Here is a 123,519-nt window from a genome sequence, read left to right as displayed (position 1 = left end):
GTGTCTGTTCTCTTCTGTCTGTGTCCCTGTCCGGCCTGTCTCTCCCTTCCTGGCCCTAAAAGTTCCTTTTCCTGTTCTCTGTTCTACATTTAAATTCCTGTAAAAATCACTTTATGAAGAAGTCTACTGAACAGTTCACTTATATCAAGTGAGAACATGTGCAATTGTGTGTGTGTGTGTATGTATGTATGTAAATAAAACTAGAGTAAGAAAGAGTACCCATCCAGGAGTTAGGAGACCTTGTTTATGGTCCTGGTTCTACCTTATGTGACCTAACAAGTCCTTTCTTTCTAGACCTTTTGTACAAGTGTAAAACAGCTATTAATTTCTATTTTTAACTTTTGTTTTTCAAGTGAAAATTTGGTTTCTTTTTCCCCACTGCACCCCCATTCCTCCATTTCTCTTCCCCTCCCTCCTTTCTTTTTCCCCCTTCCTTTACCCTCCCTTTCCTCTTTCCTTATCCTTCCTCCCTTCTTTCCCCCTCTCTCCCCTTCTCTCTTTTAAGACCAGATTTCCCCATTTCACCCAGGCTAGTACAGCAGCCACTCATGGACTCAGTCTGAGCAACCTGTTTGAACTGGGTTGTCCAGTCCCATCTCTCCCAGCCTGGTGACCCTCTACTCCTAGAGGTCACTGTATTGTTCCTGAACTTAGTCTGGGTACCTGATCAATCTTGCCCTGTGAAGTTCACAACTCCCAAGCTCAAGAGAACCACCAGCCTTAATCTATCCAGTAGTAAGGACCATAGTATGCTCACTTCCCCATTTCTTCCCATTTAAAAGAAAAATTAAAATTCTTATAACAAATATGCATTGTCAAAGAAAACAAATTTCATATTGTCCGTGTCCAAAAATGTTTCATTTTGTAGTTTGGAGTCCATCCCCTCTGGCAGGAGATGAGGAGCACAAATGATTATCAGTTCCTTTGGAGTCATAATAAGTCCAATTATTGGACTTATTATTGTTGATAGGAATTGTTAAGTCTTAGAAAGTTGTCTTTATAGCGTTGTTATTGTGAAAATTGTTCTTCTGATTCTGCTCATGTCACTGCATCGGTTCCTATGAGCCTTTCCAGCTTTTTTTCTGACACTATCCCCCTTCATCATATCTTCGAGCACAGAATACTATTTCCAGCATTTGATTCCATAATTTAAGTCTTGGGGGTTACTCTGATGCTGGTGGGGACAGGGTTGAACATCCAGGATCACTCAAAGTAATTATATGTAGGTTAGAAAGCCAGTCCAGTTCCCTGGTCTTTTTGAAGGTTTCTGCTTCTTAAAACTTGCAAATCCAGATGTACTCCCTCTTGCAGTGCTGGGACTCCCTTAGGGATCTAGCGCTTATGTTACTGTCTTTGTTGGTTTCTCGCCTACTAGTAAGAAGAGGGCTAATGATTTCATATAAAGAATATTTGAATTTATAAAATTAGAAGCTGTAAAAGAAAGAAATCTAACCTATCAACAGCCGTGTGAAAAAAAATGCTCCAAATCATTTAAAAAGGGAGAAATAGAAAGTATAGAAATTCTACCTCTCATCTGTCAGATTGGCAAAAAAGGTAGCAAAGGGAAATGACCTGTGATGGAGGACTGTGGGAAAATGGGTATACTTGGGAGTCAGCCCAGCCATTCTGGGGAGCAATCTAACTGCCCTCAAAGTTACCAAACTGAGTATGCCTTTTGACCCACAAATAGCACTTCCCAGGCCCTGGCCCCATACAGAGCTCTTTTTGTAGGAATCCAAGGCTGGCAGGTTGCTGTTAAAGCCAAGGGCCTTCTCTACCATGATACCTGGCAGGAAAGAGCCAAGAGCATGGCCTACTCTCTTGAAGTCCCTTTGGCAATGGTGAAAAAGGAGCAGAAACCTGCTGGTGATGGCCTGGGAAGGGCTTTAGACTTATTTTACTTGGCCCTCATGGGCAGAAGTGGAAGATGGGCAGATTTTGACTTGGCGTAAAAGAAAACTGTAATTTGAACTGTTTAAAAGTACAGTGAGCTACTCCAGAGATAGTGAATTGACTTCCCCAACACTGGAAGTCTTTAGATCAAGGCAGGATGCCCACTTGCCAGTATAGTTTGGACCAGATGTCCTCTGAGGGTAGACTCCAGTTCTGTGACTTTGTAATTCCACATTTGACATAATTCATTTGTGGCTCTGCAGGGTTTTTGTCTGCTTCCCCTCAAGAGTCTAGTTGACTCGGTGACTTTTCTCATGGAGATTTCTTTTTTGCTTTAGTTGTTTGAGGGTGGTGTAATTTAGGACAGAAGTTTGGTTACGACCACATCTGGACCCACTACTCGAAGACCCTGACAAGTAATAGTCATAAGTAAATTTTCTGTAATAGCACCTTCTCTGTGGCTGGCATTGTGCCAAGCGTTTTATAATTATTAACTCATTTGATCTTCATGACAGCTCTGGGAAGTAGGTGCTGCTATTATCCCCATTTTACTTCAGAGAAAACTGAGGCAGACAGGACAAGTGACTTGCCCAGCATCATACAGCTAGTGAGCTTGTGAGGCTATATTTGAACTCTCATCTTCTGTCTCCAGGCGCTGTGCCATCTAGCTTTAGTCTGACATTTGAAAATCAAATGATAGGCACATTTGAAAACTTTAATTGGTCATCTTTGTAATTTTAAGGAAGTCTTATGGATAGCTTTTGTTTTCACATCACCTTTATTTTCATTTATATCCCTTTTGCCACTCTAGCTTTCTTTAAAAAAAAATTCAGCAAAGAAAAAATAACGCATGTCAACAAAAATCAGTCTGTGGCTCAGTCATGTTTGGTGATATATTTAATATTCCACAACCACTGTTTTTTCCCAATTCTGCTTTCTTTACTTTGCATTAATTTATATAGCCTTCCCAAGCTTCCCCAAATTCTTCTTCATTCATAAGAATCTCTTCCACACAATAGCTACTAAGCATTTATAAAAAGCTTATTATGTGACCAGGAGGGCTGCCTAAGTGGAAGTATAACACTGTACTCATGTACTTACTCTAGTAAAAACCTGAAATTTGCATCAGACCGAATAATGATCAAGAAATCCAATGAGAAACTACAGGAAGTTTGTTTGTTGCTCCCTAGAATATAACTTCACAAAAAGCCAGCCAATAGCCAGTGGGAAATAGGAAGGGGCCCTGTCAGCAAAGCCACCAACATCTCAGGCAAACCAGGCTAGCCAGTCTCGGCCAAAAGAGCAGCCAGAGATAGGTGTAGCTTTCAAAGAAGGCCATGTGTGTAGAGGCTCCCTTGATAAAGACCCAGAAGGGTCAGGAGGCCTCTGGATGGTGAGAAAGCTCCCGGTAGGGACCTTAGAAGCTCCAGAGAGTAGCAAAGAACAGCAGGGCATCGACCAGAAACCCAAGGTGCCCAGTGCTGTCCTGATGTAACAGAGAGGGCCCTGAAGATTTGAGTCTGTGGGGAAGAAGGGGGTGGAGATTTGTGCAGGAACCCAGGAGTCCCAGGCTGAGGACAAGCTGAGCTTAGATCTCCACCCAAAAGAGCAGCAAGAAACAGCCTGACCCTGGCCTGAAGCTTTTGTCTCAGCAATTAAAGTTGGAGAATTTATTTCATAGAAAACACTGACCAGTATCAATTACCCTAAATATGGAGGTCCTCTCAAAGGAGAGAATAAGTCCATGGCTGCCACAAGCAAACTCTGAAAGGAAGAGATGGATTTCCCTCAAAGAGAACGTGAATATATCTAGGAGAAATAAAGCAATAGACTAGATTTTAAAAAATAACTAACTGCTCTGAAGGGAAGGATTGGAAATGGAATAAAAAGATTAGATGAGAAAGTGGGAAATCTTGCCAAGTAACAGATGCACTGAAAAGGCATATCTGCCTTTGGCCTGGTGATGCCACACATCTGATTACTTGGAGTCTGAGAGCTTGGGCAAATTGGCCTTTAAACAGGGGAAGATAGAAAGGAAGTTTCTGGGACCTTGGGAGTTCCGACCTTCATCCAGATAATTGCTTCTAGATTTTTCTTGTCCACATTGGTAGGCGAACGGATCCATCTTGGGGCAAATTTAAGTCAGACTGCTCTAGGTTTGTGTGGAAACTTCCTTTCCCTGCTGGTGTTGTGGGAATGTAGATTAACTCACACCTCCCCAGAGTGCAGTACACAGAACCAGGAGAACAGTTTCAATGATAACAAGCGCTCTGAGAGACATAAGAACTCCCATTAAGGCAGCGACCAGTCGCCTTTCTAGTGGCCCCATATTGATGCAGGCTTCTTCCCTCCTGACCGAGGAGGGCTCACGGGCTGCAGCAAGAGAAGGACAGTTTAATGATAACAGTTAAATGCATGGCCATTTTGGTGGTTTGATTTGACTATGCAAATATGTCATAAGGATTTTTTTTTTTGGTGAGAGGGAAAGATAATAGATTTTCTTTCATTGGAAAAAAATGATGAAAAAGATGAATTTAGAGAATTCTGGGTAGTATGAACTGATGCAGAGGGAAGTGAGCAGATGCAGGACGATGACTTTTGCAAAGAAAGTGCCCTTTTCCCACCATCCTTGTTAACTGTTGAGGGTGCCCCCATTCCCCATCTCCATCCTCCACTCAGCCTGTTTCTAATGGAAGTTGTACAGAACGAAATGCTTGCAAAATGGTGAGGAAAGTCTTTTCCTTATCTCCATTTCTCCCTCCCGTCTTCTTTCCTTCCTTCCTTTAGTAAGAGCTTTTTATATTCCAGCTTCTGGGCTACAGTACTAGGTATACAAAGAAAGGCCAAAACAGTCCCTGCCCTCATAGAACCATGTGTAATGTAAAAAGAAAAGATGCAGGAGGAGTTGCAGAGGGAGGGCATTAAGAAGCAGAGTGATTGGGAAAGGTCTCCCAGAGAAACTGGGCTTTGAGGGGAGCCTTTTTTCAAATTTCAGACTTACTTACCCATCAAAAATAAACATACCTATGGTAGAGCAGAACCCAGAAGGAGGAGTCAGCATGAAGTCACTCTCAGTGTCATGCAACTTGATTGTGAAGAAGGTGCTTTCTAGAGCTCCAGTTAGCACTACGCTTTTGTGAGGAGTGGGACTGTTCTCCTTAGGTTCTCTACCTTCTTCCCGATGAGTTTGGGCCAATAGAGAAGGCTTTTTACCTAGAAACTATTAAAGCTTTTAGATTGCTCTAAGACTTTTGGCAGGCAGGCAGTGTCTTAGGGAGACGATAGCTGAAAGGCCGATAGGGCCCAGAGTTGAACAGCAGAAAGAAATTAGAATTTTGCAGTGCTTTCAAATGGCCCTAAACTTCTCCCTAAAAACAATATCCACCTTTTTAATCCCAATATTTTTTCAGTTATGCTATATGGCCCTGAGTCCCGGAATACCAGTCTATGAAGAATTCAAATTGTCATATACTCAGAGGGCAAAGGAGAGGTGCATGATGGGCATGAGTATAGACTCTTATCCATGACCAGCGAAGAAATTCCCGGGAGAAACAGCATAAGGGATGTCGTCAGGGATCTGTACAATGAGGAAAGGAGGTAGGCTGGTTGGGTAATGAGAACGAAGAGCTTTGTAAGCCTTGTTAACAGATTTAATGAGGAGGTCCCTCGATGTGGTTGACGAACCCTTTGTGAAGGAGTTACAACTTAAATCTTGAGGATAGAGATGAACTCTTTAGGCCGTTATAAGGAGGAAGTCCATTCTAGACATGGCAGGATAGCAAGGCCAATTTCATTGAAGTGGGAAGGGATGTGACAAGATCTGGCTTGATGGGTGGTAGTGTGAAATGAGTCTAGAAAGGTGGGATGGAGCCAGATGGTGGAGGCCCTCAAATGCCATGTTAACAAGTCTATTTTCTCCTAGAGGGAATATGAAACCTCTGTGCGCTTTTGCATAGGGGCAGTCAGGTTTGCTCATTAAGAAACTTCATTTAGGAGTATATGATGGAAGGCGACCCGTTCGACTTCAAGAGTAGTTCAGACAGGAGCTCGATAAGCATTAGAGCAAGGGTTGGGACAGATCTCTGGGAATTTTCTCTCGTCTCCAGAGCAAATCACTGATTTGTTTCTTCTCTACCAGGAGGGGTTCTCATTTCCAGACCTGATGTGGTCTCCACTCTGGTTTGAAGGGAAATGCCTTATGTCCAGTACATACAGGGACCTGAGGACGGAGAGTTCTAACAATGTGAGCCCTGCCCAGGTGAGTGAGGGAGGAAGGGAGAGAGAGATAGATGCCAAGACTCTTGTTGGGGAACTACAAACCAGGCTTATGCTCATCTGTGTGCCTTTTTCCTTTGCTGTTCCCTCCTCATTCCCCAGGTTCTTACCCTCTGCCCAGATGGGGAATGCAGGCCATTTGAAGATAGCAGCCATGTCCCCAGCAGCCAAGTCTCAGGTAACCTCGAAATCCTTATCTCCTTTGCCACCTATTCTGCTTAGATGGCACTTCATCTTTCTTCATCATCCCACAAAGGGCTCATGGGAACTCAGCTGCTTTTGGGGGCCTTTGATTCTGTATCTATTAAATGAAGAGAATCATATTTGAACTCTCTTCTCTCCCAGGCTGTTGGAAGGATCGGCCGAGATCAATGCACGGAACTTGCTTTGTAAATCTCAAAGTGCCATACACATGAATGATTAATAATGATATTGATGAGAATGGGATTTAAATCTATTGGAAAAAGATGTAGGCCCTTTCAAAAATAGGTATTTACCAGCGGGTACTATGTGTTTTCCCTGGTGTTAGATCTATAATCTAAGACTCAGCTTATTTAGGGAAAATCTTTTTGTTTCTGTCTTGAGGGCAAGACAGAGGAACCATGTCTGACTGTTGGCTAGTCACCAGAATTGTTGGCTGATAGTGCCTGGGAAAGGTCACTCCGATATACTGGAATGACTGTTAGCCTTGGAATCAAGAGATGTGGCTTGTAATCATGGCTCTGCATTTGCTGTATGTCCTTGGGCCCCTCTGAGCCTTGGAGTTCTTATTTATAAAATGGGAGTAATTGGACTTTGATCTGCCTCCAAGCTCTACTCATATGATTAGCACTAATTAAGATCTGAGCTCTTAGTATTATCTAGTCCAGTGAGGAAACTGAGACCTAGACAATTTTGATGACTTCAGTGCTTCCATAGCTATTGGGCAGCAGAATTGATGTTTAAATCTGGTCCTCTGACCTCTGATCCACTGTTTTTCCCACTTTAAGATAACTGCCTGTCCCATGCCATTCAGCTCCAAATGAGATAATATATAAGATATGTTTAGAAATCTAAAGACATTATGTGTGTGTGTGTGTGTGTGTGTGTGTGTAGATGTGTATTTTATACATATATATGTATATATATATATATATACACACATACACACATATATACACATACACACACAAATAATATGTGACCAATAATAAAAATAACAGTAATTGCACTAAAAATATATTGTGGGAGAAGAGATAGTCTTCTTTTGAAGATAGATATTTAGGAATAATACTGGATGCTTTGCCCTGTACTAAGATGGTAGCCCAGCTCTATAACATATTACCTGTGTTTTCATTGAACCTCTCTTGGACTCAGTTTCCTCCTCTGTAAAACTGGATAACCCTTGGGGAGCCTTGCAGTTCTAAGTCTTTGATTCTATGTATCATTGTATATTATATTATATTATATATCATGTATCATATATGTATATGTATCATGTATATATATATAATATTATATTATATTGCATATTATCATTAGGTATATATGTATCATTCCATTATGCTCTTTCTTTGTCAATAAGAAAGTTCAAGTACAGAGGGTAAGAATTGAAGGAGACCAACTTCTTGTCTTTGGGCTGTTGTTGGTGGATATCCTACTTTGTAGGAAAGATCAAAGCCGGGCTGGTAGGCACCTCAGTAATCTTCCAACTCCAGCCCTTTCATTTTTCAGAGGGAGAGGACTTTCCCAATGTCACAAGGCCAGCAAGGTGGACTTGGAGTCAGAGGAGGAGAGTTGAAATGATTGAAGTTCAAGCTGTGAGCCTTGCTTTCCTCCTTTGTGAAATGAAAGTGCTATTGGTACTGTTTACTGTGAGGGTCAAGTGACATATTAGGGATGAAGTTCTTTGTAAATCATAGTGTATTTCAGTTATGATCATTATCATCATAGCCCTGGAGAAGGAAAGGAACACCTTTATACATTGGGCTATACTGTAAGGGGTGAAAGGTCCAAGAAGAATGTATTGTTTGCCAGTACTCACTCAGGGAAGTGTGTTGCAGTGGTTAAGGAGCTGGCCTCAGGGAAGTCAGGAAGACCTGGGTGTATGTGCCATTTCTACCCCATGCTGGCCGCGTCACTCTGGGCAAGTCCTGTTCCCTTTCTGTGCTCTAGGCAGCTCTCAAAGACTGTAAATTGCAGAGATGGTGCTGACCTGCATCGGTCCCCACTGAAGGGTAGTCTGGGATAATCGGCGCATGCTTCCGCCATGCAGTCTCCATCTGTCACTCAGTTGGCACTTCTGGCAGACACCTGCTCTTGGTGTAACCCGGTATATATCAACATTCTGTCTTTTCCACACCATCATTGTAGAAGTTTACACCAGCCTTCACTCTGGACTCTTTCCTTTTAGAAAGCCCTCATCTTTTCATTTGACTTCATAAAGAAGAAACTCATCCCATGAGCTCCTTCATCTCACAATGACCTCCTTTTCTGTGGTTATTGACTTTGGGCCCAAGAGTTGCATACTTCCTTTGGGCAGTTAGAGTATTTCTAGTCTTATCCCTAAAAGCCAGGCCTGCCCTGGGCAGAAGCCAGAATGGGAAGCTTTTTTTGGTATGGAATCATGTCTCACTGTGAGTTTGCACCAGGTGAATTTGCCCGGTTCACTCCTCGAGGGATGTTCCCGTCCCTGGCACTTCGTATTGTGAGAAAAGGTCAATCCTTATCCTCCTTACCCAGGTTTACCAAACCCCACATGGGAAGTCTAGTTCTCCTCCCTTCGGGGGCCCTTCTAATATGATTTCCTTTTCTTTGTGTCCCTCACACGCTGACATACTCAGGTGGTAGCACTGAGTTCTGGGAGAACTCTGCGTTTTTAGCCCAAACCATCGTCCCCCAGCTTCCTCTCTCATTAGAGGGGTTTCCAGTCTCAAAACCTGATCTGACCTCCCAGATGGATCCAGGAGAAAGGCTGTGCATCCAGAATCTTCAAGGAATGGAGGAGGACAAAGAGATCCTGAATGGTGCTTATCCAGGTGAGTTGTGGGAGTCACATCTAAGTATAAAGGGAGCTTAGGGAAGTAGAACCCTCCCCCCTTTCTAATGAGGCAGCATTGGTAAATTTTCCCTTTTTTCCCTTGTCTACCCAGTCGTGGGTGTGTTGGTGCCCTAGAAAGAATTGACTGACTTGCCTTCTCTTCCCTTTGTGATTCTCCTTTTCCTCAGATCGTGGCTTCTTCTCCAGCATCCTCCATGTGTAATCTTTTATCCTCTCTCATCTCTATAGACTCAGACTATAAAGTTGGGAGGAACCTCCAAGACAGTCTGGTCCCACTCATACCAACCCCCTGCTCACCACTTCTTTTCTGTTACTGCTTCCGCCTTCTCTACTTTGGTCACACCTTTTCTTCTCCAAAGGCTCTCCCTCATTCTCACCTTGCTTTCCGTGTCATGTGACTTCTCTCACTTGCTTCCTGTATTTTCCACTTCCCCATTTTCCTTCTGGTTTCAAAGGGTATCAGGGACACCCAGGAGTCATTTTTATTTGAATTCTTCTATTTCTTCTTTCAGATCAACAGTTTTCTTTTACCGGCAAGGGCATCCATATTTTCTATTTCTCGTTTCAGACTACGGGATTGAGATGGAAAACAAGGAGGTTATTCCAAAGCAGGAAATTTCCGAAGAAGATGAATTCAAGGGCATGTTGTGGGCGGGCCTGCAAAGGACTGTTCCCCAAGACCCCGAATTTGAAGAAGGCTGTGACTCTAAGGACACCTTAGAGGAGCAGAAAGAAAGCATAGTGCTGATGAGACTAAGCCAGTCTCCCCCTGCCCAAGAGAGTGGTTTCAGTCCCCTGTCTCTCTCCCAAGGGAGTATCCCTAAAGAAGAGGGAGGACATGAATTGACCATGTGGAAAGAAAGTTATGATCTGAGCTCAGTCCCTGTTGCGAGTTATATAGAAACGATAGGAGAAGGATCCCAGAGATGTGATTTATATGACAAAAGCTTTGAACAGGATTCAGAGCTTCTAACACAGCAGAATGTAAATAGTGAAAAAAGGCCCTATGAATGTAGTGAATGTGACAAAGCCTTTAGCCGGCGTTCGTACTTTATTGAGCATCAGAGGATTCATAGTGGGGAGAAGCCGTATGATTGTAGTGAATGTGGCAAAGCCTTCAGGTGGTATTCAGATGTCGTGTCACATCAAAGAATTCACCGTGGAGAAAAACCTTACCAGTGTAATGATTGTGGCAAAGCCTTCAGGAAAAGCTCAGACCTTATCCAGCATCAGAGGGTTCATAGTGGGGAGAAGCCCTATGAATGTAGTCATTGTGGCAAAGTCTTTGGTCGCAGCTCTAGCCTTATTCGCCATCAAAGAATTCATAGTGGCGAGAAACCCTATGAATGTAACGCTTGTGGGAAGGCCTTCAGAGATATCTCTACTTTTATTAATCATCAGAAAATTCATAGTGGCGAGAAACCCTATGAATGCGACGAATGTGGCAAAGCCTTCAGTCGCAGCTCGAGCCTGATTGAACATCAGAGAATCCATAGCGGAGAGAAACCTTACGAGTGTAACGAATGTGGCAAAGCCTTCAGGTGGTGTTCAGACCTGGTTCCACATCTCAGAATTCATAGTGGGGAGAAACCTTTTGAATGTAACGAATGTAAGAAATCCTTTAGGAAGAGCTCAGATCTCATTTTGCATCAGAGGATTCATAGTGGAGAAAAGCCCTATGAATGTAATCAGTGTGGCAAAGCCTTCAGGAAGAGATCCGATCTTATTCAGCACCATAGGATTCATAGTGGAGAGAAACCTTTTAAATGTAATGAATGCGAGAAAGCTTTTAGGACACGGTCAGACCTTGTTCAGCATCTGAGGATTCATAGTGATGAGAAACCTTATGAATGTAATGAATGTGGCAAAGCCTTCAGGCAGAACTCAGACCTTATTCAGCACCAGAGAATTCATAGTGGAGAAAAGCCCTATGAGTGCAACAAGTGTGACAAAGTCTTCTGTCGAAATTCAAGCCTCATTCGACATCAGAGGACTCACAGCAGAGATTGATTTTTGGGATGTTACTATCCCCTGTCCGTGCTAGGGACTTTGAGGACAGGGCTTCAGTCTCGTAGCAGATCATAAAGGTCACTTGCGTGATGGATCAATATTAGAGAGCGAGGGAACAAGACGATTGAAAATTCCTGTTTACCGAGAATCACCTCTGGCTTTATTAGCTTTCATAATGGGCCTTGTAGGTCAGGGACCGAAATGGAAGGGGATGCATGGACAGCCCCGGTAATTTCCTAGACACGTCACTTGTGCGGGCTGCTGCATCCAAAGGGTAAAGATTGGGGGGGAGGGTCTTCTTTTTTGTCCACGGTCTGTCCCTTCATCCTCTTCGGCACCTCTCTTCCATCATGATCGTTTGGGTTTGGGTTTTTTACAGTTTGCTACCATCTTTAGCCATCCATTTAGAGCACATGGATTTGTTTTATTAGAATGTAGGGAGCACCGGTCTGTGAGCTGTATGTAGGCAGGAACTTGTGGAGTTCAGAGTCCAATCTCAAGGATGATTTCCTGCTCTCCAGATGAACAGAACTAATGTTTATAGGTCTCCCAGTCCTTGAGGGAAATGAGAGCATTCTTTGGAACACCCTCCATCCTAACACATAAACACATATACTTTCTGATGGAAATAACCCCACAGTCAACTAATTCACCCTTTCTGTGGCCCACATCCAGAATTCTTTTCTAGGCATCCAGCCCCACTTAAGTTTTTGCTTAAAATCTTGGCTCTTGACTTAATTATCTACTTTTGCATTAAGCATGCACGGGATGATGCGTATCTGTGGAGAAGAAAGTAGTGGTGGGCCCACACGATCTGGGTTCATTTGGGTTAAGGGAGAAGGAAGTAGGGCAGCTGGAGCTGAGTCTGGGGAGAGTCTGCTGCAAGGAGGTAGGGAGGATGCCCAGAGCACAATAGTAGGTGGGGAAGAGTGTCCCCTGGGCTGGAATAGGAAGCTTCTCCCATTAAGGCCCGACGTGTACCACCTCCAGGAAGCCTTCCCTTAGTGAGCTTTGCTTTGGATTCACCATGTGCTGTGCTTGTACTTCTCCTTTGCACTTGGTTCACTCCCCCTCGTATGATTTTTGTGGTATTTGTGTCCTCATTAATATTGTAAACTCCTTGAGTAGGGTCTGGATTGTGTATCTTTGTATTTCCTAGTGCCGAGCACAGGACCTTGCACATAGTAGGTGCTTAATTAGCGATGGTTGATGTTTTAATAAAGACAAGACTACTGATAGATGTGGGATAGAATCATAGAATTTTAAAGCTGGAAGGGACCTTAGAGATAACTCAATCATGTTATTTTATAGAGAGCAAAACAAAGTGCAGGCTGTGGAGTCCCAGGCTCCTGATTGTAGCGCCCCTTAATAAAAAGAACAACCTGAGAAATCATGCCTCTACCACCTGCTAATGTGGACAGGTCACTTAAACTCTGAGCCTCAGTTTCCTTATCTGCAACCATGAGTATAATACATGTGGTACTCACATTTTTTAAGGATCAAATATTTAAAGTACTTGGAAAAGAGCTGGGACTCTGGTAGCCTGGGACCCTTATTCAATAATTGACACCCTGAGGTCTTGAGCAAATCACATCTGGCCCCTTAGTTTTGCCCTCTGTAAAATGAAGGATTTGGCGTTGATCTCGAATTTAGCTTTAAGCTCTAAAAGATAATCGGAGGCAATTCTAAAAGATAATTAGAGCCTAAGTGGAACCTGGGCTGCCCAGGTATGTAAGAAAAGGCTACATGATGAGGGAAAGTCAAGTAGAACCAGCTGGATCTGGAAAGGAGTGTAGTGGAATGAACCTTCAACAGAGAATCATGGTACTTGTGTTCAAGTATGGCCTAAACCACTTTCTTGCTTGTGTGAAAATATCTTTGCCTCTCTGAGCCTCTGTCTCCTTATCTGGGGATGACACTTACCCACCTCACAGGGTTGTTGTGAGGAAAATATTTTGTAAATGGTGGCATACCATATAAACGTGAGCTGTTACTAATCTAAAGATTATCTTCTCGTTATTGGGGCCCCGAAGGGATCTTTCTTTTTCTCCTGAATCCTTCCCCAAGTAGATTGTTTTGAGTATACACTCCTTCAAAGAGGTGCACCGATCTCTCCTCCCCTTCCCCCCAGGCCAGGTACTGTGGGCAGCAGGAAGCCGCCAGTCCTGATTGATGAGTTTACTCCAATGGGCCCTTTCAGAGGAGCATGGACAGGATCCAGAAGAGGCCCCACCTGGACACCCCAGCACCGAACAGGGTAGGACGACCCACGTTCGCCTTTCAGGCTTAAGATTGAGTTTAACGAGAGTTGTTCACCTCCACAGCCACCGACTCCCAGATTTAAAATGTTGAGAATGACAAAATCCAGGATCTGGATTTTTAAATTAATATTAAGAAAAGTGATTGAAGCCCATTTGAGCTCCAGTCACCTTTGAACCCTACAGAATCTGTGCTTCAGGACTCGCCAGGTAAGTTCTAACTCTTATCACTAAAGTGTGTGACCTTGGAGAAGGGTTTCTCCTTTAACGAAATGGAGACGTTGCGCGCGTGGCTCCTAAGCCCCTCTTCCTATTACAAAATCCACTGTAAGATGCTAATTGGCGTTCCTCTCTCCCAAGGTGCATTGCCCTCGAGCATCTCCCTGGCTTAGCGGGGCAGCGCGCAGGCGTAGGCTGCATCGGGGTGAGGGTGGGGGGCGGAGCTGATTTTTGAGATCAACCTCAATGAGAGAACCATCGATTCCTAGGGCCTCCAGGGTGTCCTAGAGCGGCCCACTTCCTCTCCGCTTCCGGAAACCTGGGCCAAGAGTTGGCTGGTTTTGGGGGATGTGCCGGGACGGCCTCGGAGGTAACCACGCCACAAAGAAAGCCGAGGTTATGTTTGAGCTGGCTTCCCGAAGAGGAGAAGGAAGCGTCTTTTAAACATGGGTTGAGTGGCTGGGGAAGGAGTCGTGGAGGGAGAGGCAATATTTGAGCTGAGCCTCCGAGTGGGTCAGAGTATGAGATACTGACCTCTTCCCCTGCGACTTCTCCGACCTGTAGCCTGCTATCCTCCCTTCGCTCTGCCTTATTTTCCTCATCTGTAAAAATGAGGTTGAGCCAACTCTGATTTTAGTTCCCTTCCAGCGCGATCGCTCATGACTACCACCCTTCCTTCTTACCTTGTTCCATTCTATAAGGGCACAGACTGCATAGGAATTAGGGCTACAATCTTAATCTAGAGCTTTTATTTGTATTGTAAATGACAGTTCAGAGACCCCCTATAATTTTGCTACTTCCCAATTACTAAATCGATTTACAAGCGTCACAAGTGCCTACTGTGTGCTAGGCATTGAGCTCAATTAAATAACCCATGCTTTTAAGTACTTAAGTAGTAAGTATCTAGTACTGGAGGAGAGGATACAATGTTCACGAGTAAACACGGAATGAATACAAAATGAATACAAAGTGATTGTAGCCGGGGGCCGCGAACAAGGGAATCATGGAAGATCTCAAGACCTGAGCTGAGCTGTACGGGGAGGGGGCCAACAGTTCTAGGAGACAGAAGTGAGGAAGGGGAGCCTTTCAGCCACCGTGCTGTCTCTCACTTGTTCAAAGATACATAGGCTAAAAAGAAGTGAGATGATCTACTTGTAAGGCGAGGCTGGGACCAGATTGGAAATGCCAAGCAAGACTTAGTGTTTTATCCTAAAGGTAATAAGGAGCCATCTTAGTTCTGGAGAAGGAAAATAAGCTTGAAGATCATATATTTGGCAACTGTGAAGAGGAAGAATTGGAGAGGGGAGATCAATAAGGGCGGGACATGGGGATTTTGGATATCATCTGTATAGATGTGCGCATGAGAGCTGATAATGGACCATGGGAGAACCCTTAGGTTCACACAACCAGGGGCGGTGACTGTCAGGGGATGGGGAGGGGCAGGATATGAATGATGATTCTGCAACAGAAACCATGAATGAGAGTTTCAGCAGGCAGGATAAAAACAAGGACACATCATTTTCTTGAAAACCAGGGGGCAAGAGAATCCAAAAAGACAGTAGGAAGCAGAGTTAAGTGCTTGCAGAGAGATCAAGATCATTGGATTTAATTGTTGGTGGTCTGGAAGGAGAAAAAGGTCATTGTTGCAGGCGTCTGGGAAGGAATTAATATATTAGAGGAGTTGAAAATTAAAAAAAAAAGAAAAGAAAAGAGAAAATCCACAGGGCGAGCTTCCAGAGAAAAATGGAGGACTGTGGGATTTAGAGGTACACGGGCTAAGGAGGAAGGCCACTTTTAAACCTGGAGCCAAGGAGAGGATAAGAAATGTTACTAAGATGATCTGAAGTAGAGAACTGGGGAAGAGAGGAAGCTTGTGATAAATGGTCTCAAATTTTCCAGTGAAGAATGAGACCCGATTCTCTTTTGAGGAAGAAGAGGGTAGTTTAGGTGGCTCCAGGAGAGAGGAAGTTTGAAACAAGTGCTTGTGTGGGATATAGAAGACTCTTACCCAAAATGACTATTCAGAGATCACTCAGTAGAAAATAGAAAGGTTGTTTATTAAAACCTCCTGGGGATGAACCAATCTATCACAAGATAAGGGAAAGAGAAGCTTTAGGAGGGCTAAAGAATTAGTAAAGATAGACAGCTTTTATAGGTTCTGTTACAAAGAATTACATCATAAATTGGGGAGCATTGAGAAATAGGTGTCCTTTCCCCTAATTGAATGTTAAACATTGGTGCCAAAAGCAGATTAGAACAGAATGCTTTCAGTTTCCCTGGTTCTGAGAGGAATCATCCATCAGACCTTCAAACTTCAGATTACTGAACTGACGGCATTTAATAATCTAAATATTGATAACATTGAACAAGGATAAACTTCATCATCTCCGGTTAAATAAATATTGGCTAGCACACACCGTGCTTATGTAGGTCACAGAGACATAGAAATAATAATAAAAAAGATAAAATTCAGAAAAGGAATTTAAACATTCTTGTAAGTTCTTCACCTTATCTCTCCATTCCACACATGCTGAAAGGACTAGACTAGAGAGAGTCAGTCTGGAAGAGTACAAGGATTGTCATACAGCAGTGAGAACTCAGTTGAGAATAGATAATAATTTGTGGGGGAGAGCCAGTCAGCATAGCCCTCCAACTTTGTTCAACAGTTTTGGGCTACAGATGAGTAGGCTCAGTAAGCAGATGGTGGAAGTGTTCTTCCCAATACTCAACACTCCATCCCCTTCCTCATGTTTTTGCTCCCTTTTCTGGCTCACTTCTTTGCCTCTTAGAACTGTTCATTCACTTCAGGTTCAACTTTTCTGATCATTACTCTCTCACCTCCCACATACATACCCAGTTCTACTTCATACTTTATAGGTCACTCTCTTTTCTTCCAAGTCACTGACAAAAACGTTCAACATAACTGGCCCAAGGGGAAATCCCTGGAGTGCTCCCCTAAAAAGCTCCCTTTAGATTGACATTCAGTTCTAAATTCCTTAAGCATCTTTTCATGGCTTATTATATTCCAGGTATTGTGCTAAGTGAAGGGAAATAAAGGAAAAAAGTCAAAAGAAAGAAAAATAGAAGACATCTTAATGTATTCTCCTGACTTCGAGGAGCATATGGTTTTAAATTCTTATTTCTTCCTTTTCTTATTATGAATTTGATAACATCAACAAATGGGAACATTTCTACCTACAAAGCATGGGAAATGAGGATTGTACAGAACTCTATGACACACCTATCTGTATTGTTGATTTCACTCAGAATTTAAGGCCACTGGATCCTACTTATCCTTCCTCTGGTCCTTCCAAATCAATTCTACTAAAAATATTAGTGTGCATTAGACTACACCTGACTTTACTCTCCTTCCTTATTGAGAATTCTAAGATTGAGTAGCTACTTCCCTCCGCCAAAGGTTTCCATGATTTCTAATTCAGCAATCAGCTGTGGATGAGAATCAGATCTGGAATAGCAGCCTGTCCTCCTTTCTCTGTCTTTTGAAGAAAAAAAAAAAAAGGTTATTAAGCAAACCAGGAATGTGTTATCTCTTCTGCTTTGGTCAGGGGAAACTTCAAAGATCTTTGGATAGTTGAAATCTAGTCCCATTATTTAGGGTCAACTAAGTGGCCCAATGGCTAGAGCACTAACTTTGGAATCAGGAAGATTCATCTTCATGACTTAAAATCCGGTTCTTAGGCATTTACTAGCGTGTGACCCTCGGCAAATCAGTGACCCCAGTTTGCCTCAGTTCCTCATCTGTAAAATGAACTGGAGAAGGAAATGGAAAACCACTCTAGTATCTTTGCAAAGAAAACCCCAAATGGGTCATGAAGTGTCAAACATAACTGAACAACAACACAATGGTATAGTGTACTAGTGTGTTTGAATTAAAAATGTCTAAGATATGGAAATATGTTTAAAAAGATTGTCCACATTTAACTATCAGTTTGCTTGCTGTCTTAGGGATTGGGGAGGTAAAGGAGTGAGGGAGAAAAAATTTGAAACACAAATTCTTACAAAAATGGATGTTGGGGGCAGCTAGATGGTGCAGTGGTTAGAATACCAGCCCTGAAGTCAGTTGCACCTGAGTTCAAATCTGGCCTCAGACACTTAATACTTCCTAGCTATGTGACCTTGGTAAGTCACTTAATCTCAATTGCCTCAGCAAAAAAAAAAAAAAAAAGGATGTATATTATATGTGTAATTGGAAAAATAAGATACTATTGAGACAAAAAAAATTGGAACTCAAAATCTTACTTAAAAAGGAATCTCAAAAACTATCTTTTCATTAGAATTAGAAAAAATTGAAAAAATATTAGAAAAATTAGAATTGAAAAAATAATTGGAAATTAGGATTGGAAAAAATAAAATACTGTACAAAAAAAGAAATGATGAGCAGAATGGTTTTAGAAAAACTTAGGAAGACTTACAAGAATTAATGCAAAGTGAAGCAAGAAGAACCAAGAGAACATTGTACACGTAAAAGCAATATTTTAAGGATGATCAACTATCATTTAGGTACTCTGACCAAGATAATGATCCAAGCTAAGTTCAAAGGACTCATGATGAAAAGTGATATACACCTCCGGAGAGAGAACCAATGAATTCCGAATGCTGATTGGAACATACTTCTTTTTACTTTCCTAATTTTTATTGTTTTCTTTTGTTTGTGTTTTCTTTTGCAATTTAGCTAATATGGAAATATGTTGTGTATGATTTCACATATATAATTACAATCAAATCACTTGCCTTCTCAGGGAAGGAGGGAGACAATTTGGAACTCAAAATTTTAAAAGATGATTGTAAAAAAATTTTTTTTATATACAATTGGGAAACATTTAACAAAATAAAAATGATTAAAGAAAAAAAAGAATGTAAAATGTCTACTCAGCTCCGATATTTTCCTCAGAAGTGGTTGGAAGTCTCTCTCATTAAAGATGCATTCTCCTCTCTCTCAGAAGCATTTGACTGTTTTGCTGGGTAAATTATTCTGCATTGTAAACTTCTTTTGCTTTTTGTAATGTCACATTAAAAGCTCTCCTATCTTTTAAGTGATAGCTACCGTATTATGTATGATCCCAACACTTAGCCCAGCCCCTGGCACACAGCAGATACTTACTAAATGCTAGTTGACTGACTGCTCCCAAGGCTGGCTTTTCAGAGCTTGAATGCTTTCCTACTGGCTGCTTGTGGTATTTTTTTCTTGGACCTGGAAGCTTTGGATTTGGTCTGCAACATTCCTGGGAGTTTTGATTTTGTGGTTTATTTCAGGAGATGAATGCTGGATTTTCACTTTACCGTCTGGTTCTAATAAGTCTGAACAGTTCTCATTCGTGAGTTCTTGCTCTGTGTTATCCATGCTCTATTTTTGATCATGGCTTTCAGGTAGTATAATGATTCTTATTTATGTGTGTGTGTGTGTGTGTGTGTGTGTGTGTGTGTGTGTGTGTAGGGGTGGGGTGGATGTGTATGTTGGGTGTACATATGTGTATAAAAGAGGCCATTCTTTGCCTCATTTTACCTAGCCTTAGTCACCGATTGGGTGTTGCCTCAGACAAACCGAAACCTGAAAAGACCTTAGGTTAAAAAGACCAAGGCCTACCTACTGCATCTGGAGCCATTTCCAGTTGTCCTGATCTATGTTTGGCCACTGGACCCAGATGGCTGTGGAGGAGAGAGTGAGATTGGTGACTTTTCACAGCCCTCCCTCACTTAAATTCAATTCACTTGCACGTCACGGTATCTCCTTCCTGATATCATGGTCCTTTTAAAAAACTAAAGACAAATAATAACAGTAACACACGTATATATGTCTATGCATGTATACATATCTATCCATGTACACATATATGTTTTTTTTTCTCCTTGACCATTTCCCAGATCAGTTATTTTGGAGAAGAAGTAATTTATAATGTATTTTATTTTTCAGTCTTTTGAGTTTATTTTTATTTCTTTTTTTTCCTGAGGCAATTGGGGTTAAGTGACTTGCCCAGGATCATACAGTAGGAAGTGTTAAGTGTCTGAGGGCAGATTTGAACTCAGGTCCTCTTGACTTCAGAGCTGGTGCTCTATTTTAATATTTCTTGTTGACTCAAAGAATCAAACATTTCTGTGTGGTCCATTCTTTTTGGTTAAAATGGTAAAAAAAAAAAAAGTCTTTTTTATGGTCCATTCTAATTTTCAGGGAGTCAGTTACTTGCGTAAGCTTTTTGTTTTGTTTTGTTTTTACCGCTTGTACTAAGCTGTAATTCTACTTCTAAGTCATTCCTCTAGTATTCTCAGTTATTCTCCAGTTCATTTTCCTACAGGAGAGATCTCATTTTGTTTATGATGTTTTTTAAGCTCTAGTTCCATTTCTTTCAAGAATTCTAGTTGAGCTTATGGCCAGTAGATATTGCGGAGTTATTCCACTTTGCTTTGCTTGTAGATATTGTGGAGTTACTCTCTTCTTCAGAGTCCCTGGCTCCATATTTCAACGTGCATTTATTAAGTGGTCTTATGTTCTGGGCTCTATGCTGAGCATTGAGGATATAAAGAAAGACAAAAACAGTCCTTTAGTTCAGAGAGCTCTCAATCTAATGGAAGAGACAGCATGCAAAGAACCAAAATGTAGACAAAATAAATTGGAAATAATCTCAGAAGGAAGGCACTAACATGAAAAAGAACTGGAAAATGCTTCTTGCCATAAGAACTGAAGAAAGTCGGGTAGAAAGAAAAAAAGGAAGAAAACAAAAGGAAGAAAGCCAGGGTGTGAAGATGAGGAAGGAGAAAGTTTTAAGCATAAGGGAAAGCCAGTGAAAATGCAGTCAGAAAATGGAGTGTCTTATTTGAGGAACAGGAAGCAGCCCAGTGTCGCTGGTTCATAGAGTACTTGGAGGGAAGTAAGGTAGAAGAAGCCTGAAATGGTAGGATGGATGAAGCAGAAGTAATGAAGGGCTTTAAAAGACAGGATTTTATATTTTGAGCCTGGAGGCGATAGGGAGTTACTGAGGTTTATTAACTAAAGGAGAGATATGTCCGATGTGTACTTTAGAAAGATCTCCATGACAGCTGAGGGGAAAATGAATTGTAGTTAGGAGAGACTTGTGGTAGGCAAAAGCACCATTGGGCTATTGTAGTAGTTCACACATGAGGTGACAGTATCTTGTTCTAGTGTGAGGGCAGGGTCAGAGGAGAGAAGAGATATAGATGAGAAACATAAAGAGTTGACAGAAATTGGCAATACATTGGATATACTGGGATGATACAGAGGGAGGAGTTGAGAAAGACTAGGTTATGAACCTGGGGGACTGGGAGAATGGGGGCATCCTCAACAGTAATAGAGAAGTTAGGAAGAGGGTAGAATTTTAGGGAGAAGATAGATAATGAGTTCAATTTTGGTTGTGTTAAATAAATTTAAGGTGGTTACAGGATGTCCAGTTTGAGATGTGTATGAGGCAGTTGGAGGTGTGAGACAGAGGTCAGGAGAGAAGTTAGGGCTAAATGAATAGATTTGAGAATTATCTGCATAGAGATGATAATTTGAATCCATAGGAGATGGTGAGATCAGTAAGTGAATTAGAATAGAGGAAGAGAAGAGGGACCAAGGCAGAGTCATAAAAGACATTTATGGTTAGCAGATGCGTTCTGGAGAAAGATCCAGCTAAGGAGACTGAAGAGTAGTCAGACAGGTAGGAGTAAAAAGCAAGAGAAAACAGTATCACGGAAACCTAAAGAGAAGAAGGTATCAAGAAGAAGAGGGGGGGCAATATCAAAAGTTACAGACAAGCCAAAAGGATGAGGAAAGGCCATTAGATTCGTCAATTAAGAGATCTTTGGTTTCATTAGTGTCATTGGTATTGGAAGAGTGATAGCAGAAACCAGACTGCAGAGAGTTAAGAAGAGAATGAGGGGAAAGGAAATGAAGACACTAATTGTAGACGGACAGCTTCCAGGAGTTTAACCATAAAAGGGAAGAGAGATATAGGACTGTAATTAATGGGGATGGATGGATCAAATGAGGATTTTTGAGAATGGGGGAGTTGTAGATGATAGGGAAGCAGCTAGTAGACATGAAGTGATTAAAGATTAGCAAGTGGGGGTGAGAAGGCAGTCTGTTGGAGAAGATGAGGATAGGACGGGAGCAAGGGTCCTTAAGTGTGATTAGCCTAGGCCACCTGTTGGGAACCTTTTGTTAGCCAAAGGCTATTTGGATATTTACATCATTTGCGGGCCATACAAAATTATCAGCTTATAGAACTCCAGCAGTGAGACATTGTCTCTAGATTTCAGCTTATCATCTCTGTGGTTGCTTTAGCAAATGATTTCATGTACAGCCCAAGGGGCTCAATCTTCCCCACCCCTGGCCTAGGCAAAGATAAGGGCCATCTCTTCATGTGAGACAGAGTAAAGGAGGAAATAGTGGCAGAAGGCATTTGAGTGATGTGAAATGAGAAAAGAGAGAAGAGGGAGCTCTTCATCAATGGCCTTAATTGTTTCAGTGGAGTAAGAAGCAAAATTTTTAGCTGAGGTGGTGGGAGATTCGGATTTGATGAGATAACTGTAACCCTTTCTCCTAAATGCCTCTTATTTGTAATTATCTTGTTTTATTTATCCATCCTTCCGACTTTTTCCCTATATTTGAACTTTGTTTTAAGGCCAAGTTCTGTGCATGTTTAATGGGAAAGTCTGGACCTTGCTTGGTATTATTTAGAATTCTTTGGGGTCTTGTTGCTGTTTTCTTTATATATTGAGAGCTTCATCCTTCAAGGATCCCAGGAGTGCCTCAAGCTAGAGACCTATTAACTTCTAGCATGCTCCAAGAATTATGTTCTAAGGAGAAGTTCCATTGCTGTCTTCTGGTCTGAGCTTTGCAACCTCCTGATCCTGGTTTGGGTCTGGATGAGAGAGAACTGCAAACTTGCCCCTGGTTGGAGCTCCAGTAGACAGTTTGGGGCCTCAACCCCTGTCAGCTAGCTGGAAGGCACTGCATGTGCTGAGCAACAGAATTCTGGCTTGTTCTTGGTCCTTGCCCCATTAGTGGAGGGAACGGTAAAGGAGGTGTAAACATCGTCAGACCTGGGTTGCGGAGAAAAATCACTTCTGGGACTAAATGGAGGATGGATGCTAGTGGGGAGAGATCTGAGGTGATCACAGACTCCTGGAAGAGGAGAGAGTCTTAGATAGCTTCAGATCTCTCCCCCTCCTTACCCTCTTGCTCCTACTCCCCCTCCTCCATTGCAATAATCCTGGTATGAGATAATGAGGTTCTGCAGCAGGGATGGAGGTGACAATGTCAGAGGAGACACTGAAACAAAAAAAACTATTTAAGCAAAGCCAACTAATTTGTAGAACATCTCTTAGTGTGAAGTTTCCAAGGTGAAATAATTTCGACTTTATAAATTGTTCTTGCCACAGGCCAGCTTAGCCCTTCTTTTTTTTTAATTACAGCTTTTTATTTACAAAACATATGCATGGGTAATTTTTCAACATTGACCCTTGCAAAAACTTCTGTTCCATCTTTTCCCCGCCTTCCCTCCACCCCTCCCCTAGCTGGCAGGCAGTCCCATACATGTTAAATATGTTAAAGTATATGTTAAATACAATATATGTATGCATATTTATACAGTTATCTTGTTGCACAAGAAAAATCAGATTTAGAAGGTAAAAATAACCTGAGAAGAAAAAACAAAAATGCAAGCAAACAGTAACAGAAAGAGTGGAAATGCTGTGTTGTGGTCCACACTCATTTCCCAGTGTTCTTTCTCTGTTAGCCCTTAATTTTTAAATTCAGCATCGGAAGGGGGGACTTGCCAGAATGATGGCACAGTGACTATTTTAAGTCAAAGGCATCCGTAGCCCTGGCCTTTTGGATCCGGCTTGGTCGTCCGCCCACGAATTTGTGTATGACTTCGTTCAGGAAAGGAGTTGCCCACGATGTAGTGAAAAGAACGACGGACTCGGAGTCATGAGATCTGGGGTCAGTTCTCAGCTTTGCCAGCTAACCTGCTGGGAGATCTGGGAAAAACTCTTGAACTCAATTGAGTACAGCCCAGCAAAGATGTAGTAAGTGACTCTTGCCTGCTATGTACTGGAGATGCAACAATGAAAAAGTGAGAATGAGAGAGCCCTGCTCTCAGTAAGTTTACTATCCACAGAGAAGCGGGATTGAAGGTCAGAGGTGACAGAGGCAAAAAGGGGACTCTCCAGAAGGGATGCCAAACCCAGGGGCCCTTAACATTCCCTCCACCAGTGTCAAACCATATTAAATGGAATTGGAAAATATTTAAGAAGATAAAAGTACAATGGAACCTAGAAATGGTAATATGTGGTTTTCTAAGTCAATATGTGGCCTGCTGAGATCTTGACTTCCAATCTAATGACCTCCATTGCTTTTGAGTTTGACGTTAATGCTCCAAATTTGAGGAGGTTTGAGAAACTACTTTTAACTGGAGGAGGAGGTGGGGATGAGTGGGAAGGAAGCCTTCGAAAAAGAGATGGTTGAGTCTTAGAAGGGTAGAGATGAACACTGAGTGTGGTGATAGGGAAGGCAGCCTGAAGAAATGTATAGCTATTAGAGCTGGACTGGCAAGGTTGGCTCGAATGTAATCCCATTTGAGGTTTTCTTGGCAAAGATACTGTGGTGGCTTGCCATTTCCTGTTCCAGCTCATTTTACCTATGAGGAAACTGAGGTAAACAGTTAAGTGACCCGCTCAAGGTCACACATCGAGTAAGCATCTGAGGTCTCACTCAAACTCAGGTTCTCCTGACTCCAGGTCCAGGCACTATCCATTGTGCTACCTACCCATAAGGCCAGATTTCAGAGGACTTTAAAAGATAGCCTCCACAGCCTTGGTCCCTGTGTCCTTCCTCTAACAAGGGGTTAATCATCCTTGCATTCTTTCCTTCCTGGCCTGGGGGGTAAGTGCTACAGGGAATGGAAGCTGAGTCCTGTTTCTGTGTCATACCACTTCTCTTCTGCTCCATTAGATTCATAATTATATCATTAGCTGTTCATGAATAAATTACTGAGGATCAGCATTGAGATTCTTCCTTGTACTTTACCGTACGAGTGCAAGAAATGTATTCCCAGAATCGATGCTGGGGAAATTACTCTAACGCTCTGGAGCCTTCATATGTTCTTGAGTATTTTCTTAGCATAACTGCGATAGAAGAACAGATTGGGGATACTGGAAAGAGCATTGGACTTGAAGTCAAGAGTCTTGGATTTGAATCTCACATTTGGGCAAGTCCCCTTTCTCTGTTCCTCATTTTCATCATTGGCAAAGTGAGGCCTTTGGATAAGATGATATCAAAAGGTGACTCTGGTTGTGAATTTCTGATCCTTTGAATCCAAGCACTACTACCTACTATCTGTACGATCCTGAGTCACTTCCATCACTGGGAAGTAAAATGGGCATAATGAGCCTTGTTATTTACTTGTATTAGACTGTTTCTGAGGTACCTTGGAGCATTGAGTCCTATGGTTGTTCTTGGCATTTTAGGACTTGGGGAGCTTTGGAGGTATGACTGTGTTTCTCCTTTTTAAAATTGTGATTTTTTGGCACAATGGATAGAGTACCAGCCCTGAAGTCAGGAGGACCTGAATTCAAATGTGACCTCAGACACTTAACACTTTCTTGCTGTGTGACCCTGGGCAAGTCACTTAACCCCAATTGCTTCAGCAAAAAAAAAAAAAGTGGTTTGTGTGTGTGTGTGTGTGTGTGTGTGTGTGTGTGTGTGTGTGCACATCCTTTGATCCAGCACTGTCCCTACTGAGTCTGTATCCCAAAGAGGTCAGAAAAGAAAAGAAAAGATCCACATGTGAAAAAAATGTTTGTAAGAGCTCTTTTCATGGGGCAAAGATTTGGAAAAAATGAGTAAATGCCCATCGATTGGGGAATGGCTGAATAAGGGATGGTGAATGAAAGTAACGGAATACTATTGTTCGATAAGAAAAAATGAGCAAGCTGATTTCCGAAAAGCCTGGAAAGACTTATGCAAACTGATGCTGAATGAAGTGAGCAGAACCGGGACAACATCGTACAGAGTAATAGCGAGACTGTGTGATGATCAATTAGGACTGACTTAGCTCTCCTCAGCAATGCAGTGATCCAAGACAGTTCCAACAGACATGGGACAGAAAACGCCATCCTCATCCAGAGAATGAACTTGACACTAAATGTGGATCAAAGTATTCTATTTTGACTTTTTGTTTTTGTTTGATTTTTTTTCTTGTGGGTTTTCCCTTTTGTTCTGATTTTTCTTTTACAACATGACTAATATGGGAAGATTTCTCTTTTTTTAATAAGAGCTTTTTGTTATCAAAATATATGCAGACATAGTTTTCAACATTCACCCTTGCAAAACCTGGTGTTCCAAAATTTTCTCCCTCCTTTCTCCTCTCCCCCTCCCCTAGAGAGTATATGTTAAACATGTATAATTTTTCTATATGTATTTCCACAATTAGCATGTAGCACAAGAAAAATCAGATCAAAAAGAAAAAAAAACCATGAGAAAGAAAACAAAAAGCAAGCAAACAACAGCAAAAAAGGGAAAGTATGCTGTTGTGATCCATATTCAGTCCCAAAAAATCCCTCTATCAGAATTGACTTTTGCTTAATATTGTTGCCTTATATGTTCTCTTGGTTCTATTTACTTCACTTAGTATCAATTCACAATAGTCTCTCCAGCCCTCTCTGAAATCCTCCTCCTGATCGTTTCTTGTAGAACAATAATATTCCATAACATTCATATCCCATAACTCATTCAGCCATTCTCCAACTGATGGGCATCCACTCAATTTCTAGTTCCTTTCCACTACAAAAAGGGCTGCTACAAACCTTTTTGCACATGTGGATCCTTTTCCCTTTTTTATGCTCTCTTTGGCATTTAGGCCCAGTAGAGCCACTGCTGGATCAAAGGTATGTGCAGTTTGATAGCCTTTTGGGCTAGTTCCAGGTAGTTTTCCAGAATGGTTAGATCAGTTCACAACTCTACCAACAATGTAGCAGTGTCCCAGTTTTCCCACATCCCCTCCAACATTTATCATTCTCTTTCGAAATATGTTTAAAATGATTGTACAGGTATAACCTGTATCTGATTGATGTCTTGGGGAGGAGGGAGAGAAGAAAAAAATTTATAAATCTTGCAAAATCTTACAAAAATGAATGTTGGGAACTATATGTATATTTGGAAAAATAAAATATTGAAATTTGAAAAATTATTTTTTTAATCAGTACAAATCTTTCTTCTCTCCTGTCTCTCCAACTTTTCTTCCTCCCAATTGAGAACGAAAGGAAAGTAAAACCCCATACTACAAGCATACATAGTTAAGGGCAAGAACATTGTTGTTGGCCATGTTCTCCTGGTTTTGTTTATTTCACTTTGCATCATCACTCTTCCTATAAGTCTTCTTGTTTCTCTGAAACCAGTCCCTTCATCCCAATACTGAAACCAGTACTTCAGCCCAATAGTATTCCATCACATTCATGTACCGTACCTTGTTCAACCATTTGACAATTGATGGATACCCTCTCAGATTCCCATTCTTTACCGCCTTTAAAAACTACCAAAATTTTTGTATATTCTGAATTTATTTTACTTAGGACTACTTTACTTTGCTTTATCTTCTCTCTAATTCTTTTATTTTGTCCCCTTTCCTTCCTATTTCCCTGCTCAGTGAAATATATCTCTATACAAAACATGAGTGTGTATTCTTCCCTCTTTTGACCAATTCATATGAGGGTAAAGTTTAAGTGCCAGCCCCTTTTCCCCACCCCATTCTCCTTGCTGGTATAGATGGCTACCTGCCTTGCCTGAGATCATCATAGTTACTATGATGCTTGCTTTTGAGGAGGGGGGGATGGGTTTTCACCCAGATCATAACAGATTTTGTTCCAGCTTCTTATCTGGACTTTGAGTAAGTCTTTATTTCTAGTATGTTTCTTTTAAACAGTGTGGTCTCGGATTCTGCTTTTTAATCCATTCTTCCATTTTATGGATGAGTTCATCACATTGACCCTTATGATTGATACTGATGTATTTCCCTCCATCCTAATCTCTTTTCCCCCTTCCCTCCCTGCCAGCCTCACTCCTTTTAAAAGAAGAGAATAGTGAGAGAGGAGTGAGCTCAGCTCAGTGTACTACACTTGACACAATTTCTTTCTTTCCTCTTCCCCTCTCTTCTCCTTTCTTCACCTAGACCCCAATTTTAGGTTCTTACTTTTTTTGTTTCGAAATAGAATTTCTTTTATTATATAGCATACTAATCTGAGCAATATAATGATTTAAAAATACAAATGGTGTCCACTTTCATCCTGTGCAGTTAACACATTTTTAAATAAATAAAATACTCCACATTCATTCCTAGTAACGGCAATCTCAATAGCACTCCTAGTTTATCAAAGCAGGGCACTGAAACACTTTGTTCTAGTAGTAAAGTGGTGTTGTGTATTTTCATCATTCCTCTCTGGCAATGTGGTTCTGTGCCTGAATCTTAATTCACAGTGATACCACTATGCGGCAATAAATTATAATGAAATAAATTTAGCATAATATATTCTTTTTAAAAAATTAATCTGTTGTTCCTACTACATCCTCACCCCCACAAAGCAATTTTTTAAAAAAGCTCCCAATGTGCAGCGGCATAGTACAGAAAAACAAATTCCCACGTTGGCCATGTTGGAAATAATACATGCTTACACATATATGCATATATATAAGTATATAAATATATATGTCTCCATTTTTCTGCATTTTAAACCTGCCCTCTCTAGAAATCAGGAACTGAGTGATACCATTCATCTTTATTCTTTTTCACCCTTGTTTATCATTGCATTGATTGGAGTCCTAAAGTCTTTCCAAGTAGTTTTTCTCTATAATTTTATTACCGTTTTAATTGTTCTTCTCATCCTACATTCCAGATATATAGAGGACAGAGAATGGAGCAGGGAGGGAAATAACGAACTAGTGCTTTAATTGGGTGTTGAAAGCTATACTTGTTTACCTTTTATTTATCTACAATGTTCGACCCTTCTTCTTGCCATCCTGGTTCCTGTGAAGGAGACAGATTGTAAGGACGGATTATTCAAATGTATTTACTTTATATTTTTTCCCTGATTTCTATGGCTGTATTTGTAAGCAACAGTCTGAAAATATTTTTCCTCCCATGCTAAGGTTTACTGAAGCCTTAGATAAAAGGAGAAAAAAGTGGAGCTTTTGATGATGACATTAGGTCCTGCTTATCTGGGGCCTCCTAGTGATGGAGAAGGCCAGCTGTAGCAATACAATGCATGTGGGGAAAACCTTCACAAATGGATATCGGACAATCCTCCATGGAAAGAAACCCTATCGATGTAATCAATGTGGGAAAGCAACCCCCTTCCATTATTGAAGATCAGAAAGCTCACATTTGAGAGAAACTTTATGATCTGCGGGAAAGCCTTCAGGAGAAGATTAGTTCATCTAAATCTCTGAATCTTTAGCAGAGAGAAACCTGTATGCTGTGTAAGTGGGAAAGCCTTCAGGCTGATCTCTTACCTGAAAGATTAACAGAGAAATCCTGTTGGAGAAAAACCTTATGAATTTCATGATTGTGGAAAAGTTTTCACAGGGAGCCCAGGCCTTAATCACAAATGGATACTTCCTAGCAATGAGACCAGATGTGGGAAAACCTGTAGTCAGACCTCACACCTTAGTACACTTTCATACTGGAGAGGAGCTTTATAAACATAATACATGCAGAGAACCTTTTTTTGACAAGGCAGTTAGGGTTATGTGACTTGCCCAGCGTCACACAAGCTAGTAAGTGTTAAATATCTGAGGTCATATTTGAACTCAGGAACTTCTAATTCCAGGGCCAGTGCTCTATCCACTGTACCATCTAGCTGCCCCAGAGCACCTTTTTAAAAAATTGTATTTTTTTCCAATGAAAATTAGAACTATTCTCTTTCCCTTCTCTTCTCCCTATCAAGAAAGTAAGATGCCAATCTATTTTCCCATTTCCCAACTTGTTTTGTTGAAAAGTGAGTTCTTCATATATAGGACTGCTTGCCCTCTAGGGGAGGGTGTGGAGGGAGGGAGGGGAAAAATCGGAACAGAAGCGAGTGCAAAGGATAATGTTGTAAAAAAATTACCCTGGCATAGGTTCTGTCAATAAAAAGTTATTATAAAATAAAATTAAATAAAATTTAAAAAAAAGAAAAAAAAAGTGAGTTCTTGCCCCAAGGGATAAACCAATAGACTATTATGTTTATTTGTTTCTGTAGATTGTGTACCAATCTATTCTACTGATCATCTTCTCTTCTTCTCACCTATTATGGAACTACTTTGAAGATTAACTAGATTAGATTAATTAGACTAGAGATCTGGTACTGCTTGGCCCCCTTCCTTTCTACTCCCCCCCCCACTTATTCCTTTTATTTTTTTTTTCACCTTTTGTTCTTTCAAATGAATTTCAGATAAATACAGTGATCTGGTAGTTATGGGACTGAAAAAGTCATTAATTTAGGTAGAATTATAATTATTTTTGTATTGGCTCAGCCTATAGAGGAGCAATTTATATTTTCCAATTATTTAGATCTGCTTTTATTTGTGTAAAGAATGGTTTGTAGTTGTGTCTATATAATACCTGCTATGTGTCTTGGCAAGTAAACTCAAGTATTATAAAATGTTTGCAGTGATTTGAAATGGATTTTCTCTATCTTTCCCTCCCGGCTTTTGTTCCTAACAAATGATTTTTGTAGGTTGATTATATATCCTGAAACTTTGCCGAAGCTGTTACTTGCTTCAAATAGTTTTTTAGTTGACTCCCCAGGCTTCTCTAAATAAAATCATCATATCAGCTGCAAAAAGCACTAATTTTGTTTCTTTGCCTATACTAATTTCCTCAATTTCTTTTTCTTATTGCCATAACTAGCTTTTCTAGCATTATATTGATTAGTAATGGTGATAAGAGACATCCTTGCTTTACTCCTGAGCTTATTGGATTTAGTTTCCCACCACTACAGATGATTGTGGCTCTTGGCTTTAGATACTACTTGTCATGTTACGGAAAAATGCATTTATTCCTATGCTTCCGAATGTTTTTAACCAGAGTGTTATATCTTGTCAAAAGCTCTGCATTGTTTGATATGATCACACGAGTTCTGTTGTTCTTGTTATTAATTTAGTCAACTATGTTTTATAGTTTTCCTAATATTGAATTCGCCCTGCATTTCTGGTCTGAATCCAACCTGACCATAACATATAATCTTAGATATAGGTTGCTGTAGTCTTCTTGCTAATATTTTATTTACAACTTTTACATTAATGTTCATTAGGTATATTGGTCTATAGTTTTCTTTCTCTGTTTTTACTCTCCCTGGTTTAAGCATCAAGACCAGCTTTATTTCATAGAAGGAATTTGGTGAGACCTCTTCTTTTCCTATTTTTTCAAACAGTTTATATAATATTGGGATTAATTGTTCTTTAAATTTTTGGTAGAATTCACTTGTAAATCTGCCAGATCCTGGGTTTTTTTTCTCTGGGATTTCATTTGTATCTTGTTCCATTTCTTTTACTTGTTTGGTTCATCTGGGTGTTTTCTATTGTAAATATTCATCCATTTCATTTTGATTGTCAGTTTCATTGGACTATAATTGGGCAAACTAATTTTTCATAATTTAGTTCATTTTTCATTGATTGCAAATTTACTTTTAAAATTTTTGATACTGGTAATTTGGCTTTCTTTTCTTTTTTTTTTAAATTGAGTTAACGAATACTTTATTATTTTCCCCTCCAAATAAAGAGCCAGCTCCTAATCTCATTTATGAATTCAGTTGTTTTCTGGGTATACTTTTCCAGTAGAGATTAGACTTTAGTGATCATGGAATATTTTCATAGTGGAGTAAAAACTCTTTGAGTAGAATGAGAACAGGTAGAAGTCAGGCGTCATTCTGCAGCCCGAGCTGGTTTGTTCCTTTTTTGCATTTTCAGGGGTAAGTCTGTGAGTTTCTTTCTCGTAGGTGCCCTGTTGTCACCTTTGTGATCAGCCCTTCATTCTGTTCCCGACGACACCCCCCACCTTGATCTGCTGCTGGCCTGAGTGTATATATAGCTGTCGCTTTGAATGGCCAATAGTCTGCTCTCCTCCTCTTTGGGTACCCACAACATCAATGGATGATCTATTTTTTGAACTTTCATTAGGACCCTAGTGGCTAAGATACCCTCCCCGAGTAGCAAGTGATACAGATCTAAAAGAATGATGTGAACAAATGAAGGTAATAGTAAAAAATTAGAAACAAAACTGAGGGGAAGGACAGTGGATGCTCTTGGTAATTAAAACACAGTCTTCCTTCCTTTTCTTTTACTGTGTTATTTTAAAATGTTTTATTGATGCCTTTTATTTTTATATCATAGTCATTTCTTCTAGGTGCCTTTTCCCACGAGCCTTCTCTTGTAATAGGGAAAACTTATTCAACCAAGTGATTGACTCTGAGTTAAATTTGACAAGCTCTCTAAGGTGTGCAGTGGATAGAACTCTGGGCCTGAAATCAGGCGGAGAAAGACTCAGACACAGTGATCTGTCTGCAGTCCTGATCTCTTTCTGCCCTATCCCTCCTTGCTGCCTTCACAGCCATCCTCCTGGTAGGGTTCTAGTGGCAGTCACAGAGTTGTGGGAATCTCTTTTTGGTCAGTGCAGGTCCTTCTTGAAAGAATTCACAAACCCAAAGAGTTTTAAGTGGCAAAAATGGAAGTTTATTGTTGGGTGAGAAGTCAGCTTTGCTAAGAGACTGACTTCCTAGTGGCAAAGTCCTATTAGGGAAATGGAGGCTGGCACTGAGAAGAGAATGTCTTCACAGCGGGCAGGGTCCCGGCAGCTGTGCTGAAGAGGCAAAGCATGATACTTTGGACATTCTGCGAAGAAGTGAGTTTTAAAATTGCTCTTTAATAGGGAGTTTTGAGGTTCAAGTTTCAGGGTGAAAAGAAAGCCAAAGTCTGGGGCTTAGGTCTCCAACTGAATGGAAATCACTTTGAAGGCTTCTGGAATTTGGAATTTCCTGAGAAGGATCTGCATCCCCAAGGGATCAATGGAGTGATTTGCCTTAGAAAAGCCCAGCCAGGAGGATATGCCCACTCTCTTAGACTCTCTGGAATCTGGGAGACCCCAGTCTCCTCTTGCATATCAAAAGGGGACACAATTTCAGAGTGATTAATTTTACAGATTAAAGGGAACACAGTTTCACACACCCCCAGTCACTCCTGCCTAAAAGGCTAGCCCTTGGCCCCATGAGAGCCCCTTCCTCCCAGGGGCCAGCCCATCTACAAACTAAGGAAGGAAGTTCACCTGAAAGGGATGTCACCAATTTCATACTTCTTAAACCATTCTAGCCAGACCTCTCCCTTGCGCCCATTGCCTAAGTGTGATAGCCACTCATAAGGGGCTCCCCACATCATCGGATCGCTCACTTTTTGACTTTAGGGCCCGAGTCTGCTCTCACTGTTTCGTCCCTTCTCACTGTTGTGTCCCCATGGCCTAGGACAGTACTTAATGAATGGCTGTTGGATCTCCCTGAGCCTTAGTGTTTGCTCACATGATTTTTCCACTTTGGAAAGGCCTCTTCTCCTCCGTCTGGGCCTCTCTAGCCACCTCGGGGTGCCTAGCACAGCTCAAATCCTAGACCGTGCCAGCTGGAGGGCCTCGGCCTTCCCGCACGGTTTTCGATAACACTCACAAGGCCTCTTTGTGTTTGTAACATTTTTGACTAAATTCTGCTCAAGTTGAATCAATGATGGAAAAAAGGCCTTTATTAAGCACCTACCAGGCACTGGGTGTGTGGTGTGGGGAGGCGAGGAAATGGGAAAGTAGTGGGCCCCAAATCTCAGCCCTTCCCCTCAGGCTGGTGAGGAGAGAAAAACTACACACAAATCTCCATCATTACTACAATGGCCCCAGAATGGAGCAGGAAGAGCTCACTTCCAGCTGGGGGTTGGGGATTGGGGGGGGCGGGGAGGAGAGACGGCTGTCGCTGAGAAAAACGGGATTTCAGCAGGTGGAGATGGGGGTGGGGTGGATGGGGGGCTGGGGAAGTCATTCTGAGCTTGGGGCATGGCCAGCCAAGGGGGTGCTCATCAGGGAATAGCTGAAACTCAGTAAGTAGGGGGAGTATTATATCCTAGGGCTGGCAAGATAGGTAGGGGCCAGGGTGGTCAAGGTCTGACCCTGCACTCTTGGCCAAAGTCATCCTAGTTTGGTTTCTGAGCTGAGATGGGGGCAGGGAAAGGCATTAAGAAGATTATTCCGACTGGATAATAGGAAGAGCTAGTATGACAGGTGTGGAGAGCATGTTCCAAAGATGATCTCATTTGATCCCACGCCAATGGGGGAGGGAGTTGCTACCTCTATTTCCATTTTACAACTAAAGAAACTGAGGCAGACAGGAAATGACTTGCCCAAGATCCCACAGTTAGCAAATGGCAGAGGCTGGATTGGGATGGGTATCTTCTTGACTCCAGGCCCAGCGAGCCATCCACCACCCCAACTGTAGCCCAGAAGGGACACTCTGGAGCCTGGGAGACATGTCTCATTTGAAGGCATGGGCCACGTTTCTACTTTGCATAAAACAGAAAAATACCTAATAGTTTCTAAGTCCATTACATGCCGGAATTCAGGTGTGTCTCCCAGCAGCCCTGTGAGGTAAGTGGTTCAGGTTGTATTACCCCTATTTCACAGATGAAGAAACTCTGAGCTGACTCGGAGCCCCGGATTGTGGGAAGTAGGGAGAAAAATCGGCTTGAGATTGACTGTGTGATCTTGGCCAAGTTCCTGTCCCTCTGTGCCTCAGTTTCCTCATCTGTAAAAAGGGAATCATAAAATAGAACACTACTTAGCATCTCATAAGCAGGTTATAAAAAGCTCTGCACTCATTTCTGTAAAGGGCCCACCCTTCTCCCCCTATCTATTGCTCTAAGATTTACAAAGTGCTTCCCTCGAGGCAGGGAATAGCTGGCGGTGGGGGAAGCTGAGGAGGATTTGCCCTTGGCCTCGGGCCAGGGTCTGTGGGCTGGAGGATGCTCTCCCCCCCCTCGGATTTCCCAAAATTCCTGTTTTCAAAGTCAGCGTGGGAATCTTAGAAGGGCAGTGGGTCCTCCAGTCTTCACACCTTCGTTTTCTGCCCTCCCCAAAGGGCGTGCCCAAGGTCATTGTGGAAAGTTGTGGGCAGGAGTCCGAGGAATTGCTAACGGGGCACCCTGGCCATCCAGAAGCTCCCCCAGCTTGGCTCCTGGGGCACAGTTCAGCGGGCAGTTGATCGTCTCCTCCCTTGGCCACACACTGGGCAATTCCTGGCTTGGCACATAGTAGGCACTTAATAAATGCTGACTTGATTGGTCTGAAAATGCTTCCTTGTGGCAGCAGGGGGAGCTCAGATATCAAACCCTGAAGTTTCGGGGCTGGGGGAGGGGGAACTGGGCTCATCCATCCTTCCTGGGAACTCCCAGAGGCCTTAGCTTTTCTTATTGATCACTAGAGCTTAGAGGCTTGTTGACAATTAGCTCCTCGAAGCCCCCTCCTACCCCCCCTAATTTTTTTTTAACAGAGGAAGAAATCGAGGTTCAGCTAGACTGAGCCACTTGCCCAAGGCGGCCGAGCGAAGGCACCGGGGCCGCCGCTGCCCAGCCCAGCTTGGCAGATTGCCCCGGAGCATCCTCCCTGGGCCCGGTGGGGCAGCTTCCCCGCCTGTCCCCACCGCGTCCTCCTCCTTCATCTGCCCTCTCCTTGTCTCTCCTCCTCTCCATCTTTTTCCTCATCCGTCTCCCTCTCCTCCCTCCTCCCTCCTCCCTCTCCCCCTCCTCTCCTCGGTCTCCCGCCTCCCAGTCACTCCTCCCCCTTCTCCTCTCTCCAGGCTCCTCTCCTCCTCTCTCCCTCCTCCTCCTCCTCCACCTCCACCCTCCCTCCTCCACTCCCCCTCCCCTCGGTCCCCTCCCCTCGGTCCCTTGAGCAGTCTCCTCCTGCCGAGCGGAGCCAGCTCCGGGCACAGCCCCTGGGGACGCGGCTGCTTCCCCTCCCCAGCCCCGAAGAGCAGCTGCAGCGGCCGGCGGCCGAGGGACAGCGCTAGCGACAGCGGCGGCGGCGGCGGCGGCGGCGGCGGCGGCAGGTCAGGGCAGGCGCGCCGGGGGCCGGCGAGGTGCGGTCCGCCCGCGACCTTGGCCGTCGGGGGGAGCCCAGGGGCTGGGGGGGGACATTGCCCGGGGCAGGGGGGCGGGGGGGAGGTAGGGATGGAGATGGCCGCGGGGATCCCCCCCCCCCAACCCCGCTCCGGGTCCGAGGGAGGGATGGGCGTGTGTGTGAGTGTGTGCGTGTGTATGTGTGTTTGGACGCTCCCGGCTTTGTTCCCCCCCCCCCAGTGCACACACACACGCATACACGCCCGGCTGCGGCCCCGCAGAGCCGGGGGAGGGGACAGCGGAGGGAGGGAAAGGACCCAGGGTGTGTGTGTGCGTGTGATTGTGTGTCTATCTCAACGTGTCTTTGTCACTGTGGACGTGTTCCTAGGGTCTGTGTCGATGTGGCTCCGTATTTTGGTGCGTCCGTGCCGACTGTGTGTCTTTGTGTGTGTGTGTGTGTGTGTGTCGGGGCATTAGACTGAGCTGGATGGGAGGGAGCCCGGAGGGATGGGACCAACCTCCCCCCCCCCCCACAGTGGGCAGCCCCAGAGAGCCGGGAGCTTTTCGGAGGCCCGGGCCTGGCCTGCTTGCCTGGGGAGGAAGAGGAGTTTGGATTTCCCAGGGGCTCCCCCCCCCCTGCCCCCTTATCTCTTTGCATTAGGACTCTGGCCGGGAACACGCACATGAAAAGGGAGCTGGGCCTTTGGGCCAGCGGGGATCTGGGTGTCTGGCCAGAAGTCTGCATTGGGAGAGCCTGAGGGGCGAGGTGGGGGTGGGGTGGGGGGTGGGGGTGCTAACCCTCCTGCCCAGAGCTGCGGACTGCATCTGGACGCCCCCCCCCCACCAGCCCGTGCAGGGGGAGCGGCTCCAGAGGAGGGGGAGCAGCTCCAAAGGAGGGGGAGCAGCTCCAGAGGAGGGGGAGCAGCTCCAGAGGAGGGGGAGCAGCTCCAGAGGAGGGGGAACAGGCTGAGGAGGGGCCTGGAGATCAGGCCATTGGGGGGGGGGCGTTGGAGCTAGAGCTGGCCGCCCTGGGGAAGAGAAGGGCCAGAGGGACGGCCGGGGAAGGGCTGCTCTGCTCTGTGGAAGAGCACGCTTTACCAGGCAACGGTTCTGGAGGGGGCGTCAAAGGACCCGAGTTTGAATTCTGAAAGGCGCTTCCCAGCTTGGTACAAAACCTCGGGCTGCCGTTTTTTCCTCCTGTCTAATAAGGTGCTTTCCCGGGTTTTGCCCCTTCGACTGAATTGCCCTCCTTGATCCCAAAGGCAGAAATAGGGGCAGTGAGGGAAGGACCTGGCCCAGCACAGTCCAATGACCTCTTTTTGCAGTGGAAGATCCCGAGACCTACAGAGAGCTTTGGCCCCTCGCTCTTGGGTAGGACCCATGGCTAGAGATTGGCCAGGGCCACTTTAGGACGTCCTGGCTCTACACCCACAAGGCGCTTCCCGGGACTCCGAGCTCCGAAATCCGGGTGAAGCTTTTCAGTTGGGTGCAGCTCTGGGAGCCTGGGGAGTGAGGTCATTGCCAAGGATCTGTTCAGCCTGGACTTGTCCTGGCCCCTGGATCCGGCTCCGTGTCTCTGGTCCTTTTTGGCCCTGGCACCCACACGTTGGGGAGCTCGGTACTGACTCGGAACAGAGGAGATTGAGCTTGCCGGGAGCCAGTGGCTCTTTGGGCTCCTGGGTTTTGGAAGGGGTGGGGTGGGATGCGTCGAAAGCCTTGCTGGGAGTGGGAGATCCAGTCCAACTCCTGAAGAGAGAAAGGGCTGGTAAAATCATATGACTTGTCTAAGGTCATACAGCTCATTAAGATATCTGGGGTTCAGACCTAGGGATTCTTGACTCCAAATGCATTGCACCTCAAACCAAGTCATGGGAGCATCTCTCCCATTAAAGTGGGGGCTGTCTGACTCGAATGCTCCACGTCCCGGTGAGAAGCCTGAGTTCCAAGTCTCCAAAGCACTGGTGGGTCCCTGAGCCTCTCTGGTAGTGCCAGGGGGTGAGGACAGTGGTGTCTCTGAGTGGATGAGACAGAACACCTGGGTTCTAGGTTCACTTGGCCAGCTCTGGCCAACCTCTGTCTGATATTCCTTTTTTTTTTTTTTTTTTTTTTAAGATAAGGTTGGATTTGCTTGCTCTCTGAGGGCCCTCTTAGCTTCATGAATATGGATCTGTTGGGTTTTGCGCGGGCTGGGAATTTACCCATATTTGAGGGTTGGGGGAAAGCAAATATTGGCAAGATTGCTTGCCCTGAAGGCAGAAGGCTTGGGGTCCGATGGCCCCTTTGGTCTTTGCTAGCTGTGACCTGAAGCCAGATCTGTTTTTGGGGGGCCTCGATTTTCTTCTCTATAAAATGGGAGTAATATTGGTCTTACTATCTTGTCTCCTGCCCTGTGGAAAAAGTAGTGGTGGGAAAAGATTTAGAGGGATGAGAACGATAGTTTCCCCAGTCTCTTCTTTCGCTGCATCCCAACCCCTTCATTTTACTTCATGCCCAAGAGAAAATCAAGACCCCGAGAGAGGAAGGGATCCCATGAGTCAGGGGCAGAGTAGGGACAGGAGGAAGGAAATCCAAGTGCCAAGCAGTCTCCTTCTTCCATAATTGCAATCTCTAACCCTCCACCCCGCCCCACTTTCCCCATTTGGAAAATCAGGGAGTTGGATTTGATAAACTCTGATATTCTACTGTCCTGAGTTCTTTCCCCTCTCTAGGCCTCAGTTTCCCTTTCTGTAAAATAAAAGTGTCAGATTGGATCATCTCTCATTCTTCCATAATTGCAATCTCTAACCCTCAACCCGGCCCCACTTTCCCCATTTGGAAAATCAGGGAGTTGCATTCGATAAACTGCCACTCTTCTACTGTCCTCTGTAGGCCTCGGTTTCCCTTTCTGTAAAATGAAAGTGTTGCACTGGATCCTCTCTAAGCTTTCTTCTAGCTCTAAATTCTACGTTCCCCTGGGAGAGAGCAGCCCCCTTGGTGGTTTCGGGGGTCTCCGGGCCTGGAGATGCCCGGATGAAGGAGGGCAGGCTCTGCTTGTTTGTGGCGGGAAACCTGGCCGTGGGCTATTTCCAGCCCCAGAAGGCTGACTTTTCTAGGGCGCTCCGAGGTTGGAGAGGCCCAAAGTTTGAGACTGCCCCGCCTCGAGCATCCTCTCCACTGAGGGCTCCCCGCGGAGCAGGGAGGAAAGCCTGCAGCTAGCGGAGGCCGGAGCCATTCAGGGTTCGGCCATGGAGAGCTGAGGTCTCAGCAAAACCACAAGTTGTACGCGGTAATGGCTCCGGCTCTGGGAATCGTTCAGCCGGGAACTCTAACCCACCTACCTTTGGACAGCTCAGATCCGAGCCACAAACAGCCCCTGCATTGAGTCAGCCACTCCCTCATTCACTTACTCATTCACTCCCTGGCTCACTCTTTCATTTCCTCCTTCATTCATTCCCCGAGACATTCATTCATTCCCTCCCTCTGCACTTATTCATTTATTCACCCATTCATCCGCTCCCTCATTCATTCATTCATCCTCTTTCTCACTGGCACTTCCTTGTTCCTCCCTTCCCCCCCTCGGCCGGACAGCTTTGCCTTGCCTACTGTGTGCGGGTCCCCAGCTTGAGTGTGGAGACCGGCTTCCTCCCCGGTGAGTCGCTAGGGGACAGAGGCAGAGCTGGAACCGACTCTGTTCCCAACCTGATTGTGGGAAGAGACTTCGGGAGGGGGCCGGGCCGGAGGCTGCTTCCGGCCGAGAAGGTGGCCGGAGGCTCCCAGGTGTGAGGACTCTCCCGGTGGCCCAGACGCATCCAGCTTGGCCGGGCGGGTGAGTGATGATGAAGGCGGGCTGGTGGCAGTGGGGTTTGGGAGGAGGAGCACGGTGCCTGTTAGGTGACCTTGGATAAATCCCTTTCCCTTCTGGACTTGAGTTGGCTCGTCCCTCTCCAAGAGGATGGATTCACGGCTGGACTTCTTCCATGCCAGGGAGCCGGGCCCTCGGTTTTCTCCCTGGGCGAGACTTTCTACTTCATCGCCAGGGCTGGGACTTGTCCCCTGCTCATCATAGCCAACTACTAGCCACCCTGGGCTGGGGGCGGGAAGCTTTTGTTCCTTCCCCAAGCCAGAGAAGGTTGGAGACTGGGCCAGTGCGATTTCGTGCAAGGATGTTTGCAGAGCCTTTCAGACTTCGGCGCTCACTAGCCGTGTCACCCTGAGCAAATCCCTTCTTTCAGCCTTATTTTTCTCCTCTAGAAAATGGGTCTAATCCTTGCACCGCCTCCTTCACAGGGATGTTGGGCTTTGTAAACTTTAAAGCTCTTGAGGAATTGGAGCTACTTCTTGCTTCCAAAACGCCAGAAGTCCCAGGGGGAGGCCCTCAGCACATTGGGAGGGGGCTTCCTCCAAGGAGGACTGATGGGAGGCTTTGAACCACAGCCATCCAGGCTGTATCTTTCTTTGGTTGGAGGATCTGGTGGATAGACCCATTCAAGTACAGAAATGTTGTCACCTTCTGTGTTCTGGGAGGCTGGGGTGGCACAAAGAGCCTTGCGGAAGTTTGCTTACTGGTTGTGAGTCGGTGGGGATGTCCTTGCCCCCTCTGTGCTCCAGTTTTCTCATTCAGAAAATGGGTCGTTCTAGTAAACTTGATCCATCGGACATTTTGTGATCCTAAATCCCTTTTCCCTCTCCACAAAGTGTGTGTGTGTGTGTGTGTGTGTGTGTGTGTGTGTAAAAGTGTGAGTGCGTGTATGTTTTGCAGGTTGGGAGAGATGCAGCTCAGACTGGGTTCCCTTCCACCTCTACCATTCTCTGATCCTAAATTATTCGGGACCTCAGTTTCCCTTTTTATAAAACAAGGAGTGGGGGGTCTAGTGAATGGTCTCCAAGGAAGGGTCTGTTGCAACTCAAAATCCTAGGATCCCCTGGGGACCCAGGCTGGCGCCATCACTGTTGGTCATCTGAACAATCCTGGGGGCGGCTGCTTGGGGTGTCTCCGCTGCCTGAGCGGGGGAGAAAGGAGACAGTTCCCTTGCTTAGAATGAAAAATTGATGAGCTCAATGGGGCTAAGAAAGCCTAGTTCAGCAGGTGGCCGACGGAGCCTGGGAGGGAAGGGGAGGGGCGGACTGGGAGGGGCCCTGGGGGAGCCTGAACTGGGGGCTCCCCGCTAGCTGTATTCTTATGCTAAGCCCGCCATCTGCTCTGTTCTGGCTGCCCGGCCCCTCCTCCCCCCCAGACCCCTGGTTTCTAATTGTCCTAGGAGGCCCTGTGGCTGTTGAATGTCACTAGAATTGAGGCCCTGGCTGGGGGCTGGGGTGGGCTGGAGGGGGGGGAAGGCAGGCCTGAATCCTCGAGACGGAAATGGGGTTGGGCAGAATAGAATCTGAATGGACTGCTGTTCTTTTGGGCCCCAGCTGTTGAGGATATGTATGTGTAAAAGAAAGGAGTAGCCTTCAAGAGCTTGAAAATATACTAGCCCTGAAGGCAGAAATAGACCTGGATTCAAATCCCAATTCTAATGCTTATTAGCCTTGTAGTTCTGGGAGTCTCCGGGCTGAAAGGGATCTCAGAAACCATTCACTCCAATCCATCTCTTTGGAAAAAAGGGTTTTTTTTCTTCCTCTTCCCACCCCGTGAAAAAAGGAAAAAACCCCCCAGACCAAATCCTTGCAACAAACATGTATAGAGAAGCAAAACCAATCCTTGAATTGTCTACACCTGAAAAAGAAGGTCTCCCCCCGCATTTAATCCTCTGGAGTGGTGGTGATTTTTTGGTGGGGATTAGTTTCAAAGTTGGTTTTTTGTTCCCCTGGTGCTGTTATCCGCCATATTGTTCTCCTTGCTCTGCTCCCTTCCTCTGCCTCAGTTCATCCAAGTCTTCTCAGGTTTCTCTGAACTGATTCCCTCATCATTTATTATGGCACACGAGCAGACGCCATAACGTGCTCAGTCATATCCCAGAGGATGAGCCCTCCTTACTTTTCATTATTTGCTACCACGAAAAGAGTGACTATAAGCAGTTTTTGCCATCTGAATACTTTCCCTGTTTCTTTGAGCCCTGGTAGTTATTACCGCGTTAAAGGGGCTGAACAGTTCGTTAATAACTTTATGGGCATATTTTTCCCAAAATGGCTGAACCGATCCCCACTTCCACCAGCAGAGAATGACCGTACCCATTTCTCTACAGCCTCTCCAATATTTGTCGTTTTTCTTTTTCATCAACTTTGCCAGTCTGTTGAGGATGAGGTGGAGTTGTTTTCATTTTTATTTCTCTAATGATTAGCCATCTGGAACATTTTTTTCACATGTCCACTGGTTGCTTAGATTTCTTCCTTCAAAACTGCGTGTTCATATCTTTTGACCAAATTTTAATCAGTTCCTTATATGTCTTAGGAACAAGACCTCATCAGAGAAATTTGCTGCAAAGACAACCTCCCCCTCCCCCTCATTTATCTGCTTCTTTTCTAGTTTTAGCTACATTAATTTTTGTTTGGGTGAAACATTTTACATTTTTTTTAATGTTAAAGTATATGTTAAGTAGAATATTTGTATACATATCTATACTATGGTTGTCTTGCTGCACAAGAAAAATCGGATTTGGAAAGAAGGGAAAAATAACCTGGGAAGAAAAATAAAAATGCGAGCAAACAATAACAGAAAGAGTCATTTACATTTTTGGTCATCAAAAACCACCCATTTTGCTTTCTCTGATCTCTAACCCTTGTTTTTCATGAACTCTTCCCCCCATCTATAGATCTTATAGATTTCCTCCTTGCTCCTCTAATCTGTTTATGAGGTTCCCCTTTATATCTGGCATGTGTCCATTTGGAGCTTATCTTAAGATGTGTTTGAAGACATTGGTCTATACCTAGTTTCTGCCAGATTGCTTTCCAGTTGTTCCAGTAGTTTGTTTTTTCCCCCTGAGGCCCAGGGTCACACGGCTAGGAAGTGTTAAGTGTCTGAGGCCAAATTTGAATTCGGATCCTCCTGACTTCAGGGTTTGTGCTCTCTGCACTGCACCACCCAACCGCCCCTCTTCCGGTAGTTTCTGACTAAACTATTTGTGACCAACAGTACCCTTTTAACACGTAGTCAATGAATGCAGCCTTTCCTTGAAATCCTCTAGTTAACATGGCTCCTTTCAGTCTTCCCTTATGTAAGCTAAACATCCCACGTTCCTTCAGGTGATCCTTATGTGGCCACGCTTTCCATTCTTCTCATCCTTTTGGTCATCCTATGCCATTGTCTGTCTGTCTTTCCTAAAACGGACCCCGACCTGAACATTGTATTCCAGATGTGGTCTGATAAAGGCCGACTATCATAAAAATCTGGTCTCCTTTGTTCTGGACATTATGCCTCTTAGTAGAGCCTGAGAGCTTGTCTTTTTCTTTTAGCTTGCTTTAGTATTCCTTTGACTCAGATTGAGCTCAGAGTTCATTAAGACCCCGAGATCTTTTTGTGGCAAATCCTTTTCTTCACATGTTACCCTTCCTTAACCCAAGGGCAGATCTTTTCATTTAGACTTACTACATTTCATAATGGATTTGGCTTATTGCTCTAGCTCATTGAGGGATTTTTAGATCTTGTCATCTACTCTGTGATTGGTTCCAGACTTGTGCTATCTTAAAATCTGACAAAAGGGCCTTTATCAAAACCATCAAGGTGAGTTCAGATCCCTGGGGCACTCGATTGGATACTTCCTTCCAAAGCGACATCATTACAGTAATTATTGCTCTTTGCATCTAGTCCTCCTACCACTATTGTGGTTTTGTTCTTGTGTTTTGTGGTTTGGTTCTGTCTTTTGTTTTGTTTTGTACCGTTGTTGTGTTTTGTGGTTTCCTACTGACTTCTAGCTCACATCTCACCATCTTTCTTTCCCCAGGCACAGGATGAGAAGCTTTGTCAAATGCTTAGCTAAAATCTCGGTTTACCGTGTCTGCAGTATTTCCCTGAAGCTTCCAGGGTAGTAACCCTGCCCTCAAACAGACTCGAGGTTAGTTTGGCAAAATCTATGCTTGATGACTCCGGGCTGGTTCTTCCCAGTTGCTCACAGAAGTGTTCCAGAGTTTTGTAAGCAATGGAAGGCAAACTGACTAGTGTGTAGTTTGCTGATTCTATTCGATTTCCTCCGGCCTTTAAAACACATGGGACACATCCATCTCCAGACCTGTGGAGTCCTTTTTCTTCTGTAGTAGATGCTATCACACTCCCTGAAGTGACTATTCCAATCTTACTCCTCTTTCCTCCAGTTTTCCCACACTTTCTTTCCTCCCCTTCTCCTCAGCAAAGAACCTTTACTTCATACTTTTTTAGGAAAAAATAGAGGACATTGACCTTGAGCTCCCTGATTTCCACTACCCTCCACCTCCCAACCCTTCTGAGTCATCTCCCTAATATTATGTTGTTTGCTCCCTGTTTAGGAAAAGGCAGCCCTTCTCTTGTTCAAGGCCGCTATATCTCATTGTGCCCTTGAACCCATCCCCTCCCATCTACTTTGGGAGTTTACGCCCTCAGGTACTCCCTTTCTCATTTTCATACTTTGTTTATTCCCTGAGCCCTTTCTGGCTCCCTACAAACCTGCTCTTTCTTTCTTCTCTGGCCTCGGTTTCTTATCTTCTGGGCTTTTTTGGTTGTCATGATCTCAAAACTTTCTCACTCTAGAAGATCATTGCATCTCAGCAAATCTTCCCACCTGTGGTTTTCTTTTGATTGGCCAGTTCCTTGTGGAGCTTCCTTTTTTTTTTTGGCTTTTTGTGAGGCAATTGGGGTTAAGAGACTTGCCTAGGGTCAGACAGCTAGGATGTGTTAAGTGTCTGAGACCAGATTTGAACTCAGGTCCTCCTGACTTCAGGGCTGGTGCTGTACCCACTGCGCCAATTAGCTGTGCCTGGAACCTCCTTTTCTTTTTGGAGACCGAGTCTCCTCATTCACCCAGCCTGGAAGTGCACTGACCCTGAACAGATCTGATCCCATTACTAATCAGCATGGGAGTTTTGACCTTCTCCATTTCCAATATTGGCTACTTTACTTCTCCCTGGGCAGCCCGATGGCCATGTACTTACTTCCAGGGGCTTAGTATGTCGGTGCCAGACTTAGTACGGACACCCGGTCAGCTCAGCCTATTATAAGTCAGAGATCAACTCCTTTAGGAGATGGGATTATAAGCAGGAGCCATTCAGGCAGAACCTCCATTTTGAGAAAAGTACCCAGTCCAGCCATGTTCACTCCTTCATTCCTCTTGGCTCTTTCCTCTGAGTCTCTGAAGTTCTTTCTCCAACATGGCCCAGAAACTCCCAGAAGACCCATGTTCACCCAGAAGACCGGTAGGTTCAAAGCTGACCTCAGACACTTACTAAGCCCTCTTTTCTCACCTGAGCCCTGCCTGATTGCAGGGGAGCTTTCCCTTTTCTGTGTTGTCTTTCTCCTTTGTGATGGACAAATCTTTGGTGAGGGCCATCTTTGTTTTGGGTTGTATTTGTAATCCCCAGACTTAGCACAAGGGACTCCTTAACGAATGCTTGTTCCCTTCACCTGTCCCTTAAAGCTCTTTTACTTTATCTTGAAGCATTCTCCATTTCTGGTCTCCTACAACCAGCCAAGCTCCTAGAAAGGTTTCTGCTTCCTGTAGCAGAGTTCACTTCTCTAGCCTGTTCACTTCTCCATCAGTCATTCAATTTATCAGACAAGAAACACTGTGTGCCAGGCATAAGAATACAGAAGCCCAAACGAAACAGTCCCTACCTCTATCCCTTGAAATCTGACTTCTGGACACCCTACTTAACTGAAGGCTCTCTTCCCGATGTTGTCAATGCAACAGTCTTTGGTCACTCCTCATGTCATGTGGCATCTCTGCTGTGGGCGGCTTTTGCCCTTGCCGGCCATCCCCTCCACCCAGGTGCTCTGGTCTCCTTTGGCCTTTCTGGGTTGCCCTCTTCCCTGCCTGGGTGACCTTTGGCAGTCTCTTTTGCTTGAATCATCACCTTTCCCCCTGGTCCCCATCCCTTGAGTGTGATTGCTCCCTGAGGTTTGGACCTGGGACCTCTCCTCTTTGCATTTTGCATTGTCTTTCTCAGTGACCCCATCTGCTCCCAAGGGCCCAATTATTGGTATCCAGAAGCTTTTAATCTATCTACGAAGCTCTCATCTCTTTCCCGAACTGGCTCACGTTGACAGCTGCCTGCCCCGGATTTCGATCTGGGTGTCTCGCAGGCACCTCAAGCTCGATGTGTCCAAAGACGAACTGATTATTCCATTCCCCTCCCGTCCACTCCTTTGCTCCCAGACCTCTCTGTTCCTGTCCAGATTGCCGCCATCCTCAACTGTCCGTAGCTGACAAAGACACTCTAGTTCAACGTCAACTTGTCTGCTTTGGTTGGGTTGTACATCAAAATAATATGGGATAGGACTGGAAAGATGGTGGGGCTCAAGAGAGCCTGGGAGGGGGGACTGATGAATTTGGACTTTTTATTGATGGTAGTATAGCACATAAAGACCGGTAGGTTCAAAGCTGACCTCAGACGCTTACTAACCGGGTGACCTTGGACAGATGATAGAACTTCTATTTGCCTCAGTTTTTTCATCTCCAAAATGGGGACAATGACACATCTATCTCTCAAGGACCAAATGATACTATTATAAAAAGTGTTTAGCATAGCCCAGTGGAACCCAGAAGGTGCTCTCTAAATGCGCATCCCTTTCCCTAACTCCCTCTTCTTGGTGGGCTTAAATTCAGATCTGTAATTCCTCTCCTCCACAACCCCAAAGCTACCCAAACACGGGCTCCAGGAAGTGCAAATAATGGAAGAAATGAATGTCTCCAGTGGCAGTTAGAAAGACTCTGGGATCATCTAGCCTAGTGAGGGCCAACTTAGAAAACCACAAATTAACATTACATATATTGTATTGAATTTTTATTTGTTTTGTTAAAACATTTCCCAATTGCCTTTTGATAAGATTCCAGCAGTGATTTAGGGGCCTACCGGTTGGTAAGTTTGACACCTTTGATCTGGCTTAGCCTTCTTTTAGAGATGAGGAAACTGAGGCCTAAATAGGAAAAAGGAACTTTGGATCACGGAAAGTCAGGGATGCAAGGGTCCTTGAAGGCTATCCAGAGGAAGAAACTGAGGTAGAGAGGGCGGGCAGCACCAGGGGATAGAGCCTTGAATCAAAGGATTTTCCCCACACATTTGGTCTGGCATTTGGAGCTCTTGTCTCACTGTGCCATTGCTGGGGCTAGAGGATGGCTTGATTTAGTTCCACAACACTGGCTAAGTGCCAGCTCCATTCTGGGCACTTGTTCGGTGCCAGGGAGGTGAAAAAACCCAGTTTCTCCTTTGTCTGAGAGAAGCTTACATTCTATCAGCAGGGAGACACTTGGTCCCCGGAGAAGTGGCTGGTTGGGGGGTGCACTTGGCAGTTGGGCAAATCGAAAAGGCAAAGCCGAGTGCTTGGTGAAAATTCAAGGGGGCACCTTTTCACCTGGAAGCTGCAGAGAGCACTTCCTAACAGGTGATGTCTGGGGTGAGCTGGGAAGGAGCTTCAATATAGAAGAGAGAAGAAGGAGGGCAGTGTAGACCTAGGGGAGGGGAGGAGAGGGGAAGGTGGTGGGGGGAAAGAAAAGGAGAAAGGAGAAGGAGAGGAGGGGAATAGGGAGGAAGAGGAGGGGGAGGAAGGAAAGGGGTGAGGGGGAAGAGAATGGGGAGAAAGGAAGGGGAGGAGAGGGAGGGGGAAGGGGAAAGAAAGGGGGAGAGAAGGAGGAGGAGCAGCTCACATTTCCACAGCTCTCTGGGCGCAGCCTTTAACTCTCTATTGTCTCATTTGGGTCTCACTCCCACCCCCTGAGGTAGAGGCCACAAGTGTCAGCAGTAATCTCACCCCAACCTGAAGCTCCTTGTAGGGCATTGATTTGTCCCAGGACATACAGGGAGTCGTGTCCGAGGCTCTGGGGCCCTGGAGAGTGCCCCGTGGCCAGCCTACTGGGTGCTGCCTGGGGTAGTGCGGGGAGCCGGCAAAGGGTGCTCAGCAGCTGGTTCTTTTTTCTTTCTTTCTTTTTTTGAATTAAAGAGGAAAAAAAGCAATCGCAGAAACAGAGAAATAGAGAGACAGAGAGAGGGGGGGAGAGGGAGAGATATACATACACAGAGAGACAGAAAGTGAGACAGAGAGAGGAAGGGAGGGAAAGAGGGAGAAAGGGAGCAAGAGAGACTGAGGAAGAGGACAGAGAAAGGGAGAGACAGATAGATAGAAAGGAAGGGAGAGACAGAGAGAGACAGAAAGAGGGGAAGGGAGAGAGATATACATGCACAGAGAGACAGAGAGGAAGAAGACAGAAAGAAAGAGACAGAGGAAGGGAGAGAAAGGGAAAAAAGGAGAGAGACATACACAGAGGAAGAGGACAGAGAAAAGGAGAGAGACAGACAGACACAGAAAGGAAGAGATACAGCTAGGGGAAGGGAAAGAGACAGACAGAAAGAGGGACAGAGAGACAGGCATGCACAGAAAGAGACAGAGAGATATATACAGAGACACAGACAGAGACAGACAGACATACAGACAGAGAAGGGAAGGGAGAGATATACATACACAGAGACAGGAAAGTAGAGAGACAGGGAGACAAAGAGACAGACAGGCAGAGACATACAAAAAAAGACGGAGAGAGAAAGGGAGGAACAGTTTCTGAAAGGCATGGGATCATGGGGTGTCAGCTGGAAGGACTGGGTTTGAGGGCTGGCTGGCCATCAACCTTAGGCAAGCCACTCCATCTCTGTAATGAGTGGAAGGCAGGTTCAAAGACTTTCTGGAAACACTGGGCTGGGCCCTCTGGAGATGTGCCTTCGTTTCCTGACTTTGCAATTGACTTGTGTGCAAGTTCCTTCCCATTTCTGGGCCTCCCTTTTCCAGCTGTACAATGGGAACAGGGTGGACTAGAGGATATTTAAGATCCATTACTGCTCTGATGTCCTGAGATTCCTGGCCCTTTCCCCATGTCTAAAATGGAGGAGGTTTGAATAATAAATTTAAGGTTCACCAAGGGCATAAAATGTTTTTTTTTTCATTTGATCCTCCTTGAAGTAGGTGCTATTATTCCTATTTTGCAGATGAGGAAACTGAGGCTCCAGAGGGGCTTAAGCTACATTAAGTATCTGAAGCAACATTTGCACCTAGTCTCCTTAACACCCAATCTGGCAGTCCATCTACTTTACTGAGCCACCTGTGAGCTGTAATCTCTCTTCTAGCACTAAAATCAGTCACTTCCTTTCTTTGGGCCTTAGATTCCCTGTCTGTGAAATGGGTGTCGGGAGTGAAATTGAAGGCGCTTTCCTACCCCAGAAAAGCTGGGATATCTAGTGAGGAAGCTGCCAGGATGGAGGCAGAGCTCTCTGCAGAAGAGGCTGAACCTGGGGGGGCAACACTGGGTCTAATTCACCAGAGATATAGAACTCTTTCCTGTTCAAGTAGATCTGTCCCTAAATTCCCTAGGCCCCTGTAAGGGCAGCAGAGATGACCCCCCCCCTGAAGGGAGGACCCCCCAGGGTGTAGAGGAACTAACCAGTAATTTCCCATTTCCCTTGGAGCTGGGAAGGGACCTCAGAGAACAGCTAGTTCGATGTCTTGCTGAACAGTCTTAATCCCTAGAACATCCTTGGGAAGAGGTCATCTGTTGACTGGAACTTTAGGAATCATGTCAACATGTTCCCTGAAGGACGGCCCCAGCCTCTGGGGCCCCTCTTTCATGGCCCTTCCTTGTTCTCTTGGCCGTCTTCCCCATTCCGTCTGTTGTCCTAGCCTCAGGACCAAGGTCATTTGTCTTGTCCTGTCCCAGGCTCAGTTTCTTTTTTTTTTTTTTGACCAAGGGAGCTTGGGGTGATTCTGGAAGCATTCCACACTCTTCTTGACCAGTAGCTCCATTAGGGAATACTCAAGTGGAGAGGCAGGAGTTTTGGCTTCCAATTCTGGCTCTGCCGTTACCTAATCATAACTTTAGTTAAATGGCTTCCCGCTAGACATCAGTTTCCCCTTCTGCGAAATATTAGCTACCCTCCAAAGGCCCCGATTTCAGCTCTGATGTTTTGTTGTCCTAAATGGCCTCAGTTTGTTCTATTGTGTGGTCTCTGAGGACCCTTATTTTTCTGCCTCCTTGCCTTTGCCTCGATGGCGTATCCTACAGTGATAGACTTGGCCCCATCCCAGAGACAGCCTACTTTCCCATGAAGAGCATGGGATTGGGGAAGGGGCCGTGCTGTCTGTCCTGTTCGAGCTCTTGATGGTTCTCAGGCCCCGAGACGAGAAATACATGGAGACACATTCACACCAACTCCCACGCCCATAAGAGTGTGCACACACTCGAATGCACACACGCATGCATACGTACACACACATGAACGAACACACACACAGGCTGGGTCCTGCTGAGGGGTTGTCAGGACAACCAAAACTCCAGGCATCTCTATGTAGAGCTCCCTTCGCCAGCCTAGCCAATCCCCAGACTTGGCTCTTGACAAAGCTGAGCCCAGCCAATTGTGGGGGAGGAGGGCCTGACTGAGGCTGCCATCACTGAGGCCCACAGAGGGGGACTCAGGACTGCAGGAGCGCTCTGGGAGACAATTGAGCCCACTTTCTTCATTTTACAGAGGGGAGAACTGAGGCTCAGAGAGAAGACCTTAGTATTTATTGTAGTATTTAAGGACAGGAATCAGGTCTTTAAAGACCCTTCAATCTAACCCTGCTATTTTTCAGAGAGAAAATCAAACTAGGAAAGGGTTGGGAACCATTGGGAGACATCTTAAAGATCTCAAAGCTGGACTCAATCCTCTTAGCAACCATTGGGTCAAACTGCCTCATTCTGCAGATAAAGAAACCGAGGTTGTGACAGAGAGACACTTAGGACCCCCGGGAACCAAGGAGTCTTAAAACTCATCAGGGTCCTAATTGGCTCTTGTTGGGTCTACTTTTATTTTAGAAAGGGCAACGTTGAGGATCCTGGGATATCAATGACATTGAAGTATTATGCTTGGAACCAGAACTCTTCCAACCTGAAAGAGAGGGGAACAGAGGTCTTGAGAGATGGGCCTTTCGAAACAAAGCTCGGGGTGAAATCAGGGCCTTTAGACACTATTGGATCCATTATTCAAAAGGAGAAACTAAGGTTCAAAGTAAAAGAAATGGAGGCATCATGTTTCAAGGTCATTGAAGAGGGTCAACCTTGAGGGAGGGAATGTTTGGAAAGAACTGGGGGCATCAGAGATAATGGACTCTGAATGCCTCGGCATTTGCCTCGGCACTGAATGCCGCGTATTTCCCACATTACCATTAGTAGAAGGCCTGGCTACTCCAAGAGCTCAATCTGGGCAAACCACAAGGTAGCTCTCTATGGGAGAACGGCTTCCTTCATTTCTGGTACGCAGGCGTAGGCTGTTTGGGCCTCTGTCCCATCTATAGAGCCCCCCCACTGCTAGTTGCCTTGCCTGGATTTCAGTCTGGTTCGATCATAATTCATGAGAAACTTAGTTCGTTTCATCATTTCTGCAGGATTTCAATCTCTTTTCAAACTTTGCCTGACTAGAAAGGATTGCTCCACGTGCAGATTACTCCTTAATGGAGGGAAAACGAACTTTAGAATATTGACTTGAAAACTACTGAGTTCTATAGAGCACCAGCCCTGAAGTCAGGGGGACCTGAGTTCAAATTTGAGACCAGTGTCTGAGAACAGACACTTAAGACTTCCTAGTTTTGTGATCCTGGGCAAGTCACTTTAACCCCAACTGCCTCAGCAAAGAAAAGAAAAAACAACAAACCCCCCCCCCAAAACAAAAACTGAGTTCCGAGCTCTTAATTCCTTCATCCTTCTTCTGTTCCTGGCATTTCCCAGGTACACCCAAAGACCACCCCTCAGTTCAAGTCTCAAAAGTAGAGTATGGATGTGGGGCAGCTTCTGTCTTACCACTTTCACCTTCAACCACGTGGCTACTACTGCCTTCATTTGGGGACTCTTTGGTGGCTTTGGAGCCTGTAGTTGTGGATCACCTGAGGTCAGTAGGTGCCCTCTAATAGGCTAAGTCTTGTGAGCTTCTGTGTCATGTCTTGGAGCCATGTCTCAGGAAGACAACAGACAGCTGCTTCAGACTCGCTGGACAGCAGGGACTCCTCGACTCCTCCCCACTTGCCTCTCTCTGCCTTCCTGAGTGGTCTCGCCCCTAAGAGCTTCTGGGGCGCCACGGGAACATTCTTGGGAAGACAGGTGGCTCCCTCTTCAGGAAGAACTGCAGATTCAGCTTTCTCCTCTGGCTAATTCTGGCTCACCCTTTCAGCACCCTGGCAAGGATCAAGTATCTTTTTCATCTCTGATTCTCCCCCCACCCAATTTGAAGCCTCATAACTATTTTCTTTAGGAGCCTTTCATTCTCCCTACCAACCTGGAATGGGGAGGAATGTTTTTTTTTTCCAGTTGCTCATTTTTTTCTTGAGGAGGGAGATCTGCCTCCACTCTCTCATTTGACTTTGACACAAATACAAACATCTCCCTTGATTCAGGATATTGCCCAGTTGTTCATAGTGGTTGAGATTTTTTTCTTTGCTGAGGCAGTTGGGGCTAAGTGACTTGCCCAGAATCACCCAGCCAGGAAGTGCTAAGTGTCCGAGGTCAGATTTGAACTCAGGTCCTCCTGACTTCAGGGCTGGTGCTCTAACCACTGTGTGCATTGGTTGAGATTTTTACTCTTGTATCTTTGAACTACATAAATGCAAGATGGAGGAGACATGATTAGACAACAGCTATTCTAGAAAAGACTTGGAGATTTTTGTGGACTGCACGCCCAACATGAGTCTGGAGTGGGATACAGCGGCAAAAAAGCCCCTGTGATATCTTTGGTTGTACAGAGAAGGGCGGGCCTTTTTGGAACAGGGAAGTAAGAGTCCTTACTGTTCTCAGGCCTCATTCTGCCCCACCTGGAACATTTTGTTCAGTTCTGGATCCCATGCTTTAAGAAGAACATCGGTTTCTTACATCTGACATCTCTGCTTCCTGCCCCTGCTCCATCTTCTTTGAGCCAATGACAGTGGCGTCCTTATTTCTCAAACAGAAATTCTCTGGCTCCCAATTGCAGACATTTTCACTGTCTTTCTTCAAGTCTCACTTTCTGCAAAAAGCCTTCCCCAGTCTTGCTCATCTTGGTACCTTCTCTGAGAGACCACCCTTAATTATCCCGTATCCATCTGGTTTATACATAGTGGTTAATCTGTTTCTCCCATTGGACTGGGAGCTCCTCGAAACCAAGGACTGTCTTTAGTCTTTTTTGTCTCTCCAGTGCTTAGCATAGTGACTGGGACATAGTTGTCACTTAATAAATGCTTTTTTGAGAAGTTGGGGAGTTTCTAGAGAAATGGGATCCTTTCACCAAGATGACAGAGGCTCTTAATTCCTATCATAGTGGGATTGGTTGAAGGAAAGGCCTGTTGTGCAAAAGATTCCTCCTTCTCTTCAACCCTCGAGTATGTCAACTTCCTTGCTTTCTTTTTCAGGCTTCCAATCAAAAGCCATGGTTAGTTTGGTGAGCTAGCGTTAATATGTCCTTAACCAGTCTAGACTTTGTCTCTTTACTTGTAGTTCCAGGGAAGTAGATTTATGAAGAGGTAGGCTAGATGATCTCTGAGTGGCAACTGGGGTAGCTGCTTGGCCGTGGAAGTTCAGAATGAGGCCCACTGAATGGAAACCGCCGAGAGATCAGGTCAGGATAGATGTCAGGAACACTCTTTCAAGAAGGAGAACTGGCAATTCCAATACACTTGTGATGGAGAGAGCCGTCTGTATCCAGAGAGAGGCCTATGGGACCTGAATGTGGACCACAACATAGTATTTCCACTCTTTTTGTTGTTGTTTGCTTGCTCTTTTTTCCCTCATTTTTTTCCTTTTTGATCTGATTTTTCTTGTGCAGCATGAGAAATGTGGAAATAACGTATAAAGAATTGCACATATTTAATCAATGTTGGATTACTTGCTGTCTACGGGAGAGAAGTAGAGAGGGATTGAGAAAAATTTGGAACACAAGGTTTTGAAAGGGTGATTGTTGAAAACGATCTTTGCGTGTGTCTTGAAAATTAAAAAAAAAAGCTATTATCATATAAAAAGAAAAAAAAGGTGAGCTACATAGACCTGAGGGGGATGGACTTCCTCTTCCCCTTCCTTGGGAAGGACCTCCAGATAGTAATTTTCTTGGTGGCTTTGTCGGGTTTCTGGAATATTTCTCAGGAGTCCTTATCTGGAGCCTTCTCCATAAAGAATGATGTCTCCCTCATAGTGTGACATAAGAATGTCTTTAGCCAGCTGTTTTTATGACTGGGTAATTTACCTCTGTCTATATTCCTCCCGGTTTTCTGTGGCCTAGAGGTGAGGGAAGAAATGTAAAAGAAAATCTTTTGGTCAAGCAGAAGTGATACTTTCTTCCCTTGTAGTGAAAGGTTTTTCAGTCCTGGAAAAATCACTAGGGGTATACTTGAGCACTTGTAGAGATATCTCATGACCTCATGATAAAAAAAAAATCCAATATTTTTCAGGTAATTTTATCAACATCACAGATACTTAGCACATATTACCAGTTACACAAGATCCACAACAACACTGTGAACATAGAACAATACACAGCTACATTTCATAGATCTTTAGTGATTCGGGGTCTCAATTACATTCATAACATGTTACCTACACACATAGCAATAGTGTATTCATACCACTGGCATATAAGCAAGGGAACATAAAAAGGTTAAAAAAAAAAGGTCCGGAGAAAACAGGTTTTTCTTATTATCTGTCATTTTTCCAGCATCACCCTTTCTTGGGCTAGGTGTTGGCTGGGTGATTCTAGGCCTTTGTGTTTGGCCTCTATCTTTCCGTCCTGATATTTAGTCTAGACTGATTATCAGCAGCCTCAAATCTCTGAACATGCAGTCCAGAACCAGCTGGTTCTGACAAGATATTGGCTTTTTTGGACGCTCCCCTCTCAGCTGGATGAAACACTGAGCAGGAATAGAGCTATCCAGAAGTTTGGGTCTTTCCTGCGGTCTGGTTGGGGTCTCCTTCTGGCTGAGGTTGACTTGTAGTACACTGTCTCTTGCTTCCCTGAATTGCACATTTTCAATTATTAGCCAACTTTGCTGGTCTCTTTGCAAGTGGTGGTGAGCCTTCGCTTTTCTTCAGAATTTAATTGGTTGACTGTCCATCACTCCTTTCTTATTGCCTCACTGTGGAGGCCAACTTGCTCCCCAAATGGCAGTGAAACGGGGTTTCATTTCAATAGGTCTCTGTGGGGCTTTTTTGTAAACAGGCAAGTTGTTCAATATCTCCCCGACTCGGTATGAAATAGCTTTCCATTGGTCTACTCCTGTCACTAAATCTTGTACTGACAAATGCAATCAGTTTCAGCTTCCCATCAGTCTCCTGGTACAAGATTGCTTGCAAATGTGGCATTTGGATAAAGGACAAAGGACTTGCTTGGGTCTGCATAAGCAACGCTGGTGCATGTGGGAGAGGTAGCGGACCCGGTCTTTAAAGCTTGTTACGAGGCTATCTGGACAATTTCAGAGTATTTCAAAGGGAACTTTCTTACCCTGACGCTCCCGATTCTCCTCCATCCTTTATCCATGAGTGAGATCACGGGGGTTTCTGAAACAGCAACAGAGCGCTTAAAAAATTTGCAATAATGCCCACCAAATGCTCCAAAAAAATCCTTACTTCTCACAGCTTTGGCATGTAGCTGGCCGGGTTCTTTTGTTTGCTTTAAGCCAATGCTCACACCTTGATGGACTGCTGCACAGCCTTTCTATTTGACGGAACGAGATTTTGTCGATTGACAATTTCAGACACAGCGCTTCAAGCCGACGCACTGCTCTCGCCATTGCTTCCCTCGTCCCGGTGTGAGGCCGTCCAAGTACATTGATGGCTTCCATTTAGTTGATGTCCTCCGTCATGTTCTCCATAAGCCTTGGACAAAGGACAGGTACTCTGGAGAAGCCTTTGGGGATACACAGACTGGGAGGTGAGAACTGTCTTCTTGTCATCCTCTACCATGGGGATCAGCTAGAATGAGCTGCCTGTGTCCAATACTCAAAACCCTGGGCTGGCTAGTGACAGTGTAGGGGATCTTGAGTTTTTGGCACCGTATCCAGGATTATTTTAGTTTTCTTGTTCAAGGTCCTACTGGACCTTGTGTTCCTCCCGCCCCCCCCCCCCATCCCTCACTAGGGGAGATATGTATGGTCTACTAACCAGTAATTCATTCATATGGCTTTTGAGATCTGCCATCACAGCTGGGGGACTCTTCCTTGACTTCTTTTGAGAAAGGAATCAGAGAGGACGGTTTGTGGATTGCTCCTGGGACACATCCCACTCTTATGCCGGGAGCGTGTTCGTTCTCTAGCTTAGTTTCTCCAACCAGTCCCTTCTAGTCTTCAGGCACCAGGTAGTCCGCCAATGGCCAACTTCTCTGGAGGAACCTGCATTTAGGTGACAGTTCTGCTCCCACTTCTTGCTATAGTCTTGTGCGTTCCTGTCTGGGCTTTGTGGATGGTAGGGCAAGTGTTCAGGGATCCTGTCCTGGCCCCCTGCTCTTTGCCATATTCTTTTTTTTTTTTAAATTTTATTTTATTTAATAATAACTTTGTATTGACAGAATCCATGCCAGGGTAATCTTTTACAACATTATCCCTTGCACTCGCTTATGTTTCGTTTTTTCCCCTCCCTCCCTCCACCCCCCCCCCCCAAGATGTCTTTGCCATATTCTAATGAAACTTTGGATAGGTTGGAGATGGTCCCAATCCATGACTTCCTTAATGAAGGACTTCACTAAGACGACCTTGTCTTGCAGCTCACAGAGTCCTAGCCTCTTTTTTTGAAGTCACATGACTGAAATACAATGGTCGCTTGGGAAGCACAGCCCAGGGCCAGCATAACTAGACACTTTGCATCTAGGCTATGTGGAGACACTCCTGCTGAATTCCTGGGACACCAGGCGTGATGGGCCCACGTTACCAGTGGCTCTTATGTAACCTCTGTCCCTTGCCCTGTGCTGGTTCCCAGAGATTTCAGACCCAGCAACTCTGCATCTCCCCCCCCCCCCACCCCCATCCTTCATCTCTGCCAGCTTTTAAGACAGATGTGCTTCTGCCATTGTAGGGTATGATCTGCTGAGTCTTTAATTCTCCAAGAGGTAGGCTTCTGTGCCCTGTTCTATCACTTTGTGCAGACTTTCTCTAATCATTGGGCAACAAATGGTGGGTGGTCTTTTGCCCTGCTTCCGTGGCCCATGGCTGAGAAGTCAGACTTTTCTGTGGTGTGTGCTCTTTGCAGGCCCAGGCCCAACATCAATCTTACTCTTTCTAGCTCGCCATGGCTTATTTCTTTTCTCTTTCAACACCAGCTCCCTGAGGAGAGCAGACCTCTGTCCATTTGGATCCCTCTGACCTTGCCTGCTTTCTTGCTGCTCAGTCTAGGGGCCTCTATTGTGGACTAGCCATTTGCATTAGAAAGTCAAGGGGGCCTCTCCCTTTTGTGTTGGTAACTGGAAAGCTGCACATTCAAGCCAAGAGGCCACATATGCATTCCCTCACTTTGCCGCCCAATCCAAGCTGGGAAAAGGGTCAGTTCTTGAGAAGATTCTTAATTTGGACCAGGGATACCCCCGGGAGAGGGGGAACCTGTACTGAGCAGTGTCTGAGGGTGTGGAAACTTTGTAGGCAGTAGTTGATGTAGTGGCAAACCTTCTCTCTCCATTACAGTTTCAAACTCTCTGAGAAAGCCCTCCTCCTTCCCAGAGAGGCTAAGTCATCAGTTCCCGATTAGTCTTTTCATCTAGTTTTCATCACTCCCAGAAGGCTTTGAATGATCAGCCTCGAGGACAATTTACAGAAAACGGCCCTGATCTTGGACGCTTCCTCTCACCAATCAGTGATCGCTTTACACGGCCCCAAATCACTCATCTTTTTTTGTGCTTTTACAATGCAATTTTTATATTGAATTCTAGTTCCAGGTTGAGAATCCCTCGTGTGTTTCTGTATACGTTGTTCCATATAGCACATTTCTATGGGTTTGACCTCCATTTTGGCCATTTCTAATGAAAACTGGCTCAGCGAGCAGTGGTACACATCGCATCCCACGTCCACATCCAGTGGGATGCAATAATGATCAACTCTAAAGCGAGAAGTATATCAGGAGCTCAGTACCCCACACTGAAAGAGTACCGTAGGAGAAAACCTGTACCAAAGATGAGATCGGTCTACTGGGTGGTCATCATCTTAACATTGGCCACTGGGATTCAGAGCAGTCCCCACTGCTCTGGACCACCAGCAGATAATGCTTTAATCATCAGTGGCAGTCTGAAGGGATGTATCGAATTGGTCAGAGAGGGGGAAGTTAGTGATGGGGGAAAAAAACCCTTCTAAAAGCCACCCTGGCTTGGGCAGGTCTTGTTGCTTCACTTTGGTAAGCAGGGAAAGTGGGGCTCGAGGTATCTACTGAGACTGCCAGAATATCTGGGTAAGGGGGAGCTTGTGCTCCAAGGAGGCTTCGGTCTTTCCAGTGGAGTGGGCATTTCTGGTGTTGAGCCGAGTACCACAGAGCATGTTCTCGGTCGCTTTGTGTGGATTTCTTTGTTGTCTAAGAGGTATGAGAATTCCTCTCGTGGCTCATAATGAACTTCATCCGTTCTCCCAGACTCTTCAGACTGAAATCTCTTTCTGAATTTTGCAGGACCAAAAGAATTAGTCATTCAGAATGGATTTTTAAAATCGAATGGAAAGGAAATTTAAGGTGTTGTCTTTGATCTGTGGTGGGTTGCCCACTGTTCTCAGTGAGGTCTGAAATCTTTAATATCCCGACTCATGGAGCTGCCTCGTCACCCCCAGAGGCCACATTAGTGGAAGATCCATTGGCCCCTAATTGTTTTGGTCTCCAAGGTGAAAGGTATAGGGACAAGCTTTTGTCGGACTCCCCCCACTCACTTTCTAATGTCGATGACTGTCGCTCGCTGTATTTATTCAGCGGCTCTTGAGTTTCCTTGTAACCATCGGTGTCACGCAAACCTCAGGCCGGTCATCAGACAGGTGCTGTTGCACCTCTAGGTCTCTGGAGTGTTTGATAGGTGTCCTCTCGAGAAGGAGCTAAGTAGGGGAGATTAGGGCATCTTAACAGGAAACAAGACGGAAGCCACTAGCTAAGGAGAGAGTGAATGGATAAAGTGACATCTGTTGTCTTGGGGAAGCAGAGAGACAGGCTTTTCAAATATCCTCCTCCTCTGCAGGCGACATCCTCTGCTTTTACTTTAAATGATGTAGAATTTCTTGCACATATCCCCTTTTTCTTTGGTGCCCACTGATGGAAGGAAATCACAGAGGAAGGCAAAATCCTGGCCAGGTGGACGGTCTACTCGACTGAGCAAAGGAAGGCTGTGAGGAGATAAAAAACCAGGTTCAAGTCACAATCTTTAGAAGCCACTGGGTCTACTTAGTTCTTTCAAAACAGAGAAACGAGCATGGTGGGGGGGAGCGGAGAAGGGGAAAGCCTGGTAGGAAATTTTAGAAGCAATCATCACAGAGAATGAATCTGGGCCTTCAAACACTGTGGGATTCAAACCTCTCCTTGTTTGAAGGAGGAAGCTAAGGTCGAAACACTGGATAAAGGCAGTCAGGATTAGGATCAGGTCCCTGAAGGATTATGGGTTCCATCCTTGTCATTTAAAGACAGGCAAACTGAGACCCAGAAGGGAAGCATCTTCTAGGTGGGGATCTCCTCGTGACACCAGAAGAGTTCAAAGGCTCCCATGGAATCAGGGGCTTAGAGACTGCCCTGGCCAATCCTTGGTTCTATCCTTGAAGACAGAGAGTGGGTGGAGGTGCTTAAGGCCATGGCGTAGTAGAGCAACCATGCATCCCCACTCAGTTATCTTAGAGGGATCTTAGACTTTGAAGGGGGAAAGCATTGAGTTTTAGTCCTGGAAATCAGGGCACTTTGAGATGTTTTGATCAAACACAGTCATTTAAAGAGAGGCAAAGTGGGGCCCAAAGACGGGGGGCCCAGTTGTGAGGCAACAGTTGCCGGAAATAAGAGACTGGAGAGTCCGAATATCTTCTCACCCAAGAGAGAAAACCTTGAGCAAAGAACTCAGGAGCTCAGGGAATGATAAGTGGAGTCGGGGCCTTTGGAGACTACACTTGCCAGGCCAGGCACTTAAAGAAGGGGAAATTGAGGTACCAAGTGTGGGAATTTGGGGGGGTATAGGAAGCTTCAGACCTCAGACACTCTATTGGCTGAAATTATATCTGAGGAAATGGAGAGCAACATAGGTAAAGGTATTAGCTATGAAGAAATATTCAGGGTTAGAATCGGGGTATTTACAGGACATCAGATGTCAACCTGTAACTTAAAAAAAGCCAAAAATAAGGACAGAAAGTGGAGGTAGGAGGATGTCTTGGGGAAAGGATCTCACAGACTAAGTATTAGTTATCCTAGAAATGACTAGATCCAGGGAAATCTTTGCTAGATGTGATCCTGGGTTCTGAAAGACATGAAAAAAGAGGAATCTTGGGTATTAGGACTGGGGCCATTGTTCCTATAGATGTGTTTTGAGGCTAGAAGTGAAGGAAGCACCCCAGCCTTTGTTCTCAAAGTCAGTGTCCTTATGGACCATGGTCTTATAAGATTTCTTCTGAAGAAAGAGAAACTGAGACCCTGAGAGATTAGAATTTGGAATGAAATGATGCAAAAGAAAAAATGGGTAACTTAGAAACCTTGGTTTCCCAAAGCTTCATCTGCTACTGGGGAAGACTGATGAAGAGAATCGCTATCTTACTGACTCTTGACTAGGGGTCTGGGGATAAAGGCCTTTCCTGACCATGGCATCCCTTCCAGACAGCAAAATTGAGTTCCTATGTTTCAGCTGGTGACATTTAGGCAGAAATGTTGCCAGGCAATGTATTAATAAAAATTCAGGCAACCAGGGAACCCTATGGGGCCTTCCTTGAAGTGATCCCGGATTCCTAGAGGCTCGAACAAAGAGAGAATCCTGGCATGGTGAGGACCATTGTGTAGACAGACACTGATGAGGGAAACTCAGGCTTGGAATGGAGCAAATCACCTGAACCCCTTGTCCTTAAGCCTAGAATCAAAAGCTTGAGAGACCTTATTTTCACCAAGTGTTTTTTTTTAAGAACAGGACAACTGAGGCCTGCAGTGATTAGTTTGGGAAGAAAGGACCCCAGGGAACGGACCAAGTAATTCAGAAACTCTAGTTTCCAAGCGCCTCAGTCCTCAAAGGATAAATCTGTTGCTCAGAGGAAGATAATCAGCAGAGAGAAATGATGGGAATCAGGCCTTTAGTGATCATGGGATCCCTCCGTCTGGAGGTACATTGGCAAATGTTTTAACAACCGGCTGTCTTGAAGAAAACTATATAGACAGCACATCTTTAAGGTGACTCTACATCATCAACATTTTTTCCCTTACTTTCTTCAGTCTAGACAGTCAACTAAACAATAAATCAAGCTCCAGTTTGTAGCATTTCTAGTGTGTTAATGCTCCCACTGAAAATTTAACAATCTCACATGTAGTAAGAGCTCACTTCAGTCAACACTGCCCCCGCTGCGTTTAACCAAAGCCATGAAGAAGGAAGTGATCCGAGGCTGAGTATTCATGATTTTAGAATCCATTGCATCCAGGTGGCTCCAGGATTCTCAGTATAATATGGGATCCTCAGGACTAGGACACATACCCACACAGGGAAACAGGCTAGGAGTGGGACAAATACCCAGCAACCCTTGCTCTCAGGGCTAGAATGAAGTCCTTTAGGGGCCACAAGTTTCCCCTGAATCCTTCAGTCTTCTAAAAGGAGGAAAATGGTAGCTTTGCCTATTTAGGCTTTGGTAAAAAAAAAAAAATAATAATTCTAGGGCAGTTGTTTCCAAATGCTTCATTTCCTGAAGGATGAAACTGTGGTTGTGAGAAAGGTAATGTACAGGAAACCACGGCTTGTCAGCCTTGCTTTGTAAGGAAACCCTCAGACCCCCTTGTCCTCAGGACTATACTCAGAGCTCTTTGGGACCCTCATTTCAAACCTTGGCCTCTAAAGGAAGTGAAACCAAAGGGCCCTGAATGTGGGGGATTTGGGGAAGCTAGCATTCAGGGAGTGGATCCAGTCATTTTGAAACTATGCTTTTAAAAGATTTTGTCTCCCAAAGGATAAAACTGACTTAGAGAAAGTTCATCTTACCTCAGACCTCTGCTTGTTAGTTTGGAGACTGATCAAGGCCTTGGACAAGTCTGGCATGTCTCGCATTACTTTTAACCAAGTCACATTGAGGTCCTGAGTTCAGGCAGTGATCCTTTTGGGAAAAGTGATCAAAGATAGAAACTGTGGGATCCAGATGGCTCCGTCTTGGAAGTGATTCCTTAGTCTGAATTCAGATGAATGTTGCAGGTCAGGACCTTTGAAGACTGGTCTGTCACTCTCTTTTAAATAAATCAATACAGAGAATATTTCCTTTAAATAAGTGATTTCCATTTTGATCATTTGAAAGTGAAGTTTTTGCATAAAAAACTTAATGTAAGTACATTCAGAAAGGAAGTGATTGATTGGGGAAAAAATGTGTATCATATATTTCTATTAAGCATCTCCCCTCCCACATAGGCAGATGTCTAGCAGAGATATAGGTAATAAAACCAAAATCTGTTCCTCACAATAAGTGTTCCAAAGATAAAGCACTAATAACTACAGGAAATAATAATTCAAACCACCGATAATGAGAGAATGCAAATCGAGCAGTCCTGGGGTTCCATCTCATAACTATGTACGTTGGCTAAGATGACCAAAAAATGGCATTAGTCACTTCCGTGTTGGAAGGGATATGGGAAAATACTCGTTAATGTACTGTTGCTATAACTAGGAGCTGGTACGATCATTCTGGAAAGTTATTTGCTATGAATTTGACCAAACTTTCCATGCCCTTTGACCCTTGGGTGTATTGCCCAAAGTCAATGGCAAAAAGAAAGACTCCATATATACAAATATTTATCTCGGCACAATTTGGTAGCAGGGAGCTGGAAGCATCCTGGATGCCCATCATTTGGGAAAACACTAAACAAATTGTGTTACATGAATCTAAAGGGATTTCACGCCTATAAGAAATGACACATATTAGGAATGCAGAGAAGTGTGGAAACACTTAGATGAACTGATTCCAAATGAAGTCGGAGGAATCGGGCTACACGATGATTACAGTAACATAAATGGAAAAAACAACCACAGGACGATAAAAACGGAATATGGAGGGACTATAATGATCCAGCTTAGCCACAAAAAGGAAATCTGAACTGACATCTCTTCTCACTCCTTTGCATAAGTGGTGGTGGCGGGGAGGGTTTTGGGTCTGCCACACTGTACCCAAGGCCAATTTTGAAAAATAATGTGCTGATTATTTTCCCTAAAATTTTGTCTCCCCCCTTTTTTCCCCCTTATTAGAAAAGAAGGCTCTCTGGGAGCAGGCACTTGGATGGATATAGTAGGAAATGTAAGGGGAAACTGAGGCCCAGAGACTATATCTAGGAGGAACAAATGATCTCAGATAAAGTATCAGGGCTCTTAGAGATCGATTGGGTAAAACACTTTCTTATTCCACAGATGAGGGTGTGGAGATCTAGGGAACTCAAGGACCGTTGGGTTCAACATCTTTTACAGTCGAAGAAACTGAGGTCCAGAGAGTTGGAGGCACTTAGGATTAAAGGGTTTCAAGTCAGGAATCCAGGATCTTGTCCAATTAAAGTAGTATTTATTAATATCGGTTGTTTTTATGCACAGTAATTTCTGGGCTCCTTTCCCTCTTCCCAAGCCTTCTCTTGTAACAAAGAGAAGATCACCCAGTGAGCTGGACTGCTAGCTCATGCGGTATTCTGCACCAGCCAATTTGTTTTTATTAGGAGGGAAACTCAGGCCCCAGATGGGCAAAGTGCTTAGGATTCCAGGGGTCCAGGGCAGGAATTCTGGATTTTAAGAGTTCTCTGCCCCGATGTGTTGATTCCATTAAATTATCTGTTTTTATTTTTTTCCTGGGGTTTCATTATTTATTTATTTATTTTTATTATAGCTTTTTATTAACAGAACATATGCCTGGGTAATTTTTCAACACTGACCCTTGCAAAAACTTCTGTTCCAACTTTTCCCCTTCTTCCCTCCACCCCATCCCCTAGATGACAGGCAGTCTCATACTTGTTAAACACGTTAAAGTAAAATATCTGTTTTTAAATGAAGGGATTTGGGAGACGTTTCCTTGGACTTTTTCATCACGGACATTTCTGGATATATAACCAACCTTTCTTCCCAAATCTGCTTTCCTTCCCTCGTGACCAAGAAAAATACTTTGCTCATCTTGGAGACCATCAAGCCCAACCCCATTATTTTAAAGAAAGGAAAGCTCCAAGCCCGAGCTCCAGACCTATTGTTTCTAAAGATGGAGACCGAGGCCCATGGAGAAATTAGAATTAAAGAAGCTTTGGCAAAATATTATAGCTGCTCGAGCCTCGTGGGTAAAAAAATGAGGCTCCAGAGTCCCAGATAGGTGAAGGTCAATAGGGGCCCAGAGAGTCAAGACTGGAATCGAGAACCATCCAAGGGAGGAGTCACTCTTGGGGGTAAGGGTGAGCTCTGTGGGTGAGGGAGGGGGCAGCATACAACTTGGTCTCTGAGGGAGGAGAAAGGACTATGAGTGCGCTCACAGCAAGAGGCTTTCCATAGGGAGGGGTGGGCATATCATTGCTCTCTTTTCTGTGCCTTCATAGGAAGAAACTTGTTATTGTTTGTCCTTCATTCCTAAAGACACCCATGACATCATGGAAGTAGATTGGATGAATTGGGTTGAAGCGAGGGAGGGCTGGGCAGAGTCGTCTGCCTCACTTTCCCCTCCAGAGCCTCCTGGGTCCGATGGCCAGAGAGAGATCAGGACGACCGGAGATGGGCCCCGGATGCAATGGGAGACCTTGGCCTTTTTAAGCAAAGGTTTTCAACAGGTCTCAGTTTACCTGAGGCTCAACATGCTGCAATTGGCTGGGGTGGTACTAGATTAATAAACCTGAGTCAGAGAAGGTTCTAGCATAGGGACATTGAAAATGACATTGCCCTGAGCCTAGGGCCTGGCGTCAGGATGATCAAATTCTGCCTCAGACGTTTCCTAACCATGTGATCCTGAATGAATCACTTTACCTCTGCCTATTTCGGTTCCCTTAACTGGAAAACGAGGGTGACAATATTAGCACCTACTTCCTGGGCCCTTGGGAGTAGCCAGTGTGTTAAAGTGCTTTGTGGACCTTAAAAAGTTGTATAAATGCAAAGTAAAATTGTCTTCTTTTAGAAAAGGGAGAGCAGGTTAAGGATATGTCAAGGTGCTCAGGCAGCCCTATCCCCCCAATAAAGAAGGCTTTTTATCACAAAGGATATCAGGGACGCTATTAGTGCCCTAATTGGAGTGCATGTTGACTCCAATCCTTGCCTGTTTTTATAGTAGGGAAAACTGAGGCCAGAAAGTAGAGGCTCTTAGTATCACAGACTTGAGAACTGGTTCCTTAGCTACCATGCGATCTAATGCCTGCCCTTCTTTAGAAAGGGAAATTGAGGCCTGGAGAAGGAAAGGCCACTTAAATCACAGTTGGGTCATACTTGGGATCACAGCACCCTGCACACTGCCTTCGGAGCCTTCGTTGGTTGGTTCTCTAAAACTATCTTGTTGTTCAGTCATTTTGGGGTTTTCTTGGCAGAGATAATGGAGTGGTTGGCCCTTTCTTTGTCCAGGTCATTTTACAGATGAGGAAACTGAGGCAAACAGGTTGAAGTGACTTGTCCAGGAACACACAGCTAGGAAGGTGTGTGCCTTCATAGGAAGAGGTCCACATTTGAACTCAGATCTTCCTAGTGCTCTGTACACTCTCTTCACCGCACCACCTAGCTGCCCCTAAGCTGTATGAGCCCCTCTTAGCATTGAAATGGCGTGTTCAGTCACGCGCTTTGGGGATAGCTGAGGACTTGACAAATCAAGAGTGTTGCTGACGGGCTGCAGAAAGCTTTGTCAATGTCTGCAGGTTCTCCCTCCTAGCAACTCTTGTCCATCTTTTTGTTTTTTAAACGGGTTCTAAACCACTTTTTTGAAATGGTTTTTTAAAGATTTTTCTGACCTTTACAGATATCAGTAAACATAAGCATTTTCACATAAAAAACCAAATAAATATGTGAAATTTCAAAAATCTATTATGCATAGCTTTAATTTTTCAATCTCTATTAAATCTAACCCAATAGTTTCAACACCATCCTGGATTTAACACTACTGGCTTTGCCCCCTCCCCAAACCAACCAAACAAAAACCTCTTTTGTAATAAACAAATAGAGGCAGCTCCGGCAAATCCCCACAGTGCCCATGTCTGAAAATGGCTGTCTCCTTTCACATTGTAAGCCATCGGCATCTGCCTGCCAAGAGCTGGGCACACTGCTTCATCATTGTCCTCTCGACATCTGATTGGCTGATGTGGCCATCAGAATTCTGCAGTTTTGAAAACTGATTTTTTTTCTTGATGATGTCTGACTCATAGTATCAATTGTTCTGCATCTTTGGGGAAAATGACATGTTTTTTGTTGTCATATGACATACTGTGTTAATACCGTGACACACTGTGAAGCAACCCTACATTGCTATTATAAATCCAACCGAGTCGTGGTATGTAATCTTTTTAATATATTGCTTACCCCCTTAGCTAACATTTTATTCAATATTTTTGCGTTAATACTCCTAAGAAATGTTGGGCTATCATTTTCTTTCATTATCTCTCTCTCTCTCTGATTTAGACATCAGGACCTTATCTGTTTCATAGAAGGACTTTGGTAGGATCTCAACTTTTCCTGCTTTTGCAAACAATTTATATAATATTATAATTAATTGGTCTTTTGGAATTCTGGTAGAATTTACTTGCAAATCCATCTGGTTCTGGTTTTTTCCCCTTTTGAAGCTCTCTTGTGGTTTGTTCTATTTGTTTTTCTGAGATAAGTTTATTTAAATTCTCTTTTTCCTGTTATTATGAATATTTTATATTTTTGTAAATATTCATCCATTTCAGTTGTCATCAACTGTGTGGGTATGTAATTGGATAACATAGTTTTGAATAATTTTCTTTACTTCCTCTGTATGCGTTGTGAATTCTTTTTCTTATTTTTATATTTAAAATTTAATTTTCCTGTCTTTAATAAAAGATCAGAATAATTTAATTTTGCTAGCTTTTAAAAATAACTTCCAGTTTTTTGAATCCTTTAAAAAATGTTTATTCCTTTTTTTCAGAATTTCTATTTTGTGTTTAATTCAGATTTTTTTCTTTGTTGCTTTTTTTATTTCTTTTTCGTTTTTGTTCTGTTTTATGTATATGTTCAATTCATGTGTTCTTTCTTTCGTGGATGAAGGTGATTTAAAGATTTACATTTCCCCCTAAGGATCTCTGGCTACATTCTCCAAGGTTTAGTATATTACACCATTGTTATTTTATTGGATAAGATTATCAATTGTTTCTCTAATTTGTTCTTTGACATATCAATTCTATAGGTTAAAGTGATTTAGTTTCCAGTTCTCAAAGACTGAATAGTCTTTAAATTTTTAATCATTTCTGTAATGGCCTTATATTGAGTATAATTTTTGGTACATTGTGGTCAGTAAAGGATATTTCAAAAATACTTCTACTTTTCTGTATTTGTTTATGAGGTTTTTAGTAAGAGAGCTCAGGCCCTTGACGCTGCTGTATGTCTTACCAATGTTGATGAGATGTTTTCTAATGGCTGCTAATAGATAAACTCAAATAGAAAGCATTATAGAAACGAATAATCAATTTTCACAGAGCCTTTAATTTCAGAACTAGGTCCAATTTGCATGCCAAAATTATTGTTCACAGTTAATTTTTTCATTAAGCCGCATGAACAATTCAGTAATCATTTGATACATAGTAATACTTGTTCTTCTCTTCCTTCCTTCCTTCCTTCCTGCTTGCCTCCCTGCTTTTCTTCCTTCCTTCCCTCCCTCACTTCTCTGTTTTATTCTCTTCCCTTCTACCTTCCCTTCATTTCTTCCTTCCCTTCCCCATCCACCCTTCAGAGTTGAAGTTTACCTTGCTTGTGACTGTTCCCTCCTCAAGCCTCTCTTCCTGCTTCAACTTTCCCCCAACCTCCTCCTGTTTCCCTTCAGACCATAATATATTTCTACTCCAAACTCTTTGTAGTGCACAGGTGCACATCCTCTTTTGTTTAATTCAGATAAATTCATGACATGGTCATCCCTTCCATCCTTTCCTCCATGTTTGTAAACTCTCTCATATTCCCATTCCAAGTCTTAGTGGCTTCTTCCCTTTTCTTCAGCAAATTCCCTCTTTGCTCTCCCAATACTAACAAAACCAAACAAAACCACATTGAGATCACCTTCTTATCCTTCATTCTCTCTATGACTCTTGAAGAGCGGGATTCAGAAGATCCTTTTGTCTCTTCTCCTTTATTTAGAATGTGCCTCCTTATTGTTTACTCCCTTCCTTGACTCCTGTGTTTGCATTTCAGGGTTTCTGATAAGTTCTGACTCTTTCATCAGTAATTCTCTTAAGTCCTCCTTTCTATTAAAGGACGTTTTCCTCCCTGTAATTTTATTCTCAGCTTGTGAAGGGAAGTTATTTTTGATTATAAGCCTTTTAGAATAGCATTCTAAGAATTTACCTTCTTTGTAGTAGGTATGTGTTTTTGACTATGCCATCTTTTTTCTTTGAGAAAGAGTCAAAAACTCTGGATTTTGGCTGTGATGTTTTTCAAATGTTTTTTGGTTTGGCGTGGTTTTTTTTTTTTTTTCGGGAGGTGATGGGTAGATTCTTTCTGTTTTTACTCTGCTCTTCTGCTTCTAATAGATCTGGACAGATTCCTTTTATGATTCCTTGACCTATGGTCTCCAGGTTTTTTGTTTGGTCTTGGTTTTCAGGAAGTACAATGACTTTTAAGTTCTCTCTGATGGATCTGTTTTCTGACTCACTTGTTTTTGAAAGTAGATACCTCCCATATCCATCCTTTTTTTAATTAATCTTTTGACTTTGAGCTAATATTTCTGTTTTTCATGGAGCCCACTACTTGGCTCAAGTTTTCTGCCTTCTGTTCTAAGCTGTTAATTTTCCTTCCTACTTCTCTCTTATTTCAGTTCTAATGAGTATCCTCATTCGGAGCTACATGTTTGTTTATCAGAACTCAAGCTTAGCTTTCTTGGTATGATCCTCTCATGGCAATTGGAAGCTTTAGGCCTATTTATTGGAGTTGACACTGGTGTATTGGGTTCATTTTGGGCAGTTCTGGCCTGGATGGATGGAGCAACTTTCTTAACTTCTGTTTATCTTTAGTTTTTGACATTAAAAAGTTATCTGAAGAGCACGTTGGTGCAGAAAGAGTTGTCAATGAAAGAGTTTGGTAAGTTTTGGAAGCAAGAGAAAGAGAGTGTGTGTGCACTTGCTTTGCAAATTGTAGAGGATGCGGGATGATCTTGTAGATGGTATATGGGGCTTTCTGATTGGTAGTGGGCGACAGAGCGATTTGTGAATGGCAACAGACTTTTTCACATGTAGAAGGCAGTATGGATGATTTTGCTGAATTAGAGAAATTTAGAGTTGAAAAGAGGCCATCTAAAGCTAACCTTTACCTGCGAAAAGATATCCTTTACAATATACTTGCCCTACCAGTTTCTGAGTCAGCCTGTTTCATTGTAAGTAGCACCAATTGTCAGGAAACTTCGCTTTACATCGTATTTCCTTACGTACTCTCTGGAATACCTTCCCCACAGGTAACAAACTTAAGTTTTGCCTTCTTATTTTTTTGCATCTTCTTAGACTCCCTGAGTCTTGGCTCCTTCCTTATGACCTAGTATCTTTGGTCACCGTTTCCTGCACTGATTACACTTTCACTTGTAATTTGGTCACCATTTTCTTTACTGGTTACACTTTCACTTGTAATCTCCTCCCCTTCTCCAACTCACTGGTTGTGGAGGGTTTAAGAGGGTCAGGATACTTCTTGTTCCCCACTGTTGCTCCCAAGCTCTCCCTCTACCATCGTCACTCAGTGATTTTCTCCTTTGGGGTTCGTATCATCTGTATTTATCAATCAAAAATCTGGGAGCTCTTGTCTGTTGACCTCCAGCATCCTCTGCTTCTTTCTCAATGAGCACAACATGTGGGTCACAGTCTTTCTCTACTCCCCAAACTCCTTCAAGCCCCAATCCATATCACCTTCCACCCTCCCTTATTCAATGAACTCCAGTGGCTCCCTATCTTCCTCCAAGAGCAAATAAAAAACCCTCACGTTTGTGTTGAAAGCTCTTGACAAGCTTGTCTTTCTCCCACTTTATTTCCCTCCATTTACTCTGGCCTTCTTTCCATTCCTCAAACAGGCTATTCCATCTCCTGATTCTTCTAGACATTTTCTCTGACTGGGCCCATGCTTGGAGTTTTTGTCTTCCTCCTGGCTTCCCCTTTGTGCCAGTGCCTTCCCTCTGAGACTACCTACCATTTATCTGTCTAGGGCTTGTTTGTACCTTGTTGTTACATCTTAGACTGGAAACTCTTGGAGGGCAGGAATCATTTTTTGCCTTTGGATCCCCAGGACTTAACATGGTGTCTGTCACACTTATTCATTTGACTTTTCGCCAAGCCCAGTTTTTCCTCTCTGCAATGGAGTCTGACCAAGACAGAACGCAGCTGGGCCTTTCTCTGCTTTAGATCTGCATTTGGGGCCTCTTTTCATGGAGCGGAAGGTCGCATTTGCTTTCTTTACTCTTCTACTACACTGTTGACTTGTCTTAGAGTTGAGGTTCACGAACCACCCCTTCCTCTGACCTGATCTTTTCCAGGCAAATTGTTGCTTAACTGTGCTCCCCTGAGCCATACTTGGGAGATTGATTCTTTTAATTCAAATGTGAGAATTTACATTTTTGACACTGGTGGTGGGATCAAAAGTTCAGCACCATCGATAGCACCTTGTGTGGGAATCTCTAGAGATTAGGTGGTTTTCTAGTGATCATATAGTTTGTCAGAGGCAAAATATGAACCCAGATTTTCTTTATTCAGCTGGCCAGCTAGCATTTATTTATTTCTTATTCGTTTATTTATTTATTTATTTTGCTGGGGCAATTGGGGTTAAGTGACTTGCCCAGGATCACACAGCTAGGAAGTGTTAAGTGTCTGAAACCAAATTTGAATTCAGGTCCTCCTGACTTCAGGGCTGGTGCTCTATCCACTGAACCACCTAGCTGCCCCTTAGCTAGTCACTTGCTTTGTATCAGGTAATACAAAGAAAGGTAAAAAATTATTCCTGCCCTCAAGGAGCTACCGCTCTACGGGGGTGCCAACATGCAAACAAATATCCAAACAAACTATAGGGTTGTAGATCTATATGTTTATCACATATATCTGTGGATGTATGTGGGAAACTTTTAAGATAGTCGGCAGAGTAAAGGCATCGAACGAAGAGGGATCACGTAAGAGCTCTCTCAGAAGATGGGATTTGAGTTGACTTGAAGACAACCAGGGAAGACAGGAGGCAAAGGGGAAGAGGGAGAGCACTCCGGGCCTGGGCACGGTCAGGGAAAATGCCCAGGTTGGGAAGACAGCATGGCACGTATATAAAGAGCAACGATTTCGAGGTTTTATTCAGTCTCTCCGAATATTATCTCTAGAGATTTAAACGTATTAAATTTTATCTTCTTAGATTTGGCTTAACATTTGAGGAAGTCAATCGCCTTGAAAAGCCTGATCCTGATTTCCCCCTGAGTTTAGCTCTTCCTTTCAGTTTTGTATCATCTGCCTTTGACCAAGGCATTGATAAAAAAACAAAACAAAACAGAACAGTGCTGCCCTGGCCTTAGAGACATCTTGTCATGGCTCCATTAATGACAACCCTTTGGATCTCACTATTGAACAGGTCCTCATTCCACTTAATTATACTCTGTCTTTCCACCTTTTCCATAAGAATAACCTGAGAGACTTGATCAGATGCTTTGGGAAAATTGATAGCTTCCTTTGATCTAGTAATCCTGTCTCAAAAAGTAAATAAGGTCAGTGTAGCCTGAAGCCATACTGACTTCCCTTTTCTAGGTGTTAAATGATCTCTTTGATAATACCCCCTTCTTCAATAAGTGGATGAATAAATACCTTCACAAATTTTCCCAGGAATCAGCCAGATTCACTGGTTTCTAATGCACTCACTCCATTTTGTTCCCCTTTTTGTGGAGCGAGACATTTTCCCCTCCTCCCAGCCTGTACCCTCCTCTTCTGTTCTCCCTACTCTTTCACAGATCATCGATAAGGCTCAGTGATCCCATTTGCCAGTTCTTTTAGCACTGTGGGATTTAGTTCATCAGGGCCTAGTGAGCCAATCTCATTCGGTACACCTAACCAGATGCTTTTCCTAGAGTACCTGTTCCAGGTGAACCCTGTTCTAGCTATTTTTGTCATTCCAAAGAGCATGTTCGTTGGTGGAGCTGATGTGCAGTGTGAGAGGTAAGGAGCTGGGTCGGGTCTCTATTGTTGCTCTCATAACCGCCACACCCCCTTTTTAGTCTCCCTTCCCGGTGGTGCTCAGAGAGACCTTTGGGTTCTTCTTACCTCTTCTGCCCAGTCTAAGCTTGTTCCCGGCTTTATTACTTAGCGCTCTGTTCTGAGAGGACCTTGGCATGCTCTGTGTCATCTGCCTTTATTTCCAAGAACAGAGGGCAGAGATAACATTTACTTTAATCTGTTGAGATCATTGTGAAAGGTTTTGTACGTGCTGGAGACCATTGTAAACTGTAGAGGGCTGTTTTTAATGGTGGAAGCCCCTGTAAAGAGCAGAGGACAATGTCAATAGTGAAGAGATCTGTGAACATTTGAGAGTTCCATGTGCTGTGGAGGCCTCTGTTAATGGTAGAGGATCTCTTGGAGGAAGGTCACAGCATCAGGATAGGTGGAGATGAGGGTTTCCTGGAGGCGGGGATGAGGCAGAGAGGAAGCTGGATGGGGCAGGAAGAGAAGAAGACAAGGCCCAAGAGGTTGAGTGGGTCCAGTCTATGGAGATCATGGAGAACCTTGGAGAGTCTATCGGATGGGGGTAAGACAGGGAAGGAAGAAGTATGTTAGAACATGAAGAGCAGATCTAAAGGCTATAGTTAGAGTCCGTCCGGTCCAATCCTCTGATTTTATAGAGCAAGAGACTGAGGAAACCCAGAGAGGGAGAGGGACAAGGCCCAAGTTACACCGAGACGATGGCAAACCTCTCCGTTAGATTTCCTGTCACACCACGGGATTCTTTCTCCTCTACTTCCCTGCCTCTCAGCTAAGGAGATTCTCGTGTATTTACTCAGCCCCTCACTTTTCCTCCCTCAGTTTTTCTTCCACTCCCTTATTGCGCTGACCCAGCCAACCAGTGGAACGTGAGTACCTAGTACCTACTGTGTGCAGAGGCTCTGCTGGGTGGCTGCAGCTTAGGCTTTGCAGGCCCCGCTCCGCACTGCTGCTTCATGGTTTTGGCCCATGTAGCTTGGCCTGACCAACCCTCGATTTCCTCCCTCCTCTGTCCTCCTCTGTTCTTCTCCCTTGGCCCAGCTTGGCTCCCCTGTTGGGCTCTGGGCTCCTGGCCAATGATGGGGTGGAGAGGCAGTGACATCAGCATCACTGGGGACAGCCAAGGATGGAGGCAGCTGGGGACGGTGGGGGCTCCTGGGAGGAGGTGAGAAGGAAGGAGGTGGCTCTGGACTCCCTTTCTTTTCTGCAGCTGCTGGAGAAGAGGCAGGTTATACTCATCCCCTCTGTCTGGAGGTAGGGACGTGGCCTGCCTTGCCCGGGGTCTGGGGGATTGAGGAGTCTGGGGGTGCTGGAAAGGGGCTGCAACCTGGAGCTGTCTCTCCCACCCTGAGAGGGGTGAGAACGGGGGGATCTTTCTTCCCCTCATCTATAATCTTTGGAGGAGGAGGAGATGGGAGGAAGAGAAGAGGCAAAGAAGGAAGAGCCGCCCTCATCTGGCCCAAGTGGCCGGACCAGCCGATGCCAAAAGACCCTTCTGCTCTCTCGGAGCGATTCCATAGCTTCGATTGACAAAGCACCAGTTGGGCACTCAGGAGATCTGGAGGCTTTCCTTCTGGTTCCAACTGGACCGGGTGATCTCTCCGGGTCTTGCCTTCCTTGTCCGTAAGAAGAGGTCTTGGAGGCAAGAGGGTCCCCAAGGTCCCTTCCAGCACTGAGGAAGGATGACTCTGTGACAGTGCTGGGGAGTGAGCCAGGGGCTGGAATTACACCCTTGGCCACATGCAGATGAGTTCGGTCTTTGAGCTGGGGGCCCCCGAGGGGATGGGAGCCCAAAAGAACAGGTGGTTAAGCTGAGAAGATGTCGATCCCAAGCCCAAGGACGGATGCCGTGGGGGATCAGGGTGGGGGAAGGATTAAGAGCCAGGCCCTTCCTCGGATCCGTGACCAGGGGAAGGTACTTGTGGAGGATCAAGCGGTGGAATTTGAGGCTTTAGGAGTTGGCCAGCAAATGCTCCAGCTTTGCATGATTTCCTCCTGGGGTCCTTTGGGACCCACAGACTCCCTGGGAGGCAGTTGGGTGACAGCAGCCAAATCCCCAACCTGCTCGCAGGTTGTGTTTGCAGAGCCATGTTTAATGGGCACGGTGGGAAAGGCCAGGGTCTTCTTCGGCTCCTCTGCACCCTCCAAGGGCATCTGGCCAACTTGGATCTCACCAAGAAACCCTCTGGGGATGGGCAGCTTGGAGGGCCAGGGAGCTTGTCGGGGCAGTAGACCCATCTCTCCCTCTATGTATGGAAAATGCTTTGCAGTCCTTAAAGTGCTCAATCTCTGGGAATGGCTGTCTCCTTGCCCGGAAGAATGGGCCTAAGTGGAGGGCACGTTTTTGGAAAGACAGTCAAGCTGCAGTGCGGGCAGGGCAGGACAGGGCAGTCGGGACAGGGAGGGGACTAGAGACTGGCCCCACGAAGAGCAGCCCAGAGAGAAGGTGAGGTGCGAGCGAGCGTGTGTGCACGTGTGTGTGCTTGGGAGTGAGCATATGCGCCCGTGCCTGGGATCATGGGCTTCGTCTTCCAGTGTTTAGAAGAGGAACCAGCTTTGTTTTGCTTGGCACACCCCTGGGCAAGGTGGGTAGAGGGGATTGTGAAGCTACAGATCCCGGCTGGGCATGAGGAAGTACTTTCCGATAATCCGAGCTGCTCAAAGGGATGTCTCGGGAGCTGGTAAATGGGGTCCCTTTCCGTTGGAGGCCTTCAAGTAAGGCTTGGCTGTCCCCTTATGTGTGGAGGGAGGGAATTCCCGTTTGAGGCAGGGCTGGGTGGGCTGCCATTTCTGAGATCACTCCCTGCTCTGTAGTTTGGTGTTTTTCTCTTTTGGGGTCACAGAAGGAGCATTGGTCATGCCGTAGGCACCGGGGGGGTGGGTTCAGATCCTGGTGTTGGTGCTTATTCTCTGTGTGACCTTGGGCAAAGCCTTTTCATCAGGTTTTTCTGCACAACAGTGGGTGACAGACAGAACCCGCCCCCCTCCCCCCGCAGGCTCGTTTTGAGTCAAGTGCTTTGTAAACCATAAAACCGGGAGTTCTTATTAGGATTATGGGTGTCTAGGCTTGGATCCAGGCTCAGCAGGAAGGTCTCTTCCAGCCGCTTCCGCTGGCTTTGCAGATACTGCTTGGGCAATTGTCAAGTGGTAGAGAAATGCCAGCAAAGACAAGCTTGGACGCAGAAGGCCTTGCAGAGTGGTCACCGACCCGGATGCCACCTTGACCATTTCCCTCTCAGTGACTCGGTTGCCTTCTCTGTAAAGTAATCAGGTTGGACTCCAGGAGCTGGAGGGACCTCTCTAGGTCTGGTGCTGGAAGGACAGAGTTCTCTATGCCCCTGGCTGCAGCATCAACATTTGGGGCCCAGTGTCCCTTCTGGCTCTGGTGCTCCATAGACCGCTGTGCTCCAGCTAACTCATTTTGTTCCCTCTTCCTTTAGGAGGCTGTGAAGGATCCCTCTCACTGACCATGTCTGACAGTGCAGATAGTGAAGAGAAGCCCCCAGCCCCTCCGCTGAGAATGAACAGCAACAACCGGGACTCCTCAGCCCTCAACCACAGCTCCAAGCCCCTGCCTGTGGCCCCCGAGGAGAAGAACAAGAAGGCCCGACTCCGCTCCATCTTCCCCGGAGGAGGGGATAAAAGTAATGTATCGCTGGCTGGTCCCTTCTCATTGGCTCTCTGGCCATACTCCCTCTGGGCTTCCCCGGGGGCTATTGGGAAATGGCCTTTAAGCCAAGGCTGTCTGTGAGATTTTCCCAGGTTTCCCTGGGTGGGGAAGCTGGGCTTTGACCTAGGATAGCAACTGTCATTTTGGGAGAAGCCTGTCCTTGAGCACCAGTTTGGTCTCTTATCGCTTGCTGGGTGACATTGTTCAATGGGCCTCAGTTTCCCCCAAATGTGAAATGGAGATAACAATTATAGAAAGCTTGAGCAAAGTCCAAAGTGCTTTGGGTTTGAAGTCCAGAAAGTTAGTTTGGAAGGCTGCCTCTGTGACTTCCATCGCTCGGGTGAGCTTCACTTCCCTACTTTGGGTCACTTCCCTTGTCTACAAAAGGAAGACTTGGATTTGCCGATTTGCCGATTCCCTCTGCTTTGGGATCCAAGGGTCCTTCCAAAGCATTAGTTTGAAAAATTAGCTTATTTTGTTAAAAAAAAAAACCCTTTGTGTAGCACCTTCATTTCTGAATACGTCCCTTACCGTCTCCGCTCCTAGGAGCCATCCCCAGCAAGAAGTATTTAAATAGAAAGTAACGCAAGCCAGACCAGGCTGATACATCAGCTGCGCCTTACAGTGCATCCAGCATTCGAGACCCCCACCTCTGTGGGGGAGGGAACGAGCCACATCTCCTCCACTCTTGTCAGGGGCTGTGTTTGGTGGTCACGATTGGGCAGCATTTGGTTCACTTTTTTTTTTTTTTATTCTTTACATTTCTGTGGTTGTTGTCATTGCACACAGTCAGTGGGTGCTTTTGAGGCCCCACCCTCCCCTGCTCCCATCCTGCCTCTGTGGGTCCAGAGTCGGGGAGCCAGCTCTAGCTCGCTCCTATGGTAGCCCCTGTCCATTCAGGAGGGCTCTTTTCATCAGGGAGCCCAGATCTGCCTCTTCTGGAGGCATTCTAGGCCTCTGGGGTTAATCCTTCTTCAAGGTGGCTTGTCAAGATGGACAAGATGTTCATGTCTCATGGACGATGAGATATTTGGTCTCAATTGTCCGCCATTTCTGCCATGGACCACGTCTGCCACCACCGTGAGGTTTGGAATCGACCTCTTTCTGCCTATTAGCAGGATTAAATAAGAGAATATGATTCCATTTAATTCATTTCTACACTCACTGCTTAAGGAACAATTCTCTTTCCTTCTTCCAACTTTTAAAATGTCCCATCCTGATGGAAAGAGATAATCTCATCTGTGGTGAAACTGACACCCAGGGGCTTGGGAAGAGTCTTCCTCGAGGTCGTGCCATTCATCAGGGCAAAAGACAAACCCCAATATTTATGGGAGAGTAAACTGAGGCTCAAGGAAGGGAAGAGATTTCCCTGTTTACACAAGTCAGGTCCCTGATTTCCCGTCCAAAGCTCTTTTGGATTCTTCAGTAAACAAGGAGTTCTGTTACGGTAAAGGGAGCTGGGCGCATTTAGGGTGAGCCTGAATCCAGGGATCGGGCATTCTTCATTCATGTACTCAACATACCTCTTGACCTCCCCAGGCACCCCTCTTTTCTAGTGAGCGATGCTCTGGGAGGATGGCAAACACTCTGCTTGGCACTGGAGAACTGGGGGAAGTTTTGGGACGTCTGACCTCGTGCTCTGGGTGCTCTATAAGTTTTGCTAGAGAGTGCTGAGTCTGTTAGAGCACTAGGCCGAAAGTCAGGAAGACCTCGGATACTTCCTGGCTCTGTGGCATTGGACGAGTCACTTTATCTCTGTCTGCCTCAGTTTCCTCAATTGTAAAATGGCTTTAGTAGCAGCGCCTTCCTCCCAGGGTTGTTGTGGGGACCAGATGAGATTTATTTGTATAAATGTGCTTAGCACCGTGCCTGGCTTATAGTAGGTGATATCAATGCTTATTCCCTTATTCCCCTAAGATAGGGGAGAAAGTAGAGTGAGTTGTGAACCCTACACGATGCCCAAGGATTCAGTTTTGGCCCGGGTTCAAATAGGCACATTCTTTAGACTTTGGTTCAGTGAAAGGGGGTGGGACAGGGCTGGTGCCAGGGAATGACTCCTCTTTCCTCTTTTGGAAGGCCTTGGAGATGGCCTTGGAGGGCCTTTGGATTCTTGGTCCCACAATGAATGCAATCTATTCTCTCTTCCCCATTATCACCCTCCAGATATGCAAAGATGGCCACCGAATGCCTCACCCTCCAGGGCCTCCCTCTCCATGCATTTGCTCATTAATTCAACAAATATTTATTCAGTGCTCACTGTGTGCAAAGCCTAATCCCTCATCTCAGGGCCAGTTCTTCAGAGATCAGACTCCTTCTTCCCAAACCCTGTCATCTCTTCTCTGGGCTAAACACTCCCGGGTGGTTCTTTATTAGCAGAGGGGAGACAGACAGAGGCCTATGGGATGCGGTTCCTGTCTTCCAGGAGTTTATCATCTTGGAAAAGAGACGAGACACGAGAATGCCAATAACAATAATATCAATGACTAAGAGGCTGTTAACTGAGGGAGAGCTCAAGGCCGGTCCCTTGCTTTGTGCTCAGAGGAGATTAAAAAGGGGAAAAAGAGAAATCAGCCTGCCCTTCCATTGTGTGGGCCTGGTTCTGTCACTGATGTCACACTAATGGGAGAGTTTTCCTGGCGGGGAGCAGGTTGGTATGAGGCTCTACATCTAAGATGGTCTAAGTGAGAATGGAGAGTCTAAACTGTTATTCGGATTCAGGCCCTGTTTGAACACGTCCAGTTACGGACTCCCTCCAAAGGCAGCCCGTTGCATTGTGGGACAGCTCTGATCAGTAGGAAGTTCTTGGCTCTTTCAAGCCCAAACCTGCCTCTTCTGACCCCTCAGAAGTTCAAATTGGGAAGGAGGTGGGCACCTATTGCAACCGATACCATAGTAAAGAGTCATTGAGATTCTGCTTCAGGATCTCCAGTGATGGAGAACCTATGACCTCCAACACAGCCCTTCCTCCTTTGGGAAAGCGCTCGGTGTTAGCAAGCTTTTCCATCTAAGATGGAAGTGTATTTGGGCTGTTGCTCCCCCATTGTTCTAGTTCTGTTCCAACTCTCTGGTTCCCATGATCTCCTCCTTCATCCCAGCTTGACTCCACTCAAAGATGGTCATACCCTTAATCTTGATCCCTCACAAAGTCCCCCCTCCACGGTCATAAAATTCCTTTATCAGATCAGAAGGGTTTTTTCATCATTCCATCTTTCCCTGTATTCTCTATCCTCCCCGTTCAGTCCGTTTCTGCTCTCCCCCAGTTTTCCCCAGGCCCGCACCCCTTCTCCGGCTGTACACTCATCCTTCTCTGCCTTGACTCCGTACCATCCTTTGTACTCTCTGGCTGCTCGTGTCTAAGATTTTTTCCCATCGTTTACAGCTTTTGCTTCTGGTCATGAGCTGCTGAACAGAGCTGGTTCCACTAGACATTTGAGCTCCAGAGAGCCAGTCAATCCTTTTATACCTCTCTAATTATTAGATTCACTCCAGAAATATTGAGTCCTCTGTTTGACTTAAAGCTCTTCATAATCCGTTCCAGACGTCTTACACCTTCTGTCCCTCTTTACCGCAAGCAGGCTTCCAGCCAGTAACTGCACTCTTTTCTCCTCCATGTCCCGATTCTGGGATGTCCTGGACACGAGAAGTCTACTCTTTTCCACCTGTGAGCTTGGTAGATCAGAAATGATTAATCTTCTTTGCCGAGATGTACAGTCTGCTTGGGACCTTGGGAATATGGTAGAACTGGGTAGCCATGGTAGACCGATATGCCCCTAGAAGCTCAGACCCTAAAGTAGGTGAGGAGATGTTGGGTTTGGGTGGTTCCTGGGAAGAAAACAGCCCAAGTCTTTCCCCCAATGCAAGGTGGTGGATGGCTACCTGTCAAGATCAAGCCCAGAGTTCACTCCATTTCCACAAAAGATGTGGCTGAATGGTTGCTAATCTGCATCAAAATGCCACGATAGTTTTGGACCAAAATGGTTGTGAGAAAGCTCTGCAAATAGGAAAACTGAGTTCCAGCAGACCTCTAGGAGCTTATGGTGGATTGCCTTATTGTATGTTTATGTGAACGAGTTAGTCCTTCCCTCCCTTTTGCAGAGATGTGGCCGAGACGCTCTGAACTATCGAGCGGCACTTGGTTGCCCGCTGAGTCGGCTCTGGCGTGGCATTCGAAGCCCCCTCCACAGTCTGGTGCTCTCCCTCATCCCTAGCTTTACCAGTGGAGATTCCTTTGCTCCATGGGCTCCAAGCTTCCTCTCCACTAGAGTATTTTCTGATCTGTGGGCCCCCATTTTCTTCTCTTTGCTTATATGCTTCCTCATGCCGGGAGTACCCTTCATCCCTTCTTTACCTTGGAATTCCCACCCATCCTTTCAAGCCCGACTTTAATACTGCATCCTTCAGGAAACCTGCCCTGATTCTCCCTAGCCGATAGTAATCTTTCCCTTTGGATTAACCAGGGAATATTGTCCGCACCTCCCAAAGACCAAGAAGGTCTTCTTCATGCCCCTTATTGCTATAGTCTATATTTCTTTATAACTGCATCCTCCTTCACCCAATTAAGCAGAAAGTAGCAAAGACCAACAATTATTCCAAACCCGTCACCCCAGTGGGCACATCTGGCAACATCTGCTGCATTCAGCCCCTCTTGTCTCCCAGAAGGAACGCTTCAGCGTCAGGCCTCTGAATCTGGATTGACCACTGGGCCTGACAAACCAAATCACGCGTTGTCTGCGTCCACACTGCCTCCTACCCGCTGCTAGGTGGTGAGTTCGTGCAGGCAGGGACTGGGTTTTCTTTCTTATACTTTACTGCTTTCAGGGAACTCCTAGAGTTCTGTCCACGGTAAGCACTTAAGATGGGGTAAGCTCCATCGCCCATATGCTAGATTCTGTTCCATGAGGGCCCAAATCAAGTAATTTCATCTTTTTGGCCTTCTTGGAGCCCGATACAGGGCTCTACACAGAGGGAGCGCTTAATAAGTGTTTGATGAGTGAATGAGTAAATGAACAAATAAGTTGCCAGTGAATGAATGAATGAATAAGTTGGTCAGAAGAGAGAATCTCGTGGACAGAGTAGAGTTCCAGACCAGGTGTGCCAGGAAAATCTGAAGGGCTTTGTGATGGGAGGGCCCCCAAAGTTTTTGAGCCCCAAGACCTTCTTTTATGGATGAGAGACTTCCCCAGAGAGAGGAATCGACACACTTGAAGTCACCTAGGAGCTAAGGAAGCAAACCCTGGGGAGAACACGCTTTCAGACAGGCTTCTTTGAGGGGGCAGCCTCTGAGCTGATCTTTGGGACTCGAGTGTAGAGCTTCACATTTGCCAGATTAGTCACATGCTTCAGACGATCCATGGTGTCTCCTTCCGCCAACGTGGGCTTAGATTGCTGCCCTCCCGGGTCTCCGTGGATGGTTTTGGGAGTTTCTGTGACCAAAACCAGCTGGCCTCTGAGCCCCAGCCTCATAGCGATGAGCCTCCCGGGCCTGAGCTGGGCTGTCTTCTCAGTCAGTGGGCTTGGGTTGTAGTCAAAGCCGGTGTAGCTCAACAGGGGTTGGGAGAGCTCAAGTCCCACTTGGAGTAGGAGAGGGGGAACTCCAGTGGAGAATTTATTATACACACACACACACACACACACACACACACACACACACTCATACACTCCCACACTTATGCACTCACTCATGATCGTATGTATCTTTACTGTGAAACCTTTTTGAGAGAACGTCTGCTTGTTCTCTAATCATCATTGTTTTCTTGAAAATTCATAATATTTAAGTCCCCACTTTTTGTGGAGATGGTAGATTTGGCAGGGAGTGAAGCGTGCCGAGGAAAGGCGACGTATATGTGGACCAATATCGTATTCAAATCAGAAGACCTGAATTTGAATATCAAGTTGAATAATGGATAGGGGACTGCTTGGCAAGTCACTTTCTCACTCAGAGCCTCAAAGTTTCTTATCTATAGAATGGGGCTGATTATCTGGTCTTGCCTTCCCTCACAGGGTTATTGGCTTTTTAAAAAAAATTTTTTTATAACTTTTTATTGACAGAACATATGCCTGGGTAATTTTTTTTTACAACATTGTCCCTTGCACTCACTTCTATTCCGACTTTTCCCTTCCCTCCCTCCACCCCCTCCCCTACATGGCAGGTAGTGCCATACATGTTAAATATGTTACAGTATATCCTAGATACAATATATGTCCTCACAGGGACATTGTGAGAAATATGCTTTGTAGAATGGACTGAGTAATTTAGCGGGATGAGTTATGATCATTATTGTTTCCCCTCAATCGATACCAGACGAGGGGCTGTATATTTGTGGGATTGAATCGAATTGACACTAATTTATATGGTACGACAGAAAGAGCACAGGAGTAGAATTTCTTGTCTCCTGGTTTCAAGTGCACATTTGTGCCATGGGAATGGAAGCAAAGCCTTGAGGTATGTCTGTAGCCCTCTCCTATCTGCCCACGATTTGGCTTAGACTGTCGGATCGGCACCTCTGCAGGCAGGGGGAAACCTGGATCTGAGAGGAGGAGGAGTGGGACGGGAAGGAACGGAGGGAGGAAGAAAAGGGGACGGACGCAACCCCTTGAAATGGGTTGAAATGGGGACCTGATGAGGGCCCTTGGGAGCCCCCGTGCTTTGGGCAATGGGCGACTGGGTGGTTGAATGAACTGTTTTCTCTACTGAGGGTGGAATTATTGTTCTTTGTCATTTTTAGACATTTCAGTCCCTCAATAACCAATTATTAAGCACCCGTTCAATGCGAGGTATACAAGAGCAGAGGACAATCCCAATCCTTGAGGAGTTTCTATTTGAACGGGAGAGACAGCACCCCCATGAACATATACGAAGCAAGTTCTACACAGGCTAAATAGGAAAAATCTAACAGAAGGAAGATGCCAAAATTAAGAGGGATGGGGAAAGGCTTCCTGGAGAAAGTGGGATTTTAGCTGGGACTTAGAGAAAACCAGAGAGGTCAGCACTTGGAGTGGAGGGGCGAGTGTAGAGCATGCCAGGCCTGAGGGCAAGAAGGGAGAATGGCCAGACTGTAAGATGGGGGGGCTTGTGCACGGAACAGTCAGGGAACCAGGGTCATTGGAGAGTGAAATATAAGAAGACTGGAAAGGGAGGCGGGATGATAGTCTAAGACCCCCTTTAACCCAGAGCCTCTTTTCCTTTGAGATCATGGCCAACGGCCCCCGGCCCTTCTCTTTTTCCTTCCTCCAGCCAATAAGAAGAAAGAAAAGGAACGGCCAGAGATCTCTCTTCCTTCTGATTTTGAGCACACAATCCATGTGGGGTTCGATGCCGTCACTGGGGAATTCACTGTAAGTAATTCCTTCCCATCTTCCTGCTCCCCTCCCTTCTCAAAGCATATGTTATTGTGTATTTGAGCTGCCCAGGTTTTGGTCTTTCCCCATGATACTCTAGGATGTATGATAACAGGGACCGGGTTGAAAAGGGGTTGAGAAGTGAATTGGAGTTGGGGAAGTGGAGGCGGGGGTATAGACGATGTTTAAGAAGTTGGCGGGGCAAGAGAGGGCAGAGAGAAGAGTTTGAGGGGATGCAGGGCCAAATGGAGAGTTCCCTCCCCCACTCCCGGCCCACTTCAGGATGGAAGAGACCCTTGCAGGCTTGTAGGTGGTAGGAAAGGTGGCAGGAGAGAGCGAGAAACAAGGTAGAGTACAACAGGGAGAAACAAAGTATTGCGTAATAGGGAGAAACAAGGTATTGTACAATAGGGAGGAACAAAGTATCTTATAATAAAGAGGAACAAAGTATCACATAATAGGGAGGAACAAAGTATCTTATAATAGGGAGAAACAGTATCATACAATAGGGAGAAATAAGGTATTGTACGTCCAAAGATGAGGACGGAAGGGATTGGCAAGGGTTGGTCTTCCCAGGGAAAAGGGCCTTTGTGCTATTCTGCCATCCTGTCAGTGCCTCCAAGTCTAGCTTGGGATCCTCATGGATCCTCAGGAATGAAAGGGAGCTAGATACAAAGGACAAGGGAGCTCACTACCCACGTTTTCAGACAACTCTGCCTTCTGCTGGCTGAAATTTGGGCCTGCCACAGTTCTTCCCCATCATCCCTGTTCTTTCTGCCTGCTCTCCTCCACAGAACGGCTCTCTTGCCCAGAACGCTCTAGACTGGGGGTTGGGCAAATGAGGCCCGTGGGCCGAACTAAAATGTAAAAACCATTCTTAATTCATCGATCATACCGAAGCAGGTAGCGGGCCAGATTTGGCCCTTGGCCACGGTTTGTCCACTCCTGTTCTAGGCAGTCTTAGATTTATGTCTCGGGCCCTCTTTGGATATTTCTGGGGCTCAAACAGAATGAAGAGATTCCAGTAGCTGCATGACTTTTGAACCTGGGATCTTTGCAGGTTGAGTGGCAGGACAGGGAAGAGGTGATGGGAAATAGGGCCCCTGGGACACGGCCCCTCGCTTTCTGTCCCAGGAAGCACCTGGTTTTCTGTGTCTAGTTCATATTCTCCCAGACTTAGAGCTAGAATGGACCTTTTTGGCAGATGGGTAAACCGAGGTCAATTCAATTCACATTTATTAAGCGCTCATTACGTGTAACATCTTGTGCCAGGGCTAGCAAGGCAACAGGGAGCTGAGGAGGCACAGTTCCTGTTTGAAACCTCGAGGTGAGGGAAAGTGGAGACGTGACCACATGATTCAAGTTAGTAAGTGGATAGGAGGCAGCCAGAGCACCCTGAATGTTGGTGCCTGCTGGGGTGCTTTCAGGAAGAACTGAATCACTCAGGAGAAGGTGCCAGAAACTTTGGACGGGTTGAGGATGTTGCTGACAGTCTGAGATGCTTTCTCCCTTCCTTTCTCTGGGTCTCAGTTTCCTCATCTTTTAGAGAACATAGTCCTCATACAACCTACAGTATAGAAATGAGAACACTCTTAGAATCATTATTGTCCAAGTCTGTGGGCCTGGCTAGGTACCTTCCTGTCACTAGGTGAATAAATGAATCAGAGGGCTCGTGGGAATCGTAGATTTACCACCAAGAGGAGTCTTGGAGTTCATCGAGTCTAACTCCTTTACTTTAAAAATAGAAAACAGGCCCAGAGGGGCGAGAACTCCGCTCCAGGCCCCTCAGCTAGTCACTGACAGAGCAGACCTCCCAGCCAGATCCTTGAGTCAGGGGGCCTGGCTTTCACTCTGACCTTTCCCATTTCCTGGCTGTGCACTCCCCGAGCCAGTCGCTTCCTCTGAACAGTAGGCGTAAGACTCCCCATTCGGCCCACCTCACCAGGTGCAGTGGGCACAGCGCTTTGTAGGCCTTCAGAGGCTTTTTGGGGTCCTTGTGGCTGTCAAAGTCTAAGATTCTCAGATGATGGAGCGCAAAGCTGGACCCCTGACTGAGTGACGGAGTGTGTGTGTGGGTGGCCTGCCACACTCCTGCCTCCCCAGCTTGTTCGCCATCTGCTTTGTCAGGGCACTCACTCCTTCTGTAACTTGATTCTGATGGTCCCGCAGGTCAATGAGAAAACTCATTTCTTTGACCCTGGAGGTTTGGAAAATGCTCGATCTGAACCACATTCTGAGCAAAGAGAGCCAATTTAGAATTTTACTCTATGGGTGAGCTAACAACTGAGGCCCAGAGAGAGGAATCATTTGTCCCCAGTTAAAAAGCCAGGAAGGAGGGGCAGCTAGATGGTGCAGATGAGCATCAGCCCCAAAGTCAGGAGGACCTGAGTTCAAATGGGACCTCCAATGCTTAACACTTCCTGGCTGTGTGACCTTAGGCAAGACAGTTAACCCCAATTGCCTCGGCCAAAAAAACCCAAAAAGCAAAACCCAAAAAAGCCAGGAAGGGGCAGAGTTGAGAGTTTATTCTAAGACTTGAGTCTCCCCGGTCCAAAAGTCTATCCGCTAAGCCACATTGTAGTTCCGAAGCCTAGTTTTCTGTTTGGGGATTAGAGGCCCGAGGCTTCTGTTCTGTGGTCACTCTGTGGGCTGACCCCTGTTCTCAGGATCAAACTCTTGTCAAGTTAGGAGCAGACTTGGCTCAGCTGGGTGGTCACATCAAAAGCTGGCGGCAGTTGGGGATGGGTTTGAGGGCCTTCAGAGATGTCCAACTGGACCGGTTACTTCTCCTTTCTCAGCCTCGGTTCCTCCTCAGTAAAATGGGGAAAATAATAGCACCCATCTCCCAGGGTTATCAGAAGGTCCAAATGAGATCATGAAAGTACTTTGTGAACTCTAGCACCCGCTAGGAATGTCAGCCGTTATCGTAGTTACTGACGCTCTCGTGTTAGGCCGGGCGTTTTAGCCAGTCCATTGCTGCTGATTCAGCTTGGAGCCCCCACTTGGACACCCAGGACTTGGGGTCCTGGGCTTCCTGACTTTAGCGTCCAAGGGAATAGTTGGCATCTAGCCAAAAGATCATCTCCCTGTGCTCCGAGCAGGGCCGGTGGGGGGTGACAGGGGCTGGGAGGGGTGGGGGGCCATGCTGGCATTAGGACTCAACTCAATTCAAGTCAACAAACCTTGAGGAAGCTCCTGTTGTGTGTAAGCCCCTGTGCTCGGCGCTGGGGTCACAAAGATGAGAAACAAGAGGGCGTCCGCCCTCGCTAAGGGAGCGCTCCCATGCGGAGGGCTCGCTGGGCCAAAGAGCCAGCCTTCTGGGAGGGTGAGAGCCTTTCAGCTGGAGGAGGCCCCCGGGGGTTGCCTAGAGAAGGACCGTGAAGGAAAAGGGCTTCTAGCGGGTACAGCAAGAGAGCCGAGGGCATAGCCCGGGCCCAGAAATGCCGGGTAGAGCGGGGGGATGCCCAGGAGTCCACTGGTCAGTGTAGACTTCCATGAGCGGGAGAGCCACCCTGCATGCTAGGGTAGGAGCCTACTTGAGAGGGGCCTTGAACTCCAGGACGGGGTGGGGGTGAGGCTGGCGCAGTGGGATCAGTTGACCCGCGGGAGGCTTCTCTACCTTTGGAGACACGGCTGCCTTTCAAAGCTGTGCTGACGCTTTGCCTGTTAAGGAAGTAGGCCTTGATGCCCCCCATGTTGTTTCTAGAGCCTGCTTTGATGTGCCGGGGACTGTGTCGTCCCTGGCCTCCCTTCCCAGGAGCCATGATTTGGCCTCTGGGGACTCTGGGCAGCAAGTTGAATATGAGTCTGCCACGTGATGTGGTGTCAGATATACGAGCAGCTTACGGGCTCTTAGGCCGCATCCAGGGAGAGTCCGTGTCCTGGGTCCCGGGTGTGTCGGAGCTGGAAGCCAGGGCTGCTGCCACTTAGGAGGGACCTTGATGAGCTAAGAGAGTCCAGAGGAGGGCACCCGGAGTGGGGGAGGGCCCAGAGTTGGTACCGTGCAAGGAGTTTAGTCTGGGGAAAAGAAGGCTTGGAGCAGTTTTGAAGTGTCTGCAGCCCTGCCATGTGGAGAAAAGGTTAGCTGTCTTTGGCTTTCTGGAAGTGAGTCTGGGAGCGGCAGGTGAGAGGGACAGAGACAGAGAGGCTGGGAGGAGTTGCTTCCTAGCTGTTGGAACGACTGAGTGACAGGCGAGAGTAGTGAGTTCTCTGGCCCTGGAAGTTTCCAAGTGGAACAGAGAGTCAGGATGCTGGAGAGGAGATCCTGACTTGGCTACGAGTGGGTCAGATGTCCTGCGGTGGGGAGGGGGCGGTTCCCGCCAGGGCCAGGCCGCTGTGATTTCGTAAACCTTTGTTTCCACCTGCCCGGGACGCGGTTTCCCTTTACCCAGCTACCGGGTAGGAAGCGGTGGTGTGAAGCGGGATTTGGCCAAGGCCAGCCGGGTGAATGCGCCCGTTCTTGGGGGCGTCGATCATTTTGTTTTCATCTTCTAGCTGGAAAGGGCACCGGGTAGCCTCGGTGGGCAGAGAGCCAGGCCTCCTAGCTGGGTGATTTGGGCTTCTGGGCTCTCCCGTGTCACGGGAGGCCTCCATCGGGGCCGGGCAGGAAGGGGCACTGGGTCGTCTGGGGAAGCCACTTGAGCTCCCTGGGCCTGTTTCCTCACCGAGAAAATGAGAGAGGGGTGAGATTAGGATTTAAGACTTTATATCCTGGATGGTAAGAAAGCAGAGCCTCCCTTTTTGGGTCTGGAGGCTCATGATCACTTTTCTGGTCTGGACAATGGGTCCTCCTTGGTCACGCGAAGGGACTAGACTCGATGATCTCTGAGCATCCTTTCTAGCTCCTCCGGTGTGGGATTCTGGAGAAGCACGGGGCTGCTTGGCTGGATCCTCCTGGTGCTCGTGCCCGTCACTCCCTTCCTCCTTCCCCGGCATGGGTTTCTCCTGGGGAACCGAGCCCCGGGATCGGAGGCCATTGCGTGTCAGAGCCCCCGAGGTGATCCAGTCCGACCCTGCCGTCGTGACGGGGGAGGAAACCGAGGCAGGCCAGAGAAGGAGGACTCTAGGACTTAGGCTTCTGGGCCCTCGAGCTGGTGCGGTAGCGAGTGGGCAGGGGCCCGGGGTCGGCTTCCGGCTCTGTTGCTTCCTTCCTACGAGCACAATCCCGGGCAGGCCCCTTTCTGTCTTTGGGCCTCAGTTTCTTCCTCTGTAATATGACAAGGGTTGGACTAGCTTGACCTCCACGGTCCCTTCTAACTCAAGCCCTCTGATCTTCTGCTCACCATTGAGTTTGAACCCCTCATTTTACAGATGGGGAGACCGAGCACTGAGCCCAGGGCCCTGCACATAGTAGGTGCTTGATAATTATCTTTATTGAATTGAATTGAGTTGCTTTGCAGCTGTCATTTTTTAAAAACCTGTTTTTATTGATGCTCTTTTCGAACCAAAGCGCTGTCACTCCCCAGTAACCACTCCCTTCCCCCCTTCCCACCCAGAGAGCCCTCCCTTGTAACAAAGTCCATCAAGGCAAAGCAATCGTTCCGTTGGCCGGGGCTGCCGGTCTCGGCCTCATCCAGTGTGTCGAGGGGCTGGAGGCACGGGTCAGCATCTGTCCCTTGAAGTGGCTTTCAGTGTGGCTTTGATCTTGGCTGTATCGTTTCTAACTCTAAGCTCAGAGCTGCCTGGGGCCCCCCACCTCCCACCCCACCCATCATCGCCCTGAGGCAGGAGTCAGAGGAGGGGGGGCGGGGAGCGGGGAAGGGACCGGGATGGGGATTGGTCGGGGGGGGGGGCGGAGGGGGAAGAGGGGTTGGGCTCTCTGGCCAAAGAGCGGTACTGGAATGGGGTCAGGACCACGTGGAACTCCCTGCCCCTGCCCTGGGCCTCCCTTCGCTTCCCCACCGTCCCCCCGGCTTCCCCCCCCGCGCCCCTTCCCCGAGCCAACCAAGCCAAAGCGCCCAGAGCCGGGCTGCCCTCTGGGAGCCCGGAGCTCTTTCTATCTCGGAATGGCCGCTGCCGCTGCCGCTGCTGCTGCTACCGCTGCTGCTGCCGCTGCTGCTGCCGCTGCTGGTGGGGGTCACAATGAGGAGAACCATGGCGACGATGATGACCACTACGTCGGCAACGGTGAGTCCCCCTGGTTGCTCTGCAGGGAATCCCCGAGCAGTGGGCAAGACTTCTTCAGACGTCCAACATCACCAAGCTGGAGCAGAAGAGAAACCCGCAGGCCGTCCTCGATGTCCTCAAGTTCTACGACTCCAAGGAGACTGTCAACAACCAGAAATACATGAGCTTTACTTCTGGAGGTGAGCACAACACGGGGAACCGGGGAGCCTTGCCAAGTGAATCCTGGGGCTGGAGGGAATGGGAAATCCTGGGGATGGGGAGTGGGAAGGCTAATGCATAGGCCCTCTGCTCCTGAGAGGGGCTTCTCTCCCCCTGGTATGGAATTCTCTCTCCTCCTGATATGGAGTTCTTTCCCTGATGTGGGGTTCTCTATTCCTGATATGGAGTTATCTTTCCCTAGTATGGGGATCTCCCAGATACATACATGGTTCTCTCCTCCTGGTATGGGGTTCTCTCCCTGATATGGGGTTCTGTATTCCTGATACGGAGTTCTCTCCTCCTGGTATAGAATTCTCTCTCCTCCTGATATGGGGTTCTCTATTCCTGGTATGGGGTTCTCTCCCTGATAGGGGGTTCTGTATTCCTGATACGGAGTTCTCTCCTCCTGGTATAGAATTCTCTCTCCTCCTGATATGGGGTTCTCTATTCCTGGTATGGGGTTCTCTCCCTGATAGGGGGTTCTGTATTCCTAATACGGAGTTCTCTCTTCCTGGTATAGAATTCTCTCTCCTCCTGATATGGGGTTCTCTATTCCTGGTATGGGGTTCTCTCCCTGATAGGGGGTTCTGTATTCCTGATACGGAGTTCTCTCCTCCTGGTATGGAATTCTCTCTCCTCCTGATATGGAGTTCTTTCCCTGATGTGGGGTTCTCTATTCCTGATATGGAGTTATCTTTCCCTAGTATGGGGATCTGCCAGATACATGGTTCTCTCCTCCTGGTATGGGGTTCTCTCCCTGATATGGGGTTCTGTATTCCTGATACGGAGTTCTCTCCTCCTGGTATAGAATTCTCTCTCCTCCTGATATGAGGTTCTCTATTCCTGGTATGGGGTTCTCTCCTCCTGATAGGGAGTTATCTTTCCCTGGTATGGGGTTCTCTCCCCTTGGTATGGAATTCTTCCTCTTAGGGGGTTCTTTCTCCCTGTTTTGGGGTACTCTCCTGATAGGGAGTTTTCTCTCCCTAATAAGGGGTTCTCTGTCCCTGGTATGGGCTTTTCTGTCCCTGATATGGAGTTCTCTCCCCCTGGTATGGAATTTTCTCTCCCTGGTAGGGAATTTTCTTTCCCTGCTATGGAATTCTCTCTCCCTGGTATGGGGCTCTCTCTCCTTGGTATGGGGCTCTCTTACCAGATTTAGGGTTCTCCCCGATATGGAGTTTTCTCTTCCTGATATGGAGTTCTCCCCCTGGTATGGAATTCTCTCTCCCTAATATGAAATTCTCTCTTCTAATATGGAATTCTCTCTTCCTGATATGGAATTCTCTTTTCTGATATGAGGTTCTCTCTTCCTGATATGAGGTTCTCTCTTCCTGATATGGAATTCTCTCTCCCTAATATGAAATTCTCTCTTCCTGATATGGAATTCTCTCTTCCTGATATGGAATTCTCTCTTCTGATATGGGGTTCTCTCTTTTGATATGGAATTCTCTCTTCTTATATGGAATTCTCTCTTCTGATATGAGGTTCTCTCTTCCTGATATGGAATTCTCTCTCCCTAATATGAAATCCTCTCTTCTGATATGGAATTCTCTCTTCCTGATATGGAATTCTCTCTTCTTATATGGATTTCTCTTTTCCTGATATGGAATTCTCTCTTCCTGATATGGAATTCTCTCTTCTTATATGGATTTCTCTTTTCCTGATATGGAATTCTCTCTTCTTGATATGGAATTCCCTCTTTTGATATGGAATTCTCTCTTCTTGATATGGAATTCTCTTTTCTTATATGGAATTCTCTCTCCCTGATATGAAATTCTCTCTTCTGATATAGAATTCTCTCTTCCTGATATGGAATTCTCTCTTCTGATATGAGGTTCTCTCTTCCTGATATGGAATTCTCTCTCCCTAATATGAAATCCTCTCTTCTGATATGGAATTCTCTCTTCCTGATATGGAATTCTCTCTTCTTATATGGATTTCTCTTTTCCTGATATGGAATTCTCTTCTTGATATGGAATTCCCTCTTTTGATATGGAATTCTGATATGGAATTCTCTTTTCTTATATGGAATTCTCTCTCCCTGATATGAAATTCTCTCTTCTGATATAGAATTCTCTCTTCCTGATATGGAATTCTCTCTTCTGATATGAGGTTCACTCTTCCTGATATGGAATTCTCTCTTCTGATATGAGGTTCACTCTTCCTGATATGGAATTCTCTCTCCCTAATATGAAATTCTCTCTTCTGATATGGATTTCTCTCTTCCTGGTATGGAATTCTCTCTTCTTATATGGAATTCTCTCTTCCTGATATGGAATTCTCTCTTCTGATATGGGGTTCTCTCTTCCTGATATGGAATTCTCCCTCCCTAATATGAAATTCTCTCTTCTGATAGATATGGAATTCTCTCTCCCTAATATGGAATTCTCTCTTCTGATATGGAATTCTCTCTCCCTGATATGGAATTCTCTCTTCTGATATGGGGTTCTCTCTTTTGATATGGAATTCTCTGTTCTGATATGGAATTCTCTTTTCTGATATGAGGTTCTCTCTTCCTGATATGGAATTCTCTCTTCCTGATACGGAATTCTCTCTTCTGATATGGGGTTCTCTCTTCCTGATAGGGATTTCTCTCTCTCTGATATGGAATTCTCTTTCCCTGATATGGACTTCGTTCTCCCTGGTATGGAGTTCCCTCTCCTTGATATGGGCTTTTCTGTCCCTGACATGGAGTTTCCTTCTCCTGGTATGAGGTTCTCTTTCCCTGATATGGGGTTCTCTCTTTCTGATATGGAATTCTCTTTCCCTGATAAGAGCTTCTCTCTCCCTGATCCCAGCATAAGGACAAAATTTGGGGTGGGATGATCTTCAGCCTCTTCTTCAAAGTAAGGACAGGCCTGGTTTTGGTATCCTCAGTGTCTGCCCCTGAACTCAGAGGGAACTTTCTGGCCTATCTCTGTTGGCCCCATAAGGCCATGCTTCCAGGGTGGAGCCGTCACCTTCTCCCTGTGTACTGTGGATTTGGGCTCCCAACTTTCCATCCTCCTGAGAGTAGGGTCACAAGGCCTGGGATGTAGCCGGTAGGCTTTGTTCCTACCTGACCCTGCCTCTCTGTGGCTCCATTTTAGGGCCCTGGAGGCCAAACCAGAAGAAATGGGGAAGTCGCAGAGGAAATTTTGGGGCTCATTGGCGAGTCCTTCTATTATTGAGACCTGTCCCCAGGTGTGACCCAAAGTGCCTTTGTGTATGTGGAGGCAGGGAGGCCAGCTGGCTTTAGGCAGGGGCAGGCTTGTGGGGCTTGTGGCTGAGGTTCTGTGATGCAGTGAGCAAGGCCTCCAGCCCTCCATTCCTGTGCCCACAGTAGAGATACAAATAGGAAAGGGTCCCCGACCTGCTTTTGTTGCCTCAAAAGTAATGATGGCCTGGGTCCAGAGTAAGACCAGCCCCTGTAGCTAGGTCAGTGGCCTCTTATCATCTCTCCAGGGACCAGACAGGCGCGACTATGAAGACCCTATTAGGGGACCCTTCCCTCAGAGACTCTCCCAAGGCCTCCGTTAGGGTCTTCTGGTTCGAGCGGGGTACCGAGCAACTCTCGGAACTCCCTTAAGCTTTTCTTCTTCTTTCCCCTAAGCATCCCCCAAGGGTGACCCCACTTGCCAATATCACCCTCGTGAAGTGAAAGCCTCCCACGCTTCGGCCTTGCCTGATGCCCCTTGTCCAAAGCCAGTCTACTGCGAGGCGGGAATTCTGCCCGACTCCATGGCTGGTCACTTTGGCCACGCTCTCCTGGCTTTCCTCATGCTTCTGGGTCCCTTTGTGGACTCCCATGAGCTCTCCTATGCTAAGGCCTGCTAGCTTTTTCCTGTGGCTGGGATGGAGCAGCCTTCTGGCTCCACTCTCTCCACTGGCCTCGTTCTTCCGCTTGGGGGTCTCTCTCTCTCTGTGTCCTTTGTGCTTGCTGCAGACCCCACATCCCTCTCAGCCTTGTGGCTGACTATAGAAGAGCAGAGGAGGCTGGCGAGCCGAGTGAGGGGAGGCTGGTGAGCCAAGTGAAAGCAATACCACTGGCCCGAGCAGGAGGGAGACAGCCGGTTACTTCTGTGGCCCTCATTCCCAATGGGGGCTTGGTATTAGAAAAAAAAAGCCTGTTTCCTCCTAAGTGGAGCCGAGCTCAGAAGGCCCAGGGGGCTAGGCCTTGCCCCCACCTTAAGGCACCCTGTGCATTCAGTTGGGGATCAAACTGTCTGGCCTTGGGGCTGCCAGCCAGCTCTGGCTCACTGGTCCAAGTTCTTTGAGGGCCCACTCCCTCCCTCCCCTCTTGGCACACTCAGCTTTGATGTGGCCTGACCTTCTCCGTGGGCCAGACAGACCCAGGAAACTCTGAAAGCTGATGTGGGTGCGTCAGAACCTTCAAGTCCCAGTCCACCCTCCCACTCAGTGCCTTAATCCCTGTGAGGGGGCAGATAGCCCCTGCTCGGGGATGAGGAAGCTCCTGCCCGGGCAGTCCAGGCGGCTTGGGGATGGCTCTCACTGCTGAGCATTTCCTGCTGACATCCAGCACTGATCTGTCCCCTCTCTCCCTTCCTTCCATGCCTTCTGGGACTCGATGTTGAAAAGTCATTTATTAAGCGCCTGTTGTGTACCCCAATTAGATAAGGAGGCACCTGGCTTCGGGTGCCTTTGCGTCGGGCTTGCATCCTGGGGCGGGGGGGCCTGCGGCGGTGGTCTGGGGGCTTTGCTGGGGAGGGCGGCTCCATGAGTGACGTCTGCTTCATTTTTGCTCCTTTCAGATAGGAGTGCTCACGGATACTTGGCAGCCCACCCTTCGGTAAGCGAGCACCGGAACTGTTCCACCTCCTCTTCGATTCTGCTGGGATGGGTACAAAAGAGTTTAGGTGTAGAACCACAAAGATCTTAGGGCTGGGCTTGGAAAACCCTTAGCGAGCAGGGAGGCCAGGAGGCCCAGCCGGGGGCATGTATCCTGGGAGCGTCCAGATTTCCCAGCCAGGGCAGGGGTTGATGACCTTGCAGACCTGCCATGCCTGAGGCCTTGAATGGTGGAGCTGGAAGGGACCTTCGAGACCATCTGATCCTCCTCCCCATTTGAACTTGTCATATTTTAGGGGGACTTTTGGTTGATGTTTTCACGTCACGGGCCCTTTCCCACAAGCTCCCCGGAGAATCTCTCCCCACCCCCTCTCATTATGAAGAGAAGCAGTAGAACCAAACAAATGGGTCTGTCCACCGTAACTGTCTGATAGGTCCCATCTGTCTCTGTAAGCGATCGACCCCTTTAATCCAGGGGGCTGAGAGACAGAGAAAGGACTTTTCCAAAGTCATGCCCCAAGTCTGGTAGATCTGGGCTGGAACCCACATCTCCACGAGCCGAACTTCGCGTACCTCGGAAGTTCTCACGTGGAGCCGGAAGCCGACCTCATTGGTCGTCCCGTAGCCTAAGCCCCCGTCTCAGAGATGTACCTTGATTCACCCTACAGATGCGACCCGAGGGACCCAGCACTCCTCTTAACCGTGGCCGCCTGGCCGTCCATACACCCTATGTACTTGAGCGCATTTGGAATCAGTTTGACAAATTCACATTTCTTGTTTCGTACCATAGGACCCAGGACTCTCAGAGTCGGAATGGACCTCAGAGGTCATCCAGTCTAACCTCCTACCTAGGGCCGAACGTCCCCAATAGGTGGTCAGCTGGCCGGCCGTCAAGGGGAAATCACTACCTCCTGGCATAGCCTGTCCCATTTCTGGACCCCCTTGATTGTTAGGAAGTTTGTCCCGAGGTAGCTCCCCCCCCGCGTGCCTTGGGCCGTGCCCTCTGGGGACTAGCACATCGAGCCCGATTCCTCCCCCCCATGCCTTTGCATGTGTCTGACGTCCACCGTAGACCTCCCAGCCCCAGTGCATGGCGAGAACTCAGTTTTTAGGGGAGACTCAGGATGCAAGTAGCAGGGCCCATGTTAAGGAGGCGAATGTGTATTAACCGCGGCTCACAGCCACTCTGGGGTAAGATGCTATTGTCAATGATCCACAGCAGACTTTGATTCCAAGACCAGCTTCCCTCTGTTACCTGGATACCTCAGCTGCCGAGGGAGTGAAGGCTCAGGTAAACATTGGAATCAAACCGATAGCCAGAGGATGGCTAAGCTAGAAGGGACTCGAGAGACCATCTCGTTCACTTTCTTGCTGATAGGACGGGCGCGTCCCGCTCGCTAATATGAGACACAATTAAGAGCGAGACCCAAAGAACTGCAGACGCCTAAGTATGACAAGGTACCCCCACTCAGTGACCTCTCGTGGTTCATTCGTTCATCCGGCCAGTACGATGGCGTGCCCGTTCTGTGCGCACCCCCCGGCCGGGTCAGAGGTGGTGCCATTGTAGAGGCGAGCTTGCTGGGAACCAGGGGAAAAAAAACCCATATTCAAATCCAGTTCCTGACCCACTGGGAGTGTGTCTTTGGGGAAACCATTCGATCTCCCCGAGCCTCAGTTTCCTCATCTGCCCCTAGGACTTGCCTCATGGCATTGTCGAAGGGGTCCATGTAGATACTGTTTGGGAAGTGCTTTGCAGGCCTTCGGGTATTCCGAAAGGTAGCTCACCTATTGGGCACCGGCCTGCTAGTTAGAATATACAAGAGGAAATTCGTGCATCCAAGGGGTCTGGAACAGAGCAAGCTCTGAAGGGGGAGGGGCTCAGCTAGGAGAATGCGACTGCAGGGCACTGAGACAGGAGAGCCCAGGCTGGGCTTGGGAACAGACTGGGATGAAATCTAGTTTGAACCAAAAGTGGGAAGCATGATGGGGAGAACCTCGGATACATGGCAGAGACAGAAGGGTCCACAGAGACCCTCATATTACAGAGGGGGAAACTGAGGCCGAGGGACGGGAAACCCAAGCCTTCTGACTTCCAGGCCGGGACTCTTTTTTTTTTTTTCCCCCTCAGTGTTGCCTCCCATACTGAAGACAATTAATTGTGTCAGTTCCTTCTGGGGGAAAAAAACAAATCTCCTTTTAATGTAACCCGTTTGTCTTAGGTGATTGTTCTTAACACTCTGTCGTTCCCAAGCTCTGTAATCGAGCCTCTCTCTGTACTTTGGGCAAGTCCCATCTGGGCACGTGTCGCAGTGGACCCTAAGCCTCGGGCACCCAAGCTTGAGGCACTGAGCTGGACGGATCTCTTCCTTTTGTCAGCCTCGGTTTGCCCCCTCCGTAGCATGAGGCGGTTGGACCGAAAGGTCTCTGGGGTCCCTGCTAGTTCGGACAATCTCTCGTTTCTAGGATCCGGGAAAGAGTGGGCGTACCTCGTCGTCCTTGGGTATTTGTGGTTCTTTGAATCTTGCTCTCGATTGTGTCTCAGACTGGTGAATGGGATTCAGCCGCTGGGAAGGGGGTGGACTCGGGGGTCTCTAAGGCCCCTTCTGGCTCAGATGGTTTTTAATTCGACATTTTGAATCCAATGTTAAAATGACATGTCAATCCACTTGCCAAAATCCCTGCCTATGGGCCAGCATGTCTGTTCAAATGTCTAATCGCCCCCATTAGAAGGAGAGAGACGGGGAGGGACTTCCTGCTGAGTACTTAGCTGTCCTTTGCCTTGGTAGAGTACCAAAACAGCATCCGAACCTCCCTTGGCCCCTCCGGTGTCTGAAGAAGAGGATGAAGATGAGGAAGAAGAAGAAGAGGAGGAGAATGAGCCCCCCCCAGTAATCGCGCCACGCCCTGAACACACCAAATCTGTAAGTTGCCCAGAGCCTCCCTACCAGCTGTTTCCCCTTCCGAAACCCCAATTGAGCAGCTTCTGGGTGCCCAGGCCCGTGGGAGGTACTCCCAGTGAGAGGGCTGCTGAGTAATGTGTCGTAGCGAGGAGCTGGAAGCTGGTCCCGACAGTCCCGGCCCCGAGCGCTGGTCCGTGACCCATTTTCGGTGCTTTCCCCCAGCACCTGAGCGGGAAGAGGGGAGCATTTTTTGCCTTGCCCAACCTGGTCCTGGGGTAGCGGAGCTGATCCCCGGCCGAGCTCTTCTCGGGGGGCTACCGGGAGAGTGCGAGGGCTCAGGGAAACAGCCATGCTCCAATGGGGGCTGTCTATGACTCTGTGGTTATTTATTCCACTCCCGAGGCTCATGATGGTCACGTTTGGGTCAGCCGTCTCCCAGGGGACACGTGTCAGCGGAGGCGTGTAAAATGCCTTGTTGATAGATAAGGAGATGTCAGGTGACTTTGCCAGAGTCACAGCCAGCAGGTGTTCAGAGAAGGGAAGGGCCAGCATGGCTGGGGCGGGCCGGGCAGGATTTCGGAAGGCCAGGCCAGGAAGGCTTGGGAGAGGAGGCGATCGGAACTTGGGGACTTCCTAGCGAGAGCCGAACGAAGGGAGGAGGAACAAGGACCTGGGGGAAGGGGGTTGGGGGATGCCATTATCCCAGCTTATCTCTTAAAAGCAGGGTTCTTAGCTTTTTTTCCAGTCGTTCCTTCTTGCTAGACGTAGCACTCCCTCTCCTAAGCCTTTCTGAGTACGCTTGAGCAAAATGAACCAATCCGTGTAGGCGTGCCTCGCTCTGCCCCCGGAGTCCACCACCTCCCTGAGGGCTGATGGGCTCCTAGAGCGCCGATTGGAAGGCACCTTGGACGGCCTTGATTGTCAGCAGGTTTTTCCAAAGCCGGACCATTGGATAACAACCATCTCTTTAGAAACTTCTCCCCTTTCCCCAGCCTTGGAATTCTGTCACTGCTTTCCCTTTCAGTGATGGCTTCCCATGTGTCTTTCAGATTTATACGCGCTCCGTGATGGATGCTGCCCTGCCAGCGGCCCCCCCAAAAGAGGCTTCCGCTCCCACGGCAGAGAACTCGCCCTCCAACACGCTCTACCGCAATGCTGATCGCCAGAGAAAGAAGTCCAAGATGACAGACGAAGAGATCCTGGAAAAGCTGAGTGAGTGCTTGACCGCCCCCTCCCCATCTCTCTGTCTTTCTCTGTCTGGAGGGGGTGGGGAAGGACAGACGGTGACTGTAACCTGGTCCGGCCTCCTCCTCTGTAGCATCTCAGGCTCCCCAGAGCTGAGAGGGAACTCAGAGGGGCCGCGGCGCCAGGGGATTTGGAGACAGAATCAGCCTCCCTTGTATTGTTACAAATGAGGAAACTGAGGCCCCAAGAGCTCATAGAACCACAGATTGAGTTGGAAAAGGCCTCAGAATTGATTTGGTACAGTTCTCCTGCCCTCCTTATGTTACAAATGAGGAAACTGAGGCTCCGAGAGCTCATAGGGCCACAGATCAAGTTGGAGGGGAACTCAAAAATCATGCAGTTCAGGGGTCAGCAAACTCATCTGGCCCCTTTCCTTCCCCTTGTCTCTTCCCCTCTCCCTCCTCCCCCCATTCCTCCCCCCTTCACCCCCACTGCCTGTTTTTGATCGACCCGTAAGCTAATAATGGTTTGGACATTTTTAAATATGCTCATGTTTTATTTAAAAAGGTAAAAACCATTCTTAGCTGGTAATGTACAAAAACAGGCGCTGGCCAGACTGGGCCCATGGGAAGTCGTTTGCTGACCCCTGATTTATTCTAACCCTCTTATTTTACAGATGAGGAAACTGAGTCTCAGAGAGGTAGAGTGACTTGTCCATGGTCATACAGGTAGTAAGCAGCAGAGCCAGGATTTGAACCCAGGTCCTTCGCCTCCTTATCCAGCCACCCCAACACTCTTGCCCAAGGCCACACAGCTAGTAACTAGCCGAGCTGGGATGGAAATGCAATGCTTCTGACTCCAAATGAAATGCTCTATTCCAACCCACAGTCCACGTAGGAATCCTCTCTGTAACATCCCTGACGAATGCTCATTCAGCCTCTGCTTACAGACTTCAGGGACGGGGAACTCATCACCCTACCAGGCAGCCCATTCCGTTTGGGGACGGCTCCAGCTGAGACCAAGTTTTTCCTTATATGGAACCTAAGTCTTTAACCCCATTGTTCCTAGTGCTTCCCCTCGGGGCCAAGCAAATCAGTGCAACGAGAGTGACAGGGTCTAAATGAGGCCATCTTGAGCCAAGCCCAGAGCCCAAGCTTCCTGCCTCCCACCTCCTGCCTCCTGCCTCCAAGGGGACGTGAAGGCACACTCAGTGAAGAGCAGCCGTTTGTGTCGGGTTGCAATCGCTCCCATTTCCCAGAGGAGCGACTGGAAGCCCTGAGCAAAGCATTCATTCCCCTGGGTGGTTCCCCCAGCCAGGCAGTGACCCCGTAGGGGTTTCGGGGTCTCATTTCCCCGTGCTGTTGACCAGCCTGTGGCCTTCGTTCCTTTTCTCCCTTTAGGAAGCATCGTGAGCATCGGTGATCCCAAGAAGAAATACACGAGATTTGAAAAAATTGGCCAAGGGTGAGTGAGCCCCTGCACCTCCTGCCGGGATCACACGTGGATGTGTGGGGACGGGTGGGCTGACCGGGCAGCGGCCCCGTCTGGGGCCCGTTTGGGCAAGGTGACTCCCGGCAGTCCCCTGGTCGAACGGGGGTCTCTGGCGGCAGCAGCCCCAGTAACGGTGACGTCGTGGCAGTGATTACTCGAGGAACACACTGGATAGGAGAGGGGGATCTTTCTGGGGGTCTGGGAATATGGGGAAAAGAAGCAGAGAGGGCTTCTGGGAGAAAGTGTGCCCTTGGAGTCGGGGTTTAAACGATGGGTGAGAAGTCAGCAAGTGAGGAACCGGAGAGTAGACATTTCAGGCCCGAGGAGCACGTAAGTCAGAGTTTGGAGGCAGGAAAACACGGGGTACGGTCAGGGAGCAGAGATCTGGGCCGTTTGGCAGCTAGTGGGCGTGCTCATGTGGCCATCTGTGTGCATGTGTATGTGTGCATGTGTGTATGTACTGCATTGTGTGTGCGCGTGGGTGCGTGTAGGGCAGGAGCACGTGACAGGTTTGGGAGAGCAGGCCCGAGGAGCAGTGCGTGCAGAACTCACCCAGGAAGCAGTTTGGGGGCAAAGCAGGAAGCAAAGTGATTTATTAAAGACTACACTGGGCTGCACGGAATTGGTCTCGGCAGCCCTGGAGGGTTGGGATCTGGGGTGGCCATCTGGGTCCCAGACTTCAGAGCACATGCTGAGGATGGCCCCAGCCACGCCTGGGATGGGCGGACACCCCCCAGCCAGGAGAGCCCATGCAGGGGTCACTTTGGCACTCAGTGACTCGACTTCTGGCCAGCCTCCTGATCTATATAAAGCTGATCTCCACAATCCCTTTCACCCTAAATCCTGGGTTGCTCTCACACTAGCCACACTGGTGTCCAGCCCCACTCCCTGCATCCAACAGGTGACTAGGCCCCTGCTGGAGGAGTCTGACCTCCAGCCACCTTGTGCTAGTGGCCATCCTCTCCTGGGCTTTTCCTTTCTTGCCTCCTGGGGCCTCTGGCTGGGGAGTGGAGTCTCCCCTCTCCATCCACCAGGTCCTTGGATAGGTGCTTCCTCCTTTTCCGATCTGCCTTGATGAAAGGCCTTCTCTCACCCCCTCAGCCCCCGAGCTGAAAGGGGTCAGTACTGCTTCCCTCTCCCCATCCAACACCTTCCATGTAGTCCCTGTCTGTGGGCCTCTATTCTACCGATCAGACAATGTGGAAAGGCAGTAGTAGTGCCTTGAGAATGGAGTCAACTCAGTCCAATGAGCTTAAGCTCTTACCGTGTGCCAGGCACTGGGCACAGAAAGACAAAAACCAAAATCCTCTTTACTCTCTAAGAGAGTATAGTTTATTTTATTTGGGGAAAACGCCATGTACACAGGGGAGTTACTCCAAGATGTCTGCACAGTCAATCTGGCCTGATGTAGGAGAGAACCTTGAGGGAGACTCAGAGGAGCTGGAAGGGGATCCAGGAAGCTGAGGCAGCCCATGTGTGACCTTGGGATCACTTATCTCACTGGGAAAATGGCACTTTCTGAGGTCCCTCCCAGCTCGAAATTGCTGGTCTTGTGGCTTGGCAGTTGAATAGAGGTGGGGGAGTAAGGGAGAAGGAAAAATAGGAACCCCAAGGCTGTGAACACAGATAACGGTGGCGCCTGGGGATACTGGGAGGCGCCGGGCAGAGACCGAATGGCAGGTGCTCTGCATGTGTTACTGTGTCCTCCAGCGGCTGGTGATGACTTCACTCCCTGAACCCTGGCAGTGTCTAGAGAGCACTCTCCTGGGCAGGGGGCTGGGGATGTGGGTGCACACACACACCCCGTTAATTGTCCTTAAATCAAAATAACCAACAAAGCATTAAGTCCAGCCCTGGGTTGGAGGGATGTCAGAGGTACAAGTGCCCTCCTAGAAGACTGAACAGTGGACTTAGCGGGCTCCAGGGCCACTCCAGTGGTCACTAGCTTGGCAGCCAGATGTTGGATTTAGAGGCATTTTCATTAAATACCTACTGTGTGCAGGGGGAGAAAGAAAGCTTAGATAAGATGAGGAGCTGGCCTTCAGGAGGCTGACAATTTAACATGGTCCCAAGGAGGCTTCAGGAACTCACTCCTGGCGTGAGAGCTCCCTCCGACGCTGGAGACACCAGAAGGGAGTTCCCAAAGCTGCTTTGGGTGGAGAGTGGCGAGAACGGACTTGGAGAAGCCATGGTCCCAGCTCGGCCCCTCTCTCATCCTTCAATCGAGGCTCGCAAGGAGCGCTCTCAATCCCTCCGTTTCTTTCCGTGGGGCAAAATGCAAACAATTTGGTCCAGTCTCCTTGGTCATTCATTGAACTCTTTTCTCCATTCTCCCCACCCCCCCAGGGCATCAGGTACTGTCTATACTGCTTTGGATATCGCCACAGGACAGGAGGTAAGTGCTACCATCTGAGCAGTGTGCAGGGCCCAGGCTGCTTGGCTGAGGCCCCTGTGTCAGCCATCTCTCCAAAGATATGGGGATTGTTTGGGAGGCCGGTGGGGAGGGAGTTCTCTTGGATCGCATTCATGCTTGGATCTCCAATGTCCTCTCAGGTGGCCATAAAGCAGATGAACCTCCAGCAGCAGCCCAAGAAGGAATTAATTATTAACGAGATTCTGGTCATGAGGGAAAATAAGAACCCCAACATTGTGAATTATTTAGACAGGTAAGTACTTCTTTGCTGGGGGCTGTGGTGACAGGTGGGCCTGCTAGCTACCATAACCGGAGCCACCCTTTCTAGGGAGTCTTCAGCTTGATAGAGCTCTCAGAGCCTCCCAGTACCCTTTGAGGCAAGGGCTGTGGGTGTTTTGGCCTTATTATATACCATGAGGAACACTAAGGCTCCAGGGGGTGAAATTACTTGCCACAGGGTATCACAGCTAGTAGTAGCTATTGGGGGGCAGGCTTTGAACACCAACTTGTGGTGACTCCAAGCCCATCGCTCCAAACCTTGTGTTACGTAGGCTGTCATTCGGGTATTCTGCAGTTTGCTGAATCGGTGCTGCCAGTTGCCTGCCCCATGTGGACAGAGATCTTAGCCCCAAACCTACCTCCACTTAGGGGAGGCGTTCCCTCCACACCTGGCTTAGGGGTCATGGGCTCTCTCTGACTTAGTTGTGAGTTCTGATAGGTTGTGAGGCCTGATAGATGGGTAGTAGAGGTAGTCCAGGAGAGAAGGTTCATTACCCACGGACACAGCTGCAAGGCTCCATGTCCCAAGCGAGCACATTCACCATACAATTAGGCTGAGGCTTAGCCCCTGCTACTCACCCACTGTTCCCATCAGGCCGATTATAGTGTAGACCATGAGGAGAGGGCCATAATGGTCTTTGCTTTTGTAACCCAGGTAAGTTCCTGGTTGGGAACTCCTTAAAGTTCATGGCTGTGGGGCAGCTAACTTCTAGCAGCAACGTGCTCCAGATTGGTCCCCGTGAGGCCCTTGCCTTGGCTCGTTCTTCCCTGAGAAGGGTGCAGTCATCCGTTGGGGAGAATCCAGAGTGAGACACAATTGGGTCTGTGTGTTTCCGGGGGGTCCAGATTTGACTCTGCCGGTCGCTGGCCGTGAGCTCTGGTCTGGTTTTGTCTTTCTCCTGGGCTTGACTTGCCTTTTTTTTTTTTTTTTAATCACATGACAGGGTCTGGGATTGGGTTCATCATAAAGGCACGAGCTTAGAGTGGGAAGTGACCCCAAAGACAATCTAGGCCAGCTTTTTCATATGAGCCAGGAGGAGATGGAGGCCCTGAGCCTCTGAACCTTCCCTCCCTCATTCAGAGTGCTGGTTCCTGGTGATACAGATGCACCAAGAAGAAAAAGAACGATTTAGAATGTTTTGGGGGCAAACGTACCTGGAAAGCCAGGATCAGCTATATCTAGGTGCCATATCCAGACCTTCCCTCTGTCTCTAACTGTCCCCATGCTGATAAAATACATTCACTAGTTTAAAGGCCGGTTTCAAAAATATCAGCTCAGAAACATGGCTGACTCTAGGCCCCATGAGATAAGAGAACCTAGTGCCCATCTCAACCTCCTTGATTTTTCTGTTCAAAAGAGAAAAAACGTAAGAAAAAAACAAGCAAACAAACAAGAAAAAAGATGAAAATACTCTGCTTTGGTCCATATTCGGTCTCCATAGTTCTCTTTGTCTTTTCATCATAAGTCTCTGGGAATTGCCTTGAAACACTTCATTGTTGAAAAGGGTCACATCCATCACAGTTGATCAGATAATCTTCTTGTTACTGTATACAGTGTTTTCCTGGTACTGTTCACTTCCCTCAGCATCAGTTCCTGTCAGTCTCTTCAGGCTTCTCTGAAATCCTCCTGCCGATTGTTTCTTACAGAACAATAATATTCCATCACATTCATATACTATAATTTATTCAGCCATTCCCCAGCTGATGGGCAGCCACTCAGTTTTCGGTTTCTTGCCTCTACACAAAGGGCTGCCACAAACATCTTTGCACATGTGTGTCTTTTTCCCTTTTTATGCTCTCTTTGGGATACAAGCCCTTTGGGCATAGTTCCAGATGGCTCTCCAAAATAGCTGGTTCCATTCACAATTCCACCAATAATGCATTAGTGTCCAGTTTTCCCATATCCCCTCCAACACTGATCATTATCTTTTCCTGTCCTCTTAGCCAATCTGAGAGATGTGAAGTGGTACCTCAGGGTTGTCTTAATTTGTGTTTCTCTAATCCCTAATGATTTAGAGCATTTTTATATGGCTATAGATGACTTGAATTTCTTCATCTGAAAATTAATTGTCTGTTCTTATCTTTTGATCATTTATCAATTGGGGAATGGCTTGGCTTCTTATAAATTTGAGTTAATTCTTCATATATTTTAAAAATGAGGCCTTTATCAGAAACAGTGGATGTAAAATTCCCCCCCCCCCCCGCCTCAGTTTTCTGCTTCCCTTTGAATCTTGGCTACATTGGGTTTTTTGGGACAGAGCCTTTTTAATTTCCTGTAACCAAAATTATCCATTTTGCATTTCACAATGTTCCCTAGTTCTTCTTTGGCCATCGATTCCTTCCTTCTCTACAGATCTGAGAGGTAGATCATCCCTCGTTCCCCTAATTTGCTTGGTACCACCTTTTCTGTCTAAATCGTGAACCCATTTTGACATCATCTTGGTATGGGGTGTTCAATTCAGCCTCCTTGATTTTGGTAATGGCAGGGAAGAGATCTGCCCAGTCAGTCACATTGGTTTGAAACCAGATCTTTGGACTCCAGACCCAGTGCTGGTTCCCCTTGCTCTATGTTGCTTTAGCTGGTCTCAGAGAAGCCTGCCTTTCAGTTCCGTAGGACGTGATTCTTTGCAAAGCCCATGTGAAGAACCTAGACTAAGTTAGAATTATCCAGGTGGGCAGTCTACACTGCCACAATTCGCCACCTGTTACGTGGGAGTTGTTGCCCTTTCCCCGCCCTGAACTCACCTTCCCTCCTTTACATTTCTTTCTCTCTTGTGTCTTCTCCAAGGGGTGACCATTGGGCCTTGGGGCCATCTGGGTTTCCACCTTGTCCTTAGATTTGTTCTAGAACATAAAATGTGAGTTGCCAGAGTGTCAAATGACTTTTGAGGTTATGTAGTCCCTTTTATGGATGTGGAAACTGAAGGCAGAGAAGTTGTGTTTGTGTACAGACACCAAGTAGCAGGTTCTAGATTTAAATCCAGGTTCCTGGAGCCTAGAGTCCGGTGGCCCTTAGCCCGGTCCCTTCCTTTGCCCCTCACAGCTACTTGGTGGGCGACGAGCTCTGGGTAGTCATGGAGTACTTGGCTGGCGGTTCTCTGACCGATGTTGTCACGGAGACTTGTATGGATGAAGGCCAGATAGCGGCTGTCTGTAGAGAGGTAAGAACTTGAGTCACACCCCACGATAGGAGAGTCCCAGGCCTTGGAAACGATGGCCTTTGAGGACCTCGCAGGCCGACGGACCAACCGTGGACGCCGGAACGCGGACTTTCCTCCAGCCTGTCCTTCCCACCATTTCCAGCCCAATCTCAGGTGCTGCCAGGAAGATCCCCAGCCATACCCTCTTCCCCCCATTTCTCACCCTCTCACCCTCACTATGGGGGGGTTGGAGGTGGGCCATTCTGGGTGTACCCACAGCTGAGCATGGCTGGGAGGGAAGCAGGGTAGTGCTCTCAGCCCTTTAACTAACAGGAGCTTTTTGCTTCAGTGTCTCCAGGCTTTGGATTTCTTGCATTCAAACCAAGTCATCCACAGAGACATTAAGAGTGACAACATTCTCCTCGGGATGGATGGCTCCGTCAAACTTAGTAGGTGCCCGGGGGCTGTAGATGGGCTGATGGGGGGCTCCTGTCGGAGTGGAGCCCTAGCTGCCATCGAGAAGCTTCTAGAACATGGGAGGGGCTGAAGTGGAGAAGCTGGCAGATCTGGGGCCCAGAGCTTGGGAGAGTGCTGAGTGGGGAGTCAGAGACAAGAATGGAAGAGAGCCTATCCTCAAGGAGCTTCCGCTCCCTAAATGCAGGCCCGGCTCACTTCTGTTGCTCCATATGGTTCTGTAGCAGGAGTCTGGATCCCCAGAACAGGCCATCTAATTCGGGCCAGCAGGGTACTTTAAGAAATGGGATAACCAGATCCTCTCAGATCTGGCTGAGCTGTGAGCGAGCCTACGGTGATGGGATAGGTTTTCTCTATCACTTCCTCATGACCGACTCCTTTGGCTTCCTCTTATTGCCCAAGGCATTTCCCTGCTTAGGAGACCCCTCGGGCAGCTCCCTTATGGAAGGCTCAACTTTGGGAAAGTCGGGGAGGGGGCATCTAGAGCTCCTTTTGGAGAGTATCCTGGATCCCCATAGAAGGCTGGCTCGTGGGGAGCAGAGAAATAGGAAAGAGATGGGGAGCTGTTGATCTAGGATCCCTTAGCCTTCTCTTTTCTTGGTCTCGGTTTCCCGATCTGTAAATAGGAATCATTTTACTTGTACCTCCCATCAAGGTAGAGGAAAGTGTTCTGTGAGGAACCTTCCCCTCCCAAGGAAGGCTGGCCCAGTTGTGGGCTTGCTTTGTGGCCTAGCCTCTTGGAGAGCTGCTGGTGTCTGGCTCTCAGCAGGCAACCAGAGGAGTCCCTGCTCCTCCTGGGCCTGCTCAGAAGAATCGGGCACTTGCCCTGGCTGTTGGCGGAAACCACTAAAGGGCTCGGGACCATCCAAGCCCCACGAGGATCCCAAGGAAAGGGACTTGGGGGTCGTGAGCTGGAAATGGCCAGTCATGGAGCTGCTGGACCAGCAGCTGCCATGCTCGCTGCTGCTTCCCAGTCAGTGCCAGTCCTTTTGGGGCAAACTTGCCTCAGCCTGCTCAAGGCCCTGGTCTGGAGAGCGAGAGCCACGGGGACTGGGCCGGCATTTTTCGGGTATAGAGAACTCCCAGGGGAGGAAATTCTTTCCATGAGTGCAGGTGGGCATGAAGACAGTTTAAGTCATTTGCCCAGTCAGCTGGTCAGTGTGCATCAGAGGTGGGATTTGAATCCACTTCTTGTTGGTTTTTTATCCATTGGCCATGGGGCTTCTCTTGGGTAGAAGATAATTGGAAACAGCCTCCACCTGAGCCCGGGGAGCTACCTTTCCTGTCTGTTGCCTTCTGAGGGGTGGCCTGAGTGCTCTGGAAGAGCTCCTCAGGATATGGGGGGGAGAGGTGTCCATTTCACAGCCAGGTCCGGATCTGACCCCGTCCTCTTCTCCACAGCGGACTTTGGGTTTTGTGCCCAGATCACTCCCGAACAAAGCAAAAGGAGCACCATGGTGGGGACCCCCTACTGGATGGCCCCTGAAGTGGTGACAAGGAAGGCCTATGGGCCTAAAGTGGATATCTGGTCCCTTGGGATCATGGCCATAGAAATGGTGGAGGGTGAACCCCCATACCTGAATGAAAATCCTCTCCGGGTAAGTGGGGGAGAATTCCCCATTGCGCCACCCTGCCCGCAGTTCATGGGGCGGGTGGGGCCCAAGCTGACTAAGGCTGCTTCTCCCTGAACGGTTACCTCACGAGGGCTCCCTCTGACTTTTCCCAAGCACCGAGTGGCGCCTCCTTGCCACGGGGATTACGGGCACTCAACACTGGCCCGACTGGGCGTGCCCGGCCCGGTGCTTGACATTGCTAAGGGGGCTCCCAAACGACATCGTTGCTTGACTCCGTGTATTTCAGGTCCAGAAGGTACCTTAGAGTCATTAGCAAGTCTGCTGCCCCAGGCCTCCCACTAAATGCCTGTGGAGCCATGGCCTGGTTCTTTGCCTTTTCTTGGCCTCAGTTTCCTGCTCTGTTCAGTTGAATGGACTGGGTGAGAAGGCCCCAAGGGGCCTGGCAGCTCAGTCACACTGGTAACCCCTGGAGTCTGGGTCCAGTGATGGCAGGTAGGTCTCGTGCCCAGGGGGCCGGCCTACTCCAGGGGGAGGATGATCTTTTCCAGCCAGAGCTGCCGAGAGGCCGTAGGAAGGCAGGCTCATGGCAGTGGAACTGCAGTTCCTTGGATGCTTTGCAGGCCGTCGCCTTAGCCGGGCTGGGCTGGGAACGAGGAGAAAGCCCCATCAGGGGCCAAGGGGTCATAGTGCTCCGAGGAGGAGGAGCAGGTGCCTAGAGATTCAGATTCCCTGTCTGGGACTTGGCCTTGGTGTTTGTAAGCTCCCGTGCCCACTGGGGAGCGGCTCCGAGAGGCTCCCTCGAGGCCCTGTTCCCATGGCTTCCTCCTGAATCAGAGCCCTGTCTCTGTACCGTGGCCTCATGGTTCCCTTTCATGCCTGTTGGCTGCCTCCAGTGCTTCCCATCCCCAGCCTGGGGACCGAAGCAGGGACAGGTAGGAGGGGGTCCTGTGGAGCAGTGTGGCCCAGGAACAGCCTAGTCACTGGCCCGGAGGGTGATGCCAACCTTCCCAAGGTGTGGCAGAAGGAGGTGTGGGGCAGGTGGCGGCAGGACAGTGCAGGGAGAAGTCCCCCCTGCCCCCCTCCATTTCATCTGGGTCTCACCTTGGATTCCGGTTCTGCCATAGGCCACCTTGCCATAGACATATCGGTTTCCCCTCCCTGAGCCTCAGTTACCTAGTGGTTGGAGTCAAAGGGCCTTCTTGTTTGTGTTCCCAGTACTCATTGGTGCTCTGCCTACCCAGCAAGTACTTGCTAAACCTTTGGTGGCTTGGACTGGAGTAGTGGAAGCCAGCACCAGAGCCCACCTCCCGTGCCCTTTGCCAACTGTGGGCCCTCTTGCCAATCACATTGGGCCTTCTGTGTAAAATGAGGTGACAGAGCCCTCTCTTGTAATCCCCACAGGGGTTGGGCGTGAGCACCCGATGAGCTCCCAGAAGAGGGGCTCTTTTGCCTAACTGCCTCCTGTCTCTGCCCAGGCCTTGTACCTTATAGCTACTAATGGCACCCCGGAGCTCCAGAACCCTGAGAGACTTTCTCCTGTGTTCCGAGACTTTTTAAACCGCTGTCTGGAGATGGATGTGGACCGGCGAGGGTCTGCCAAGGAGCTTTTGCAGGTAAACAGAGCAAAGGCCAATGGGAAGGATGGCAGGGCCCCCTTGCTTGTCTTGTTGCCTGGGTTCCTGGGCCCTGAGTTTCCACAAGGGCCATGTCTGCTCTCAATAGACACTTGTAGCTTGAGGGATTGATCAGGTGAGGTTCTCTTTGCAAAATGGGGCCTTGCTTCTAGAAAAAGCCGGCATGGTAGCAAAGACCCTTGGGCAAGGAGTCCAAGGCCTTGCCTTCGAATTGACCTTGGTCAGATCGCTTCCCCTCACCAGGTAGGCCTCCGTTCAGTAATCCATCAAGGGAGGGAGACTCGTGCTCTCTAAGAGCTGTGACGGCTCGTGCCATCTGTCCAGCTCCAAGCGCCATTGTCCCATTCTGTAGCAGCTCAGCAGCCCCAACTTCTGCTTTGGCTGGTCTAAGCTTGGCCGGTGACTAGAGCTGAAAGGTACCTTACACATGTTCTCAGAGTCTATCCTCCTCCGCCTCCCATTTCTGAGAGGGACAAACAGAGATCCTGGAAGTATTAAAGGACCATGAGAGTATCGTGTTAGCCTTAGCAATGTCTTTAGAATTCAACAAACCCAACCACCTCATTTCATAGAGGAAGAAACTGAGGTTCAAAGATGGAACCCTGGGGGAGCAGCTAGGTGGTGCAGTGACTAGAGCACCAGCCCTGGGATCAGGAGGCCCTGAGTTCAAATTTGGCCTCAGACACTTCATACTTCCTAGCTGTGTGACCCTAAGCAGCTCACTTGATCCCAATTGCCTCAGGAAAAAAAAAGAAAAGAAAAGAAAAAGGGAACCTGGGTGGTCCAAGGTCACATGTGCAGGGAGGCTTTTGCCTCTCTGGCCCCAGAGTGGGCCCCTTTCCTACCATACCCCGCTGTACCCTCTGAAAAATGAGGACCTTGTGTGTGGCCCTAGAGCAGTGCTCAGATGGTTCCGGGCTTCCTGACTCCGTCGTGTGGTCTGTCTTCTCGGTCTCCTCTCACGGGAGCTTGGTGTCTTGGGCGCCCAGAATCCCTGTGCACTCAGGGACGATGTCCAGGTTCATGTCTGGGAATACCACGTCTCTGTCCCAGAGGCTCTGAGGCTCTGGGCCTTTAATGCCCGGACTTTAGAGAGTGGAGGCAACCTCCCACAATTGGGCCGTTGGGACTGCAGCAGCATGGCTGGGGATCGGTGTTTCTTCAGCATCGCCCTGATGCTGGCACTCACAGTTATCAGACTTTACCCCAATTAGCCATGTGTTCTCTGGTGCCAACAGGCCACGGCCTGGACTGTAGTGAGCCTGTGGCCTTTGGTTGGTTAACTCACAGACGTGGCAGGAGGACACGGCCCCTAGGTATTGCCAGAGTAGCATCCCCAGGCTCCCATGGGGTCTCTTTCTCTCTGATGTCACACCCTCGTGTCCAATACAGAGTCTGGGGCCTAGTAACTGATGGCTTTGGGCACCATCCCATTTTGTCCCACACCAGCCCATTGCCTTCAGTGAGTACAAATGCTGATTTTGAGCCCTCTAGTCCAGGGCACAGGGAGAAGGACTAAGGGGTGGGAGTGAAGAATACAGGGTAGTGAGCCCTACACAAAGGGCGGGGGGGGGGACATCGATGTCAGGTTTGGCACACAGTGAGTGAGGGTGGCAGTGACACTCCTGAGGAGAGATGTTGAGCCTGAATGTAGAGCTAGAGATTTGGGGGCTGCTATGTGGGTGGGATCATTGGAGCCTGAGAGTGGACAGAGGCGAGTGGAGAAGGAGCAAGGCCTGCCCGCTGCCTTCTGTGCCAACCAGGGCTGGGGGTTAGGAGGCAAACCAGATTTCTGGGGGAGGGGACAGTGAGGAGAGGGGTCAAGCTAGGCAGGCGTGAGGGTGGCCTTTAACTGGGGAGATTCTTGGCAGAACTGAAGAGACTCCTCCCAGGTAAAGTCACCTCGTGAGTCAGAGAAAGGAGTTGGAGAACTGTCCAACCAGTGCAGGCCTTTAACCCCGAGCTTTCAGCTCTGTGGCACTCAGTTCTGGGAAGTCCTAGAAATCAAGGGCAAAAGCTGGCCCGTGGTGGTGTAGTACAATCAGAGGAGCCCTGTTTGGATCCTGCTGCTGTCTCTCACTTCCTGCATGATCTCAGCCAAGTCCCTTCCCTTCTCATGGGTCTCAATTTCCCCTCTGTTAAATGAGGTCTCTACATTCCCTCCCACCTCTCAGCTTCTGGGTCTCTGACCTTCCATCAGTTGGCTGAATGGGGCCTCCCATGATGGTCCAGGACTGAATGGAGCCCCGCAGAACGGCTTGTGCCGTGGAGGGGCACGCCACCCCAATAATGCTCAACCTTTTCCTTTTTTCTTGCAGCATCCATTTTTAAAACTAGCCAAGCCTCTCTCCAGCCTGACTCCTCTGATCCTTGCCGCGAAAGAAGCGATTAAGAACAGCAGCCGCTAGTGAGGAGAGGGAGGGCCTTCACCCGCCCCGGCCCTGGCGCGTGTAGAGCCGGACACCCCCACCCCCCCCCAAGACTCTGTAGGACCTCACTTTCTGTGCTTCGGCACGAACGACAGACAGACCGATCAACCTAATTTGGATGTCCCCAGCATAAGGGACGGAAGGCACGGGGGCTGAGCCGGCCTTCCTAGGAATGGAGCCTTTCCCCATACCCCCCACCCCCCCATCATATACCTTTGCCAGCTGGAGCCAGCCCAGGGCCGCATGGGGCTTTTGAGCAGCGGGGCTATGGGGGGAAGCATCTCCTGGCTGTTTCCACCAGCTGCCTCGGTAGCCAGGAGCAGCTCTCCACCATGGGCTGGCTGCCCGTGCACTTCCTTGTCAAATGCCTGGCTTGTTGCTTTTCCCAGTGTCTGGTCCGCTTTGGCATTAGAGAAGGAAGAAAGCCCCCCCTGCCCCAGCTCTCGGATAGCTCCTGCCCATCTGCCCCTCTGGCTCCCATTCCCACATTCAGTTTGCCTGCAGTAGGATGGACAGAAGAGAATGGCTTAGCTGTCCCCAGAGAGAGAGGCAGAATGAGTGTGTTGGGAAGGAGACCCCGTCTATGATCTTAGCCCTCACCCTAGGTTTTCCCTTCCCCTCGAACTCCACCCCCCCTCCCCCCGCGCTGAGTCCGGGGCCTCCGAGTCCGGGGCCTCCGAGTCCGGGGCCTCCCTCTCCGGGTCCACTCGCTTTGTCTTACTCTTGGTCTGCATTTGCTTTGGGAAAGTTAGCTCGTCACATTTATTTTATTTTGTAAAGGCAATATTCGAAGAAGTGTGTTCAGGAAGGTTGGGGGGGGGCTCTCCCCCACCGTAGCTCCCCATGATCCAAGATGCCTGGAGAACATTACAGAGATTCTCACGGCAAAGCCCGTTCTCACTGGGCCCAATTGATTTGTCCCGGGAGAGCCGCCCGGGAAGGTAGTCCCGGGGGCCGCCAGAACGATCTCCACGCTACCTCTTGACTCCCTCCATGTGTGATGGCACTTAGGGGCCTCACCTCTGCCTGCCCCCAGTGACGGGGCTGGCTCGTTTTTATTTCGACAATAATTGTGCAAGGCAATGATTTGTGGATTTTTTTTTTTTAAATAATAACGATCTGGGGAGGAGAGACCTAGTTAGCACTGGCTCTGCTAGTGAGCTGGGGCAGGATCTTTACTGCTGGCCTTGTGTCCCTTCACCAGCTGGCTCTTGAGAGGGAGCGTGTGGGTGCTGCTCCCCTCCTGCGGGGTCTCCCCGGGCGGGTTTCAGGTTAGGCTGTCTGTCGTGTTGGCCATTTAGCTTGAATTCTAAGAACCTGCTCGTGTGTCTCTGTAGCGATCCGTTTCCTCTTCCAGCAGAATTCCCCAAACAGTTTCATTTGAGAAGCCCACTGAGGCATGGCTGGCACTCTTTTATGGTCTTTCCCCAAAGACTCAACTGTTGACACTTTTCTGGTTTCCTGGAAGGAAGGGATGGAGAGACAGAAGGAAGGAGGAAGAGAAGTTTAAAAAGAACGGGAGAGAAAAGATAGGACTTGCTTCTTTTTTGAGCTCATTGACATCTTGAAAAGATTTAGACAGATGGGTTTCTAGGCCCTTGGAAAACTCACGGTTTCTGTCAAAGAAGGCTTGAGAGTTGTGGCCTATGCCCTGGAAGAAAAAACCCGTGTTTGAATTGAGGCTAGGAAGTCAAGGGCTAAGTGAGGGTTGCTTAGTTCGTGGACTCCTTGTCATTATAAAGGCCTAGTAACCTAGGCGATCTATCCATCTCTCTACCTATCCACTCCTCTGCCCATCTCTCCATCCATTCACCCATTGATCTGTCCTTCCACCTACCCATCAACCCATTCATCTACTCCCCCACCCTCACCCCCATCCATTCCTTTATCTACTCAGAGAATCACAGACCCTAGTGCCCACCCCATCCCCAAAAGGAATCCCCACTGTGAAAACACCGCACCCATTAACGAGACAAACGAGTGTGTCTTAAGTGCCTGCTCCGTGCAAGGCACTGTGCTGGGCAGTGGGGATACAAAGACAAAAAAATCCATCCACCTGTTTGTCCGTTCCGCCACGCATCTGCTTACCCCCTCGCTCACCCAGTTGTCCATCCAGCTGGCCATCCCTCTCTTTCATCTGGTTCGCTTGCCTCCGCACTCATCCATCCATAAGCCCATTCAGCTGCGATCCTTTCTGATTCTCTCTTCTAAAGTTCTCTTTTCCAATTTGTTCCTCAAGCACTCTCATTTGCATTTATAAAAAAAATTTTTTTAATAACTACTGCATTAAAGTCTCTTAAACATCTCTTCCAGGAGTTCTAATTTGGGCCTGAACGGTGTTTTTCTCTGAGCCTTTGCTTGGAGATGTTTTAGAGTCACTCTCCGCTCCTGCATTCGTGGGAATGCCTTCCTATCACCATGATATAACTCATTATGGTGGGGTTCTTTTTTCGGTCTGCTCATTCTTCCAGCCCACGGCTGGGCTAGGCTGTATTTTTTACCCATTCATCTACCTTATCAGATCTCCCCTTCGCTCATTTGTCTGTCCATCCTACCCCTCCGATCACCTGTGTGTCCCATGTGTTCTTGAGTCCCAAGTCCTCTCACCTATCCCGCTAGTAATCCATCTAAGATCTCTCTACCCACTATTCCTTGACCCATCTGCTCTTCCATTCATTGATCCACCCCTGCATCCATCTCCTCATCTCTGACTGACCCTTCATCCATCCATCTCTCCACTCACACACTCAGCCATCCCCTGAAATGAAAGCACCGGCCATGGGGAGTTTCGGCTAAGCCCACCGTGTCGGTTATCCCTTTTGGAGAAATGATTCTGGTTCCCTGATTTCCCGTGTGGACATAAAGTTTGGGTGGCCTTGACCTCCTAGGAAACATACGAAGGAGAGAAGCAACAGACAAGGCCGAGAAAGCGCGTGGTCCCATTCCTTGTTTGAATACTAGGCCCGAGGTGGGGAGTTGCATGGCTGTGCCAGGGAGTTTCCAGGCTTGAGCTAATGAGAGGCCTTAATTTTTATTTCAGTTGAGAATCTGTATTTGTATTCAATAGATGTCAATTGTTTCCATAGAGGTATAAGATGCTGTTGAGTTGTAGGGGAGGGATGGCTGTGCTATCCTTGTGGGGGGGGCAGTGGGGAACCTTCACGGGGGTTGACCACCGGAAAGAACAATCCATGTCCCTTGTGTGCCTTCAGGGCCTTTTCTTGGAGACCCTGAAGCAGTGATCCTTAAGTCACTGCATGTAGAGAAATGGCTGTTCTTCTGGGCTCGCCCCACTGTTGGGCCACGGGGGCCTACGGTAACGCATATCCGTCGGCTTGCTCTCCCGGCAGATAAACGGACGCGTGTGCGTCTTGAGATATTCCGCTAGGCATCGGTTTCCTCAGAGCCACTCTTCCATGATGTCGGACAGCTACTTAGATTTTTAAGAAGTATTACCGAAAAGCTGTTTCTCTTGCCAAAATTCTGCTGAAGGACTACCGTACATGTTTCAACATCCCTTCCTCCATATGGCAAAGACCTTTTCCCCCTTCCCCACCTCTTTCTCTAGTTCCTTAACCCCCTGGAGAATCTGCCGGGGGGGCTCTTTCCTGTGGCTCCAAGGCCTCTCAGCTCCCAGTGCCTTGGAGGGATACCGACTGAGCCTGCGGGCTGGAGGGTCAGAGGGGACCGAGGAGCACGATAGACATGACCCGAGAGAAAAAAGAACCTTGATGTTTCCCTGTAAATTAGTGAATTGTTGCTTCCCTGCAGTAGTCCCAGGTTGGCCATGGTGATGTCCGGTGGCGGCGGGCAACGGTTCCGCTCGTAAGGCCCCGCCCGTCCGTCCTTGTCGATTTCTGTGTGTCTGTGCGCTTTCGCTGGCCGCTGACTGGCCACATATGAAGACTTGAGTCCAGTAGTTATTCTTTGATTGTCTGATTCAGCTTTCTTTCTGGTGAGCTAATCCCGCTTCACCGTTTGCTCTTCACACCTATCCTGCGCTAATAGCGATGAACTTCTCTTTGCCCAAGTTTCCTGAGAGCCGAAGGCTCTTCGTAATTTGATGAGCCTGTACCGAGCCAATTTCCTTCCCCATTGGGCTGTTTATTCTGATTGAGTCAGGGAGTCAGAGAACATTAGAGCTAGAGGGAATCCTAGAATTGATCTAGTCCTCCCCCTACCATTTTACAGAGGAGGAAATTAAATACCTTGTCCGAGGCAGATCAAAGGCAGAGTCAGAGACTTGAACCCAGGTCTGCCCCCAAGTCTGGGACTCTGCCACACCATGCTGCCTAATAGTACTGAAGCTCCTTTCAGAAGTGTAGATGAGAAGTGTAGATAGTGCAACCAGCTACACAGGGCACCGTGGGGACACACCCCGTGTCGTCCCTTCTCAGACCATCATTGGCCATGGGCAGATTGAGTGAGCTCGGCTCACTGGTTATTCAGAGACTCGTGCTTCATCTTTTGGACTGGTATGGGTTGTTTTTCAGGCCCCCAAGGATGGAGAGGAGAGGAGTTTGGCTTCTCAGACTATTGGGTCTGAGTGCCGAGTCTGGGAGCTGGGTGGTTCCCATCATCTCTCTGCAGGTGACACACTAAGGTCACCATCACCTCTGTGCTCTAATCTGCAGCCAATAACTCCCATTTCTTCTTCATCTGGACAGGATTCTTCTCTTAATCTCTGATAGTCAAGTGGGGCCGATTTCCCCAGAAGCGAAGGCATGGGACCGAAGGCTGAGTGGGTAAACATTGGCAGATGGCAAATGACACTGGCAGAGGGAGCTTGCTGGCACTCCACCATGTTTGGCTGGTGTTGCTTTGAGGTGCCCGTCATGGGCTGGCGGGCTCCTGGCTTAGCAGAGCAGGCAGAATTTCTCGAAAGACAGTGTGTGTGTGTGTGTGTGTGTGTGTGTGTGTGCACGCACGCGCGCGCGCTCCCTGCTCACTCACCAAAATGCTTGGCAGCAGGCTGGATTCTGTGTCCACCAGCACAGATCACTGCGCCTCCATGCCGTGTCATCCTGAGCGATCCATAGACATGACTTTCCACAGAGCTCCCATAGGACAGTGTCCCCGATCTGGAGGCTCTTTCCATCTGCCCGGTGCCCAGCTGGTGTCCAGAGTGCCCCTCTGGCGAGCCTTCTTGCTTGTGATGTAACTGGTCGCTTTCTCTTTTGAGTCCTTTTTGGCTGTCCTCAGTGGTTCTGCTGCTGCTCTTTAGCCTGCTGCTCTTGTGTGATCGGTGCTGGAGCCCCATTCACCTCCTCTGTGGCCGCTGACCTTTGGGTCATCCACTGTTGGCGTTGTTTTGAGAATGTGAGGTTTCTGTGGCTTTTAGCTTCCTCGGGAAGAACTTGTGGGCTCCGGCAGCATCCAGGTGGTTCTTTGTACGAAGATTTCACTTTCTTGGCAGAGCTTCACTGGGGACAAAGCGATGTGTGTGCGAGGGGGCCTGGCCCCCCGCTGGCCTTCAGCCTCTGTCTGGGCACCATCCCTCAATGCTCAGCCGGCAAGCCAGTGGCCGCCGGCTTCCCCCTCACGGTTGGTCTGGCAGGGAGGGGTGATGAGGCGAAGGAAGGCAGGGGCCGTGATGTGAGCAGAGCTAGTGTGAACCGCAGACTGGGCTGAGATGAGCAGGAAAACCTGGGGAAGTTAATTTGGGGAAGCCATGCTTGGTCAAGAAGCTGAAGTATGGACAATGTCCGGGAGCTGACTCAACCCGACTTTTGTCTCCAAAAAGCCGTGGTGGCTGTATTAAGGGAGAGAACTCTGCCACTCTCTTGGGCCACTTGAAAGTGTGTAGAAAGCCCTTTGAAGTTAGAGATCGATAGGTTGTGGCAACTGAGCCTTTGCTTATGGGAGCACCACTTTTCCTGTAACTCTCCTTCCCCCAAGCTGTCCTTGCACTCCTGTGATCTTCAGTCACCCCGGCCTTGGTGTCCGGGCAGCTCGGCCCAGCTCCGAGGCCATTGATCGTGCCCTCTGGTAGTCCATCTCAATGGGCCGTGGCCCAGAATAGAGAATTACCGTTCCCTCAGGCTGGGGCACCATGTGCTGGTTCGGCAGCCAGTCTCAAAGCTACCCTTTGGACTACCAGAAGCCACGTGCCAAGGCTGGGGCAGGCTCCTTGGGCTTCCCCTGAATGCCGTGCCCGAGGGTGTGGCTGTGTTGACTTGGTGGGGAGGCAGTGCTTGCCAGACAGGGACTCTGGAGCCCCGGCCTTCCACTCTGGAGGGTTACCCTTGCAAATCCAGCCTCAGAATGCAGGGAGTGGCCCAGGAGCCATCCCAGCTGATATCCTCCTTTCTGTTTGCTAGTGAGCCACAGGCCTGGCCAGGCTGGCCCAAACTCCAGGGGTGGGTGGGGGTGGGGGGTGGGGGGTGGGGGAGAGGGAGTGGGAGGGTGGGGGGAGGAGTTCCAGTCCCCATAAGCTGATCTGATAGTTGGTGTCCCCCCACTGAGATCTGCTTAGTTGGTTATCAGTGGGTGAGGGGCCTCCCTTATCTTGGGATGGGGGCGTGAGGGGAGGGGCTGGTTTGGAGCAGGCCCCGGGCAGCTCCCTTTCAAGAAGCGAGGGCCCCCCCCCCCGGCCCAGCCCCCCGGGGCTCGGCTAAGGCTCTGCTAGGCTTTGGCTTCTGGGCTGGCGTGGCTTGGGAATGAAGGTGCTCAGTGTGTTTTTTTTTGGGGGGATGGAACCGGCTCCGAGGAGAGGGGTGGTCAAAGGGAGCCGTGGCCCGGGCCTGCTGTGCCCATACTGGGCTCAGGGGCCCCCGGGGGGGGAGGGGGGAAGGGAAGGGTGTGGGGAGCAGAGGATCATGGAATGGCCAAGCCCGAAGGGACCTCAGAGAAGAGAGAGTTCAGCTCCTTCATTCTATAGAGGAGGACCCTAAGGCTTTAGGAAGGGGAAAGGACCCGGCTAGGGTCACCCAGCAAGTCCCAAGTGGAGCCTTCCTAATGTGGGGCCGCTCCCTCTCACCTCCGGCCCCCAGAATCCCGTAAGTTGTTAGTGGCTTGAGTGTAAAACGGAACCCCGGCCAGATCCCCGTTCTCCCCGGCCTGGGACCGGCAGGCTCTAGCTAGGGGATCTCCTTTCATCCGCAAATGTGAGTTGGCTGTGTCCCGTCCCATCCTGTCCTGTCCTGTCTCGTCCTGTCCCCCATGACCTGCTCTCCCCCTAGCGAAGCCAGGAGGGCCGGGCGGCCGGGGCTGGGGAGCAGGGGGCGGATCCCAATGTGAACTTCTTTGACGTTGTGCTTGAAGCACTGGAGGTCGACTATGGCTAGTGCATGACTGTATCTTGAGTGTAACCAATTTTGCCGTTGGAAGCTTGGACCTCCAGTCCTGTGAATAAAATGACCTGAACCGCAGACCGCTCGCTCCGTGTTGTGTTCTCTGTCGCTCCTGGGCTGCCACCTCCCCCTCGCCCCTGCCTTGGCCTCGCCCCCGGCCCGGCTCCTGCCGGCGAAGGCCATGCCATCTCCCGGGGCCGGCCCGCCCGCCCAAGAGGTGCCATGTCTCGCCTCAGGACCGCGGCCTGTGGGAAGCGCCTCCGGTGTGTGCACGCGGCTGGAGAAATGGCTTCCGCGTCTGTGGTGCTCCGGCTTCACTTGGGCATGGCGGCAAGGGCCCCCGAGTCTCCGGGAAGGTCACGGTCACACGGTGGCCGGAACGCCGGGCCGGGTTTGCTAGCTGTGGCTCTTTCAGCAAGCTGAGGCTTAATTTCTTCACCCAGAAAATGGGGAAAATGGGCCTAGTTCTGGGAAACTAGGAAACGGGGCGGACGCTTTGCTGGCTGGAAGGTGCCATCAGATCGCCCAGGGTTGGCGTTCGGAGGCGCTCCCGTCCCGGGCTCCCATGGTGGAGATCCCGGAGGCCTCAACTTTTCGGATCTCTGCTCCTTCCTATCTCCCACATGCTGCCCCCCACTCCTAGAGTGCCCGCCCTCAGGCTTGCCTCCGAGTTCTAGAGTAGACTCTGCTCAGGCGGCCTGTGGTTGGTCCCCCACCACTGCTTTTGTTTATACGGAAGGTCCATCAACCGAGTTCCAACCGCTCCCCCTTTTAAAATTATGGTCTGAAAGGGGCAAGTAACGGCCAATGAGATGCAAGGGTACGTCCTCTTTCTGATTTGGGGCGCTTGCCCTGGCGGGGGAGAAAACCGCCTTTTTCCAAACTTGAGTTTATTCCCAAGGTCCTTAGTCTTGGTGATCTTCAATGGGCTTCCCTGCCTTTTCATATGCAAATGGGTCACTCCAACTTGAATGCCCTTTACAATCTGGGCCGCCACATTCTGAGCTTGCCAGGTGCCCTTTCCTCTACCTCAGACAAGGGGTGTTGTGTGTGAGAGTGTGTATATGGGGAGGGGGGAGACTGAGAATTGAACTGTGGAGGACTGAAATGAAAGAATGAGAGCCCAGCTCCCTGAGGCTCCCACTGGTCCCAGGGAGTAGGCCCGTCCATTCTGAAAGTGGAGAAGATGTCAGCTGAGCTCAGAGGTGGCCCAGGAATACCTTTCCTCAGCGACATTTAACAGCACAGGAGCCGGGAGGGTCCACACAGTTGCCATCATTTGGTGGAGCAGAGGCCAAAGTGGGTGGAGGCCGTCGGTGGCCTCCACAGGCGGAAGGGTACGGTGACTTCCCGCCCGAGCCTCGGCCACGTGTTCCCTCCCGGTGTATCTCCACCTGTGAGTTGCGTATGCCCACTCTTCTCCCCAGTACTCTGTGTTTGTGGGCAAGCACACTCGAGCTTGATTGCGGCTCTTTTTCCTGTGCCACTCCGGTAGATGCCTTGGCTTTGAGCTCATTGTGACCCCTGGCTGACTACTGGCAAGGTCAGTGCACCGCGGGGACTCTTGGGCCGTGTGCAGCCCCACAGAGGACTTGGGCCCTGCGGTAGCGGTCCTCCTGAGGATCCTACCGGTGAGTGGGAGCCGCTGGGAGGCCGGCAGGTGACTCTCTACTCTGTGGCCTCCCCCTCCCTCCCCCTGTCCTTTGGATGGAAACTTCGGGGCAGAAAGTGGTCGACTTTTGCCGTGGTACCTTTGCCACCCAGCAGTGCCTCTCTTAAAGAAAGGACTTGATGAATGTGGAATTTCTTCTATAGAATCCTCAGCCCCCTCCTTTTTATTTTTATACGATTGAAATTGTCTATTTCTAATTAGTGCGCATTGAAAGCTCCAAAGTGGCACAGCACATACTGGATGTCACATCCGAATCCTCACAATGACCCTACTGGGGGTGTGTGTGCTAGTATTAGCACTTTACAGATGAGGAAACCAAGGCAAGCGAATTAATTGAGTGGGGGCACTTAGGAGGAAGTGACTGAGGCGAGATGGACCCCGAGAGTCCCCGTTCCCGGTGCACATTGGACCTCTCCGGAGCTAGCATTTTTTCCGGTCTGGCTTGTCTCTGGGGCTATATGAGTCCCTCCGGGATGGAGCTTGGGGGGGGGGTAGTTAGGGAATTGTGCTCAGCTGAGGGGGAGTCCGTTAGATGGCCATGGAGATCAGCCCCAAGTATGGGAGTCTGCTTTGATGAACTGAGGGGGAGGGAGCAGGCCAGGGCTGGAGAGGGGCAGCCCGGATAGGCCCTGGAAGCCCAGCAGCGACAAGAAGCAAAGTGCCCTGAATGTCCTGCGAGCTTCTCTGAGGTGTGGGGAGGGGGAGGGGGAGGCTGCTGCCCAAATCCTCCAGCACCCGGGGGTGCTGCCCTGCAGGGATCCGGTGGGCTGCTGGGACCAAGGGAGGTCTGCCCACAGGGCAGGGTGCTGAGCTCGTGGCCATGGGAGAAGGGTGGCTGCCAGAGCCCCAGAGCCCCCTGCTGCACACTGCCCCCACTGGAGGGCTCTCCGGCACAGGGCAACACTGTGAGACTGTCACGCATGTGGCGACGCTGCCATCTTCAGGTCAGAGCTGGGAATTACATCCCCACCCCAAAATTAAATTGAAAAATGAAAAATTACTTGGGAAAAATCAACGGGAGGCTTCTGGAGCGGCCAGGCTGGAAGAGCCCTCGGGGACCGCCTTGTCCGGGGCCGTCACCTCCCAGAAGAGCTGCCCGGATGCTCCAGCTTTGCCCGCTTTGATTCCAGGGAGAGTCTTCTGGTTTGGGATCCAGTGGAGGCTGAGGCCCCACTTGGCTTTGGGGGCTTTTCTGCAGAGGTTCTGCCGGTCCCCCACGTGGGAAGGAGGCTCCTGCAGGCATGCTATGAACAAGACGCCCCAACAGAGGCTTTGGCGGCTTCCGCCTCTCCAGCTCTCTGAAGGGCTCGCTGTAACCCTCGAATTTTGAGGAAGCCCCCTCCTCCGGGGGTCGAGATCTAGCCCTCGGCAGACTGACTTGCCGGTTGCCGCTCCGGAGCGAGGCTGGCCCGTGCACGGTGGGTCGTGCTCACTCTCAGCACCTCCGCTCAGCCATAATGGGCCCTTTTCCAAAGCAGCCATTGCGCAAGGCCACTGCCGAGTCAGCCTCTTGGCCACTGCCTGTCAGGAATGGCTCTTCCCTGTGGGCGATGGCCAAGATGGGGAGGGCCATTTGGGAGGCTGCCGAGAGGACACTGAGGTCCACTCGTGGTGAGGTCCACACGGCTCTTTTCCTTCCTGTATGCCATTGCACAAGGGCCTGGTCTTCTCCGGGCCTCAGTTCCCTCATTTGTCAAATGAGAGGCTTAGATTTCATCCCATCTGCCCATCTAAGAGTTCCCCAAGGGTGAGTTCTGCTGAAAGGTCTGTTTGGGCTGGAGGGGAGGCCAGAGTCCCTGTCACTTGGACGCCTCTCTTAAAGGCTTACTTTGTGCCTCCCCCTTCTATCCCCTGCTCAGGGGCTGTTCTCTCCCTTCCCCTTCAGCCCATCCACAGAAGCACAAAAGCTAACACTGGAGAAGTGGCGCTCAATAAATGCTCCTCGAGAGAGTAGAGTGAAAGACCGGCTAGGTTTTTATTGAAAGCAGGGCAGGCCAGTGCAGGCAGGCTTTGCTTGGGGTCAGGGAAGAGGAGGAGGAGGCAGTTGGGCCACAAGGACAAGGGCTCCCTGCCACGGGGACCCTCCCCCACAACCTCAGAGCCCCAGGCATGTGATGTGATCTGGGCCAGACCTGACACCCTGGCTACCTCAGCACCCCTGCCGGGATGTTCCCCATTGCCCGACCCCCCAACCCCAGGCTGAAAGACAAAGAGATTAAAGCAAGTTTGCAAATACAGGGGTGACCCAAGGGGCTCGGGGCCCAGCTGGCTCTTTGGCTGAGCCACCTGACCTAGGCCATGTCTGCCTTATCCACTGTGCTGGGGACTTCTGGCATTGCTGCTTGTGCCTCACTCAAGGGATGCTGGAGCTCAGTAATGGGGTCTAAACCACCATTGCACAGAAGTGGGAAACTGAGGTCCTGAGCAGGAAAGGATTGGGTCATGTTCCCCCTAGTTGGAGATGAGGGAACCGGACCTCCCCACCAAGGCCTCTGGCTCTGGGGCCAGCGTTTT

At 47.8% G+C, this 123,519-nt stretch overlaps 1 protein-coding gene across 5 annotated transcripts; it reads left to right on the top strand.

Moving 5' to 3' along the window:
• The first annotated feature begins 5,988 nt into the window (after positions 1-5,988).
• Positions 5,989-118,392, top strand: PAK3 (p21 (RAC1) activated kinase 3). Of its 5 annotated transcripts, XM_051968117.1 has the most exons (18): positions 6,009-6,151; positions 6,271-6,346; positions 75,843-76,046; positions 83,307-83,407; positions 88,906-89,010; positions 89,562-89,715; positions 94,486-94,523; positions 95,742-95,813; positions 97,309-97,443; positions 98,472-98,634; positions 100,008-100,071; positions 102,445-102,493; positions 102,652-102,764; positions 105,834-105,951; positions 106,280-106,379; positions 107,806-108,002; positions 109,454-109,591; positions 111,931-118,392. In XM_051968117.1, the coding sequence occupies exons 1-18, from the start codon at positions 6,056-6,058 to the stop codon at positions 112,018-112,020; spliced, it is 2,013 nt and encodes a 670-aa protein (XP_051824077.1). In that variant the 5' UTR covers positions 6,009-6,055; the 3' UTR covers positions 112,021-118,392. The 5 variants fall into 5 exon arrangements, with proteins under 5 accessions (XP_051824074.1, XP_051824077.1, XP_051824072.1 ...); XM_051968112.1 differs by lacking the exon at positions 88,906-89,010 and having other exon boundaries at positions 6,010-6,151; XM_051968113.1 differs by lacking the exons at positions 88,906-89,010; positions 95,742-95,813 and having other exon boundaries at positions 6,010-6,151.
• The last annotated feature ends 5,127 nt before the right edge of the window (positions 118,393-123,519 follow it).

Source organism: Antechinus flavipes, chromosome X (genome assembly GCF_016432865.1).
Source record: "Antechinus flavipes isolate AdamAnt ecotype Samford, QLD, Australia chromosome X, AdamAnt_v2, whole genome shotgun sequence".
NCBI lineage: Eukaryota > Metazoa > Chordata > Mammalia > Dasyuromorphia > Dasyuridae > Antechinus > Antechinus flavipes.
The sequence above is the reverse complement of the archived record's forward strand: the minus strand, read 5'-3'. Positions and strand labels throughout refer to the sequence as shown.

What these genes read in the sequence shown, in the direction of transcription:
- PAK3 (XM_051968117.1), top strand. Translation starts at nt 6,056, where the DNA reads ATGTGGTCTCCACTCTGGTTTGAAGGGAAATGCCTTATGTCCAGTACA. An exon ending in TGAATGAAAATCCTCTCCGG is followed by an intron (nt 108,003 to 109,453) that starts GTAAGTGGGGGA and finishes GTCTCTGCCCAG; the next exon opens with GCCTTGTACCTTATAGCTAC. An exon ending in CTGCCAAGGAGCTTTTGCAG is followed by an intron (nt 109,592 to 111,930) that starts GTAAACAGAGCA and finishes TTTTTCTTGCAG; the next exon opens with CATCCATTTTTAAAACTAGC.